General features: G+C 42.5%; 7 protein-coding genes and 1 long non-coding RNA gene across 8 annotated transcripts; 2 read left to right on the forward strand and 6 right to left on the reverse strand.

Annotated features, from left to right (window-relative positions):
• Positions 1-2,820: 2,820 nt before the first annotated feature.
• On the reverse strand, positions 2,821-49,396 carry LOC308422041 (zinc finger protein with KRAB and SCAN domains 3). Its single transcript, XM_080918513.1, has 12 exons — positions 49,275-49,396; positions 44,477-44,550; positions 44,313-44,372; positions 43,215-43,532; positions 42,915-43,020; positions 40,044-40,933; positions 36,427-36,677; positions 10,952-11,384; positions 9,633-9,780; positions 9,266-9,330; positions 8,771-8,894; positions 2,821-4,522 (listed from the first exon to the last, which is right to left on the reverse strand). The coding sequence occupies exons 2-12, from the start codon at positions 44,489-44,491 to the stop codon at positions 3,615-3,617; spliced, it is 3,318 nt and encodes a 1,105-aa protein (XP_080774639.1). The 5' UTR covers positions 44,492-44,550; positions 49,275-49,396; the 3' UTR covers positions 2,821-3,614.
• LOC308421567 (M-phase-specific PLK1-interacting protein-like) lies at positions 46,553-47,162 on the forward strand (the record flags this gene model as incomplete). The annotated part of the gene is made up of 1 exon (XM_080917972.1): positions 46,553-47,162. One exon carries the CDS (start codon positions 46,553-46,555, stop codon positions 47,087-47,089), a length of 537 nt encoding a protein of 178 aa, XP_080774098.1. The 3' UTR covers positions 47,090-47,162.
• A 5,291-nt stretch (positions 49,397-54,687) lies between the features above and the next one.
• Positions 54,688-55,875, reverse strand: NKAPL (NFKB activating protein like; the record flags this gene model as incomplete). Its single annotated transcript, XM_080917958.1, has 1 exon — positions 54,688-55,875. One exon carries the CDS (start codon positions 55,873-55,875, stop codon positions 54,688-54,690), a length of 1,188 nt encoding a protein of 395 aa, XP_080774084.1.
• Positions 55,876-65,725: 9,850 nt separating this feature from the next.
• On the forward strand, positions 65,726-70,759 carry ZKSCAN4 (zinc finger with KRAB and SCAN domains 4; the record flags this gene model as incomplete). The annotated part of the gene is made up of 3 exons (XM_080918514.1): positions 65,726-66,142; positions 67,848-68,004; positions 69,897-70,759. 3 exons carry the CDS (start codon positions 65,726-65,728, stop codon positions 70,757-70,759), a joined length of 1,437 nt encoding a protein of 478 aa, XP_080774640.1.
• A 14,851-nt stretch (positions 70,760-85,610) lies between these two features.
• On the reverse strand, positions 85,611-85,910 carry LOC308421590 (cytochrome c-like; the record flags this gene model as incomplete). Its single annotated transcript, XM_080917995.1, has 1 exon — positions 85,611-85,910. One exon carries the CDS (start codon positions 85,908-85,910, stop codon positions 85,611-85,613), a length of 300 nt encoding a protein of 99 aa, XP_080774121.1.
• Positions 85,911-88,390: 2,480 nt separating this feature from the next.
• Positions 88,391-90,539, reverse strand: LOC308421591. The gene is made up of 3 exons (XR_013975054.1): positions 90,487-90,539; positions 90,221-90,351; positions 88,391-89,204 (listed from the first exon to the last, which is right to left on the reverse strand). It is a non-coding gene; the product is annotated as an uncharacterized lncRNA (long non-coding RNA).
• Positions 90,540-100,773: 10,234 nt separating this feature from the next.
• ZKSCAN8 (zinc finger with KRAB and SCAN domains 8) lies at positions 100,774-112,528 on the reverse strand. The gene is made up of 6 exons (XM_080918515.1): positions 112,414-112,528; positions 108,135-108,622; positions 106,772-106,940; positions 104,037-104,125; positions 103,603-103,726; positions 100,774-102,741 (listed from the first exon to the last, which is right to left on the reverse strand). Exons 2-6 carry the CDS (start codon positions 108,552-108,554, stop codon positions 101,801-101,803), a joined length of 1,743 nt encoding a protein of 580 aa, XP_080774641.1. The 5' UTR covers positions 108,555-108,622; positions 112,414-112,528; the 3' UTR covers positions 100,774-101,800.
• A 5,134-nt stretch (positions 112,529-117,662) lies between these two features.
• On the reverse strand, positions 117,663-118,634 carry LOC308421583 (putative olfactory receptor 1F12P; the record flags this gene model as incomplete). Its single annotated transcript, XM_080917987.1, has 1 exon — positions 117,663-118,634. The coding sequence occupies exon 1, from the start codon at positions 118,602-118,604 to the stop codon at positions 117,663-117,665; it is 942 nt and encodes a 313-aa protein (XP_080774113.1). The 5' UTR covers positions 118,605-118,634.
• Between the last annotated feature and the right edge of the window lie 25,545 nt (positions 118,635-144,179).

Raw genomic sequence — 144,179 nt, forward strand, 5'->3', positions numbered from 1 at the left:
ATTTAGAATAGGTTAGACTCCAGTAAGTTTTATCTCAGCCTCACAGAGCTCCTTTTCTATCCTGAACCAGAAGCAGAGCAGGGAGACAGCTCCGTCAGGAAAGGTGCGAGCAAGCCAGGTGTGGTAATGCGCACTGTGGGTCCACCTGGAAGATGGAGGCATAAGGATCTGGAGTTTAAGATCATCCTTGGCTACAAAGAGAGGTTGAGGTCAGTCTGGGATACAAAGCACACACTGCAAAGGTGAGGCACATGCAAACTGCTCAACTGCACCAGCACCATGACGGTTAATTCATCCCATGCGTCCTCCTGACCATGTATTTTGGTCAGAAATCACTCTGAGATGGGATGGTCTTGGAGATTATCATTTGAATCTGTAATTCAGTAAGTACACTGCCCCAGATCTGGGCCTTCATCCAATCAGTTAAAAGGCCTGAAAGAACAAAGAAGCTGACTCTCCGTAGAAAAGCAACACCATTCCTGCCGGTGTCTTGAGCAGGACATTGGCTTTCCTAGTCCTTGGATGCAAATTGAACATTGTTCTTCTTGGGTCTGGAGCCTTTTAGCTTTTGAACTAGGACTCATCCCCTTGGTCTCCATATTACAGGAAGCAGCCTTCATAGTCACACCACCCGATTCCTTGAAGATATGCCCCTTCCAACACACCCGTACACTGTACTGATTTTCTGCAGGATCCTAATACATGCTCAGAAATTTAGAAATCATGCCATGCATTTTTACATTTAAGAACTCACAAAATAACACTGTGACTTATTACTGAAATACAAACCATTTACAAGAGGATCTGTTAAGCATGTGTCTGTGGTGTGGAGAGCTCTCACTGCCGCTTCAAGGATATTAGCAAGAATATCCTTTACGCTGGGCTAGGGCAAGGGAGTGGCTCAGACAAGATTTTGACATTGGGCCAGGACAAGACTCAAGACGAATGCAGCTGAGGAATGTGTTGTGTCTTGTCTCATTAAGTCCCTGAATACAATAACCATGGGACCTTGGTTTATACTTTGTTTGTTCCGTGACTACTTAGTTTATGCTTTAGGACTGAGTCTATTCTTTACCTAGAATGATATAAAAGCAGACTGGGAGACATTAAACCTGGTTCAGCACTGGCTGGGGTCATGTTATAATGTTGTCTAATTGTTTTTCTTTTTTAAATCTACATTCCCTTCCTCGAGATCCTGTTGACTGGATGAGCTGATATGGTCACTGCAGGTCTCTGAAAACCTTGATGTACCAAACCCAGGGAACTCATAAACATGGAGGCCTAGATAAGTCTGTGTGGGAGTTAGATAATAACTTGATTCCTAGTTTTTTTAAAAAAAATGTATTTGGTGAGAGAAATATATAAGCAAAATCATAGTGAAATCAAGCTACAAAATTTGTTCTATCCAAATCCCACAGTCTCAACACTGCTGTTATAACAATGGAAGATTGCTGATGCAAGAAATCAACTGAGAAATCTGAATGGATATAGTAATGGGAGTATTTCTGTCCTACCAAGTGATATGTTACTGAAAGTTTGCAAGAAAGCAGGCAGGTATCCTGAGATCTTGGTAGAAGCAACTCCATTCGAAATATATGTAATAAATACTTTCATTGTGCTGACTACAGTTGACAAAACTAAAATGTCCACAGTTAAGAAAAAGAAAAAAGATTGGCTAGAGTGGTGGCTCAGTGATTAAGAGGTCCTAAGTTCAATTCTCAGCAGCCACATACATGGTGGCTCATAACCATCTGTAATAGGATCTGATGCCCTCTTCTGGTGTGTCTGAGGACAACAGTGTACTTACTCACTTACATAAAATAAATACAATCTTAAAAAAAAAAAGTGCTACGTTAAAAAAAGGGGGGGGGGGGATCTGCAGAGTGTCCAAGGGGAGTTATCGGGAGTGAACATAAAGTAATTACCATGTATAATGGCATTGGTTACAGGTAATTTAGTCAACACATCTTGGATTCAAAAGCAAGAAATTTTTATTTTAAATATTGTGTGTGAATACATTGGCTAGCCAAAGTGCAGTTAGTGGGGATGGGCTTTGTTCAGCTTATATGTGTTATAGGTGAACCTTTGAGAAAAGTAGAACATTAAATGCCATGTTCCTGAAACTCTAAAAGATGTTTAGATTTATTTATAAGTGTTTTGCTCCTAAGTATGTCTGTGCACCAAGTGTGTGTGGCACCCTCTGGGGTTGAAAGAGGGTGTTGGATCCCCTGGAACTGGGTTATGGATGGTTTCAAGGCACTGGGTGGTGTGAGCATGGTTCGCCTTCAAGAACAAGCCCTTTTAACTTTTGAGCCGTCTCTCCAGCACTCCACTGAAATCATTTTTGTTTTTAAACAGGGTTTCTTTGCATATCCCTGAATCTCCTGGAACTTGCTGTGTAGTTCAGGTGAGCCTCACACCCAGAAATCTCCCTGCCTGTAAGATGGAGAGCCAAGCCAGAGTGTTCACATACGTAATTCCCCAGCAGTATAGTAGGAGGGACACAAACATGTGCTGGTAGTTCTTCCTTAGGAAGCTGGTCATACGAGGACACAGCAAGGGTGTGTGGCAGGGTCACTGCTTATGGAGTGTGACTTGTGAAACCCCTCTCCCTGTACACAGCACATCAAGAGACAGCAGTGAGGCTCCTGCCAACTCTTGCCCCCCCCGCCCCCCACACCAGATCCTTGAGTAACTGTGCTGCGTCATATGAACTACAGTGGCTGCGGCAGAAGAGGTTTCAGTAGCTTTCAGTTAGGCCCAAGATAACCACTCAAGTGAGACCAAAGAGGCTGAGCCTTAGACATTGATCACTTTATTCTGAAACTGGTTTTCACACTACATGAGTAGGAAAGTTTTTTGTTTTTTTTTTTTTTTTTTTAAAACTTTTTCTTTTTTTTTTGTTCTCTCAAGAGTAATAAAATTAATAGGAAAAAGGTATTAGTGGAATTCCATGGGTGGCACATTCACAATGACTTAATGCTAAGAAAGCTGTTTAAGGCACTCTCACAGAATTCCTAAATTAGGTAAAGAATTAAAGGATTCTACCACAGTAACCTCACCTTCACCTCTGCCCTGCCAAGCTGGGGTACTTGGCAAACAACAAAAACAAAGCAGTACTACATTGATTCAATCTAAAACATCATCATCTTTTTTTTTTTTTTTTAAAGATATACAAATGGCCTTGGTGAGAATTTCCAGATAATGAGTTTTCAGAGCTATGTAGAAAATCTCACCAGTATATTTAATAAATGTTTATTAGCACCTGTATACAAGGCACAAAGCAGGACATACGAGTTCCAAGTCTGACCACATGTGAAGGGTTCATTAGCATAATGAAGGGTCAGAGTAACTCCCTAAAGCATAACCATTCCCTCGAGAGACATGGAGTGCAGGCCAAGGGAAGGCAATTTGACAGTCAGGAAGCCCGTTTAATTCCAATGGGTGAGAACTCTTGCAGATAACTCTCCTATGAAATAAGTTTTTTTTCTAGTCACCTTCTAGGATGTAGAAGATAATAAGTCTTACCCAGAGTCCTAATATCTGCGGATGTACACTGTTAAATAGAGCCCGAGCCTATGACTTCTGCAGTCACTGTGAGCTCAAGAGTGGCTTCAGTTCAATGACAGTTGAACACCTACTTCGGAATGTACAGCAGGGGTCACTGTGACAGAAGTCTTCTTCCCCGTGTGTCTTCTCTGATGTTGAATAAGGTATGAAGGTCGGGTGAAACCTTTTCCACAGGTTTGGCACTCAAAGGGCTTCTCACCAGTGTGTACTTTTTGGTGTTCAATAAGGCTTGTAATCCTACTGAAACTTCTCTCACAATCATTGCATTGATAAGACACAGGAGTTTCAATATTTTCCCAATGGCTTTCAACCCTACTCTGACTTTCCCAGTAAGGTTCAGGAACAAAAAAATCTTTATCCCCAGTATGTGTCCTCTGATGTCTCAGGAGATGTGAGCTACGCCGAAAGGCTTTGGGACACATGTTGCACTGGTACGGCTTCTCGCCAGTGTGAATTCTGTGATGTTCCAGGAGGCTGCAGCTCTGAGTGAAGGTTTTCCCACAGTCATCACACTCGTAGGGCTTTTCCCCAGTGTGGGTTCTCTGGTGCTTGATGAGATCTGAGCTGTGACTGAAGGCCTTACCACATTCTTCACACTCATATGGCTTCTCACCAGTGTGAACTCTCTGATGAATAATGAGAGCTGAGCTTCCAATGAAGGCTTTGCCACACTCCTCACATTCATAGGGTTTCAATCCAGTGTGGATTCTTTTGTGTTTACTTAGGCCTGAACTCTGAGCAAAGCTCTTCCCACATTCACGGCAATAGAACCGCCTGTTTCCCGTGGCATTCTTCTGTGTCGTCTGTAACTTGCCTTCCTGCTCACTGGCTTCTGCACCTGTAGGAATCTGGACAGTGTCTTCACCCAGGAAGCACACTGTCTGCTCGGGCTTTTGTTCTGTGTATTCCTCGGCTGGAGGCAAGACCCTAACCTTAGTTTGCATGTCCTGATCTGAAACACAAATGCCAATAGTTGTTAATTATGCTTTGTGTAGGTGCACTGTGAGGAACAGCATAGAGATAATAATACAAAGGTCTGTGTTCAGCAAGGTTGAGCATTAAACTGCAGAAGTCAGGATGGAACAAAAGGAGGTGACGGCAAAGCTCCCCAGGCATGAATGCAGGAGAGGGGTTGTAGGAAGAAGGGCATCACCAGGGACAGTGGGAGTGGAGAGAAAGTGGGGAGAGCTAAGGATTCCCGAGAAGACATGGTGGTGGTCGTCGGGGGACCCCGAAGGCAGCAAAGACATGTACCCAAGATTAAATACTTCACCTTTTCTGCTGGAGAGAAACAGAGCTAAGCTCGTTGCGGGCCAGAATGTCATTAGTGAAGCCATTAGATCTTGAATGCTGAACTACAAGATTTGAATATGCTGCTGGGTCGTGCTTAAATGTGGTTGTTTTTATGCCCCAGTGTTTCCTTTTGGAGTAAATTATTTGACTTGTTCTGTTTTTAAAGATTTTTTTAAAAAAAGATTTATCTATATTTATTTATGAGTACACTGTAGCTGTCTTCAGACACACCAGAAGAGGGCATCGGATCCCATTACAGATGGTTGTGAGCCACCATGTGGTTGCTGGGAATTGAACTCAGGACCTCTGTAGAGCAGCCAGTGTGCTTGACCTCTGAGGCGTCTCTCTAGCCCTTGACTTGTTCTTAATTTCACAGGAACCAAAAGTTAAAGAGATTCTGAAATTTAAAGTGTGGATTTTTTTTTAAAGACTGAGATTTATAAAATTATGCTGTTTTATACTAGAATATTAGCATAAGTTTTTGGGTATAAACAAGAAAGGAAACGATGTATTTGGCAAGGGTCAACTAACTTGTGCTGGTGATTTTTTTGTCAATTTGACACAAACTATTAGGGTATCTCAATTGAGGAACCACCTCCATCTGATTGGTCTGTGGTGAGTCTATGGGGCATTTTCTTGTTTAATAACTGATGTGGGAGAGCCCGGTATATTATCAGTGGTGCCACTCCTGGGCAGGTAGTTCTGACTGTAGAAGTAAGTAGGGGAGTAAGCCATTAGCAGCATTTCTCAATGGTCTCTGCTTCAGTCCCTGCCCTCAGGTTCCCGTTAGGAGTTCCTCCTGCTTAGACTTCTCTCCATGAAAGACTGTGGGATAAAAACAAACCCTTGACACCCTCAAGGAGTCAGTATTTGGGTCATACAGTATTTATTACAGCAACATAAAACAAACTAGAACAAACGTGAGAAGGACTGAACACAGGAAACAGCAGAAAGCAGGGCAAGTGAAAGGATTTCTGTGGTGTTCACATCTGTTTGTGTAAAGACTGTACTGGTTGGTTTTGTAGCAACTTGACACAAGCTGGAGTAATCAGAGGGAACAGCTTCAATTAAGGATATGCCTCCAGGAGATCCAGCTATATGACATTTCCTCAATTAGTGATCAATTGGGGAGGGCCTAACGCACTGTGGGCGTTTCTATCCCTGGACTGATGGTGGTCCTGGGTTCTGTGAGAAAGCAGGCTGAGCAGGCTGAGCAGGCTGAGCAGGCTGGGGAAGTGAGCCTGAGTAAGCAGCATCTGCCCACAGCTTCTGCATCAGCTCCTGCCTCCAGGATCTTACACTGCTTGAGTTCCTGTCCTGACTCCCTTTGCTGATGAACAGTAAAGTGGAGGTGTAAGTGAGTAAACCCTTTCCTCCACAGCTTGCTTTTGGTCATGGTGTTTTGTTGCGGCAAACAGAAACCCTAAGACAAGTTGGTAGTAGGATTGTGGGCTACTGCTGTGACAAACCTGACCATGTTTTTGGGAGGATTGTGGAAGAATTTTGAGTTAGAAAAGCCACTGAATGTTAAAGAGCTCAATATGATGGGCCATTTTGCTATTTTGAATTAAGATTCTGTCATTCTGTTCAGCTGTGTTTAAGAGTCAGCCACAATTAACAAGAGACCAGCACCACTGAAGTGAAACTTTTGTTTTACTGTGACAAGTGATACTGGTCAGCTGGAGCTAAGAAATTAGTGGTGATTAAGAAGACACCAGCATCACGGAGGTGAAATCTTCTGGGAGGTGTTTTCTGAGAACCAGCACTTAGAAGGTATGTTCCAGAGGTGATCAAGGTTGTACTTATTGCTAGCACCTAGACTTGGTAATATGTAAGAGTCACCCAGGTGATAACTGGTTTTGAAGGCATGAAGGGGTCGTGGAGAACAGCTGACACTGTGAGAGGCCATTGCTGAAGGTGCAGCCTTGGTAGCAATGAAGGCCCAGGACTGAAGGGGTCATGCAAAAGATTTGATCCTTGGCACCATGAAGAGAGCCTATGAGAAGCCATTTGTGAAAGTGCAGTCTAGTTGCAACAGAAGCGCCTAGAAATGTCATTTTGGAAATGTCAATACCATGGGATGATCACCAAGAAAACAGCAACAGTAGAATGGAGCCAGCCAGAGCCTGGAAGATAAGCTGTGTGTGATACAGAGGACAGAACCAGAGAAATGACTCTGAGATCCCTTCAGAGGATCCCAGAAGACTAAGGGAATCCCAAATAGTTGGACATTGAGTTATTTATACTGTTGGTTTGCTTTTGCCTGGTGCAAATCATTTCTGTGCCCTGGTTCTTCCCTCTTGGAGGCATTTCATTGAATTTTAATTTTTATCGGTGCCAGCCCCAATTAAATATCCTTATATGAGTTGCCTTGGTTATGGTGTCTGTTCACAACAGCAAAACCCCAACTAAGACAATGATTTTAATGTTATATCTTGGGAAAAAATAAAAAAGGAAGGGTTGTAGCTTAATAGTGATATGTCTGTGTGTCATCAGAGAGAGAGAGGAGTCTCAGTTTAGGATATGAGATCCAGCTGTAAGGCATTTTCCTAATTTGTGATTGCTGGGAGAGGGCCCAGCCCACTGTGGGAGGAGCCATCCCTGGGCTGGGGAGCCTGAGTTCTATAAGAAAGCAGGTTGAGTAAGTCACAGAAAGCAAGTCAGTAAGCAGGACCCTCTCACCCCCACTCCTCCACGGCTTCTGCACCAGCTCCTGCCTCCAGGATCTTACTCTATTTGAGTTCCAGTCCTGACTTCCTTCAGTGATAAACAGCAATGTAGATGTGTAAGCTGAATAGACCCTTTCCTCCTAACTTCCTTTTGGGTCATGATGCTTTGTTGCAGCAACAGAATCTCAAACTCTGACAAAGACAAAGGTAGTTATGGTGAACTGTGCCCTGGCAGTGGCAGGCACACCAGGAGAGATCATCAGTTCTCTGAAAAAGCTGGAGGCCCTACCATGCTAAGCATGTGACATTTGACAAATTGGATAACCTTCTGTGTCCTTGTCTTTAGGTCAGGGTCTATAGCTGGTGTCTAATGTTGTTTCTAACTCTCACACTGTGACTCCACAACCCACTTCTTGTTGAGAGGCTCCTCAGTCTTTTTACTAGTCATGGATGGGAACAGGAAGAGAAAAGGAGGAATTTTTTTTTTTTTTTTTTTTTTTTTGCAGTTAACTGAAGCCATGGTTTCCTGCATGCTCAGCAAGGGTGCTGTCCCTGTGAGACGTGTACCCTCAGTGCCCAATATTCCCCGAGCATCTCCTCTGAGCCAGAAAAATACAGGGTACTTTTTGCTTTATCCTGTCCGCTGTCACTGCAACACTTGGAGGGTGTGCTGCTGGCTCTTGTCAACTTGACACAAACCTAGACTTATCTGGGAAGAAGGAATCTTAATTGAGAATATTCCTCTATTAGACTGGCCTGAAGGCAAGTCTGTGGGGCGATTTCCTTGATTAGCTGTCAGTGTGGGAAGACCTAGCTCACTGTGGCAGTACCAGTCCTGAGCAGGTGTCCCTGGAGTACACAAGAAAACAGACTGATTAGGCCACAAGGAGCAAGACAGTAAGCAGTTCTCTTCTATAGCTTTCTTTCTACCTCCAGGCTCCTGCTTTGAGCTCCTGTCTTGACTTTCTTTGATGGTAGACTATGACCTGGAATGTAAATTGGAATTAACCCTTTCTTCTCCAATTTGCTTTTGGTCATAGTGTTTTGTCATAGCGATAGAGACCCCGACTAAGACAGGACAGAGAACCACAGTTACAAGCAGTAAGGAGCTAGTCAGTATCAGTGTTTCAAACACAATGAAGTCTACAGCTCCTAACGGCCTAACAGGGGAGGAGTAGGTTCTACTGTATAAAAGACAGCAACAAGCCTGAGAAGAAATTCGTGCCCGTCAGTCTTACCCAGGGAAACCAAGCTGCCAGAGTTTTCTTGCATTTCATCTTTGTAGAGGTTCATCTGAGATGAGTCCTGTTCTGTCCATCTTGGGGAAAGGACTGGGGCTACATCTTCCATTTTCAGCAACCCCTAAAAGAATAAAATTCCACCAAAGAGATGGAATAGGGAATATCTGGGTTGCAAGCTCACAGCTTTTCTATCCCACTCCCACCTCAAGAATGTTGTCGAGGGGCTAGAGAGATGGCTCAGTGGTTAAGAGCACCTGGGTTCAATTTCCAGCACCCACATGGCAGTCTGTAACTTCAGTTCCAAGGGATCTGACACTCATACCAATGCACATAAAATAACAAATAATTCTTTAATGCTATTTGCAGTTGAACAGTAAACACACCTTGAGATGGATAAGGAAACTGGGCAGAGAGCTGAGGACAGCAGAGATGTGTGGGTAGAAGCGCACCACTGGGAAAGAATGTTCAGGAGGGAGAACAGCTCTAACTCACCTGCAACTCTGATGTGAGCCTGGTGGCTGTCACTCCATCTTCTCCACAGTGCCCAAGCTGGGTGACTGTGACAAAAAGAAGCTCTGGGTGAGACTCACACTAGCATCTGCCTTCCTGCATTCTAAAACACAGGTTTAAAAACCTGACTAATAAGTTTATGCAAATGAAAGTTTATAAAATGTTTTCCTTTCCAAATACCTGATTGCTACCAGATCCAAAGATATGCAAAAGCATGTTATTAGCATGTGTGAAGTCCTGGATTCACCACAAGTGTCACCACAAAACAAACAAACAAACAAACAAAACAAAACAAAACAAAAAAACAGAGAACAAAACCAAAACAGCCATAAAGCCTAGTAATACTGACCTCTGACTTCCGAGGGCAGGGATCCCAAAGACTCCTGCTTAAGCAGAGGCTCCATGGGCTCCATCTGGCTACTTTCTGAGCCCTGAGCTGATGTCAACAGTACTGCCTTGGAACAAAGGAGTTCCTGCCCATCGTCATCATCTGGGACCTAGAAGTCATCATTTATTTTTATTTTCCATTTATTTATTAGACATTTCCAAAGTACTTTCTATCAGCTTGGTACTGTATCCAATTCTGCAAATATGTACTCATTTAATACAAACAGTTTCTTCATAAGGGTACAACTTATCCAAAATCATGCTACTAAACAGCAAAGCTAAGATGGGAGGTTAGGCAAGTATTTTTACAATTCATTCAGTGTTTATTATACACATATTGATTTAAGAACAACTTTAGGAAAATGGTGATATAAATCCATCACTTGCAAATTTCTTATCAGAAAATTGAGAATAGTATTTCTAGTTTAGTCTACAGTGGGTGAAACCAGTAGATATATAAAACCACCCATTAAGGCATGGCCTGTCTTTAAAAGCAGGTTTGCTTCTAGATCACCAAGTCAGAGTTTCCAAGCTCCTTCCTCTTCTGTTTTTTGCCCTTTCCACATCTCTTATACAGAATAAAGTCCAGAGAATTGTGGCGAATTTTCACCGTTACAGAAGTCAGGAAATAACTCCCAAGTATAGAACGGTGGCTTCGGCCACTGGTTAGAAGGCCATGAGTGATACAAAACCACTAGGGAATGAAAAAAGGAAACGGTCTGATGAAACAGGCCAGAAGATGGGAGTTAAACCTGGCCTGTTTTCTACCAGAGGTTTAAACAAAGGACCCATAAATTTGGAAAAAACAAAACCCCAAGCCTCAAAATAACCCCCTTTATATTCTAGATCCCAAGAAAACCATAGAGTTCCTGTCCACTATCAATCGAACTCCAAAGGGTCACGGCATAAGCACTGCAGTACAGCCAGCAAGCCACTGCAGATCTGTTCCATGTGACACGCCAAGAAAACACCTACAGAGTCGTTTGTGCCTATTGCTGCTGTGCTCAAACCTGTCCTCGTGTCTTACTCAACACCAGTAGGAAGTACATATACAACCTTCACCGCTCTGCTCCACACGTTCTACACCCGCTTCTCTAGGACTGCGCTCTTCACCATCCTTTTATTTCCCTTTATGCGAGTAACTATTCTGAGGGGCCGGGGCAGTTCGCTGGTGGCCTCAGGTTCCCAGCACAGCCTGCCGGCTCTAAGCAATGCCTCCCTGGGATCCTGCTTGAGGTTTCTGAAAGGCACAGGACATGCGTCTGAACCTGTTCCTTCTACCTGCGGAGGTGTCTCATCCAGCTGCCTGTCCAGGTACTCCAGCAGTGCCACCACCTCCTCCCCGCTGTCGGGGTGCTGCTCGCGCACCCAGGCCTGCAGCTCCCCTGGCAGGATGGTCAGGAACTGCTCCAGCACCAGCAGCTCCAGGATCTGCTCCTTGCTGTGCATGTCTGGCCGCAGCCACTGTCTGCAGAGCTCGCGGAGCCGGCTCAGCGCCTGCCGGGGCCCGGCTGCCTCTGGGTAGCGGAAAGCACGGAAGCGCTGTCGGGAGCGGTCAGGCCCAGGACTGCCCAGCCAACTGGCCTCCTCTGCCAAGGGGGAGGCCTCTTCCTGTTCCACCTTTATGACCAGTAGCTCCATCTGGTCCTCTGCAGAGTGTGAGTCCAGGGTCGTGCTTTCCCTCGATTCTCTAGCCATCCCGAACCAAGCAGTCCTCCCGTTTCACTGTAGCTGTGAGTTGTATTTCTGCAAAAGACTACTGAGAGGTGGAGAGAACTATAAGCCACTATAGTTGCAAATGCTCCCCTCCTGCTAGGCCCAGGAACCCAAGGAAACTGCCGGAGATCCCCATGTTCAAATGTCTCTGTACCATCTTGGGGGATTTATCATGTCTGTGAGGGTGTTCTGAACGTAAGTCAGAAGATCCACCATGACTGTGGGTGGCATCATCCCATGGGCTCTGGTCCTAAGGAAGGAGATAGCAAGTGGGGCACTAGCATTCCGCTCTGCTTCCTCACTGGACAGAAAGGGAGTAGCTGCCTCCATGCTGGGCTGTAGGTCAACCAAAATAAACTGTTTGCTACTGTTGGTGTTTTGTCATCACAACAAGAAAGAATGTAACTAGTCCAGAGCAGGGGCCACTGCGTGATCAATTTGCCATGTGTTTCTTACAACTATGGACTGGTTTGTGGAGAACAACACAGTTTGCAGCTGTAGGGTAAGACCCTATGGATACAAGTAAAGCTTAACAGGCCATTCTGGAAGGAGTTTGGAATTCCAGAATGCCAGAAATATGTGAACAGTGAAAGCTTAGCTGGTGGGGTTTCAGAGACTACGGAGGACTGGGGTAAAATCTGTTCATGTTCACATCCACGCAAAGAATCTGGCTGTATTTGGTCTGCCAAAACTTGAGAGTGAATTAAAAAGACAATGGGGTAATTTAGCAGAAGACGTTCCAAAGAGGACAGCATTCATGCTGTGGCATGACTTGTGTTCACTGCTCTTACTCAAATCCATAGGGAGACCAAAGGTCTACGGAAACTGGTTTGCTTAGGAAAAGGGTGTGTGCTAATATAAGGGGACAGTGAGGTACACGCAGACTAAGCTGTGTCACTGTCACCCTAACATCACAAAATCTTGTGCTCTACATCTTGGAAAAGCTCCATGAGGGCACAATCCCACCCGTCCAGTCTGCTACCCTTTCAAGAACAAAGCCCTCAGACTCCAAGTTTTTTTCTGCCAAGGTTTCAACACAGAACGCCTTAATAGCCAAAAAAGCTTCTTTTAGTTCCCATGTTCCACAGCTGCTCAGGTAACCAGGCTGAAGTTACTGTTTGTGTCTAGAAACTCTCCTGTCCCTGGGTTATGGGACTGTTTTCTTCTGTTGACTCCTTATTTTCTCTTCAATGCCTTCCTTCAGTCTGATTACGTATGTAGACCCCGAGCTAAGATTCCTGGTCTCAATTCTGGTTTGGCTCAAGCCAAATGGGTAACCTTGGTAAATCACACATCGCTGCCTTGATTTCCTCATATGTAAACAGGCTAAGGACAACAGATAAAAATGTTGAGAGAACCGTGAACAGTGGTTAGCATGTGGTGAGCAGTATATTAAGGTCAACTGGTAAAGTAGGACATTAACATCAAATCGGTTTACTGGCCTTTCTCCTTTTAAGTACGAGTAGGCTGTGGCATTCTGTTCTTGACCCTCTACCCCATACTCTTGAGTCCCTTGCAAGATTTTTAGCTCCTATTTCTTAGATAAAGCCTCTTGATCCCTATCTTAGGCTGCTGCCCAGATAGTTCTAAAAGGAAATTTTACGAATCTGTTGATATGCTTCAAACAAAGCTAGTTTTCTTCCACTTTCCTATCGCAGCATTCTTTCTCCACATGCAGCAGCTCTACCCATAAGCATTCTCCTGATCAGGTACCTGCCTCTTCCCACCCAGCTTCAACATGGATCAGCTACTCCAATCTGTTCTACCCTGGAATGTCTCTCAGATCTGCTGGCTCCATCCTCACAGCTATCAGCATGTTTCCAGCCTAGTAAACATGCACACATGAACACACACAGACAGGGACCCAAAGTTCCTAACTAGGGCATGTATGTTTTTATTCAAGCTAGCATTAGTTTCTACACATGGCCCCTGCTGGAACTGTGGAAATGTCAGATAAAACTTGTCAGTCAAGTTTGATGGAGTCAAAACACTCATCAGACAGAGACAGGATGACAGCTGCGTGTTCAGTGCCAGCCTGGTCTACACAGTGAGACCTTGGGCAATTCAGGCTATGTACTAAAACTATGTTTCTAAATAATAGATGTCTATCCCACTGGACTGTGAGTTTCTTGAAAACAACTGCCCTCACCTTGATTTTCTCTCTCTCGGTTACTAATATATAGTAGAAACAGAATAAATTTGCTACTGTGTAAGAGAAAAGATAATAAACACAAATGCTTCTTTTCTAAAATTCATTCCAAGGCCATTTTTCTCAAGTTCAGGCATTTTAAGTGAGGTTACCTGTGTGGTATAAAAAGAGGAGACCTGATAGCTATCAGAATGTTTAGTAACACTCCTGATCTGTCCATTAGGTGACAATAACATCAAACAACTCCAGAGTTGCTAAATGTCACCTTGGGAACTATAAACCACTACTGTGAAGGGCCCAAATGCAGAGGCTACGAATCCAGCTTAGTCAGTAAAGTACCTGCCACGCAAGCTTGAGGGCCTGAGCTCAGCTCCTCAGCAACCACGGAAACACCACATGTGCATGCATCTGTGATTCCAGCACTGGGGATATAGAGAAGAGAGGATCCCTAGAGTTTGTTGGAACACTCTTACCCAACTGGTGAGCTCTAGGTTTAGTGAGAGACCCTGTCTCAAAAACATAAATAATTAAATAAAAATAAAGGTGGAAAGCAAATTAAGACATTCAATACTGATCTCCAGCTTCCATGTTCACACGTGTGTATGTGTGTGTACCAGTATACACATGTGCACAAACATGCAACACAAACACACATGTAAATTTCAAAACTGAAAAATGGCTGATACAACTTGGTGTCATGAGCTTACAGAACACTTAGAGCAGGGAAAGGCGTCACGGGTAAGAAGGTAAGGACTACGGCTGCCTGCAGAGTACACAGGCAGGCACGCTCATTTCCACGGTTGGACAACGGACAGCAGATGGATGGGCAGATGTGCTGGTCATCTCTGACTCAGAGAATGAATAAAGGAGCACCCCCCTTTTCCTTCACTGTGTAACCTCCAAAGCGGTGATAAATGGCATTCAGTGGCTGCCCAATGTGCTTCACAAGGGAGCTAACGTTGGCACACTCCATGCCAGAGAAGGCTGGCCGAGAGTCCCACCCGAGTTGAACATGGCCACTGGAATAAGACATTTACAAATGCTCTTTCCCTGTCACTATCAGACGAGTGACCTTGGAAATGTCACATATTAACTAGTCAGAGTTTCAGGTTTTCACGGCTTTTAGGAAGCTGTGAAACCTACGCTCCCTAAAAGGAACGGAAGATCTGATTCCTTTAAATCAGGATTCAGACTCGATCTTAAACCAGGACTGTGTACATGGAGACAGAGGTTCACCCTCTACTCCATGAGATGAGATCAGAACAGGCAAAGCTAGAATTACTACGGAAAAGACAGTTCCAAGTCTGTGCCCTTTGAACTTCTACTTCTCAGTCCAATTTTCTACAACTTATGGGATAACACAGGTGATGGAAGTTCAGTAACCTTGACTCACTACCTGGTTTTTCTTTTTCCTTTTGGTCATCCTCCTGCCTCACCTCCCAAGAGCTGAGAGTACTGTTGTGAACAATCCCACCTGAGTGAACATAATATCAACTGTTTCAAAGAGTCAGAAAATACTTCCTAATTAGCTGTCACAAGAGATCTGAAATAATATAATTTTATTCAAATTAGTAAACCTAAATTTAATCAAGCCTCTGGATCTATGAACTCATGTAGAGGTAAAAACACAAGAACAAATTAAAAGTATTAAAGTACGAAACAGAACCACTGAGAAGCTTTTAAGGAAGCTTTGAAAGCCTCTTAATAGTTGGGCAGCCAAGGTGAATTAACCAGCCTCTAGGGGTGGGTCACAGGCCTCAGTATCTGAGAACGTACTGTGTGATCCAAAGTGCAGCCAAATTTGAGAACTAAGAAGCTGAAGATAAGATTTTATTTTCATAGTATCAGTAGAATAAAGCAACTGATGTGAGAATACTGAAAACCCAGCTCTCCCACAAATAAATGTTACCTTTAAAGAGGAAGCAAAAGGAAGGTGGACTATCACAGATTACAAGGGACAGCAATTCTATAGGTACTATGTAGATTAAACATAGTGTGTGGTTACTGTAAAAAGACACTTGTGGGTCAATCAGGACAGCATGAATGCAATATTAAGGAACTGCTGTCAGTTCTGCTTATGACAGTATGTCTAAATTAAAGTTCCTATTTCATAGCACTGTTGTGCCTACAGATGAACGTTGACATCTTGGCCTCTAGTTTGCTGTAAAAAGAATGAAAGGAAGAGAGGGGAAGGGAAGTAGGAGAAGGGAGGTGGGTGAGGACAAGGGAAGAAGAGGGGAGGGCAGGAAAAGCGTGACTGAACACGGTTACGGCTGAATGGCGGGCCTACTACTGCAGGGGAGCGGAAGTTTCCGACCTACACTTATGTCCTCACTAGTGTTGTTTTAGATAGTCAAAATCCTCTCTTCCTCTCCTGAGTACAGTCCAAGCTGGGGTCAAGGGAGGTAAGAGATCTGAGGCTGAGAGGGAGTAGTGATGTTGGGAGAGGTTGTAGGGAGAAAAATGAACTCCGACACACTCTTAATCATTGCACACACTCACGACTCATCAGCTCTCCTATCTGGAGTCTCACCTATTGGGTGGACCAGGAGACTGTTTACCAACACAAGTGTTTGTCAAATAAGTAAACCAAAGACAAGGTTTTTGTTTTTGTTTTTTTGTTAAGTTACAAATGGAGGAAAGAATGCTACAGGGGTCCCTGTATACCCTGAGGAGGTTCAAGGCCCAAATTCCTTAAGAAAGACAAGGAAGATGAAAGGACTTTCAGAGACCACAAGGACATCAGCTCAATGACAATGGTAAACTGTATACAGTCAGTATTAGCTTAAAAAACCTGCAAAAAGAACACAGGGTGTTAGTGTAAACTCAGCTTCAGATCTATTTTTCTCTAATCTACCACCAATCTAGCTATCATCAACCATATCTAAGGCCATCCATGAGATTCTCAAGCTGGTGAGGATTCTTGCTGAGGGTCAGAAAGCTGGCAGGTTCGCAGCACCGAGCAAAACAGCAATGTCTGCTTACACCAGGGTCCTTATCTTTCTTCACTGTTAGATGTTCCTCCTGCTTCTCAAGCTCTTCCTCCCACTAAAAGAATAAAAATAATAAAAAAAGGTGTCCCCGAGATTTAAAACTCTGAGTCTGAACAACACAAGACACTTCACAAACCACTTTTAGTCTTTGCTGTGGGATAGGCTCTTTTCCAGAAATTTTATTTTCCCTCCTAAAATACAGAAGTCATTCATTACAAAGAGAACTGATAAACAGCACTAGAATTCGAAAGACTACAGCCAGCACCAAGGCTAATCAATGAAGAGAAAGCGCTGTCCTAGTTAGAAATGGCAACCGTAATAATAACAGCTATCTTTACACTGTTCAGATTACCCCGTGCCTGGTACTATTTTAAGCACCTTTGCACAAATGAAGCCATTTACTCCTCACAACAATCCAGTAAGTTAGGCGACAGCATTATCCCCGAAAATAGCAAAACACAGAAAGGTTAAGGGACTGGGAGAAGTCAGGTAGCGGAGGCCAGATTCGACCAGGCAACCCAATTCCAAAGTTCTGGCTCTCTTCCAGTACCCCAGAATAAAGACCTTGGAACTGACCTTGTCTCCGGGAAAAGCAAAACTGTGACGTCTCCCATTTTCAAAGGTTAAGTACAAGACCCGAGAATCCCATCGCCAAACGCCCTGAGACTGACCAGACACCCGGAACCGGCCTGAGGCGAGGCGCCCGAGGCCCTGTCCGGCGCTCGGCCCAAGTGGTCACCGAGTTTATTTTTCCGGCGCCACTAGGCCGCGGAGGAAGGTGTTCTGTTCTGTCCCACTCCCACCACCCACAAGCAACCGGTCCCCGCGGAAGGACCGTAACAGGGGGGGACCCGAACCCACCCGCGATCGCAGCACCTCGTAGCACCCCGCAGTCACAAAAGTGTCGAAAGTCCGACCCCGGGGGGCGGGGCACAGAGCACTTCCGGCTTCTCTAGGCACCAGCGACACTCTATGGTCTTCCCCCCTTTCTCCCTCCTTTTCGTGGTTGGGGGGGTGTTTTGGGGGGAGGGAGAAAGAAAGTTTTAACTGAAGTAGAATCACATCACTTTCCCTCCTCCCTTTCCTCCTCTCTCCAGTCTTTTCCCCTTCCCTCACTCTCAAACTGATAGCCTCTTTTCTTTATTATTGCTACATTCATGTTTGTGTGTTTGTGTATATGTGTATGTATATATGTATGGCCACGAACAAGTGTGTGTGTGTGTGTGTGTGTGTGTGTGTGTGTACATATATATTAGTTTATATTCCACTGGCTACATTGTTTTTGTTGTTATTTATGTGTATATAATTTCAAGGTGTCGAGGCTTCATTAGACAACTAATAAGAGGACTCATCCCCGGGAGAGACTAATTCTCTATTTTTGAGCAGTCAACAGTTGCCAGTGGTTCTTTGGTTTGGGGCGGTACCCTGTGAAATTTTATCCCCTTCCAAGTTATTGATATTGATGTCGTCTATTGATAATGCAATTGTTTGAGTTTTGTGTATGCAGCCATTTCTTGGAGGCACTGTTTCACAGCTGATTTTTCTCAGATTCTAGTTTTTACAATCTTTTTTTTTTTTTTTTTTTTTTTTTGCCTCTTCCTTCTCCATGTCCTCTGAGAGACGTGATGTAGCTGTATCTGCTGGGGCTGGGATGTACTGTACTGTATGAAGTTGGGATTTTAGTGATGGTCTCTGTTTGTTGTAAAGAGAACCGTCTTGGGTCGGGGGTGGTAGCTGCATTATCCAGGAAAGATGACTCTAGCACCGAGAGACTTTCAAAACCTTACTTTTCCCCCAAGGACAACTAAGGGAAGATAGCGAGAAAATGAGTTCGTGTATAGCCTGACATCTCTGTGGTGTCAAGAAAAAACAAAATTATATTATCACAAAGCAGTCCTAGGGAAATGCATAAGAAAATGTTTGTTTAGAAACTGGATGAAAAGAGGAATTGACGTGAGGAGAATATGTTTTTTAAATTTACTAATTGCACTTTCTAATTAAAATATTTTATAAATATATAACAGTTTTAAGGACCATTCTGAATGACTTTTCTAGAAAATCCAAGAGAATTTAATCTTCAACTTATAACTAGTGAATTTAGCAAAGCTACTGAGTTTTCAAAATTAATATTGATAATTACATTTTCATAACAAACACAAATAAGAAAACACCACCTTAAAAGATACTCATTACAATAGCAAGAAAACACAAAAGAGACCTCAACAGAAACATAAGGCTTTATTTAGTAAGGACAGATAGTCGAGAGCCGGAGAAGTTGGCTCATTCCTAGGATCCCAGCATATGGGAAGCTGAGGAAAAAGAATCACTTCAAGTTCCAGCTCCAAGGTCCAGGACAGCTTGGAGTCCTGGGTTACATGGTGAGATCCATCCTCTCAAAGCAAAACAGTCCCAGGCATGGTCATGCAGGTGAACACAATTAAACACAGTGGTTCACACGCACAAAGAGACATCATGTTGTGGTGACCCCAGCCACAAAGTGATTCTCATTGCTACCCCGTTACTGTAACTTTGATGTTGTGGATCATACTATAAATATCTGACATGCAGTATATCTGATATGTGAACCCAGTGAAAAGGTCATTTGAGTCCCAAAGAGGTTAAGACCCACAGGTTGAGAGCCATTACTCTAGACAGCATTGCCTTTATTTTTGTGTTAAAAGCACAGGTAATTTTATGTATCTCTATGAAATCTAGGAACACAAATGGAAGCATGCAATATTTGTCTTTCTGGATGTGAAATATACCAGTTGCATTCATTTTCCTATAACTTTGCTTTTTACAGCTGAAAAAATTCTATTTATCACATTTTAAACCTATTTCTCTGTTGAATGGATGGATGCCTAATTTAGTTCCAGAGTTTAGCTATTGTGAACAGTGATGTAATATACATTGATATGCAATTATTGCTGCGTTATGTTTTCCTGGAGTCATTTGGGTAATCGAGTTTGAGGCCAGCCTAGGATATAAAAAAGAAATCCACATAAATAAGAGTTCAAGGGCATAAGGTCCAAGAAATAATGTGAAAATGTTGTAGATGTGTATCGGGTATTTAAAGTAACATAATTAAACTGTTCCTTTTTTGATTTTTGCTTATGATGTCTGAAAGGCTTTGAAATCTGTAAGAGTGGCATGATTCTTCCAGACTAAATCTACATTTGGTACCTCCGTTTATAATTTTGATTTATTTTTCTTAGACACGGTTTCCCAAATAGTATTTTATTTTGTATTATAAAATTCATGAGAGTGAGAGAGACTTGTGTTCATGATCTTTATATACAGCCTAAGAGCAAACCTTTAGTATTAAACAGATTTGGGATGATTAATAAAATTTAAAAATCAACTAACATACACTTGTAATTCCCACATTTGGGAAGCAGTCTGTTTTTCAAAAAGCTGCTATAATAACATTTTTGGGTGGAAATTTAATCTGATTATCTAGATACCTCTTTTGGGACTCCAGGAAAAGTAAGAGATGGCGTTCCTTGCTGCACATTCGACTTTCTAGCCCATCAGAATTGCTCAATTCTATCGATCCATCAAGTACCTCAACACAATCTGGCAGACAGCTTTCCCAAACAAAGTTTGCTTAAGCATGTGAAGTGTTGTTAAAGCATTTTTAATACCATAAAAGCACCATTAAAGTCGATGATAGAGCTTTATTTCACCACTTCTTTTAATATTTCCAATTGAGAGCTGGCGCTATTTAACTCACTTACTAATAGCTGTTTTATTTGGTCCTACCTACTCTGAGCAAAGACTATTAGCCACAGCCCATTGGACAGATCTAACGTCAAATCCGTCTGCGTTAGGCACGCCAAGAACACCTTAAGGCAACTGCATGTCAACTGCAGCTGCTTGCTCTGCTTGCCTCACTACCGGAGTCGTGACGTTTCAGCTTATGCAAGAACGTTTTAAGTACCATATGCTTCAGTGAACCCTGGCACCCATTTTTATGCAGGCCAGAGGAAACGCGCTTTATCTGGTGACCCAACAAAAGAGCTCAACTGTGATTGGCGCAAACAGTTCTTGAGTCGAAACCGGCCAGGATTGGCACAAACTCCGTTGCGTGGTTCTAGCTATGAAGCAGGCTGTTGAGTTTACTGTTTTCCAGCCAGCTTGGCAGCATTCTCTCATGCATCCTTGTGGGATTTTCCGTTTGTACGGCCCTCTTTCTCTGTTGTCCATGTCTTAGGACCTTGCCATTTCAGGATCTGGGACAGGAAGTAGCAAAAGCTGGCCACAGAACTTCTGTTACGCTCACCTTTGTGGCTTTGACCTTGATGGGGATGAGTATCAAGTTTTAGGCAGAAACGACTTAAATGATTGTCATACCTATATGAAGAGTTGAACAGGAACCTGATTTAGAGACATACAAAAGGAAGGCAGAAATGACAGGCTTTTACACGGATTTACTTTCCCTGTGGGTCCAGGTGGAGGCTAATTTTCAGCAAAGCAGTTTCTAAGTTACCTGCCAGGCACGCCTAGGATTTACTACTATAACTGAATGTCAAGTTTTTGTTTTAGTTCATTTCACACTCAAGTCATTCCTCTACAATTACTTGCTTACATACTTGTCTCCTTCCAGAGTAGCGGTTCTCAACTTTCCTAATGCTGGGACCCTTTAGTACAGTTCCCCATGTTGTGGTGACCCTCGCCCCCAACCATAACATTATTTTGTTGCTACTTCATACTTTTAATTTTGCTACTGTTATGAATCATGGTGTAAATATCTGATACGCAGACCATCTGATATGGGACCCCTGTGAAAAGGTCATTGGATCTCCAAAAGTGTTGAGCCCACAGGTTGAGAATCAACGCTCTAGAGTGAGATTCCAGAAGAGAAATACAGGAGGACTTAGGAGGGAAGGAAAACAGAACAAAACAAAAAGCCAAAAGTCGAACAAATTTATGTTTTCACCGCCTCTCTTCTCTCTTTACCCTGCCCATTACAGTCAAGGGTGGGGACAGATATGACATTAAGGAATACAGGCTGGGAACTAGAATTTACTCTCAGTTCCACTGTTTGGGTTTTCCTTGCCCCTATCAGCGCCCCCTACGAACTCAGCCTCCAACGGTGGGGCAGCGATTTAGGGCCCAAGCTTGACAGCCTTGCATCCTCTAAACTCAGTAAGCTTGTCATTCCCGGAGAAAAGCTGCTTTTAGAAAGAGGGAAGGAAGGCTTAATTGGGCGCCTGGCCTCAGGGCGGGATGACGCACTTCCCGTCTTTGTAGTGGTCTGCTGGAAAGTTGAGTCCGGCCGGTCGATTCCAGCAGACTCTCGGTTTCCAGGAGATTTAAAGCCCTTATTTGGAAAGGGATGAGGGAACAACTGCGCCGGCGCGACCCAACCCTGATTTGGGGCTCAGAGACTGGGTGAAATCCGGAGGAAGCTGGATCTTCCTGGCTCAAACCCAGGAAGACGTTGCAGTCGCTGATGGTTAATTGACTGTGCTGGGAATGGAACCCAGGGCATCTTCTTATAGTAGGCAAGCATCCTACCGCCGAACCGGATCTGCAGCCCTTATTTCTATTTTATGACGTTGAGTATTGAAACCAAGGACATGCTAAGCAGCATTCTAATGGTGAGACCAGTGAGCTAGCCCTTTACCCATACTGAGCTCTCTTACCTCATACACGTAAACGCGAGGTAGCATTTGTTTCATATACTTTTCTTTGTTGTAAGATAAATTACAAGGATCATAACGTATCATTACGTATAACAAGTGTCAATATTTTAAAAGAATTATTAATTTTTATTTCCATGTTTTGAGTATTTCATCTGAATGTGTGTATGTGCACTGTGTGGTGCCTGGTGCCCACGGAGGTCAGAAAGTGTACGGCTCCCTGAAACTAGTGTTACAGAGGTTTTGTAAGCGGCCACATGGGTGCTGAGAACGGAGTCCTCTGCAAGAACCACTGAGCCCACTCTCCAGACTTCAGTGCATGTCTACGGACATTTTCCTACATCGTCTTATCAGGAGCTGTAGTGTTCCCTAATACTATCCGACCCCCAGTTTACACTCTCCTCCCCCACCCCCAGCCAGATTTCTTTTACAACTGATCTATTCCAACTAGAATGCAATTGTAGGCCACTTGTATGCAGTTTAAAAATCTCCTTTAGTTAGAATCCCACCCTTCCCCTCCCCCATTCTTCCCATTCCATCAGCCCGAGGAAGAGACCACTGGCTCGTCTGTTAATTATCTTAACATGTGCTTGGAGTCTCTAGGGTATCTAAGTTATTCCTCTATTTCCTTGTAATTGTGCCCCGGTATACTTTGAGGATTGTGTTGCAGCATGGGTGACTGACATTATTGGTTTTCCGTTATTGCTAACTATGCCAGGGCTAATGAGAAAGTGTTCTTACACGTTTATAGTTCACTCTTGGAAGAATATGGGAATGCATCAGACTGCCATTGTTTTACTGCCTGACACACAGTCGGCACTTAAGAAATGCTTATGAGCTGATTTCTCTGTGGATTACAGGTAACCCATACAGACTGGATATTAAATTTAGAAAGGGCATTTCTAGTTTTTACAGGAACACACCTTTGAAACACCTTCCCAATGACAACTTTTCTTTCAGTGCATTATAGTTGGACCTAGGAACTCATAGCTGGTCCCAGTTCCTTAGACATCTACTGAATGAGAACTTTACATTTTCAAAAACCCACAGTTTCTTCTTTAGTTGCATCTGCTTTTCAAAACGGTACAGTGGGTTCTTTCCAGGAGAATCGCAGTAGGTTCCGCTCTTACTTTCTCCCCACTGTCTTTTGGGATTCCACTCCCGGGCTTTCCACTCAGTAGCAGAACCTCTCATCACACAAATCCAATCTTGTCCCTATTTAGAAAAAGCCTTTAGAATTTCTCTGATCATTTATAATCCAAGCTCCTGTGCTTTTAGTGTCTCATCAGCCCATGCTTTGTCACCTTCCTCCTCTCGAGTGGCCGTGGACAGCCTGGATTCCTTTCACTCCCTTGGCCCGGGGCAAGACCTTTGAGCAGGCTCCAGGCTCTTCCCATCCTCAGCCCAGCGTGCAGTTCACTCCTTTTGAACTTCAGGATTGAACTTATATGACCCCCAGCCTCCCACTGCACTTTTCCATGAAAGAGGGTCTGAAAGTTTTAGCTTTTTATTTCAGTCTAATGAAACTTGTACGTGTGCATCTGTGTGCTCACGCTCTGGTGCTCCTGTGGAAACCAGAGAATGACTTTCGGGATTTGGCTATTGCTCAGTATCTAACTCAGTTGTGAGGCGTGGTGGCAGGCACCTCTACTGGTGGCGTTTGGTGGCTTGCTTATGAATCTTTACAACCTCCTGTACCACACATTTTGTTTTTAACTCATACTTCCGTTTCATGGCTAAGCCACCAGAGCCCCCTGCCTATCGTTAGGGACATGATGTGTGCCCTTAAGTGACTTCATGCCATTCGTCTGGTCTGTGATATTGGATCTTCATTTGTCTTTTCTCACCAGGCAATCCCAATATTTTAAACTAGTCCCACGGCGCTGCGCTTCGTACTTGCTTCAAATCCTTTTTTTTTTTTTCAGTGTTGTGAGAGTTTTTTTTAAAGCTCATCCTCTGTTCTTTTTATGGCCTTCATTACCTTCAGCTACCAGATATTCCCATATACTTGAACCGTTACACGTTGTGTTCTTCCTCTCTCCTTGGAAGATATTTTATCCCAAATTTTAACAGTGCACGAAGTCTCCTCATTTTCTGCATGTATTCCATAGTTACATCGAATTCTCATTCCTGGACTTCAGTTACCTGTCGTCCTGACAAAATGGCATAATACCACTGTGCCTTGGGCCACAGATGGCCAACATTGCATGTCTGCTGGCAGTTGTAGAATGCCAGGCAAAAGGGGACTTAATCCCAGCTGGGATTTCCTCAGCAACATTGGACGGCTTCCTCCTTAGAAATAGTAATGGTATTTTGTAGATTCTGACAGCTTTTCCAATTATATTCATCATGACCAATGATCCAGCATGGCTATGCTTTTGGCTTCAAAACGAGCGAGATAATTAAACATTAGCAAGCAGAAGAGAACAAAACTACTCGTAGATGACGTAGAATAGCAGAGTGGAGCAGAAAAGACCGAGACGTGCAGTCACATGGTCGGTTGGAGCGTCTGGGCAAAAAAAGTCACAGGCAGACTTTCTTCCTCGGGTGAGACTTCCCACCGTTGGCATTAAAAAAAAAAGTTTGTTCCTTAAATCTTTATTTTCGATTTATCGTATGAGTACAAGTGTTTTGCCTGCAGTTCTGCGCACCATGTGTGTGCCAATTGTCCACAGAGCTCAGAAGGGATGTTTCAACCCCTAGAACTGTAGTTTTGGGTGGTTATGGGCTACCGCGCGTGTGCTAGAACTAAACCAGACTCCGAGAGTCACCATATGATGTGTTTATAAAGAGTTTTACTCTTCAGCAAACTGTTGTCTTTTCCTCTTGCCTCGGGGCAGGGATGTGGCAGCCCATCCTTCCCCAGACAAGGGGTCTTGAAAGATACTTGCAGACAAACACGCTTGGTCCTGAAGTGGATGAGCCAAGCCCTCCTCCAGAACCAGCTTTTTTTTTACTAAGGTAGATTATATGTAATAAGGTATATCACGATGGGATTGCTTGTTATCATGGCATGACAGCCAGTTTTCTCCAGTGGAGAGAAAATAAGAGGGAAAAACTACAAAGCTTTTAAAAAATTACTGTTATACAGAAGTTACGTACCAACACTTCTGTCATATTTCCATAGAAAATGAACCTCGAGCACTCAAGGACAGGGACACTGGACTCCCTCTCAACCCCTTCTTGTTCTTTCTGGTGCTGAGGGTCAAATCTCAGCCTGTACAAGCTAAGCTGTACTGTGTGTCCTTGTCCTCTTTTAAATGATGTATCTCGAGACAAAGTCTCACTACATTCTTCAGGCTGCTTTGAATTTGAGTTCTTACTCAGCCTCCTCTGTGATAGATTTCAGGCTTGTGCCCTGGTCTCCACTAGGTTTCACTGCTTGAAGGGAGATGAGGCTAATAAGTTGGCCTATTTAAAATTACCACACCTTATTGGCTCACTTTTGTTCTCTCTTTTCTCTTGTTTATAGAAAGATAAAGAGGGGGTGATATGTTTTGGTGGGGGTGTGGTGAGGTATGGGGTAATGGGGTGCCTCAGTGGGCCCATGCTGAGGCACCCCTTCCTCCTGAGGGACCAGTCACATGACGATCTAGTACAGAATAGAGTTTATTCAGAGTATGGGGAGGGGAGTTGAGGGTAGTAGAGGTGGAGAGGGGTGGGGGTCAGAGAGGGGTGGGGGGCAGCCATGAGCACGTGGAAAGGGGGGGAGGGATGAGAGGACAGAGCAGGAAGAGGAAGGCAAGAGCAAGAGAGAGAGGAGGGGCAAGCAGCCCCTTTTATAGTGAGTCAGACCTACCTGGCTGTTGCCAGGTAACTGTGGGGTGGAGCGTAGACAGAATGCTAACACATTTTGTAAACTTCAAGTTTTCTATTCCTAGCATGCATCTTTCTAATGTGGACCCATTTATTGTTTTTCTGGCCATTGTTCCAGGTGGTGAAACTATACCTGTAAAGCAGGGGTTACCATCAGAGCAAGAAGTCGTAAAGGAACCAAAGCATTTGGGGATATTAGACTCCAAAGAGATGCGCCTCTGGATGCTGGTACAGAGAAACTTGTAAACATAAGAGGCTGCAAAGGCAGCATCAATGCCCTGCTGGAGAGATGGCACAGGTGCAGTGAGTGTGGGAAGAGCTCCACACAGAACTCAGTCCTCATTCAACACTGGAGAATCCACACTGGGGAGAAGCCATACACTGTGGGGAGTGTGGGAAAGCCTTTAACCAGAAATCAGGCTTCAATCAACATCAGCAGAGTCACATTGGAGAAAAACCTTATCAGTGTAAGGAGCGTGGGAAAGCCTTCAGTGCCTGCAGTGACCTCATTAGACATGGAAGAATGCACACAGGGAAAACCCTACGAATGTAAAGCATGTGGTAAGCCTTCCTGCCTTCACTCACACCTCGTCCAGCATCATCAAATACACACCAAAGGGAAGCACTATTAGTGTAATGGGTGTCTTAGTTAGGATTTTACTGCTGTGAACAGACACCATGACCAAGGCAAGTCTTAGAAAGAACATTTAATTGGGGCTGGCTTACAGGTTCCGAGGTTCAGTCCATTATTGTCAAGGTGGGAGTATGGCAGCATCCAGGCAGGAATTGTACAGGAGGAGCTGAGAGTTCTACATCTTCATCTGAGCACTACTAGCAGAATACTGACTTCCAGGCAGCTGGGGTGAGGATGCTCACTTAAGCCCCACGCCCACTGTGACACACAAACTCCAACAAGGCCACATCTCCTAATAGTGCCACTCCCTGGATCAAGTATATCCAAACCATCACAATGAGGGTGGCAAAGCCTTTATTCAGGATTTGGGGCTTTCTCAGCATCTTGGTATCCACATTGGTGAGACATCTTACCAGTGTAGTTAGTGCAATAAAAGCTTTAGTAGCCAGACACTCCTTATGAATTACCAGAGAAGCCACACAAGAGAGAGACCTTATAAATATGATGAACGTGGGAAATCCTTCAGTTGGCACTGAGTTTTTAGAACACATACAGTTGCTGAATTGGATTAATTCTGAGGACTTGTAGTCTTTGGATATGAGGGGGTTCAGTAAAGAGACTGCCTGTTGTAGTAAATATAAAAAGGTGGAAATCTTTTATCCCTGGCTAATGCTGGTTCCCGTGGGGCCACATGGCACTATGGGGTATCTCTAACTTAGCAGCTCCATGCCGCCTCTTAGAACTCGGGCGTGGTTTACTCCACCGTCCCTGCATGTTATTTTCACTCACTTTCCTCCACCGCCTGGTAGAAACATCACTTCACAATCATTAACTTAACAAACAAATTTATATGTTAAATTCTCAACCCACAAACTCTTTACACCATAAGCTTACAATCAGTGGACAAAGATATAAACTGACCATCTAGATGAGATAAACAAATCCATAGAAATTCTTAGAAATAACCATAACAACCTTATCAATCTAGGGATGTGCTGAGAGAAACATTCACGTCTGCTTCCATCTTGCTTCCTTCCAAATCCCCGCCTACTTTCTCTACTTTGGTTTTCCTAGACTTTCCCGCCTACCTGTCCACTGTCCAATCATATATTACCTTGACATCAACCTCAATTGCCAACATGACTGCTCCATGATATGGTTAAGATTTTTACTGTAGGTGTGTGTGTGTGTGTGTGTGTGAAAGAGAGAGAGAGAGAGAGAGAGAGAGAGAGAGAGAGAGAGAGAGAGAGAGAGAGAGAGAGGATAGCTAGAGGCACCTGGAAGAGTCCAGAGCAGAGAACTAGACTGAACACAGCCAGCAGATTGGACATTCCAGGACTATCTGTGAGAAAGAGAAGAATAAGCAGAGATGAAACAGAGAACATAATGCTGTATGATGAGAAGTATGAGCTTGGAAGAGGATGGGCTGTGAGCTCTGTGAAACAGCCCAAGGCTAGCATGGGTTTCGATCTGCTGAGAGGCACCACAGGTAGCCCATTTCCCCTTCTGCCAGAGAGAAGGGAAATGACTCCTTTTGGTGAGTGGGACCCAGTTTCACAAGCTCCTGAGGAATATTGGTATTTATCTAATCATCTGAACTCCTATAGAACAGTTTAAACTCATTTCTGAATATTTCCACTGCCTGTATGACCTGACCATCTTCTGGATGAGGCCAATAAGATTTTCAAGTGGTCTAATCAGTCTTAACCTTTTCTATGTATGTATGTATGTATGTATGTATGTATGTATTCACTTTACATCTTGACCACAGCCCAACCACCACTCCCATTTCACCCCTCCTGCATCCCCCTTCTCATCTGAGAAGAAAGAGCCTCACACCCACACCTAGGTACCAGCCCTCTCTGGCATATCAAGTCACTGATGGAGTAGGCACAAACTCTTCCACTGATGCTAGACAATGAAGCTCAGTTAGGGAAACAGGATCCACAGGCAGGCAACAAAGTCAGGGACAGCCCCCCCCCCCCTGTTCCTTTGGAAGACCCTCTTGAAGATCAAGCTACACATCTGCGATAAAAGTGTGTATTGGGGCCTAGGTTTCAGCCCATGTATGCTCTTTGGTTGGTGGCTCAGTCTCTGGGAGCCCCCAAGGGTCTAGGTTAGTTGACTCTGTTGGTCTTCTTGTGAAGTCCCTAGTCTTTCCAGGTCCCTCAATTCTTTCTCCAACTCTTTCATAAGACTCCATACAGTCCATCTAATGTTTGCCTGAGGGTCTCTGCATCTGTTTCGATCAGCTTCTGGGCAGAGCCTCTCAGAGGACAGTTGTGTTAGGCTCCTGTCTGCAAGTATTACAGAGTATCATTAATAGTGTCAGGGCTTATTTCTTACCATGCTTATTTCTTACCTTTTTTTTTCTGTTGTTGCTTGTTTGCTTTGGAAAGAATTGTTTCTGAAGAATGAGATATTTGTGTCTTTTGGACCTTCTTTCTCTAGATCTTCCAGTCAGCTTTCTTATTCTCAATTTTTTTTTTTTTTTGGTTCATTTCTAATGATTTCTCTTAAAATAACCAAAATTAGAAATAAATCCGAATAGAAAAGCTATTCTTAATTAATACTGAATAATGAACAACTATAAGTATTTGTATGCACTTTGTAAAGATTGGGTGAGTTTAAAAAAAACATAAAATTGGGTATTTTTCTGTAAGACACAAATGGCTGTAAGCGATCCTTTTAGAATAAGAATTACCCACCTCTACACAGGAAGTCACTGCTGGTCTCCCTTAACAATGTGATGGGTGCAGCTTGACAACTGGGGATGGATGTCGAGGGAGCTCAGGGATTCTGGAGGCAGCTGAAGCTGAAAGGGACTGAAGAGTTGGGAAAATGCAGATGTAGAGAATGGGAGACAATGCAGGCGTGGCTTTCCCAGGGAACTTTCATTTCATAACCCCGAACACAGAGACGTATATTTTAAGCATCTACATTGTTTTTCAGAAGTCCAAAGTGATTGTTTTAAACTCTAGAGAGATTTAGACAAAGTCAGGATTAGAGTGGGCTCCCATGCCATGCCTGGTGCAAAATGAAGGTATGAGCAAATGAATTCAAATCACGGGATGCCTTACGAATCCACTCCAGAGCAGGACACCAAACACACACTGCATTTCATGCACTGTGACTTCCAGGTTGACATTTTCCTGAGAAGCATAATCACTGGTTTCATTGACAATCAAGTTGAATGTTTCACCATCAAAAAAATAATTCAAAGAGCTCTGCTTGGTTTAACTTCTGACTTTTGAGACTCAGAAGTCCAGAATCCAGTGCTGCCCAGCTTGGAAAGTTGGGCTTAATGTCTCTTTTAGTCCATCTCTTCCTAGGGATGCTGGACACCTTCAACTTCTTTCTCTGCACCTCAGGCTCGTCATCTTTCTTCGCCTTGGAGTCATCAGAAAATGCAAGGCTCACTCACTCGAGATCTGTCTATTTCCCTCCCTTTCTGAGAAATGTCGCCGGCCGCGTACTGCAGGGTGCAGTGTGCATCTTGGCCCGGGAGTCACAGAGTGGGTGACAGCTTCTGGTGGTGTTCAAATTTGAAACTGTCTTTTCAGTGGGGGAAGTACTACCAGGAATGTGGGATGGGCAATCTCTGGGGGAAGAAAAAAGAACATATGCTACCTACAAAACAAAAGACAACACCCCAAATCTCTTTCTGCTACACGTGATAGATACAAAGTAGGACTGTTTTCAGGGGAGCTCTACTCCTAACTCTGTTTCCCTGGGAAATGCTTGCGGCTTGCTGCACTCAGCTTTCTCAAGTCCTAACTAATTGTGGGAGCGTGAGAAGCTGGCTCTTGGAACATAGTCCCTCCCTCCGTCTGTCTGTCCCGCAGATGTAGACCTCTGCTGCTTGTGGCATGTGCAGTGCTGGGCAGGCCTCTGGGGGAGGCCCTCTTTCATTCTGAGCCTACTTGGCTCTGCATCTAAGCTCCACATCAAGGCTAGCTTCTGTCAGCCAGCCTTGAGATTTCCAGAACTCTCCGTCCCACTGCGTCCCCGTTCTCTCTCCACTTGGATGTGCTCTCCTGTCAGCTGACCAGGTCTTCTTACAACTCTCAGGATTTCCGAACAAGGAAGGACTGAGCCCCCCTCAGCTTTACGTTCATTTGCAAATACATTTCTCTGGGGGAGAAACAAAGAAGAAACTCAAATTCATTGCAGTTGGACTAGTTTGCGTGGGATCCACAAGGAAGCAAGCTAACAGTCAGATAAAAGGATTATTTCATTGTACAGTTATGACACAATTAAAGTTACTTGCTATTATTGTGTGAGTGTGCCACACTGCCCGTGTGGAAGTCAAAGACAACTTATCAAAGTCATTTTTATTTCCACTTCCTTGTGAGTTCTAGAGAATGAACTCAGACCCTCAGGCTTCAGTGCGATTCTCTTTACCTGCAGCTGCGTCAGCTCGACATTTGATATTCTATGCTTTGGGGGAGGAAGCACATGAATACTAGGTTGACATGTGACAGTCAAAAGACAGCTTTTAGGAGTTGGTTCTCTCCTTCCATCGTGTGACCTTGGGATGAAACTCAGACCTGACTGGCAAGTACTTTTACCTGCTGAGCCATCTTGCTGGCTTTCTGTTGTTAAGATTTTTATTGTATTTTTAAAATTAAGTGTGTGTGTGTGTGTGTGTGTGTGTGAATGTATATGTGAGTTCAGGCACCAAAGGAGGTCAGATGTATCAGAACCCCTGAAGCTGGAATTATAAGGAATTATAAGCCACCCAAAGTGGGTTCTGGGAACTGGACTTTTGTCCTTTGAAAGAGCAGCAACAAGAACTCTTAACTACTGAATCTCCAGCCCCTGTTGCTTTTTAAATTAAAAAAAAAACTTTTTATTTTGGACACATAGCCTCACTCTGTAGCCCAGGTTGGCCTGATACTTACTATGTAGCCTAGGCTGAGCTTGAAATAAAGGCAATCCTATTTACCCCAGCCTTGAGTCCTGGGATTATTTATGAGCCACCACACCTGACTCAATACTTACCTTATGATACTATGACTCCATCAGGACACTGAAGCCTTTCAATGCTGAGAAACAAACTCCAGTAAGGGAGGGAGGGAAGGGGAGAGGAAGAGGGACTGGGAAGGGGGAGGAGAGAGATGTGTTGAAGTCAACAGAGTTGAAAGGAGATGGAGATCTGAAGAACACTTTGACAAAATACATGGACATGCAGTTTGGAGTTTGTACTGCTGGTCCAGTCTTTCCTCACTGTGCTCGATTTCCTCTCTCCCCTGCCTCGATGTCTGCCTGTGTGCTGCCTCGATGTCTGTCTGTGTGCTGCCTCGATGTCTGTCTGTGTGCTGCCTCGATGTCTGTCTGTGTGCTGCCTCGATGTCTGTCTGTGTGCTGCCTCGATGTCTGTCTGTGTGCTGCCTCGATGTCTGCCTGTGTGCTGCCTCGATGTCTGTCTGCGTGCTGCCTCGATGTCTGTCTGCGTGCTGCCTCGATGTCTGCCTGTGTGCTGCCTCGATGTCTGTCTGCGTGCTGCCTCGATGTCTGTCTGCGTACTGCCTCGATGTCTGCCTGCGTGCTGCCTCGATGTCTGTCTGTGTGCTGCCTCGATGTCTGTCTGCGTGCTGCCTCGATGTCTGTCTGCGTGCTGCCTCGATGTCTGCCTGTGTGCTGCTGTGCTCCCTGCCATGACATGGACCTCCGAGACTCTAAGCAAGTCCCAGCTCAGTGTTTTCCTTTATGAGAACTGCCACGGCCACGGTGTTTCTTTACAGCAACAGAACGCGGACGGAGGCAGATCATATTGAAGATGTCAAACGCTGTAAACCTGTGGTGCCAGCCACTCTGGGATGCACTGCCAATGCGCAGACCAGCACATCCCACTGCCATTCAGGGATGAGCGGTGACACCTGGACACCTGACAATGACAGCCCACACGACAGCAATACTGTCCCACCTGGTACAGGGCCTTGGAGTGTCCTGCTAGACTATCCCTGCACCAATACACAGGTCTGCTGTGTCTGTAATGAGATGTCTGAGACTCTTATGAAATAATACCAGAAAGAAAAACAAACTTAGGAATGTTACCTAGAAGAAAGTTGCACAGAATAAAGACATTGTGACAAACATGGACTTGACTCACTGTTTTGTGCAGTATCATTTCCTGCTGTGGTTGAAGACATCACAGGTGTAACAAGGAGTTTTGAGGCTCTTTTTAGTAGATTTGGATCTCTGGTAAATGTAGAGATCTTGAAAATTTTTCATTAATACAATTATTTAGAATATTGCATTATTTACATTATTTAAAATTATATGCTATAATAATTGTTTTGGTGGTTGCTTATAGTTGCTCTTTATTTGTTAGACCTGGATTCTATAAGAAAGCAAGCTGAGCAAGTCAGGGGAAGCAAGCCAGTAAGTGACATCCCTCCATGGCCTCTGCATCAGCTCCTGCTTCCTGACCTGCTTGGGTTCCAGTCCTGACTTCCTTTGATGATGAACAGCAGTGTGGAAGTGTAAGCTGAACAAACCCTTTCCTCCCCAACTTGCTTCTTGGTCATGATGTTTGTGCAGAAATAGAAACCCTAACTAGGGCACTAACTATTAATTGAAGTTGTTGACTAAGAGCATGTTATAAATATGGGCTGACAAGATGGCTAAGTGGTTGCCAGCAAATCTCAGGACCTGATTCTGATCCCTGGCATCTACATGGTGGGAGGTGAGAATGATCCCCATGATTTCCCCTTTCACCTATTCACACTTGCCAAGGCCTGAACACAAACACCCTTCCCGACCCCAAGACGTACACAAATAAATTCAGTTTTGGAATTTTGTATAATTTTTAAAAAATTGCTTAGATATGGGAATGTACAAAGCCATAGAATTTGCTGTTGGTAAAAACCATAAACTTATAAAAAGAGTAAGTAGTGGATATTTAATGAACAGCGTGGTAGCTAACGTGAAGAATAAACTGTGTCTCACTATGTTGAAGTCCCGGGTCAGCGTTTGTGGGAAATGGACACAGCCCCAGCATGCAGGAGGCAGCAGAAGAAGAAAGAATTCAAGGTCATTCTTGACTCCACAGTGAGCTTGAGGCTGGCCTGGGCTACAGGAGACCCTGCTCATTGCCGCCTGCCCCCCAACAAGTGGGGCTACAGCTCAGTTGGTCGAGTGCTGTCTAGCATATATGAAGCCCTGGGTTTGTTTCCCAGCACAGTATTTAAAAAAAAACACATAACAGAGGGGACAGGAAGATGGCTCCGGGGGTAAAGGTACTTGCTGCCAAGCCGGTGGACCTGAATTTGATCCCCAGGACCCACATAGTGGAAGGAGAAAACTGAATCCTGAAAGTTGTCTTCTGATCTTCATACTCATGCCGTGGCTCCTGTGAACACACGCACACACGTACACACAAGAGAAATAAACGTAGACAAAAATTCTAATGCACAGGTGATTTGCTTTAAAACAAATTAACAATAACAATAACAAACCAAATCAAAGCAAAACAAAAAACAAGAAAGAAAGAAACCCTGGGCTCAAGCAATCTTTCTCAGCTCCTGAGTAGCTGAGATTATGGGCATTGTTATTATTTTATGTGTCACTAATTTCATATTCAAAATTCGTTAAGTATATCTCAAAATAGTTTTAAGTTTTTAAACAGTTTTAATTTTATTTGTGTGTCTGGGTGTGTGCAAGTACACAAGCACACAGGCATGAACAACCTCTAAGGGTCGGTCTTAGGCTGAGAGGCATGTTTAATCTCTGACCCATCTCTTCAGCACTTACATATTTACACACACACACACACACACACACACATGAATGCACATGCTGGGATAAATACCTTAATTATTTTGATGCAAACCAGAAGACTGTGTGGCTGGAGACAATCTCCCGTTTATCAGCAGCCTCCTTCCAGGGTCCTCACTAAACTCCTCCTCTGGTACTCACCCCTTACTTCCTGGGGGAGCTGTGGAGGTTCAACCAGGGAGTGATGCCAGGCTGCAGGAACAGGAGGCTCCATAGAGGCGCCTTGATTCTCTGTTTCCACTCGGTGCATATCCTGTTCCTGAACACAGAAAGTCGCCTAGAGACAAAAGATTCACTTGGAAAAAGTATCTTGGGGGGAGGCAGGGACTCCTGCAAGGGAGCACAGAACAAGTTCGTCCATCCTCCAAAGGAGGAGCAGCAACAAGTGACACACATTCACATTAGCGCAGCAAACTCATGCAGACAGGTCCTCCTCAGTATCTGGGGACTCAGACGTCAAGGCAGAAAAGACGGAGAAAGGACCTGTCCCCGAAAACACACAGTGACAGCATGCCTGTGCTATCGGCAAAAATGTAATGAGGTCTAGGGTCTGTACGCTGTCTCAAAATGTCTTCCACAGATAACGAAACAACTACCGAGTAAAACAATTCTTTAGAGAAAAAGTTCTGACAGGCATGGACTGTGAGTGAAGGACAAAATCACCGCCGTGTACCTCTCGAGAGGACGACAAGAGGACACATCGCCTTCTGTGGGACAGACAACCAGCTAGAGTGTATAACTTGTTTATCATACTAAGACTGTAAAATCATGTCCTTGCTCTCCATAAATATATACTGAAGTACTGGGAGGTAAAGAAACATATTTACAGTTGTCATATGGTTCAGGGGGAAGGACTGCATAACTGTGCATGCCGATGCACAGAAAATAAAATTTAGTTTGCACAGGGTTATGGATAGGGTAGGCGGGGCACATCACGGAACCAGTGTTATCAAGAGCTAAATCCAGGTGACGAGGATACCGTTCTGGTGGCCCTTCTCTACGTTCTGGATTATTCCAGAAGAAGGTAAGCATTAGCAGTTACGCATTCCCACCCCACTACCCTTCCAACACTAGCGCGCTCATTATTTTCCCACCCGCTGCCCCGCGTTTCCACGTTCCGAGGCTGGATTCTCCAGTAATGTCGCTGCCTCATCACCTCTCTGTAGAGGTGATGTCTGTATCCAGACGTGGAGTTCTTTGGGTAGGATGGTCAGGAACTGCTCCAGTACCAGCAACTCCAGGATCAGTTTTGTGTGGGCCTCTGGCCTCAGCCATTGATGCTAAGTTCCCGAAGCTGCTGAGCTTCCCAGGGCCCAGGAGCCTCCTGGTAACAGAACTGCCGAAATCGCAGGCAGTGAAGTTCCTGAGCATGCGCCCTGTCCTCCTGTGAGTTGTGGGGGCTCTTCCCAGGTGGGATCTTCCAGCTTCACCGTCACAAGGCTGCCTTCAGGAGCAGAACCCGGCAAAACTTCATACATGTTCAACTTACCTGCATCTTTCGTTTAGTTTATCAAGTTTATTAAGCGCCCAATTATTTTCCACGTGTAAAGTAACTCCTAGAATAAAAGAAGTTAGTTCCTACCTACTAGAAAAACATGGGCTTCCCAATTCCTCGAATTCATCACAGGGTGACAGTTTTCCTGCCCACTTTGTAATGGTCCATCCTTGCAATGTAAATTCCCACTGACCTGCTCTGTACGTGCATAATCTTCCATGGCCACCCTCAATCCTAATACGAATGGGAAAACTGAGCCACACGGGTGGCAACCGGGTGTGCACCCCTGGGTGCATGCACTGCGTTTTCCAGCTTTTACTGCAGATCGCGGCACAGCCACTCCTGCTCCCGGCAGACCTCTACGTAGATTCTAGAATCGCAACACTGCTTGCCGAATGTAATGGATGTACCTGTGGTGCATTAGCCAGGGCTCTAACGTGCCAGGATCTATGCTACAAAAACACGCCGGCGCCCAGCAGCTAAGTGAGACTATTCGCTGCTTAAAAGTTTAGGGAATGTGTGCTACGAGGATGCGCTGAAGCTCATGAAAAAGGCTGCTACCGGAGGCGAGAGGCCAGAGCGCTGGAAGGGGTCCAGCGGGATGAAGGACAGGGGGCACTTTCTGCAGATGAAGCTGGGCACCGAGGGGTCACTTCCTGGAGACGGAGCTGGAGATCTAATGGCGATTTCTGGTGTGGGCTGTGCTCCTTTGGAGCCTGGTGCTAGTCTCTGGTGCACCGGTGGAGCTAGGTCATGATTTTCTGCCCCGCACCTCTCCTATTCGTTTTGAAGAAACGAAACACGCGCACATTTACGCAAATCATTTCAACAACAACAAAATGTGGGATGTACTCGAGGGAGAGGTCTTTGGGTTCAGTCCCCAGCACCACGAAAGATTCTTACACTGTCATCCATAAAGACATAGCTGAGTCGGACTTTACAGGGTCCTGTGCGGACAGTCAGATGGGTAAATACCCAACAAAGTGAGTATACAGATTTTATAAGCGTGCGAAAACCCAGGTAACATGAATGCAGAGTTGGACCATATTTACACTTTCTTCCTATGTATTCGAATGCGAGATCATGATAGCTTGGAGTCGGTTCTCTCTTGCTATGCTGGTCCCAAGGATTGAGCTCAGGTTGTCAGGCGTGGTAGCAAGCGCCCTTATGATTGCGGATCGACCTGCACAACCTTCCTTTGAATGTTTTATAAATTCTCAGCACATCCCGGCAACGTTTCGTTCAGTTAGCCTTTGAAGCACTTCTGGAAATCAAAATGTATGTTTGCACTTCATTGTTCTCTTATGTGTGCTTATGAGTGTCCACGTGCATGTGGGTGCAGAGGTCAGAGGTCGATGCCAGAGGTGTCACCTTATTGTTTAGGCAAGGTCTCTTACTGATGCAGCTACACAGGCTGCCAGCAAGCTGCAGGGCTCTCCCATCCCCAGGGGATCATAGCAGTGCATTACCATCTCTACCGTTTTACATGGGTAATGGGAATCTGAACTCAGGTTCACGTTTGTCATATTACCAACTGAGCCTCTCCCAGCCCCATAAGCATTGTTTGCAAACACCCCAACAGTGATATTCCACTGCATAGGAATAATTTACTTAGCTAGTCCCAATAATGCAGGCTTAGGATATATTCTTTATAAGTCATGCTGTAGAAAACACCATTCAAAAATCTTTACTTTCTGTTTAAAGCTTTAGTTTTATTCAAAAATTACTTTGAAACTTTATTCTCTTTACAGACTATTTAAAATATCGTCAATATCATTATTTCCATAGAAAAGTATTCTCTTTACACTATCAATAATTGCTTTTACATTGCTTTAAATATATTGGCTGGGTAAATACTACACACACAAACTGGCAAAAAGTAATATGCATTTAAAATTTGGATAGTTCTCTAATTTTAAAGGACCATGCTATGTAGGAGTAAAAGGAGAAGAGCAAGGCCAGAAAAAGAACACCACTTTCACACAAACAGTGATACATCATTAATCAATGCACAAAAGTATGTTTTATAGTAGAAATATAAAGCATGTTCTAAAACAGGTGCTTTCTTCTGAGGTTTAGGAATTACAAATGTTACAAATATCTGTTACATGCACATTTTGGTAGGGACATGAGTTAATTATCAAGGAGACTAATCACATGCTAAAACTGTTATTTTGGTGGTATTGAGGACCTAACCATAGCCCATGCCATCAGGTTTTAAGGCCATATGACTGCTTAAGTTGCAACCATCACATGCAAAGTACGGGCAAAAGATCAAAGAGGTTCTTCTTGGCTCAAGCCCCTTTGAGCAGCTCTTCCCAAATTTGCTTAGAGTGTATTTTAGGCCAAAATCTTGACAAAAGAAGCAGAGGGTCTTATTTTGTGCAGAACTAAGTTTGGCTAAAAGGGGTTGAAAGAGAAAAATTAAGATTTTCGCCTAATGTCCTTGGCCTGTCCCCTCCTTAGCTGTGACTGGCAGCAGCTGACTAGATTCAGATTTAGTGACATCATGGACCTGTCTTGGACTGACTCTATCCTTTTCTATCGGACAAGAAAAATAAGCTTTTCCAAGTTGCTATTTGTAAGCAAGTCTAGTGAAACCAAGCTGTAATCACTACAAGGGTTCCCTTATCTTCCCAAAGGGGCGTACCCTATCATGGAGAAGCACCCCCTGTGCCATCCCCAACCACAAGCTGTTTAGCAGTCCGGTGATGTGCTTGGGAAGGCTCCACGCTTACTTCTTTTCATCACTAGTAAGACAGTCAATACGACATGACGATCACCTCTGATTTGATTTTAATGGTCAAAATGATTTCAAAAGTAAGTATTATTTAAATTTTCATCATTGGTATCAAAGGGGGAAAGACATTTTTCCCCATGGGATATTCATTAAAGTGTCCTTCAAGGAGCCACCGTACTAGCACTGCCCAGTAAGACGTTGCTGCTTAGAATATTTAAACACAGTTCATTCAAATGACTCAAAATCTCTTGCATAGTTTAAGTACAACTTTGATTTATAACTTGAAACACCATGATACCATGGTTAAAATGGGTAGAAAATGAAAAACGATGTGAGCTAATCCTAAGGACAGATTCTACAGTTAAACAGTAAGAGCTATCTCTGCTTTTAGAAATACATTCATTGATGGTACAAGGGTAAAGTGGATATGGAGCTACTGTGTGTGAACCCAATAGGAAAAATGTTCAGTTAATCCATGCTAGACCCTTGAGAATGTATATTTCCAAGCATTATTAGATTTATCTTGGGCTTAAAAATACGTTACCACTTTTTGTGTATGTCCACCAGTTTCAGTGGACCACTGTGTACAGGAGCCTGAGAAGGCCAAAGAGGGCATCAGATCCCTGGAAATGGGGTTACAGGTGGTTGTGGTGTGGGGGTGCTGGATCCTCTGCAAGAGCAGCTGTGTTAGCTGCTGACTCATCACTCTAGCCCCTTAGGATTTTTCTTTTCACATGTATGATATTTGCGTGTATGGGTGCGCATGGCATGTGCACTCAGATTATCAGGAACCTTTCTCAATAACTCCACCAACTGCTCTCCAAACTCTCACCTGAGTCCAGAGTTTGCTCATATAGCTAGTCTGGCTAGCCAGCTTGCTTTAGAGATCCCATTTCTGCTACCTGAGGAGTGGGAGCACAGGCCACAGGCTGGCCACTATACTCACCTGACTTACACATGGGTGCTGGGACCCAACAGTCCTTACACTTGCATAGCAACTTGGTTTAACTACTGAGCCATCTCCCCACCCTCATTAGTTTTATATTTTAGCAGCTTGTTGCTACAGTACTTGCAAAAATATCAGCTTGATCTTGCTCTGTATAAATCTATAGGCACTCAACTTGCTGATTTAAAAATCTTCATTCATACATAAAGCTAATACTTAAGAGATAAATAATCACGTACTTATCACACCAAAAACTCTGACAAATTCCATAGTGAATACTTGCTTAACTCTGATTCCACTATTAGGGCAAAATTATAGTCTAATTATGGCTTTAAGTAAAGCCAAGAGAGAGAAACAATGGAGGTAAATGGCTTCCAAAAATACTGATGCTGTGGTGATTTTTTAAAAAGCGCTGTCTGCTTATCAATGTAACATTCTGATATTTCAGAGAACCTCAAGCCTGTTTGCTTTTATGGTGATGTCTCTGATGCTGAAAGAGACCAGACTTCTGCCTGAAGGCTTCATTGCATTCATTACACTTGTAGGGTTTTTCTTCATTGTGGATTCTGACATGCTGATCTAGGTGTGAATTCAGACGGAAAGCTTTCTGACATACGTTACACTTGAAAGGTTTTTCTCCAGTGTGAATCCTGTGATGTCGAATAAGGTCGGAGGTCAAACTGAAGGCTTTCCCACACTCGTTGCAATGATGTCTTTTGGAGCGACCATGGACTCTCTGATGGTGGGTGAGAAGGAGGGCCCGACTAAAAGTTTTCCCACACTCCTTGCATTCTCGGGGCTCATCCTGACTGTGAATTTTCTGGTGTCGATTGAGATGAGAGCTTCGCCTGAAGTTCTTTCCACAGTGGATACACAGATAGGGTTTCTCTCCAGTGTGGATCCTCAGATGCTCCAATAGACCCGCATTCTGGCTGAAGACTTTCCCACACTCTTTGCACTGGTAAGGCTTCTCACCAAGATGGATTTTCTGATGTCGGACGAGGTGTGAACTTCTCTGAAAGACTTTCCCACACTGTTGGCAGGGGTGACCTTTCTCTTTAGAGATTTCCTGATGTTCAGTAGCAACAGAACTCTGATACACTACAGATTCACTGGGCCTTTCTCCTGTATGTGCCCTGTCACGTTCAATCAGGCCTAGGTTCTGAATGAGTCTCTCCTTAGTTTCTAAGCATTGGGTGTTTTCCTTGGGCTCGGCTGGATACTTTTTCAAGCTCAGGTCTTCACACTGAGCCTCGATAGGTTCAGACATTGTACAAGATGATTCCATTCTTCCACAAGAGTCTGCCTCTGCAATGAGCTTCCCATTCTCACTCCTTGTCTCTTTACCTAAAAAATTAAATATATACATCACTAATTATTTTATTTTTGGTGTTCAGGGAAAGAAATCTGCAAATAGGAGGAGATACTTAAAGAAAGCCATGTGTATAAATTAAAAATTGTTATGTGTTTAATTTGCATGATGCATGTACACAACATGCATGTAGTACCAAGGAGACCATAAGTGAGTGTCCAGTTCCCTGAAACAGGAGTTACAAAGTGTTGTAAGCTGCAATGTGGGTGCTGGGAATGGAAACTAGGGTCTCTGTAAAAGTTTTCGTAAGAGATAAATATCTCTTCAAGCCCTACAAAATTAAAACAAACATTCTGCTTATGATTATTTAAAATATATGTATGGAGTGATTTACGAGAAATTGTGGTTTTGTTTGTTTTGAGGTAAGGTTTCACAATGCAGAATTACCTGGCCTAACCTAAGCCATTCAGCAATCCTTTTCTCTTAGCATCTCAAGTCCCACAACTACAGTCATGTGCTAGCACATTCAGCTTGACATCCAGGAGACTGTTAACCATACTGGCTTTGAGGAAGGGTAGGGGTTGTGGTGGAAGGTAATTTATTTTAAATATTCTAAATTTTATTATGTGATATACATTATACACATAGAAGCTACTAAGCATGACTGTATATTCTTGATCATGATTTGTTACCTGGGAAACAAAAAGCACCAGAAACTAGGCCACCTGAGGACCATCAAGTTAAAAAGGGAGGTATTTTGAGAAATGAAGGTGTGTTGGCACAATGCCAATTTTATCTCTGAGTAATATGTAATCTTGGAAAAATTGTTTAAATCCTTATAAATAAATCAATAGGCCCAGGCCCATAAGACCTTGAGAATAATGCATTCCCAAAACCACCATGTTGAAATATAAAGTCTTCCCCTCTGAGGGCAACCTGTTGCAAGTGTTGCAAGTTTTTCTAATAATGAACAGAGAAGACAGCAGAGGTCAGCTTTAGCAGTGAGAATACCCAATTAGTAGTAGGTACTGTTTACTCAGTGTCAGGACCTGTAACAGATTCAGGGCACAAAACCAAACCTGGCTCTTTAACTATGGATAAAGAGGAAGAAGGTAACATCCTAGGAGCACAGGTGGTGACACTGACCCACACCGTAAGGAGGAATACCGAGAAGAGAGAAACTGGAAGGGGAAATGGGAGCGGACGGGCTGACAGTGCCTGTGAGTGGGAGACGCAGCACAATTCAGTATTGCCTGGAGGGAGGGGCTGCAGTATCTCTCCCTCCTCTTCCCAGCACGACCAGTCTGTCATGTGAAAAAGCAGAATAGCACTGCCCAGTTCACTAAGGGATCTAAGCAAGGGGAGACATCAATACATTTGGATTTAAGTGACAAAGAATACAAGGTAACTTAGTGAAAGCATCAAAGAAACTGGAGAATTCAAGGCCAGCTGTTCTACACAGTTGTAGTTAAGATCAGCCAGAGCTAGACAGGAAGAGCCTGTGTGAAAAAGGAGGGAGAGAGAGAGAGAGAAAGAGAGAGAGAGAGAGAGAGAGAGAGAGAGAGAGAGAGAGAGAGAGAGAGAGAGAGAGAGAGAGGAAGAAAGGGGGGGACCCCCACCTCCAGCACTGCCATTCACAGTGACTTGAAGGAGATGGAAAAGAAGTAAGGAAACTCTGCCTGAGATTCTTTGCCTCAGGGAAGAGCAACAGGCAGGTCCAGCTGCACCTCTCCTGGAGGTGCTGTTCATTCAAATTGTTTAGAGTTGTACATCTTTGAAATCTTGACTGTGCTACTAAGTTTATTGTATATACAAAAGCAAAAAAACCCAACAGCAACAACAAAACAAAAACAAAAACCACTACCGACTAGTGAGGTTACAGTGTAGGTTGTGTTTACAAATTAAAGCCACAACAGACCTGATAAAAACAAACACCAAAATGCTAAGGGTGCCAAGGCAGAGGCACTGCATGATCTACCGTAACTCAAATGCAAAACAATGCCCTTTTGTTCTTACCTCTGTCCTCAGGCTTCAGAACCGCACACCCAGGCTGCTCCTCTGCTTCTCTGTGAGGGGCTGGCTCTCCGACCAGCACAGTTGGTCTGGTTCTTTGGAATGAGTCCTAGAGATAAGTACAGATAATTAATTAAGAAAACTGATTTACAAAAACCACTTCAATGTCAGAGAAGAGAACAAAGCAAACCCCTAGAGGCTAAGAAGAGGCAGAAAGGAGAGCCTCCACACATCAGCCTCACAGGGGACGGACTGCTGTGCTCATGTCTTACTTTCCTGCAAATGGGCACCTGTACCTCTTACCTTCTGCTCTCCTGCTTTTCCACGGTCCAGCTGCAATTCTTCCAGTATTCCCACCAGGTCATCCCCAGTCTCTGGGTGGTGCTCGAGCACCTGGACCTGCAGATCTCTTGGTAGGATGGTCAGGAACTGCTCCAGCACCAGCAGCTCCAGGATCTGCTCCTTGCTGTGGGTCTCAGGCCGCAGCCACTGTCTGCAGAGCTCGCGGAGCCGGCGTAGAACCTCTCGAGGTCCAGTGCTTTCTTCATAGCGTAGCTGCCTGAACTGTTTGCACAATGGCTCCTGCCCAACACCTTTTCTGTCCCCTTGAACTTTGAATCCCTGTTCCCAAGCACAGTAGTTTTAACAGTGGCTTAAAGCACAGACTTGGATCTACAACTATATCTCCTTTGCTACCTTAAGCTTTGAGTCAGATTTCTACTTATCTCTGCACATATACCCTAATCATTTAAGAAATGTCTCTCTGACTACTGGTAAACAAAGCTTGATAGTCCCTAATTTCTCTAGCCTTTCTGGTAGCTCCACTCCTTTTTTTTTTTTTTTTTTTTTTTTTTCTTTTGAGACAAGCTCTTACTATGTGGCTGACTGGCCTGGAATTTGGGATTAAAGTCCTATACCACCACACATAGCTTCTAGTCCCCTTTTAAGGCTAAGGTCACCAAGATAAGAATAAGTTATTTTCAAGTCACTAAGAACTCTGCAGACAGATCACCCACGATGGGATCCGCTGACCAGCATTGGCTGCCTTAGCAGTAATGACTTTGCTGGAGGCATCAGGACTTTACAGAAGCAGCATGAAATAATGACTCATCAGTTTGTCCAAGACAGACTGACAAGGACTGCTATCTGTTCCCCTTCCTCTAAGCTTCTGTCCTTTCTCCATCTAACTCTGAGTCAGGGCACTGAAGACAGGTAAGGACACTGCTTTCCTGCTTCTTCCCACTACGGACTTGCTAAGTAACTGATTCTTATCTTGTTTCACAACCACACATCCCTCTCATTGGACTGAGTGACAGATCACTAACTTTAGTCTGTCAGGAACCCCCCCCCCCGCCCACGGCCAGACCTCTGATACCATGAAAATAGTGATTCCCTCATTACCTGAAGTTCCTCCTTCAGATTCAGGGGAGCCAAAGAGTATGCACGCTTGTTAGGGTGGATCTGGGAAGAGGGATGTGTGGGAACAAACATGATCAGAACACGTTGAAAACTCTCAAATAAGTTTAAAAAAAAAGGAAAGAGGAAGAACACATGAACACACTTACCAAGGCCAGTGCCATCCCTTGCTTCAGACACTTTGTTTTGGAGACTTTTCTCTTGACTGTATCCTGAGACACTCCTAAAAACACAAGTCACAGAAACAGTTGTGCTAGTAACAGCAGCAAGTGATTTTTCCTGACGGTTGTTCCCTTCTAGTCATTTGTGTTCTCCAAAGCAGCTATTCCTAAGTAGATAGAGAAAAATGTACAGGTTGCTGCCCAAACTAGAAATTGGAAAAGATTTGAAAAACTGCCACCTGAAAACTCTCAAATAATTCAGTCAAGAGCCACAAATGAATGCTAAAATGACTGGGTGAAGAGAGGAAAGATCAGAAAGTTCTTGGTGTTAACCACCCCGCTGTGAATCAGTAGAGAAAAAATAAAGGTTATCTGGTAGTTGCAAATGTAACCAAATGACCAAGTGTAGCAGCACCAATACCAAGTACCCTATTACCTATGGAACACTTTTAATAAATATTATTTATCATAAATTTACTGAGGAATACTTTCTGAGAAATCCAGAACTCTGTCCATTTATAGAACAGGCATGAATCCAACTTCCCCAAAGCAAAGAAGCAAATGTATGTTAGGAGGCTATTGTTCTAGATTAAGGAGACACAGCCAAGTGAAACCCTTGAAATCTGACACCTGCATTAAAAATAAAACACCAAACATTTAAAGCAATGTGCTATTTGAGGTCTGTATCCCAACACTCCAGAGGCTTATAACCTAATAATTAAATTTAAAAGCCATTACTATTTGTTTGTTTGTGATGTGGTTTTGCTGTGTTGCTCAATGAAGCCTCATATGTCTGAACTGAAGCAACCCTCCCACCCCTACCTTTCAAGTAGCTAGAGGATGAGAGATGCTCGGGGCAGCATGACCTATCAATAGAGGCTTTAGAAAGTCCGGGGAAGTGATGTTTATTGGCCAGAAAATACCAGTTGGTACTGTGATGGTTAGTTTATAAGTCACTTCTGAGACATGGGTGAAAATATTTGGTCCACATTATTTTGGATTGAATATTTAAGTTAACAGACTACAGACAGAGTAAAACAGATTATTCTTCACAATGTAGTGGGCCTTGTTAGATCAACAGAAGGTCTGAGAACAAAAGGACTCACAAATAAAGAGTAAGTCTCTCTAGCAGCTCTCAAGTCAGATACTAAGGTTTTACTTTTTCCTTCAGCTCTGAACGGAGAATTCAGTTCTTCTGAATCCTAAATCTCTAGCCTTGAGTCTTAAATTAAATGATCAGCTTTTGTGGTTCACAGGCCTTTGGCTTGCATTACAATGAAGTTATTTGCTGTTTTGTTTTTAGCTTGCTAATTCTCCCTGAAGATCTTAGGACTTGATAATCATGAGGCAATCCTTGTAATCAATCTTTGGCTTTTTTCCTATTTTTAAATTAGCATTTATTAACTACAACAACAGACTTCTCATGACACAGCGGGCACAGAAATTTTGATCAGTTGCCCCCAGTGACCCTCTTCACAATCCTTTCTCACCTGTCATGTTTTTATTTTAATAAATCTCTTTTTGAACATGTTGGCCAAAAATCAATATAAAAATTGATTCTATTTCTTTAAAAAGGTCTACTAAAAGGGCTGAGGAGATGGCTCTGTGGTTAAGAAACTGGCCAGCCGTTTCAGAGAATCCAAATGAGGCTTCCTGAACTCCTACTGGGTGGCTCACAACAACAGTAACTGCAGCAGCAGATCTGAGAACCTGGACATATGTAAATAATTAAAAAACAAACCTCCTTTGAAAGGCAGTAAGAACTCTGATACAGGCGTAACACGTAAATTAGTGGTGACTCAGTCCTACAATGGGATCTCTCTCTCACACACACACACACACACACACACACACACACACACACACACACACACACCTTAGTTTAACCTGTCTTTGGGAGGAGCTCCATCTACCTTGACATTTAAGTCAGAAAACTGACAGTTCTCTTTCCATTCTTTCATACTGTATGTATATAATTAATCAAGTTAATTAACTAATTATGAGTTGTGCGCTGGGGTTCCGGTGAGGGCAGCTGTGGCGATCTCTTCAGCTTCGTTTCCTGTTATGCATCGACCGAATTTTCGACCGCCAACTCCTCCGTACCCCAGCCCGGGGATAGGAGGTTGGGGTGGCGGAAACAACTTCCGGGGTGCCCTGGGCGGGGGGCCGCGGCCGCCCTCCCCGCGGGACGGGTACGGGAGTCCGCACCACACTCCGCCCTGCGGGCCCCGGGCTAGGCCGTACGGGAGCAGCCACTCTCCGCGGCACGGCGGCAGCTTCTCGGGGGCCCGGTTCGGGTCTCCGTCCCCGGGCGGCTACCCAGGCTCCTACTCCAGGTCCCCCGCGGGGTCCCAGCATCAGTTCGGCTACTCCCCAGGGCAGCAGCAGACCTACCCCCAGGGTTCTCCAAGGGCATCTACGCCATTTGGATCAGGGCGTGGTAGAGAAAAAAGAATGTCTAAAGAGTTGGAAAGTTATTTTAAGCCTTCAATGCTTGAACACCCTTGGGCTGGCCTAGAACCAGTATCTGTAGTGGATATAAGCCAACAGTACAGCAATACGCAAACATTCACAGGCAAAAAAGGAAGATACTTTTCTTAACATTTCTGAAATTCAACTGGAAGCCTCATGTGTCAGGAACAGCTTGGACAGAACTTTCACTTGTGTAAATGAGTTGAACCCAAAGATGATGACTTTGAATAATGATTAGCAGACCCTTCGTAATCTCTAACTTGATATCAAGTGTTGATATTACAGAAAATGATAGGACAATTTACAGTATTTAGCTATCCGGGAGTATGCACCATGGAACACAATTTTCATATTTAACATTTCCAAGATAACAGACATTTGTTTTTGAAATGTTTTAAAATAAAACGTTTTTGTCTTCCTAAAAAAAAATAACTAACTATATTAAGTTATTAATTTAATTAATCCAAATTTAAAAATATGGATGTTTTGCCTGCATGTATGCCTGCAACTGTGCATCACGTTTGCCTGAAGGGAGCCAGACGATGGTGTAGAGCTCTTGAATCTGGAATTAACTGGTGGCTGAGCTGCCAGGTGAGTGCTGGGGTTTGAATGAGACTTCTAGAAGACCTGATAGTGCTCTAAACTTCTATTTCTCCAGCAGCCCCGAGTTCTTATGTTTCGACAGCTTCATATCCCTCACACACACCCTTCTTGCATTTTCTTGATGACACACTCTGCTATTCAGACTACTCAAACTCACTGGTTCTCAATCTGTGGGTTGTGACACCCCCCCCCCCCCTCGGCAGAGCTCTGTTTCCACAAACATTTACATTACAGTTCATAACAGCAGCAAAATTACAGGTCTAAAGTAGCAATGAAGGTAATCGTGGTTGGGGGTTACCACAACACAAGGAACTGTATTAAAGGGGTGCAGCATTCAGAAGGTTGAGAACCACTGCTCTAAAGCTGGTCTTCCTGACACCAAACTATTTCCCACCCTGCACCTGAGCCTTTCCTAAGGGGAATGAAGCCTGTTGAACACAGCAGACGGCCATTACCATCTGGATCAAGTTTAACACATTTAACACGTTCCAAGTGTTTCTTATGCTTTAATGACCAAACCTGTGATGCATTTGTTGTTTGTTCTTGGTTCCTTATATATCCCACTCTTACATGGAAAACCTTTAAAGTTTTCTTCTTATTCATTACCCACAGCTCATGTCACAATAAACAGCCACAGAGCTACTCCGCCTGAGCTTCCCTTGCTAATTCAACCCCCGCAGACGAAGCTTGGAGAGTTGAGAATTTATGATTTAACACAGGTCTCAAAGCTGATCTTCAGGTTTTTGTTTTCTTGTTTTTCCCTTCCTGCCCCACCAGCACAGGGTCTCTCTGTGTGGCTCTGCTTGTCCTGCAACTTGCTCTGTAGATCACACTGGCCTTGAACACAGAGCTCTGCCTAGCTCTGCCTGCCTCAGCCTCCCTAATGATGGGATTAAAGGCATGATTCACCAACGCTGGGCTGAATTTATCTTTGATCCTTAAAAAAAAAAAATACAGATCCAAAGTTTTGAATTTGTTTTTCCTTCTCTCTTTCGTGTGTGCAACGGATCTAGAAGCAAACGCTGTGGGATCTACTTAGCCACACCAACACAACAGTCAGTCTTCACTTCCTGCCAGACTTCCTCACTTCCTGCCAGTATTTCCTTTTCCCCAAGGATCTCACTCCCTAGCCAACAATGGACAATCCTCCACCCAAGTGCTAAGGTGATAGAAAGTAGTCACTATGCTCAGATGTAGGTCTTTTAATTGCACCTAACTTTGATTATTTGATTATTCTTGATTTCATTTCTGCCCATCCTCCAACCTCTCCACATTACAGAGGTCCAAATCTGTCAGATTACGCCCTTCGAAAGATCCAAGACCGAGCTCCTCACACAACCAAATGTCCAAAATCTTATCCTTTCTGGCAATCTTATTCACTGCGTTTGAAGTACCTGGGGTTATTCCCTAAATAAGACAGACAAGCTCCAGGTATCCTCCGCCAAATGTTGAAGGCCAACATGGGCTTCACGAAACGCTCTCAAAAACAAAAAATAAAAATAAGAAAAAGGGAGAAAACCTCTCACAGCAAAATAAAAGCAACTGAACCCAGGAATGTTGGCAATCACAGCCTTAGAGTGCTGAAGCGGGAGTTTGCAGTCAGCTTGAGCTACAGTGTGTTCCAAAATGAGCCTGCGCAACAGCCTGAAACCGCCTCAACTGCGCCCTGAGCTTCCTCCCTCTTCCATGCCCCGTAGCTTCCGTCACGCACCAGCTTCTGGTCCTCCCAGCTCCGAGGTGTGGAAGTTTCTGTGTATAAACCAGACACGCCGCTCAAGAGTCCCACGTTTGCCGTTCTCTCTCGGCTGGAACCCGATCACAGTCGTCCTCTCGCCCCTGGCCGCAGGGTCAGTCACACGTCTCTCAAAAGTTCCAGCCCAGTAGCTTCCGGCTCCGCTCTAGGACGGTGGGAGGACCAGGAGTCAACTCGGTGGTGTCCTGACTGGGTCAAGGTTGAAACATTCCATTTACACAAAACAGACCATTTTACTTGGCTGTTTTCACACACAGACGTCATCTCTATCACTAGAATAACAAAGCTCGGGCTGTAATCACAACCACACCAACAAGCAAGACACAGGGGTTGAATCTTTAGGTTGGGCTTTAGCCAAAAGCTGACATGATCACATAAGTTGGATTTAAAAGGACCACTCCAAAGAAGTCACCTTAATACCTCATCTCAAACCAGCAGTTTTCTAGAGAACCAAAGTTAATGATTAGTGCTCAAGTTTATTCTTCATTCCTCATCCTTTTGACACCAAGTTCCAAAGACTCCTCTGTGTGCCTTCTTTATCTTGTTTGGCCTGAGTGTGGGGTTTAGAATGGAGAATCCAATGATCTTTGAAGAGAAGATGGGTCAAGATGTGCCAATTTTCTTTCTAAACTGTGTGTATGTGTGCATATGTGTGTGTGTGTGTGTGTGTATGTGTGCATATGTGTGTATGTGTGTGCATATGTGTGTATGTGTGGATGTGTGCATGTGTGTGTATGTGTGTGTATGTGTGCATGTGTGTGTATGTGTGTGTTGTTGCTGTTGCTGTTTCAGAAGCTCACTTTGTTATTTTATGCTTATCTTGTTTGACTTTGAACCTAGGTACCATCAGAGCTTAGTCTGGTTCCTGTCTGGTGGTATTAGTTCTGTGCTCTTCAGTCCTCTAAGCCAATGGTGTGTAAAGTTAACTCAGAACAAACAGCATTACTATGGTTTGTGTGCAGGTTAACTCAGAACAAACAAATCATTTGTTTAAGTCCTTCCTACAGCGTCTAAAGCAAAGTCCCCTTGCCTCCTCCCCTCTTCTATAATCCCCCCTTGTTAGTTATTTACTTTGATTAATAGACCACAGTTTGAGGTTCATCTCCAGTCATTAGAGTGGGAACTCACAATAGGTCTCTACCCTTTTCATGTAACTAAAAAGACTTTTGCAAGCCTAAAATTTCCTTGATAGGAACAGATGTCAATTCCCCATTTAAAGGTTCAGAACCCGTATGTGTTTCTGGGTCCATTCAAAACTTCATAAAGGGGCTTAGCCATAAGATCAAAACTTGGGATCAAACTGTACAGTAGCCTACCATACCCAGGAATATGTTCATTTGCTTAAGAATTGCAACTTTTTGTTCCCCAATAATTTCTCAGCCTGCTGACAGATTTGGGCCTTGCAGCTTACAGTCCTGGTAAATGGTTTAAAGCCTCCTATTTTCCCGTTACCTGAAAGTCATTGACATCCTGCTATGCATGCTCCCATTCAATATTATGGCTTTTAAATCTTAACTCAGAGAGATGGTCCAGATATTAAGGGCCCTGGCTGCTTTTCTAGAGGACCCAGTTCACTGAGAACAGTGAGGTTCTCAGCTTAGAACAGTCTATAACTCCAGCTTCAGGGCATCCAGTGGTTCTTCTGACCTTCTGCAGCACACACACACATACACATATGTACACACACATGCACACACACATTCACACACATGCACACACACACACACACACACACACACACACACACACTTTAGAAAGAAAACTGACACATCCTGATCCTTCTTCTCTCCAAAGATCATTGAATTCTTTCTAAACCCACTCACAGGCCATCCAATCTCCCAAAGTACTAGGATCTGTCCAGTTTAGAGTTTGTAAACTGCTAAGTCTGATTCAGGGCATTCAAAGATGAAATGGATCCTTTAATTCTAGTGATAGAAACCTCAGGAATTCCAGGGAATGTGGTTCATCAGACTGTACTGGCTGAAAAGAGTAGCAGTTAGGGCTAGCAAAATATCAAGAATTGCCTGCAGATATTATATAAATGCACCCACGAGACAGGGGCTTATATTTTAGTAATATTATTGGCAATACATGAGTTTATTACCAGTAAGTCCTATTTCAGAAAATAATCTAAAAAAATCCTATTTCAAGAAAATTTGAATTACCACACAGATTCCTTTTCTGTTCCCTTTGGGCTGTAGTTAGCTCCTCAGATCCCTGGACCCCAAGATTTATTTCAGCTGAGATCTCACCAGGCTGTCCCTAGCAAAGCCTTCTTTCAAAATGAGTCACCAGGAGTGGTCTGGAGGAGTGGTTCTCAACCTGTGGGTCGAGACCCCCTTGACAAACTTTTATGTTCAAAACTAGTTACATCATGGTTCACAACATTAACAAAATTACAGTCATGAAGTAGCAGTGAGAACACTTTTATGGTCAGGGTCACCGCAACATGAGGAACTGTGGGAAGGGTGAGAGCCACTGTTCTTGAGGAACATGCAGACGTTATTGGCCTTCTGGGGAAAAATCGGTTAGCAAATACTTGGTGGTATCTGAGAATCTGGGATATAGAGGAGTTTGTAAGTCAACCAGCTTTCTGGGCAAGTAGGGGTTTCAGTTTTCTTCCTTTCTGGCCTCGTTTCACACCCAGCCACCCCTTCCTGATTGACTTTACTATAGGATCGCTGAGAACCTTTAAAATTATTTTAAATTATTTATTGTATGTGTGTAGGTGTTTTATCTGCATGTCTGTCTGTGTATCCTTGATGCCAGGTGCTCATGGAGGCCGAGAGAAAGCATCAGATTCCCTGAGATACAGCTTTCCTGAGCTTGTCGGGAAATGGAGCCAGAAATGAGACTCCCTCTTGGGGAGGGGGCTTCCTCTTCTCTGTGTGATTTGGGGAGCCCAACCCCAATCTTCTACCCGAGGAATGCTACATAGTACTTGGCAAAAGTACAGGTTCACTTCCTCCCTCCAGATAAGGACCTGCTCAGCAAGGGTCTGGGATTTCTGGAATGCCTCTCCAAGTAAACTTGGTATTCCCAGAACTTTAAGCCTTACTTTAAGAATGTATCATTGCTCTCCAAGTTTCATGAATATAGCCCTTGGTTCACACTGAATAAGGTGTGTGTGCACAAGCTGTTTCATTGAATCACTGAATATCACGTAAGAGAGCTGTTTCATTGAATATCATCTAATAGAACTGTAACCCTAAAATCCTGGAGAAGGCCTTCAACCCTCTGCCCCTGTCTATTCCTGCACAAAACATCATGACCAAGAAGCAAGTTGGGGAGGAAAGGGTTTATTCAGCTTACACTTCCACATTGCTGTTCATCACCAAAGGAAGCCAGGACTGGAACTCAAGCAGGTCAGGAAGCAGGAGTCGATGAAGAGGCCATGGAGGGATGATACTTACTGGCTTGCTTCCCCTTGTTTCCCTTGGAAGACTTAAGCACCCTGGATCTTCTGCCTTTCTCTCTTGGTTTATGGATAAACCCTGTGTCCATTTCAAACAGGACTCCTCCAATAAAGTCAAGTTTTTCTTTACAAATGTGCCATGAACACACATATTTTAAAATTCAAAACCACAACAGGCATTTGTTGATTGTCTAGCTTCCCTGCCCAACATATTTTCAGATAGCCACACCTGTTTATATAACCTTCACACTGCCTGTACCTGCAGCGCCCGAGCAAGCCATTCTGTTAACCATGAAACAGCACTTATTTTAAAGTGAAAATTTGTTGAGAATACCAAGTTAGAAATATTTTCTGGCAGTAACCTTGTTAGACCTACAAATAAGGCACTGTGGTGAGGAACTTGGAGTATCCAGCCCGTTGTGTGCCCGCTGGGTGCTGGCTGTGAAGGGCGGGTGCTCTCGAGCAACTGTACACAGGAACCACTTTTCCTTACCGTGGAAACCAATGGACAACAGAAAGTAGCATCGAAGTGGGCATAGGTGATTCTGCAGAGCAGTCTTTGGGAGATATTTATTCTCGTTAGCTTGAAGTCAGGACATGATTGGAAAAGATGGGTTTGGTGCTTTGGAAAATAAGAAGGCTGCCAAGCGAGCTCGTCTCTCCTCTATCAGGGGAAGTAACTGTGGTTAATGAAGAACTTTCAGAAAATCCAGTGCTTCTCAGAGAATCTTGTTTTAAAAATTCATCACTGATAAAGTGACATTAAATAGTTCACCAGGACTCAGTGAAGAAACATGAGAAATACATAAAAATCTGGAGGTGAATGACGCCCTAAGTAAACTACTGTAAACCAACTGACTTCAACATGATTGTCTTAAGTTAGTGGTGGATAAAACTTTCCGTAATATAGTCGGAGAAGAAACTATTCTCAAGTACTGCTTCTGGGAGGAAATACCTTGACTTACTGATTGCAGATAAACACAATATATATGTTTTTACATCTATTTTCAGACTAAACTAGGCTCTAATGTTCAAAATAAGCTTACCTCTTCCAAAAAGTGGTTTTAAATGTTCTATCAGTAATTTTAAGAATAGTACATATTAATAGGTCACCAGAATACTGTTATCATTAGACTTGTATACCATTGGCATTTGCACATATGCATCCCATTTGGGTCAAAGCTGTAATCTCCCCATTGGCAATGAGTAGGAACAGAGGAAAGTGTGGCACGGGGTCAGACGTAGAGCACTTGGTGCTACTTTCATTTTATGAAGAAACGGCATTGTTTCAAAGTGAAAAATGCCCACCCCTTCAAAAGAAATGTTCTTTCAAGAGTTTTGGCAGCTCTTTTGTTCTATAAGGGAAACCACTTTAAAGAAAATAAGGTATGGAAAAGGATGATGGGAAAACGTCCAAGTTGTGTTAACATTATGTTAGAAACAGTTTCCTAGACTCCTCAGTTATAAAATTCAATCTCTTTAACCGAAGCTAACTACAGTCAGAACACTGCCCATCGACTCCAAACAGTTCCAAATGGTTTCAACGTCTTGGGTATTGCTCTTACGTTCTTTTGGTCCTCCTGGGACAAATGACTCTAAAGCAAACTCCTTCTGGAGGGTTAGGGGAGGATCACCATAGCAGATGGGAACTCAGCACTCTTCAGTTTAGTAGCACTAACTTTTATTTTGCAAACTTGTATATGCACAAAACCCACAGAAGGATACAGAAGACACTTGTTTTTTTGTTTTTTTGTTTTTTTTTTAAAGGGAGGTAAACCAGGGACTAGAGTGACATTCTCCTGCAACGTTTGTAAAACTTTCTAATGATATATTAAGAAGTGCTTTCTGCTAACGCAGTAGGTACAATAGCCATGGTAAGTGGTAAAAGCATTTACTATTACTTTGGCCATACAAAGCCTTTGCTGTTAAACGTCCCACAGTGGGACAAACAGGTTGTCACTTGTCATCTTTCCCCTTTGTCTTTCTGTATACCATTTCCCGAAAGCTGGCTAGGATCTTATTCTCTCTCTTCTGCCTCTCTTCTTGGTTAAAGGATGCGAGGGCTCGTTTCTCATCAGCGCTGTAAATCTGGTTCTCCTTGCGCAGTCTTACAGCCTCCATTCGGCGGTGCCGGCTACCACTCATGACGTAACCTGAACATTCAAACGAGGCAATCTCTTCACTTGTCAACCCAATTTCACCTCTTCGTGGGATACGCTTTCCAGCTTTTACATATTCAGCCATTGCTGCACCTTCACCGGGAAGCAGAGCGTGGCCGTAATTCAGAGGTTTCTCGTCTTGAGAGGTATGTGTTACAGGTGCTTCTGGGCCTATTAAGCCCATGCTCTCTGCACTCACGGACTGTTCCATCCACGCATCTTCTGGTAGTTTCCTTTCTGAAGATCTGCAGCTTATGTCGCTGTATTCTCTCTTAGTCCTCTTCTTCTTCTTGAGCTGTTTAGCCCGGTGTTTCTCTTTCTTCTCTTTCTTCTTGGTTTTAGCTTTCTTTTTATCGCTATCAGTGCTAGAATGAATGTCAGAGTCTGAATTGCTGTCGTCATATTTTTTATGCTTCCTTTTAGAAGGCTTTTTCTTTCTCCTTTTCTTTGTTGAGTGGCTGGCCTTTGTCCTTTTCTCTTCATTGGTGAAATCCGAACTGCTGCTCTTCTGATTCTTCACCTCATCCTCAGCTGGTGTATGTTCATCAGAATCTGGCTCAGGAATCTTGGGTGACAGTCCCCATACCTCAGGTGCTCCCAGTTCTCCAATCCTCTCTCTTTCCTTGAGCCTCCTTTGCCTATAGCTCTCCTCCTTTTCCTTCTCCTGGTCCTCGGACCACGAACGGTCTCCCACATAGTTGTGGTGGTAACGGTACCCACCACCGATGGGAGAGGACGGTGAGAGAGGACGGATTCCCAGCGGTCGCTCTCCAGACCTGGGGCGGCTGACGGGGTGCAGTGGCCAGACGCTGTCGGCACCCCGCGGAGGCTGGACCCTCTCGGGCCCGCCCGGGTGAGAGCCGAAGCCGCCTCCCCGAGGGCATCCGCTAGTCTGCCACGCCGGCGGTGGGCTCTCCGAGCCACGCCGTCGTTTCTGAGAGCCCAGAGTGTCCTCATTAGGGCGAGGTCGGGGTACAGGCGACATGGGCCGCCTTCAAGCCACCAACGCGGCGGTTATTCCAGAAGTTACAACACAGAGAGCACGCAGCTCCCCCTCGCCCGCACACGGCGCAGGCGCAGTAGGAACAGGCGTGGTGTGTCCAACCCGGCGCGTGGCCCCTGCAGTCCGAGTCGTACCTGGGCGCGGAGCCTCTGACGGAAGCGGAAGTGGCCTGGAGGCTGCGCAAGAACCTTCTTCAGTCTCTGGGATATAGACGTTCACTTCTCTTTTCACCATTTACATTCCCCACGTTGAGCCCCAGGGGAAACAAAAGGAATTATCATGAATGAGTCCTTCCGCTGTGTGTGTGTGTGTGTGTGTGTGTGTGTGTGTGTGTGTGTGTGTGTGTGTGTGTTTTCACTAGGCTGGCCTGGAACTCAGAGATCCACGGGCCTCTGCGTCAGGAGTCCTGGGATTAAGGGCGTTGGCCACCACCTCAGGGATATTTGCTTCTTTTTAAGTGAGGCATATACAGACCCAAGCTGGCTTGGAACTTACTAGACAATCAAAAGATGATTCTGAACTCCTAATCCTTTTATCTTCACCTCTCAGGCACCAAGATTAAAGGTTTCCATAAGCTGAGCTGCGATGGATAAGAAAACTTAACTCTGGACCAGGCACCCCTTTAAATAACTGTTGACCTTTGCCCTAAAATTTTCATGAGTTTCCTAGCAGTTTGCTCGCTTCACAAAATAATGCCACTGCTCTGAGATAAGAATGAAAGAATGGGGCGCTTGATATGAGAAGATTGGGTTTTGCAGCCCTCTTATCCTTGTGGGAAAGGGAATGAGCCGTTTTCTCTATCCTTGTGTAAGGGAATAAGAAATCGTTAAGGGAGCGAAGCAATTTCCCCACACAGCTGGAATTTCATAGAAGGGAGAAAATCGTAATGTCCGCCTTTATGCTTCCTAATGCCCTGCATGTCTCCCAATTTGGTCACCAGACTGCGTCCATCTTGCTATTGGTAAGAAGAAATTCATTGATTTGAATCTAAATTTGGGTTGAGTCTTTCGGTCTTCCTCAATGAAGTTGAACTCCGGAACACATCCGTCTCCTCGTTTAGATTTTCGTCAGCTCCTTTCTTAGATTCTTAGGTTTACCACCATGTGGCTAACCCTTCTTCACCATTCCTGCCTCCACCTTTTCTGCTTAGCTAGTGAAGAATTCCTATTACCTGAACCCCTCCGATTACCTGCCTCGATGGGACCTGTCAGCTGCCTGGTACTACAGATCTACAACCCCAGCAGGAAAACTCAAGCACCCTTATGAGATTGCTGCGTCAAAAAGTAGAAGAGTGTTGGGGGCATTGCTTAGTATTGGTAGAGTATGACCAGCCAAAGCCTCTGTTGCTGGAGACTTAGCAAACAGTACTGCTTCTCCCTGTTGGAGGCAAAGCCCTTATTACTTCTGGAACCAGAGTTTGAGGTTAAGTTTCTGAACTAAGTGACCCCAGAGCCTTATTTTATTTAGGTTCACCGACCTAAGTAGAATTACTTAGGCTCCAGAAGTTTACAAGGTTTCTCTTTATGGCATTTCTTCAGAAACCAGTCACTTGCAATTAGCTTCTGAAGGCACTTGACATCCCATAATTTAAAACAGCAGACTTTTCATGTAAGATAGTAGTTCCCCAATCTGAAAAATGGAAACAGGCAGGGTTCCTCTGAAAAAACTCCCTAACTTAGGTAGGTTGAAATTTAGAAATGGTGCTTTGCTGAAGTTGTGCCTGTTTTTTGTTTGTCTTTTAAAGGGGGTTTTATTTATTTATTTGTATCTGTGTGGGAATATACCATTTGTATATACAGAAGAGGATGTTAGAGCCCTAACAGTCATTTCTTCAACCCTCTCTGGTTTTGCTTTGTGGTTGTTGAGACTCCCAAAGTCTCAGGTAACCCAGCCTGACTTCAGATTCCCTAGGTAGCCCTGGTTAACCTTGAACTCCTGATCCTCCAACCTCTACCTCTCAAGTGTTTGGATTATAAACATGTTATCTCACTCAGCTCTGATACTAGGACCACTAAGCAATAAAATGAAATCAAACGGGAATGGAACAGGGCATACTGTTCTCATAACATCTTTCATTTGAAATAAATATTTTAAAAATCTAGATTCAGGGGCTGGAGAGTGGTTCAAAATTTAAGAGCACTGGCTGTTCTTCCTGATGGCCCGAGTTCAGTTTCCAGCAACCCCAAGGTGCCTCACAGTGGTCTGTAATTCCATTCCAAAGAACTCAATGCCCCTTTCTGACCTCTGTGGGCATCAGTTATAGACCTGGTACATGAGTATTCATGTAGCCAAAAAAAATCCATGCACATAAAATAATGACTGTAAAAGTTGAAAAACAATTGAGAACCCATTTAATGAGCATGAACTGCATACAATCTTAATCTGTAACAGTTTCTCTGCCTGTACCTCTGTACATGGCCTGCATGGCTGTTCTTTCAAATTCATACGTTGAAATCTTATTGTAGATTGTCTGATCACCAACGTATTGGCATTGGGAAGTGGGGCCTTCGGAAGTCATTAGCATGATGGCTTGGCCTCTGTGGCTGGAATCAGTGCTGTTTTAAAGGAGTCCTTGCTCCTTCCACAGCTAGATGATGCCCCCACTTGAGAATGAAACATACCTCAGATTCCAGAACCAAAAGGAATAAATCGCTCTTGTTTATAAGCCATTCAGTGTATAGTATTTAGTTATAGTCCCCCCCACCCCCCAAGACTAAGCTTTATTTCCTGTCATAATGTTTAAGAGTTCTGTGTGGTCGTTTGTGTCCTACAAATTGATCTGACTGGATTGTGATGTAATTCAGGGTAATCTTGACAGATTGTGCTGGTGATATTACAGTGTTGAATCAGCAGGCACTTAATATCAGTTTATCCCAACATGTATTCATTAAGAAATTCCTAACAAGCACGTTAAAGAACAAAGCAATGGTAAGCTGGAATTAAGTTCCTTTCCAAAGCGCTTTAAACTGCTTTTGTAGATTATACTTAATGATCCTTGCACACAAAACATCTATAAAGGCAATATTTTACTTTTCTTCAACTGAGACCTTTACTAATGAGAAGCGTTTGCAAAAATGAGAAGGAGTTGGTGTGGAGTAGGTGTTAAGAACATGAGGTTGCTAAACATCAAATGAGAATTATGTCTGTACAGTGGTTAAAACCGTGCAGAAAATACGTTCACATTCTGGCTCATCCGAATGACTTCGAGGGACCATCAAGCTCTCTGTGCAGCGTCTACTGCTTCGCAAGTGGTAACTTACCTAACTTATTGGATGAGAATGTGACAATTGTCCTTGGGAAATTTGTTTTGTGTTCTGTTTGAGACAGAGATTCATGTAGCCCCGGCTGTATGAAACATGAGCTTGAACTCCCGATTTTCCTACTTCTCCCTCCCAAGCGCTACAACTGTAACTATTCTTGTTTTCCTTTCTGAAATGGACTCATTGTTCTCAGAGTTTTGATAACCAGCCTTTGTTATGCTCCTCCTAACCCCCCTACCCCCCTTTAAGATCTTTTGTAAATTGTAGGGGGAGGTGCTGATAGTAAGGTCTAGTTTCTTAATTGGTTTTTGATTTGGTCAATAAAGAAGGTGGAAGCCCATTGCTGGGTGAGGGGTATAGGTGGAACTTCCGGGTCCTAGGAGAGACTTGAGGATAGAGAAGGAGCTTTTCAGCCAGGCTTTGAAAGGAGAAGTACCACATAACCTTGTAAAATCTTGAGGAAGCTAGAACCAGCGGCCTCCACCACCAGCAGAGATTGGTTGATAAAGGCTAGCTGATAAGGTTAGGACTAGAGATTCTGTGCCCAACAATTGTATTATCTGGCACATTCTAAAATAATGAAGCTGTCTAAGTGTTTTCATCTGTGGAGCAAAGGTCAGAAGAGAAAGAGAGAGCTAACTGCGAGGAACAAAAGAGAACCCCCATACCCGGGCTTTCGGGGGTTGGGGATTGGTTGTGATCGATCCTGGGCTAAGCTGGATGGAGCAAAGGGAGGTCAGATCCAGAGAGGTCAGAGCGTGGGCTGAGCTCCCGGGAAAGGCTGTGGTGTGATTTTAAAATTACACGCAACAGATGGGGACCAGTACATTTTCATTGTAATAGACAGTTTCCTTTAAGGGGCGGGTGAAAACAAGTGATCTTCATTAGAAAAACAATATTTTTAAATTAGTTACCAGTCTTTGTGTGACTTTGTGTAGGTACGCATGCAGAGGCCTGTGGAAGTCAGGGGCACTGGATTCCTTAGAGCTCGAGTTACAGGGGGTTATGGCCGCCTGGTGTGGGTACTGACAATCTGACGCAGGCCTTCAGGAGGAACAGTACACGCTCACAGCAATCGCTCACCAGCTCCAGAGACAGCACATTTGGAAGAGGATCTTGTGTACAGACTCACAGACTCAAGCCTCGAGGATGCCTTTTTTCTTGGTTCCTTGGTTTAGGAAGAGCAAGAGAGTTAAGAGTAGGGAAGGACTGAAATATATGGAACCTAACCATTCCTGGATGTGCTAGCTTGTGTGTGTGTGTGTGTGTGTGTGTGTGTGTGTGTGTGTGTCCCTGTCTATGTGTCATATGTATCTGGTATCTTAATTTACTTCCTATGGCTGTGATAAACATACCAGGAACCCCGGGTCAGGAACTAAAGCAGAGACCGTGGAGGGACACTGCTTACCTGCTTGTTGCTCATGGTTCACTTGGCTTGCATTCTTATACAACTCAGGGCTGCCACCTTAGGCTGCTACTGGCTGTAGTCAATCACTCATTAATTAAGAGTGTGCTTTCACAAACTAGCACACAAGGTATCTGATGGAGGCACCCGCGCCACTTGTTTTCCCTTTTCTATTACCCTGAACAGCACATCTGAATACCTATTTCTGTAGGGACCCTGGGTTACAATGATATCTTAACTCTCAGTCTAATAGTACAGGAAGCATTTTGAATTTTTCAAAGTTTGCGACTCCCAATAGAGTAAGATTTAATATCTTTAGTGTATTTAATATAATTTATACTATGTTAAATTATTTATTAAATTTAGTGTATTTAATATAATTTAATATCTTTAGTATATTTACTTATTTGATTAATTAATTATACTTAGAATTATTTTCCATACATCTTCACACTACCCAAGGGCTCTTTTCTTAAACTATATGACTGGTGTGATGAATGACCCCCGCAGAGGGGAGACCCTCTCTCAAGCCTAGGGCTAACACAACCCCCAAGAACTCACAAGAGACCATTACACGAGGTTTTTAATGAACCAGTGCACTGGGGTCGAGACTTATATCCCACGGTAGAGGAGTCTGACCCCGAGTGGCTGGGAGATGGGGGTTTTAAAGGAAAAAACCACAACCCAGTGGGGAGGGAGTACTTCATTGGAGAATACCAAAAATACCTGTGAAGAATCATAAGGGAAACACCTGGTTTCTCAAGATTGCCTATAAGGTGAAAATTACCAATGAAGAATCTCGAGGGGAACATCAGGTGTCTCAAGATTGTTTATAAGGTGAAAATTACCAGTGAAGAATTGTGAGGGGAACACCCGGTTTCTCAAGATTGTTTATGATGTGTTATTTAACTTTTATGGTTTTATGGTCAGCCAGTTCCTGAAACAGAGTCACTGAACCTGCTGTCCTACATTTTTTGGCTCTACTCTACCTGCTAGGGGCCTTCTACTTTACCTGTTAGGGGGTCAGGATTTATCCTGGTCTTTCAGTGGTAATTAACTTGTTGGATTAAAGTGTGTGTGTGTTCGTGTATGGGTGTAGTGTGTGTATATGAGTGTGCTTGTGGTGTGTGGTGTGGTGTGTGTGCAAGCGCACGTGTGTGGTGTCAGTATAACTAAGGCAGCAACATGCTTGCTATGAAAGCTGAGGACATGAATTTGATCTTGGCGTCTGAGTTTTGATAACCAGCTTCTGTTATGCGCCTCTGTGCCCCTGACTCTCCATTAACTTCTTTGTAAATTGTAGGGGAGGTGCTGATAGGTTTTTTTTTGTGGCCTCCACAGTCAGGAACATGTGCTCAAAGTTGTTCGTACCTCCCAAGTGAATGAATAACTTGTGATACTAACCAGGACACCTTTGGATGTGTCTGCTGGCATCTCCAGAGAGAACTGGGTGAGGGGAGAAGGACCACAGTGACTGTGGGTAGTGGCACTGTCACATAGGCTGGAACCACAGACTAAAGAAAAGGAGAGGCGGACAGACATCAGGCTTCCTCTTTCCCTTCTTGCTGATATGCTGGGATGGAGGCAGGACCAAGCAAGTTCATGTTGCCTCTGCTGCCATGCTCCTGCCATGAGGGATGGACCCTCAAACTGAGAGTCTAGATGTGTCTTTTTAAAGTTGCTTCTTGTTAGGTATATCTCACAGCCATGAGAAAGTAACTGATACTTCTTGTGTATTAGTTAATTCTGTGATACTGTGACAATATTCCTGACTGAAACAGTTTGGGAGGGAAGACTTATTTTGACTCATGGTTTTGGGTGGAGTTCAGTTCATTGTAGCAGGGAAGGAATGGTAGCGTCAGAAGAGGCAGGGGATCACACTAGGAAGAAAAGAGAGGGAGTACGAGAAGGGGACAGGGAAAGCCATAGCCCCTAAGGGCAAAGCATCAAAGACCCACTTCCTCCAGTTAGACTCTGCCTCTTCTTTACCCCCACTCTGGCTATTATGAATCTATCAAGACAATATTCTGTTTGTGGGGTTATAGCCTTTGTGACCACAGTAGAGAAGGTATATGTTTTATTAATCTCATAGGTTTTTCCCAAATCCACTCAAATTGACAATATCAATCAATATCAACAGCTTAAGCCAGAATGGGGCTTCACTCTGGGCTGAGCTGCCGTCTCCTTTCCCATCTCTTTTTAGCCCTACTTAGCAGTTTTTGGACTAAGTACTCACTAATGAGGAAAAGTAGGATCTTGCTTAATTAAAAAGAAAATTGATATGGAAAATTTTTTGTAACTGTACGAAGAACATTACAATGGATCCCATATAACTCTCACCTCTCACCCAGTTTGGAAAATTACCACATTTATGTTATTTTGTTTTCTTCTGTTTCCCCTTAAGTTTGTCATAGCAAATCTCAGACGTTGTATTGGCTCATCTGTAGCAGGAATCTGTATTAAAGGCTAGGGGCCCCGGCAGTTACAAAAGCAGCTCCTGCAGGAGGACCTAACTGAGGACTCCCTGTGACCCCAGCATTCCTACAGAAGGACCTAATTGAGGACTGCCTGAGAGAGCAAGGATTGCTGGTACATATACATGCCAGCCAATCAGGAACTGCAGTTTAGAATAGATGCTTTCTTGGAACCAATGGGGGCGTGGGTGGAGGGTATTAAAGGAGCTTGCAGCAGCGTCAGATGAGCTTGCTGTAGTGTTTCTCACCTGCTCCCTGAGTGTATCTCTGACTCTGTGCCAACTTGTTTCCAACTCCCAGGAACAGGTAGGGTCAGTCAGAGCTGTCCAGGGCACAGGCAGTACTAGTCCATCTGCAAAAGTATCCCAATATAAAGTTCTAATGAATAACTTCAAAAACTGACAGAAGAAATATCTCAGTGGTTAAGAGCATTTGCCGGTCTTATGGAGGACCTGTGTTGATTAGTTTTTTTTTCCTTGACAACTTGACAAAACTAGAGTCATCTAAGAAGAGTGAAGCTCGGCTGAAAATATGTCCCCATCAGATAGGCCTGTAGAGAAGTCTGTGTTTTTTTCTTGACTGGTAATTGATGTGAAAGAACCCCCACTGTGGATGGTGCCATCTCTCGACAGGCAGTTAGTCCTGGGATATATCTATCTCTATCTATCTATCTATCTATCTATCTATCTATCTATCTATCTATCTATCTATCTAGACCAGAAGAGCAAGCCAGTAAGCAACATTTCGCTAAGCATCTTGCTTCAGTTCCTGCCCTGACTTCATAATAGTCTGCGATTGGAACTTGTAAGCTAAATAACCTTCCCTTCCCAAGTTGCTTTTGGTCATGGCGTTTATCACAGTAATAGAAACTCTTAACTATGACGAGACCTGAGTTCATGTCACAACTGCCTGCAGCTGTGGGTCCAGAGAACCTGACGTCCTTGTCTGGTTTCTGCAAGCTCTGGCACAGATATGACATTCACACAAATACATAAATAAAAATAAATTTTATACAAACAATCGTACCATTCTAACGGTTGTTGCCAATAATTGCTTAGTATTGCTGAGTCCCAGTTTTCCCCAGTGTCTCAGCTGTATTATATATATATATATATATATATATATATATATATATATATATATATATATATATATATATATATAGTGTTATGGGATGATTACCAGAGATGATCACCAAGATGCAGTGTATATACAATCAAAGTATCCCAGGCCAGCTGGGACCACACCCAGCTGTTGGAAGTGTATCTAGGTGCCCTTCCCCCATCCAGAACATGGGGTTTTTGAGTGCGGAGACTTCATCAAGGCATCATCTCCCTTGCTAGCTGTTGTGGGAACTGTACTGAGCAAGCAGTTCAAAGCAAGCAGAGTTAAGAGAAGTTAAGACAAACAGTTAGCCAGCTACAGTGACATTTCACACAAACATGCAGCTAAGATAAGGGCTTGACAGGAGGGATTTCCTACACAAATAAGCAATTTCGATAAAACTTAGGTAACTTAGCTAGGACGTCCTGATCTTCAATTCCTAGAATTGCATTGGGTAGTTTTTCCAGGGTTTACTACAAGAAGATCAGAATCCAGTTAAACCTGGAAACAGCCTTGGCAAGAAAATAAGATGGAGGTAGCTTTCACCACCTCACCAGTCACAACAGCTGTTTGGTTCTAGTCATGGTTGAAGTAAAGTTTGTCACGGCACCTGGAGGATCGGGTCTATTGGGTTTCTTTTAGTTGACGACAGTTCACCTTTGTCAGGTTTGGCAGTGTCTGCATCTCGCCTTTGTGTTACTGTGTCAGCCAATGCTGAAGAGACACAGGAAGAAATGAAGTTGGAAGGGGATGTCCATGAGGCTGGGGACTAGACCTTTTCTGGAAGAGCACAGAGGCAGTTTGGATGCTTGCAACCTGTAAACATGTTTGCTGAAGAGTTGGGAGTCCCTAGCTTTTTCGGTAGGTGCCGTGGTAGCACCTGTACTGGCTCTTTACGGCTTACAGGGTCTAAGAAGTGTTGGGAAGTAGGGTCTAGAGTCCGGATCTAGAGGATTTTTCTCTCAAGTAGTTTGGCCTGGAGAGGGAAGAAAGGGGGCAACAGGAACAGGGCAGGGCCAGGGACAGAGAGAGGCCCCTCCAGTCACGTGAGTTCATGGTTTCTAAGACCAAATTTCTTAGCTTTTCCCATCTGCATTTCCCATTTCGCAAAGCCTACTTGCCAGCCGAATTTTCACGTCGGCATGACAACTGTGAAGACAAGGTTAACATCGGAAAGAACCAAACACCTCCAGGTAGCTTACTTCCAGTGCTTAAACACATACTCCTGTGTGACCCAGGGTCTACAATCCTTTCCTCAACAATAATGGGTTAATTTGGAAAGAACCACAGAGAAGAGCATCCTAGAGGGGGCAGGAAGCGGCTTGAATTCCCACAGTGCTTCCTGTGCTCCACCGCCATCTGGATTGTAGTTTATTTGCTCCTTGAGAGTATTTGTGTGTATGTGTGTGTGTGTGTGTTTAGGGTGGAGTGCAAAAGAGGCCAGGATTGTAGGTGTCACTTCTGCAGCTGTGCTTTTGGGTGTCCCGTAGCACGAGGGGTAGGAGAAGACATCCATTCTGAATTCCCACGTTGTGACAATCTTCTGCAGATCAAGCTTGCAGCTAGCGTGAGCCTGCAGTTGGCACAGAATGGCTAGTGAACCCAAAGCGTGCGCAGCGCTAAACGCTCGATCTGCAGAGGAGGAGACTGGGCTTGTAGTGGTAAAAGTGGAACAGGAAGAGGCCTCCCCCTTGGCAGAGGAGGCCAGTTGGCTGGGCAGTCCTGGGCCTGACCGCTCCCGACAGCGCTTCCGTGCTTTCCGCTACCCAGAGGCAGCCGGACCCCGGCAGGCGCTGAGCCGGCTCCGCGAGCTCTGCAGACAGTGGCTGCGGCCAGACATGCACAGCAAGGAGCAGATCCTGGAGCTGCTGGTGCTGGAGCAGTTCCTGACCATCCTGCCAGGGGAGCTGCAGGCCTGGGTGCGCGAGCAGCACCCCGACAGCGGGGAGGAGGTGGTGGCACTGCTGGAGTACCTGGACAGGCAGCTGGATGAGACACCTCCGCAGGTAGAAGGAACAGGTTCAGACGCATGTCCTGTGCCTTTCAGAAACCTCAAGCAGGATCCCAGGGAGGCACTGCTTAGAGCCGGCAGGCTGTCTGTGCTGGGAACCTGAGGCCACCAGCGAACTGCCCCAGGCCCCTCAGAATAGTTACTCGCATAAAGGGAAATAAAAGGATGGTGAAGAGCGCAGTCCTAGAGAAGCGGGTGTAGAACGTGTGGAGCAGAGCGGTGAAGGTTGTATATGTACTTCCTACTGGTGTTGAGTAAGACACGAGGACAGGTTTGAGCACAGCAGCAATAGGCACAAACGACTCTGTAGGTGTTTTCTTGGCGTGTCACATGGAACAGATCTGCAGTGGCTTGCTAGCAGTACTACGGTGCTTATACCATACACACACACACACACACACACACACCCTTGTAGTTCTCCCATTGACAGTGGAGGAGAATTCTACAGTTTTCTTAGAACCTAGAATCTAAGAGTTTTTGGGCTTTTTTTTTTTTTTTTTTTTTTTTTTTTAATCCAAATTCTTGTATACCTTATTTGAGAGTTTGGCAGAAAACAGGGTGGTTTTCTCCATCTTCTGACCTAACGAAACCAAACCCTCTTTGAAATTTCATACACATCAACCATGTGTCTCCATCACGCTCACCAACAACCCCACTCCAGGTTACCCCAGCCACCACATGTCCCCCTCATACACCCCGTGCCCCTTGCTGAAACGTTGACTGATTGTGTTGTCTTGATCTGTACAGGAACCAGTGAGTTCATGAGTTTCCCAGAAGGCAGCTTTTTACAGGTCTCCACCCTCCAGTTCTTATGGGTTTGTTTGGTTGTTTGTTCGGGTTTTTTCTGCCCTGTCTTCCATGAGGCTCATTGAGCCCTGGGAGCCGGGGTTGATGTGGAGGAGAAGCACTCGATAGTTACTTAGTCTCAGCTCTTTGACCAGTAATGAATCTCCGAATTTAACTCCGCTTACTGCATGGAAAAGCGTCTCTGGCTATGGTTGAGGGCAACACGAACTGGTGTGTGTAAACACACTTTGGCCTGTGTTAGGGGATTTCTTTTCGGCAGCCCCCAATGTTCTTGTCTCAGAGGATACGTGGTTAGAGCCTTCTAGCCAGTGACCCGGAGACCAAGGTTCCAGACTTGGAGTTGTCCTGAGCAATGTCGCAGTGGGAAGTCCATCCTTCTCTGAAAAGGATGTAGGAAACTCTGAGCAGCAATTTACTATTAATGTCTGTGAGGAAAGTGGACTTTAAGGAGTCTGTCATGTTCTTGGTTACGTGGTTTCACATACTGAAATTGAATTTGTTAGTTTTTTTTTTTAAACTGTTGGGTGGAAATTATGAGAAATTATTTTAGAGAATGTTGACATTTTTATAGAGTTTCCCATCCACTAATGATAGAGGAACAGAACAGGGAAGCAAAGTCATGGTCAATCACAGGCCCTGCAGCTCCTCTGCCCGGGCTCCCATCGCAGCATCGCTCCTTATGAGCCGCCGGACAATGACAAGCTGCTTAAACTGGGCCTCGGTTTCCAGTTACAAGATTCCAAACGTTTCCAAGGTTCACGGGACTCTCTGTATTCCCATGAGTTCATAGTTTCATGAAGCTCTTAGAGTCAGGGCGTGGTAATATAGAGTCCTCGGACAAATATGATGGGAAAGTTTGATTGAATAAATGAAAGGGAATGAATGGCTTTCAGGTCCCAATCGGGGAATGGAGTCGAGAACTTCTCTGTCGCAAGGTGGCGTCGATGACGTCACCCAAGGACCCACAAAGTAGCCACTCCCAGGCAATGACGTCTCTCTTCAAGCGTGAATCTCAGGAATCTTTGGAGTGTTCACCTTTACAAGCCAGAGGTGAGCATATGTTTGTGAGTGTGTTGTTATGTGTGTGGGGGCGTGGCAAGGGAGGGATGGATAGAGGGGAGGATACAGTTCAGGGCCTTGCACGTGCTAAGAGAGCAATGGAACGGCGACTAATGCTGTTTTCCTTTACAGTTCTCCACTGCCATCCTAATTCCACACCAGACTCAGTTTCTCATCCTTTCTTAGCAGCAGTAATCCTCATCCGTGGTTCCCTTAAGAGGCCTTTTCTGTTCTCTGGCTGCCTTGGAGGACCCCCTGTGTTCTCAGACCCCTTCTAACTCATTGCTTTGCTCGGGGCCTGATTGATGGTTTGTTTGATTGTTTGTTTTGGTTTTTATTTTTTAAAAAATCTAATTCAAATGAGCCCTCACTTTGAGTTTGACAGTGCAAACCATATATCTTTGGAAGTTTGGAAACTTGTTTTCTAAGACATCCCATGTCCTGGAGCATTTACATATCATGTGAAAGGACTTACCCTCATGTTGTAGTTGTTTTTACTATTCGGTATATCCTTATGAAAGACCTCACCTTAATGGGTGCCATATTTCTTACCTTTGACAGTTTGTTTTTGAGACAAGGCCTCTCAGTATAACCCAGGCTGGACATGAACTGAGGTCTTCATTGGTTAGACTCTTGGGTGCTTGGATTACAGGCATGTACCACAGTGCCTGGGTAAAGTATTGTGTAAGTGTACCTTAAGACACTTAACCCCCTCTAAACAGTTCTCATGCGCCTTTGCATGTACCTCGGAAGTCCTAAGGGGATTGGCTGTTTTGGGGGTTGCTGACCCTTTGGCCTGGGTGGAAAGAGCAGATTCACCTCAGGAATCGCCACAGGCACAAAGGCAGGGAGCTCTGCTGTCTTAGTTTCCTTAGAAAACCCTGGCAGACACCGTCTGTTTCCGAAGCTTTTCCTTTGTATGTTAGAAGCAGTTTGCTGTGTGCCTGACTTCAGAATTACCTCGTTGGAGTCCTGTTAGTGACCGGCCATTTAACCAACTCTTAAAACCCTCAGACCATCACTTTGTTTTCTCCCCTGCCAGTGTTCTGGTCAGTTTCAGTAAGATGCAGAAGATCAGATCCTTAGGAGGAGTCTCCGTTTTCATTCTGTGCCCTGGCGGGGGAGGGAGGCTGGGGGACACTTCCGGGAGTGGGCCACAAACAGAATCTAGGAGTCTAGAGGCGAGTGACAAGTCACAGAGGATAAGGTGGCTCATCAGAAGCCGCCACGTTCTTTGATGGCACCTCCAACAGAGAAGAAAACCCTTGTCAGCGATTGTAGGGAACACTGTCTGCCTGGAATAGGAGCGGGGGAGGGGAGGGCAGTGCATGACACTGACCTGTGGAAGTCCTTACGTCCTGGTTTTCACTTGTGGCCCGTGTTGCTTTTGTCCAGCCTTTCCTGTCTAATTGTAGGCTCACCTCTCCGCCCTTGTATTCCTAGGAACCATCCACTCGTCACAGCACCGCCTTTCCTTTAGGCTTTGGCCTGAAGCCGGTCTAGAGAAGAGAAGCGTCCAGAAAATATTCTTAGAGTCTACTATTCTAGACAGTTAACAGGACTTGTAAAGTACAAAACAAAATTTAAACTTTTTACGTTTTATTAAATGTTTTTAGGAGTTTTTATGTTGATTGGTTGGCCATTGTGGATCATGGTTTTGGTCCTCACCTTTCCCCCACTTCCTGGTTTTCCATTTAATCCTGATTCCCACCATGTTTCTTTTTCCACCAGCATCCCTGTTGCGCCCCCCCCCCCCCACTTATCCCTGTGTTTAAATATTTGTCCTTGGGATGCAGAGAGCTCTTGCTTCCTTGCTGTGTTCCTCAGAGCTTTCTCCCTTGCAGAGCATAATTAGTTAACATTTGCTGACAATTGTGTTTCAGGTCTGGAAGTGAAGCCTGAGACCAGGGACTTGCCTCCAGCCGAGGAATACACAGAACAAAAGCCCGAGCAGACAGTGTGCTTCCTGGGTGAAGACACTGTCCAGATTCCTACAGGTGCAGAAGCCAGTGAGCAGGAAGGCAAGTTACAGACGACACAGAAGAATGCCACGGGAAACAGGCGGTTCTATTGCCGTGAATGTGGGAAGAGCTTTGCTCAGAGTTCAGGCCTGACCAAACACAAGAGAATCCACACTGGAGAGAAACCCTACGAATGTGAAGACTGTGGGAAGACCTTTATCGGGAGCTCTGCCCTTGTCATTCATCAGAGAGTTCACACAGGTGAGAAGCCGTATGAGTGTGAAGAATGTGGTAAGGTCTTCAGTCACAGCTCAAATCTCATCAAGCACCAGAGAACCCACACTGGGGAAAAGCCCTACGAGTGTGATGACTGTGGGAAAACCTTCACTCAGAGCTGCAGCCTCCTGGAACATCACAAAATCCACACTGGCGAGAAGCCGTACCAGTGCACCTTATGTGGCAAAGCCTTTCGGCGTAGCTCACATCTCCTGAGACATCAACGGATCCACGCTGATAAAACTGCTCCGAAGCCTCTGCATGGAGAGGCCTGGGAAGGTCAGAGTAGGGTGGCAAGCCTGGCGGATGATGTTGAAGCTCCTGAGACTTATCAGTGCAATGAGTGTGAGAGGAGTTTCACTCGGAGTAGAAGCCTTATTGAGCATAAAAAAATCCACACCGGTGAGAAACCCTACCAGTGTGATGCATGTGGAAAAGGCTTTACCCGAACTTCATACCTTGTTCAACATCAAAGAAGCCATGTGGGGAAAAAAATTGTCTCACAGTGATCTGTAGCACACCTGCCAGAGCTGGTACACACTTGTCAGTGAGCTTGAAGACACCTGGAGCCCTGACTCACTCCAGGAGAGAGGGTGTTGCCAATACACACTGGTGTTAGAGGTTATAACTGGCTGAGGTGGTCACTGGAACAAAACTTACTAATGGGAGGATATGGGGTGTTCTCTGGATGAGATAGTCCTAAAGTGTTCCTACTCTCTGGATTTACAAGGACTTCCAGAACAGTCTCCCTTAGCCAGCACGTTTCTCCCCTGAGTGGATGATTACAGGTTTGAAGTGTACCTTCTTTACTATGTGTTTGTCAACCTGAATCTTTTATGTTTAGTCAGATTCCTGAGGTCTTGGCTCCCCTATTGTGCCTTGTGTATAGGTGCCAGTAAACATTACTACAGGGACTGACGAACTGTCCTTCAAAACTGAAATCTGTGTCTAGGTTTCTGAAGAAGTTCTAACTTGGAGTGTCTGTGTTTGCGTCTAATTGGCTAAGTTTCTAGAGTCTGAGTCAGCCCTACAGTTCTCGTACTAAGAGTTCGACTCCATTTATCTTTATGAGGATAAAGAGTACGGTAAGGATGCTTCAAGCAACTTCTGAAGATGGAGGGAGACTTTAGAGCACACTTAGTTTTTGTTTGTTTGTTTTTGTTTTACTTTTTGCTGTGAAAGTTTTCAGTTAGGTAAATAAAAAACAATCTTATTTTCATGGGACAAAATACTTAGAGTTCTATTGCTGTGAAAACAACTGTGGCAAAAAGCCACCTGGGGTGGGTGGGTATGAGTTTATTTAAACTTACAATTTATTTGTTACACTCTATTGCTGAGGGAAGCCTGGGCTTTATTATAGCACTCAAAACCACCAGCCTGGGGGATGGTACCACCCACAGTGATTTGAGCCCTTCCACATTAGTGTCGACTTCAGGTCAATCCAGTGGTGGCATTTTATAAGCTGAGGTTCCCTCTTCTCAAATGACCCTGTTTTGTGTTGAGCTGACATGAAACTAGCCAGTACAACAAATGATACAGATGATGTCAATTCTATAATGCTCAAAGTATTGATTACCTTCCTCAGGGCTGTGAGTACAAACCCAAGAAAAGCAACTTAAGGAGGGAATGGGTTTTCTGGGTTCATGAAACATTTCAGAACATTATGGTGGAGTGCCAAGGATCAGCCCTGGCTTGGTCAGGGGTCTTGAGGCAGGAGTGTTTGGGAGAGGTGAAAGAAACTACTCAGAGTCAGCTGGGGAGGGACTACAAGCTGACAGCCTTGCATTCTGCTAGAGATGGCTCTCCAGACAACTCTGTAGTTTTAGCATTTGGTTCTGTAGTTTGCTCCAGACAGCTCTCTGTTAAGAGATAGCTCTCTTGTGCTAGAAAAAAATTAATTGAATTTTTCTGACCAGAATCAGAAAAGCTACTAAAAAAAAAAATTGTGGTTTTTCTGACTAAAATCAGAAATTCTGTTAGAAAAAAATTCTTAAAGAGCTGTGTTCTCTTTCTAAGCAGTTCTCTCTGGGTAGCTCTCTCTTATAGACCAAAGCCCAGTCTTTTATTTACATATCAATTCCATCAGTTACTCCAGGATTCCTTTTGACTATCCCCATGAATCACCATTGTATGACCTTGACACTTGATTCTTTAAAAAGGATAACAAATACATTTTGTGTTTAAAAACATGGCAAATGAATTCAGAGGTCTGCCTGCTTTTTGTAAGCACAGACAATAAGCTAGCCGGGTGGGATCCAGCTCTGAGATCACCATTTCCACCTCCCCTAGACCTGAATTCTCTCTGTCCCAGGTTAACCTTGAACTCAGGAATCTGCTTGCCTTTGTAAGCACAAACAATAAACTTAGCTGAGTAGGATCTTGCCTTGCCATCATCTCTCCCCAAGTCTCTTTATCTTCTCCTTTAATATCTTTCTGACAGGCTGGCTCACAGTGCAGCTGGTCTGTGAAGGCCCTCATGAAATTCATATTGCGTCCTTATATTTTGCATAGTTGAGGAATTATATTATATTCTTTCCCATGTTCTTAAGGGCTGTCCTGAAGGTTACAGGTTACAGTATTTACCATTTTTTTTTTTTTTTTTGCTAAGGACCTAGACACACCCTTGCCTCCTAGAGTCATGCTGTCTCTGGTTAACACATAGTCATTAACTTGGCAGAGAGGACATTCCCCAATAACCTTGGCAGGGAGAATATTTTCTGAAGGAGGGGCATAAACTTCATTGTATATATTATACAAACAATCATCATGCCCAGTAAGAGACTAGATCTTTTGGGTTCAGATTTCATCTTAGAGATCAGTGACCTAAGGTTGAACTCAAATTAACTAACAGGCCGTTACCTAGCATCAGTTTCCAGGTTACTGCCAACAAATCTGCACCCCCAGGATACAAGCCTGCTCCTGAAACTTCATTTCTTAACAACCAGCAATTAGGAGGAAAGTAGAAGTTAAGTTTATGATTTGCCCCCCCCCATTTCTGATGTGTGCCAGGCTAAAAACCACTTTGTCTCTATAAATGCTTGCCTGAAACTAAGCGTAGGGCTGACCTCTCCCATTCTCCTGCATTAGAGATAGCCCAAGCTCAAGCTTGTAATAAAGAGACCCTAATGCAGTCCTAGTGCAATTGCACCAGAATTGGCTGCTTGGTGGTCTTTTGGGGTTCACGAATGCTTTCTGACACAACACCAGCAACTATCAACTCTCATGGAGGTCCATGCCCTGCTGGTCCTGCTCCAGGGGCAGGAAACTGTGTCAGAATGTCCCTTGCACATGGCCATGCAGGATTTGATAGTGGGGAAGGCATGCAGGCAGTCATGTGAGACGGTTGTGCTGTGTCTGTGGTCCAGAAGCAAAGATCAGTGCTGATGTTCTAGCTGCTTCCACTTTCCCCCCTTTTTAATTCATTTCTGAACCTCTGACTGTGGGATGCTGCCACTTAAGTTCAGGGTGAGCCTTCTCTCCTGGATTAAAACTCTCTGGACTCACCCTCCCAGATACACAAGGAACTGTGTCTCCCAGGTGAGTTAAAACCAGTCAAGTGAAGAAAGAAGATTTGCACCAAATATTTACCATTATTATTTATGCCTTCAAAACTGCCTTGCAGGTTGAAAATGGAAGAACAGTAGGTGATGGTTAGGGGTGCACTAAACTCCCAGTGGAGACTGCCGGAGGAAACATGTCTTCAAGGAAGCAAGTTGAGAATCTTGAATGGACAGTGCCCCACAGTGTGAAACTGGGGGGTTGCTATGCTGTGAGTTCAATGTAAGAAGTAAGGTTTTTATGAAGCCCACATGCTTCATCCAGATCATCTGAAGATGAACACCTCCTCAGGTTCCTTTTGTGAAATGATATCATGCTATATCAAATCATCAGCATGGCATTCTGTCTGCCCACAGTACCTTTGTTGAGTGCCTGCTTGGAAGTCTCACAGGCTGACTTCTGGCTTTCAGAACTGAAGGGCTCCTCCTTTAATGATGTCTTATAATCTTTCCTGGCCTTCATTAGCCCCCCATTTCTGCCTAGTTAAAACCAATTAGCCTTCCGAAATTCTTTAGACTTAGCCATAGACTCTTCTAGAGTTTAATTCCTTTTTCTTGCTTGTGCTGTTGTCATGAAACTATGAACCAGGTCCTTTCCTCCTTTGATATTTTTCTAGGCTCAAAGACAAGTTGAGACATGGTAGAAAAGTTAAGCAGATATAATGTAAATTATGTGACAATAAAATCATGTTTAAAATATTGCTTATTATAGCCCTAAAACTTCAAAACTCAATTTCTCATTGACTGCTTGGTGTATTTCCCTTTGTCTTTAATTCGCTTGTCTTTTGTAGGGATGTTTGTGAAGGCCTTTTATAAATCAGAAAACATGGCAGAAGTATAACTTACATTGACAAAGGAGCCTGTGCCTCCTTTAGGCTTTTGAGCTTACTGCTTCTTTGCAGAGGAAGGAAATACAGAAAAGTGTTCTTAGAGCCTACTATTCTAGATACTGAAATGTAGAAGTACAAAGAAGGGGGGACTTTCCATGTTTTCTTAAATAATTTTTAGGAATTTGTGTTGAGTGGTTGGTTGATTATTCTGTTTATTTTCTCCAACTAATTGGAGATATAACGTACCATTTTATTTTATTCCTTGTTTGTTTGTTTGAGTCAGACCCTTTCTATGTGACCCTGGCTACCCTAGATCAGACCGAACTCACATAGATCTGAGTACTTGGATCAAAGGCATGTGCCCCAATGCCTGAATTATCTTGTCCATTTTCTGTCTCCTATTTGAGTTATAAATTGGTATGGTACCTCATTTTTACTTGGGAAGAATCCTAAGACCTTTCAGTAACCCATCTACATTTCTTCATTTTTTTTTTCATTTTAGTTTATTTCTGGTACTGGACATTTAACCCAGGACCTTGACTGAGCTATGTTCTCCCAATTCTTTTTTGCTTTCTGTTTTTGAGAAAGGGTCTCACTAAGTTGCCTAGCCAGGCCTTGAACTCACTGTATGGCCTACGCTGGTCTTGAACTCACTTTATAGCTCAGACTGGCCTTGAACTATTGATCTTCCTTCCTCAACCTCCTACAAAGCTGGAATTGTAGATTGATACCACCAGACCCAGCTAGATTTATTTTTTTATTTTGGCAAGCAATCTTTCTCTATCTCTTCCTTTACTAGAAAAAAAGAAATAAGAGTCATAATTTATCTCATAAGGTTGTGAGCACGTGCTTATACAAACAAGAAGTAATGCGTGAATAGTCTGAAAATGAACATTGGTAGAGAAATATCTTTGTTAGTGGTAAAGATTGTGTTAATAGGTTTCTTATAGCTCTGTAATGGTGTTGCAACACCAGTCAATCTAAGATGCTGGAGATTGAATTCAGCAAGTTTCTGTCTTCTTTCTCGATTAAGAATTAAACACCAAAAAGCTGGGTGTGGTAGTACAGGGCTGTAATTCCAGTGTTTTATGGAGTGGAGGCAGGAGCTCAGCTCCATAGTAAGTTTGAAGTCAGCCTGGAATATGTGAGAGCTTGTCTCAACAAACAAACAAACACCCAGAAAAAGATGTCATATACTCTTCCCTAGTTAGCATTTTCTTGTTAAGAATTTGGGTAATTATCTAAACAACCTTATATTTTTCCCAAATCCTTGAGTATTTGCTTACTTGTTGCTCTTGGTGAAGCCAGTTTACGAAATACTTAGTCCATTGTTAGACCCACATGAAGCGATGCTCTGCCTCCCTCGGCAAGATGACAAAGCTCCTTCTCTCTCTTGATGCTCCTCTGCATCCCATCCACAAAGGTTTTGTTTGAACTCACTACGGAGAAAGCATCAGGGGACAATGATACAGGTCCCGGCATGGTAGGAATGAAGGCTTGGTGTGGAAGGTTCTAGTTGGCTAGTCATCATGAGTGGACCCCACGGAGACACCTACAGTCAGGGATCCAGTCTCAATGTTCTACCTCTTCCTGGACTTGGAGGTGCCAACTTGGGCTTTTCTGAGGTCCAGTTCTTGAAAGCACTGGATCTCATAATTTGAATTTCATGTACAAGGAACACATACAATGTTTAAGCAGAAAATACTAATACCATTAACTATTGAAATACCACTAACTATTAAAAAAATACCATTAAGACAAAACCCATGAACTATTGAAAATGCCTATCCTAAAACCATTAAAAAAAAAAAAAAAAAAAAAAACACATTCTTTTTGGTTTAAAAAAGCCCAGACAATGTGAAAATCAACAGAGTCAAAGATGAGAACACAGCCACCCCTCTTCAGTCCCATCCCCCAAAGTGGCTGCTGCCACTGTTAGTTTGGCTTTAACTCGTCATCGTAAAAGTTACATTGAGTGGCTGCATTAGGGGTCCACGTGGCCCGTGCCCAGTGTTCCTGTCACCCTCCCTGCTCTTTTTGTCCACCCACCTCTGCTCTCCATTCTGCTATGAAAGTCAGCAGGGACCTTAGTAGTTATGCTAAAGCAAGACAAAAACCAATGAAAGAAGACTCATCACCACAAAAACATAATTACTATTGCTCATAATTTTATATTGTCAACCAGAGTAGTGGCACCGGATAGGCTTAAACTATGCTTTGTTTACGCAGTCCCGTCGTTTCTTACTGCGGCACATCTGGTATGCATGGCTGCACTAGGCTCACCTAGGGATAATTCTGCTTTTGCATCAAAGCAGGCTGGACTCAGAGCAAGGCCCCTGCTGCCTCTGAGTTGGACCAGAAAGAAGAGTTCATCTTAACAGTCCCTGGCTACAATTTGTCTTATGCTATCCTGACATCACTGTGAAGAATTCCACTGTTGAAGGAGCGAGCCCATATCTTCAGAAGTCTGATCTCTACTGACCCCAGGGCCTTCCACACGCCACCTCTTGCCAAGAAGTGACAAACCATATTGTAACATTTATTCCTCAGTAAAATAATGAGCTGTCTGCCTAAGTGCCCACATATGAGCCCCATCCACACGAGAGTCTCAGCCAATATGATGGAGTGACTTTTCCTTAACTCCTGTGGAAAGAGCGTTCCCTCCCAGCGGGGCTGATCATTTCTCCAAGAACTTGCCCACCAAGGCTTTTGTGGTTTCTTATCAAAGACTCCTTTCCTGTGTTTGGTGACTTCATTTGCTGCCGGATCATCACCAGCTTGCCACTGCTGTTCCCAACATGGTAACTAAAGCAGTGAGAAGCATTTATGTACTGGTGGAGGTTCCCTGATGTATTTCAGCTGTAGTTAAAAACCTGTAGTTCTATACATTTCTTTAGCTGTTTTCTCAAACCTAGTCTTGTAAGGGCATCACATAAACCCACCGGTCACTTCCTTTGCTCCCACATATGTAGGCAGTTGTTAAGAGCACCAACCAGAGAGACCTCAAGGTCCTTACAGCTTTCTGCCACATGCCACATTCCCTTGTAAAGCCCTCATTGCAAACTTCTTGACAGCTGTGAACAGGAGCAAACGCTCAGTTGCTATTAATCCTGGACACTGTTTACAGAGCATCCTCTTCCATTCTCAGCATCTATTTGTAACAAGGAAGCATGAATTTCATATTTGTGGGTAACTTCTCGAATGTCTCATGGGCAGTTGGTTAGGTTGTGCAACTGGTGCGTGTGTGTTCAAGAAGGTTAACTGCAGTGCCACCCAAGAGTTAAGTTGGCATCACACTGGCCTTTCAGTAAAGACGTGCACACAGTGCCTCCCATTTCCTTTTCAGAGATGTGCAGTATTTATTGTTCAGATTTACTTAGAGTATGTCTACATATGGGAACCGGTGGTTTTAGTCCTTTCTGTTTATAACCAATGCTGAAACTAAGTTTCAAGCACACACCATCTTACACAGATATGCATTCATCACCAGGATACAGTTCAAGAGATAAAGATTATTTGCGTTTATAAAGCTTCTATGTAATGTTAACTTGATTTTCAGTGAGGGGCTATAAGTGTGCTCTGTAGAAACATACTCCAAGTATTTTCCCAACTAGGAGTCTTCCTTCCAATGAACTGTAGCTTGTGTCAGGTTGACAGAAAACTAATCAGGATGCCTGAAGTACAGGAGAAAGGGAAAATCCGGAGTCCAAGGTGGCAGGATTGCACCAGCTTGCTTGCCCAGTTCCACCAGACAAAAAGACAGCAAACTTTTACAGTTGGGGATTCTGTCTTGTAGTTATTCTGTAGCATGTGAGTGTGCGCACGTGTGTGTGTGTGTGTGTGTGTGTGTGTGTGTGTGCGAGAGCACTCGCAAGCTCGAGTGTGTGTGTGCATGTCACAGGTTACATCAGGTGTATTCCTCAGTTACTCTTCACCTTGTTTTTTGGGACAGGAATCTTACGGAACCATGATTCTGAGGATTCAACACAGGAACTACAAGTAGACCATGGAGCCATCTTCCCAGCATTTGGTTTTGTTTTGTTTCATTCTCAGTCTGAGCTCTGTGCTGGCCAGGCTGGTCCCAGCCCTCTGGGTTGCTCTTACGCTCACCCTGATTCCTGCTTCTCTAATGCTCACCCTGATTCCTGCTTCTCTAATGCTCACCCTGATTCCTGTTCTCTGTGCCCCAGGGATTTACATTTTTATTCATTGATTTATTTTTTTATGTGCCAATTTCCCCCCACAAAAGGCCGAGAGAGAAAAATAATGTCTTCCACCTCAGCCATCCCCAGCAGATTCTTTTTTGCTCCTATTATCTGGATTGAAAGGGGGAAAATCTGTCAAAGATTCCCAACACCACTGTCAGAGGCTTGTCCATACAATCCCTGGAGATGCTCGGTGGCAGAAAATGTGGTTTTCTGATCTAGATTTTCCTGCAGAAAAATAAATCTGCTCCCCTGGCCAGAATAAAGCCTCAGAATCACAGAGCCAATGTGGCTTGTCCAGCCTGTGGAAACCCGATGGTATACCAGCTGCAAGGCTTACAGGAGGCAGCATCTCTTGTCATATTGCAGGTGGAAATCCACATGGGCTCTTCTGCTGGTGACCGTGACATCCTGAACTCATTCAGCCATAGCCTAGGTACCTGGTGTCCCCAGAGCCCAACTCTAGGAAGACAATGATGAAGCTAATCCCTGCTTTTAAGTTGGCTCTATTGTAGCAGACAAGAGTCCCTCAGAATGAACCCAACATTTACAAATAGACATCTCTTCCCTTCCCTCCTCCCCCTCCCCTCCCTTCCTTCTCTCCTCATGATTATCCTGACTTACTCACCACCTGAATGACCCAGTAACTCAAATATTGCCGGAGTACTATTTTGTTTTTTTCTAGTGTCTGCCTTGCTTCCTGCTGGTGCCTGGGAGAAAAGGTTAGAGCCAATTCTTTCTGCAGAGTTGGATGTTGAAAGGTGAGAAAATCAGTTCTGAGGAAGAGAAGACTTTAGCACAGTGGGTCTCAACATGTGGGTTTACAACCTCTTCACAGTGTGATATCCTGGATATCAGATATTTACCTGATGGTTCATTACAAGTAACAAACTTACTGTTATGAAGTAGCAACGAAAATAATCTTATGTTTGCGGGTCGCCACAACAGGAGGAACTGTACTAAAGGGTTACAGCATTAGAAAGAGTGAGAACCACTGCTCTAGCAGCTGGATAGAAGCCATGGGTCAGGTTTTCAGAAGCAAGGAAAACAAAACGTAAGCAATAGCCTCAAACCTTAGCAAAGTCTGTTGAAGTTAAAAGCTATCCTAAAGTCCCTGTTGCTAACCTTTCCAGGAGAGGACGGAGTGTCTGGGACAGGGCTCTGAGAACCACTGAGCCAAGTAAAGGCTCTGAATCTCCCATCTTATTGGCAGCATGTGCATTTGCTTGACTCTGAGTTTGTTTGACTTCGTTTGTTTGATTGATATTATGCACACACAACAGCTGTGTGCATGCACAGTGAAGTCTGGGCTGGTACCTACTCAAGCAAAACCTCGGGCCTCAGTATGGGGTTAACAGAATGAGCATGAGACTGGCTCTGATTCAGACATTTTTATTCCCCCCCCCATAAGACAATGAAATGTGTCCCCTCCACCAACAGTATAGTCAACCTCACTGTGATGCTTAGTTTTTGTCAATTTGAAATAACCTAGAGCTGTCTGGGAAGAGATAATCTCAACCGAGAAAATGCCTCTACCAGATTGCTGTAGGCAACTCTGTAGGGCATTTTTTTTTATTAATGACTGATGGTACCCAGCTCACTGTGGGTGGTATGACCCCACCCTGGGCAAGCTTAACAAGCCATGGGGAGTAAGCGAGAAAGCAGCACTCCTCCAAGGCTTCTGCATCAGCTCCTGCCTTCAGGTTCCTGCCTTGATTTCCTGCTATAACTTTCCCAGGTGACGGACTACAGCTGTAAGATTAAGTAAATAATAATTAACTAAATAAATAATAAATAAGTCAATCCTTTCTTCCCCAAGTTACTTTTGGTCTTGGTGTTTTATCCCAGTAATCACAGCAAACAAGAACACACTTACTATTAAATCTTGACTATCTAACCAGACCAGTTTATACAGGGATTACCCAGTATGTCTAGATATGAATTGGACTACCACTTTAATAAGAACTCAGAAATCCTCATCACTTCCGTTGTGGTTGTTTGTTTCTGTCTAGGTGACCTGTAGCAATATTAGATATAGATCCCCCTATAAAGGTCACATAATCAAGTATAGTCTGCTCTCTGTTTGACTTTGTTGATTGAGAGTATGCGCGTACAAAACTCCTACGGAGAAAAATGTGATGTTTTATAAAGAAAAAGACCAAAGGTGCAGTACATGCCCTTGTAGATATGTACACACACACACACACACACACACACACACACACACACACACACCACGGTATATCCAAAATTGTAAGTAGAAATAATAAAATAAAAATCTGAGGAAACATATTCACTTTCCCTTTTGAAGATCAGCCAGAACTAACTCACAAGTGGAAACTGCAGTGCTGATATTCTTTGATTTTTCGGGAAGAAATCTTCAGTATCTGCAAGGACTGTTATGTAGAATGAGCTTTTCTGTTTGCAGTATTTCTAAGGGAAGACAAGGTCTGTGTACAATGGTGGCTTTAAACGTGAGCAAAGATCCAGGTAAGAGGACTTGTATCTCTTCCTAGATACCCAGGGTTAAGAAAGATCCTGTAAGCCAGGAGTTCAAAGCTAGTCTGTACAACATTGTGAGACCCTATGCAAAATATAACTGAGCATAAAATTACTGTAAAACATAACTATCAAAAACTGTACCTAGAATAAGGTTAATCTTGTTTTTGTATACGCATACACACAATTTCTGTTCTTGTTTGTGTTTGAAACTGAGTCTGTCACTGTTTCTTAGGCCAATCTGGGAGTCACTATATAGCCACACACTGGCCTTGAACTTGTGGCGATCTTCCTGGTCCTGGGTCCTTTGCATTAAAAAAATACTTTGTCATCACACACATCTGTATAACTTTCATGGCTCCCCTAGGTTGTTATGCAATGCTTTTCTATGATCTTCAATTAATTTGAGTCTCTTCCTGGGAAATAAAAATTTGGTGGAGCAGTCAGGCACAAAGTAAGTTGAGTCGCCTGACAGAATTGAGTTTACAGTAGAGATAAAGAGCAAGTGTGGAGATGAGAAAAATTGGAAGGAATGACTCAACTGAGTAATGGAAAAGGAATTAATTGATCAAAAGAGAATGCCCATTGTCTAAGATTTCCTCTATAATTGTCTCCAAACAAGAGCAAAACCCTCAGACACTTGACAGAATTGGTCAAAGGAAAAGATCTGTTAGTCAGTCGACGAGGATGGGATTCGAACCCACGCGTGCAGAGCACAATGGATTAGCAGTCCATCGCCTTAACCACTCGGCCACCTCGTCCTGTGAGGGATCTGGTCTTCATAATTTCTCCTCCTATGAAGGATTCCCATAAACCATTAGTATTAATGTTTTAATAGCTTTCCTCTAGCTGATTCTCCAAAAACTGTCTGAGTCAGATATCATAAAAGATTTCACAACCACAACAAAAAGAAGCGAGCCTATTTGGCACACATTTGATGGGATGAACCCGTACTTGACACACAGGACTGGGCGGGCAAGGCAGCAGTCTTGCCAACTTGGCTTGACTCAGTCCTGAACGTGTCTCAGGACCAGGGACAACATGGCACCTTCATGAACCGTGTTCACCCACAGCTGCAGTTTGCATTCAAGGGAAGAAATATTCAAGGGAAGAAATGTCTTTTTTTTTTTTTTTTTTTTTTTTTTTGTAGAGAACAACTAACTGATGGTTTCTGGGGTTCTGTCAACTTGGTTCTTTGATTCTTTTGCTTTTGTTTCTCTCAGACCCTTAACATCCTCTCCCCTTGCATTCCTAGACGCAGCATTGATCTGTGATGGATCAGTGTTGGTTTGAAAAGACGTGGCGAAGTACCAAGCTGGTCTGGCTTTGGTGAAGGCAGAAAAAGGTAATGTTACATCCGAGGCAAGGCTGGTCTGACTGGGAATTTCTGTTAACTAACAAATCCCACTCAAGTTTGACCTGGACTGTTCTCTTTCCAGCTGCAGGGTAGAAAATAAATTTGTCTTCATTGTCTTGGGTTACTTCAGTGTTCAACCAAGCAAGAAAACAAAACAAGGTATCAAAACAAAAAGCCCACCCCCCCAAATTGTTGAATTACTTAAGCAAGCTAATGTTTATCCAAAATCTAAGCATGAGAATTAAGGTGAAAATACATTCTCAACTAGTTAAACCTTCTCAGTTACTAAGGAAAGCTTTCTAAAGTTTAAAAAAAATTTAAGCTGGGTGTGCTGGCTCATATTATATACAATCCCAATACTTGGGTAGCTGATGCAGGAGGATTGCCATGAAAGTGAGGCCAGCCTGAACTATGTGTGAAATCTTTTCTAAAAAAGGTTGTAATCATGATGTTAAATGTGTTATTATCAGCAAAATTGCTTAGCAAATTATATAACATATAGTTAGCATTGTGTAGGTCATTTGGTATTAGGGCTGTTGCTTTTATCACCTAAACAAACAGAACAAATACAAAATACTTATCAGTTACTTGCAGTTACATCTACTAAGAAAAGAAAACCTAGTAGAGAGGAAGACCTCTCCAAACACCCCACATTTAGTCATGAGAAAGAACAAGTGGTGAGTTAATGTATTGGAAACAACTTGCCTTACTTACATTAAAGGCTATTTAAACAGTTACTCTGTCTTGTCTGGGTGCAGGGAGGAAGAGCTGGGCATCCTGGGCAAGAGCTATTCCACCTAGTTAAATCCCCAGACCCACAAGGCAACTGTATCATCTGCCTTTCTCTAATCTCACTTTAGTTTCTGAACCACTGCCCATGAAAACTTAGATAGACCTTTCAAGGCTAATAGAGAATTCCATGACACCTATTAAAACTAAAAGCATTAGGAGCCAAGGATGTGGCTTAGTGGTAGAGCACTGGACTCACATGAGTGAAGGTCTGGGTTCAAATCCCATTGCTGGAAAAAAGAAGATTACAAAATTTGTGTCCTTCTTACAACCAATAACTCATCCCTGGGCACAGAATTCTGACTTTTAATGACAGATCATTTAAAAACTACCCCAAGCAGGATGTGGTAATATCTGTACTCTCAGCCTTCTGGAGGTGGATCAGGGGTACATGTTGAGACCCTGTCTTAAAAACAACAGCAAACAAAGAGAAAATTTATTTCCCTGCATAAATATGCCAGGGGAGAATAAATAATAAAGAAGTCAAATGGATGAACAGATACATGCATATACATTTCCTGAAAGTGGAATTTGAAGTAGAAGATCACTATCATATCTTTGAAAATTCTTCAGCTTTGACATCAAGTAACCAGAAGAAAGGACAAAACTGAAACTTGATCCATGGGGTTGTAGAAGCAGGGAAAGCTCTACGGGGAGAGCAGGAGAGAGAGCAGGTTCAGCGGCCACCCTGTACTTTGGCTAAACGCATCTGAAGTTTAAGGCCCTGTTTTCTACTTTCCCAGGGTTACAGATGCTGCTCAGTCGTTGGCCGCTCAGTTTTTGTAAGGGAATTACATAAACCCATACGACGAGGGCGTCAGGTACCAAACTCAGACCCTGAATAGAGTAGTAGGCACTCTTACCCAACCAACCACCTTTCTGATTCACATGAAGTGCATTTCGTACTGCACACAGCTGAAAAAACACTGGCCTAGAGAATATGTTTCATGTTTTGTATGGCAAGACGAGGCGTCTCATGATCTGGCCATGGTTAGATTAGTTCTTTATATGCAGTTATTGAGAACTTCCTTTCCCTAGGAGGCACCATACTCATGCTGTTGTTGTTGTGACGTCCTTTGATTTCTCTATTTCATGTGGCTTCAGAGCTGATTTTCCCTAGCATGGATCCTTTTAATTTTCCAACTGTCTAAGAAGAGTTATGATGCGACAGTGCAAAGTATTCTAGATTATATCATGATAGAGATTTGTGCACACTAACACCTGTGATTTTTAGTTGAGCATGGTGGCACATACCTTTAATCGCAGCCCATGGGAGGCAGAGGCAGGCAGATCTCTGTGAGTTCAGGGACAGCCTGCTCTAGGCAGTGAGTTTCAGGTCAGACGGTGGTACATACTGAGACCCTGTGTTAAACAAAACCACTCTGCGAAAACAGCTTTGATACTTCTGTTTTTAAATGCTGCTTTTCCTGTTTCCAGATAGACTGTAAGCTCTCCAAAGTAAGTCTTTTCCCCAACTTGATTTTATATCACTCATACCTGATACAAGGCCCAGTGCAACCAAATTAGCACTAATATCTTTGAGCTTACAATATGTACCTAAAGTAAAATTTTCAGTAATAAAAATTCCTCTTTCCAGGATGTCTGTTCCTTCCAAGACTTCAGAGCATTTACCACCCAGCGCTTAGATTTTACAGTTGAGCAGGTTTGGATATAGCATAATGTCGCTTCACTGTTGACACCAGAAGGGTATTCTGTGCCAAAATGATTATCTGAAAACTCCTAAGAACATACTAAGTAAGGTCAAAAAAGACAAATGCTAGATATTGATAATACTATAGAAACAGGGGGATGACCCATCCAGAAAAATCCATTCTTCTTCAGTGCCAAAGGCATGAAGATCAAATAATTTATGCTTCCACCTTGCACAGAGATATTTCTGGTGAAGAAAGATAGTTCTGGTGTCTTGTTGAGGCTCTTCATTTCTTTTTTTTTCCCACATTACCACAAGTCAGTTTTACTTAAATCAGGACTGTACAATAAAAACATTGTTAGCCATTCATGATCTGAATTCGGCGTATGAATTAAATTATGGTACACATTAAAAGTCACGAGACATTTGTTTTGTAATAAATAAGGCAGTGAAATTACTCATTAGTAGCCTTTTAAAGATAAGTGATTAGGTCTGCCCTTTCTCCCTTCTTCTTAATTCCTGTGAAGATCATTTTTGTTCCAGGGACGTACCTTTTGGGATTCTCCAAATACTCCATCAGGGTACCCTCTCCCCAAGTGATGCCTTTGTTCTTGTTGGCATCTGTGTAAGAGAATCCAACAGCCTGACCTGTCTTCCGCCCAAACAGACCATGGAGATTTGGTCCAGTCTTACGCTTGCCTCCCTTTCCCACAGTGTGGCACTGGGCACACTTCTGAACAAAATTCTTCTTGCCCTTTTCAACACCACCCATTTTAAATTTGATCTGGGGTAGTCAACAGCACAACCACTCAGACTCTTAGCCAGACGTCCAGCTCTCTAACCCAAGGACACTCCGGCCCGCTCTTATGTACCGGTGTCAGTGCTGAGGCTCTTCTCTTCGATCCTTAAGTATGTGTTTTATTTTCTGACATTTCCCCCATGAACTTCTTTTTTAAAATTTCAGCTCCAGCTGGGTTGGTAGTGGCAGAACACTTGCTTACTAGCCATGAGACTCGATCCCTAGCTCTCCAAAGAAAACCAAACCAAACCCTCCCCCTCTCCACCCAAACGCCAGTCTCAGCCATGATCCTCTTGCGTCCAACTCCCTTGTCTATCTTAAAGTTACTTGGGAAGAGTTTGCAAGTGCTATCACACACCAAACACTTTACAATGTGCTTCCTCCCTAGCCAGCTCAGAAACTTCAGAGTTCTGCATGACTTCCTAAGGTGCTAAGAGAATTCAGGTTAGCTGTCAATACTTTTCTGCAGAGTCCTCTTCTGCAAATGAACATCATTTTACTAGGCCAGAGAATTCCCTCTTACCTGTTTAGAATGTGCACCAAAGAAACCTGCCATTAAAAACGATCACTTTTATTGAAGCGTATTATGCAATGAGGGCATAGATGCCTGTGGAGACCAGAGAAAAGTGTCCCTGGGGTTATAGGCAGTTTTGAGATGTCGAATGTGGTTGCTGAGAACCAAACTTGGATCTTCTGCAACAGCAGGACATGATCTTAATCGCCGGGCTGTCTCTATAACCTACAGCCCACAATTTATAGTAACTGGGATTTATTTTCAGTCTCATACATATTATTTCTCGGGTGAGAAGAATTTCATTGTTAAGCAGGCACATAAAGTGAAGTACAGAACTAAACAAAACAATTTTAAGGTGCAACCTCCTCGTGTACACAACCAGGGCTTATGGATTAAGGTGAGGAAACTTGGCTACAGCCTGACAGAGCTCTTCATATTGTCTACATTTGGCTCATTAACTTCCACTTTTCATATCTGACCTCTCCTAGTTGATGCTGGGTATAGTATAAGTTACATAAATCTGTGAAAGTTATCCTAAAACCAGTGTTAATCCTAATTGTTTTAGTTACGGTTTCCATTGCTATGAAGAGACACCACAACCAAGGCAAACCTTATAAAGGCAAACATTTTATTGGGGCTGTCTTACAGTTTCAGAGGTTCCAGAGGTTCAGTCTATTATCATCATAGAGAGAAGCATGGCAGCATCCAGGCAGGTATGGTGCTGGAGAAGGAGCCGAGAGTTCTACATCTTGATTTGAAGGTAACCAGAAGAGACTAGCAACCTCAGGCAGCCAGGAGAAAGCTCTCCTGGTTACCCTCAAATCAAGATGTAGAACTGTCAGCCCCTCCAGCACCCTACCTGCCTGGATGCTGCCATGATGATAATGGACTGAACCTCTGAACCTGTGAGCCAGCACCAATTAAATGTTGTCTTTATAAGACTTGCCTTGGTCACGGTGTCTGTTCACAGCAGTAAAACCCTAACTAAGACACTAATCTAGCAAGCGTTCCCCAAGTCTGCTCCTGATATCTACCTTTGCATACACTCCTTGAGAAACACAAATTTCAAGGGCCAGGAAACATAAGCTCCTCCTAAGAAACTGTTTAGGACATGGTTTTCATTTTGTATTGGCTCAGGAATCTCAGGCAACTCAGCTTATTTGGTCAGAAGGCCACATGGAAGTGTAGCTAATTTCTCTGGAAAGCAGTGGTCATCAAAAGAAACAGAATCAACAGATAGGACTTCTTAGGTCTAGTGGGGACAGTCTCTCTTGAATCGCTGCAATTCAAAATGCGTCATCGGTTAGAATGGTAACAGCAAAACAAGAATGTTGCACGTGGTGACATTTAAACTTTTTTTATATCGTATATGAATGTGCACATGTGCCATTGTGTGCATGGAGGTCAAGACAACTTGCAGGCATCAGTTCTTTCCTACCACGAGTGTTCCAGATTTGGTAACAAGCTCCTTTACTTGCTACTTATCCCCCTGCCCCAAGTAATGCTTGACCTGTTTCCTCTTAGTAAACTGGCAATGATGGAGTACGGCTCGAGTAAGATGGATGAGTGTGTGCTTGGCAAGCCAGTGTGCATGTCTGATGGTAAGGTTTGGGAGGCCTCTAGTCTTTCCCCTTGAGGAGGGGCTTCTTCCTGCGGCTGCGCTCACACTGCGGGTGCTGGACTAGAAGCTTCTGCATAGGGCAGTTTTCCTGCCTTGGCCTCCATTTTCAGGAAAACCGATCACAGATGCTTACTACATCTGACATTTGGGTTTCTTATGTGGGCTCTGAAGACCTGAACTTAGGTGCTTTTACCAAGTTATCTCCCTGGCCCCTGGAAAATGATTTATATTTAAGAAACAAAACACCTTGAGTTGTAAAGCTGAATTTTATATATATTTTATTTTATTTATATATATAGAGAGAGAACAGGTGACTTTGGAGACTGTGTGCAAAGATGGAGCTGTTTCCAGTCACCTTTCTTCAGTATTTCAAGGGAAGGCATGGTTTTTGTTTTATTTTGTTTTCCATATTCAAAGATATCTAGGATATCTTCCCTAGGCACATCACTGTTGACACTTTCTCTTGCCATGCCCTTTCTGGTGTTTGGTAAGATCAGAGCCTCTTCAGAAAGCTTTCACACATTCATCACCCTCGTGGGACTTTTCTCCAGTAGGGATTCTCTGGTGATGACTCAGTTTGACTCTGACTGAATGCTTTGCCACACTCCTTACACTTACATGGCTTTACTCCCACATGGATTCTCTGATGTTTGATAAGGGCTGAGCTCACCTAGAAAGCTTTCCCACATTCACTGCAGATATATGGCTTCCCTCCGGTGCGGACTCTTTGGTGTATAATCAGGTGTCCTCTCCCTGAAGGCTTTCTCACACATGTTCCAGGGTTTCTCCCCGGTGTGGACTCTTCCATGCACAGTGAAGGCTGAGCACGTACGGAAGGCTTTTCCAGTGGTAACACTCATAGCGTTTCTCTCCAGTGTGAATTCTCTGATGTCAAATGAGCCCTGAGTTCTGGGTGAACATTTTTCCATATTCATTGCATTTATACTGTCTGCCCTCTCTGAGCCTGCCATTATAGTTTTCCAATTGGTCCTCATACTGAGAGACTTTTCCCCCCCTCAGGAATTGGTAAAGAATCCTTAGTATGCATGTTAGAGATCTTTTGGTCTGGGTTCATCTTACAAAATCTTCGAAAGTTACCGCTTTGCTTTGCTCACAGTTCTGGCCTTGATTCCTGTAATGACAAACATACTTTTTTGTTTGTTTGTTTTTTTGTTTTATATATATTATATGTAATATATACTGCAAATATACTTTATGCACTGTAAGTATGGCAATAATGCATGATCCAGACTTCACTAGACTCTCAAGCATTTGTCCCACAGTCTGAAGGCACCAAACAGGAGAAAAATCAAAGATTAAATGTTTTCATTCACCTGCATCAAGAGAGTAACACCCCAGAATTACCAAAATGAACACCTGACACAAATAGCTATTTATGTCCGTCTTCTTAACAGTATCTAAAACAATGACACAGAAATATAAAACTAGAGAGTATGGGCTGGGGATGTAGGTCAGTAGCATAGCACTTGCTTAACATGTACAAGACCTTGGGTTTGAACTCCGGCTTTAGAAAAGAATAACATATAGTCTGTACTTTACAAAGCACTTCAGAATCACACTAAAATAAATTTAAAACAAAATAGCTGTTGAAGAGATTAGCAAATAGGGTAGATGAAGGAATGTATGAGTCAAGGAAAGAAAGCCAATTTGTTTGGAAGAAATGACATCATTGACAGGAATGGTTACCTCCCTAGAAGTCCCATCATTTCGACTATAAGGGGGTTCAGGGAGATGCTTGTTTCATTCTAACAATGGTCCACTGTAACACTCTAGTTGTGGCTCCTGCTATGACAAAACAGTATCTCAGCAAAAGCACTGCATTGTTCCACCCGTGAAAACCAGAGAAAATGCTTTATTAGTTCACTACTGTATTTTTACAGTTCAGACCATGCAGAGAACCTAGAGTGCTACCAGCCGCATCCCAGGAAAGCAAACCTAACTTAGCCTTCAAAGTCTTGTTATAATAATTGCTTTCCTGTCTTTTCCCAGTTACGGATAGACTACAGTGGTAATGTGCAACCCTCCCAGTATGCACCCCTAGTAAGAAGCCGTGAAAAGGGCAGATCAGTAAAACAGTAACAGTAATCCCCTTGGAATAACATTTTACAAAAATGAACACAAACCAACCTAAGGGAGGACCCCAGAGCCCACCCCTGCAGAAATGTCATCTTCGGTAGACGCAGCAGGTCGCTCCACAGACTGCAGTTCTGAGGTCCAGGCAGGACAGGACTGCGGCCAGCCTTAGCGAGGAGTCGGCTCTGCAAAGGAGAGGAGAGGATGAGGGGTGGAGAGAACAAACGGAATCCATGCGAAAAAAGGAGGGCGGGAAGTGCAAGACAAGAACGGGCTCGCCCTCCGCAAACCCTGGCGCAACTAGGAGCTAAGGAACTCACCCAGACTGAGAGGGCCAACTGCCGGGCTAGAGGAGCCCAGCTCGCCCTCCCGCACTGGAACGCTTGGTACTCTCTAGGATGCTGGAGGTTTTCTTCTCTGTGGTTAGTGAACTCGGGCCAGCTGAGAGTGAAGAAGGCTATAATTACTCAGAACGTCTTTAATAACATTTTATTTCCTTAGTCGCGCAGAGAAGACAATGAAATACTCTTCTAATGTATAAGAAAACTTAGTTTCTGAGGTCAGACATCATTTTGAACCTGAGTTTTGCCTCCCAGGTGTAATAACCTCTTGGGCTTAGCTCTCAATGATCAGTCTCAGAATTAATCTGTAGTGGCTGGGGATGTAGACCAGTAGTTTTTGCCTAGCAAATCGAAGCCTTGGATTTTTATCCTTAGCATAAAACAACAACAACAATTTGTAAATTTAAACAGTATTCCCCTAAAACTACCAACTCTTCAGAAGTAGACTTTTCACGTTCACATAGAAAATAAATCTAGGAAAACAAAACCAAACAAACAAACAAACAAACAAACAAACAAACAAAAAGGGACCTACCTTAAGGGCATAAAGCATATTATTAAGCCATGCTGCATTAATAACGCAATATTGGGCAAGGTAAACAAATGGTACAGATGTCCAGAGATGGCTGTCATGAAAATAGCAAGAAAAAGAAGCATCTTCAATAAATGTGTAAGAATAAATGGGTAAACTTCTGAAAAGACATTAAACTGGATCCCTACTCTCTGCAACAGGAAGCATCCCCAGTAAGCCAAGGTCATAAATGTTAAAAAAATAAAACCATAAAATTGTCAGGATGATGTGAGAGGCATCTTTGACAAGGTCAGAGTAGAAAGGCTGTGAACATTGTGAACACAGGGCAGAGGTTCTAAGTGAACAGATTAAAAAGATGACGTTCCTGGAACAACCAAGATAATCAATGGCCCTCTGAGCAGACTCTACCGAGCCGTCAGGCCGAATGTTCTCAGCAGAGGACGTGGTTGGGGTTTGTTTCTTTAAACCTCAGGCTGGGGATGACCTTTAGTTTCACAATAATTGCTACTGTTTAAGGGTTTAATCTTCATCACGGAGAGAAACACCTTCAAAATCTAAACTCCTCTGAAAATTATTCCAGGACTTCCGTAAGACCACAAATTGTCAAAGACTAGCACCTACAAGTCCCATGTAAGGGACTGTTGTAACTGACATTTCAGGGATATATTGCTCAAATGACCTGGAAAGATAGGGTATTTGTAACTTTTCATTGCTGTAATACAATACCATGACCAAGTGTCTGGGTTGGTGAGATTTGTTGTTGTTTTAGTTTTTTATTTTTCAACGTGGCACAAGCTAGAGTTATTTGAGAGGAAGGAACCACAACCGGAAGAATATGTCCCCATAAGACCGGCATGTAGGCAAGCCTGTGGGGGCATTTTCTTAATTAGTGACAGATGTGAGAGGGCCCCTGGGTGGTGCTCCTGGGAAGTGGTTTGGGGTTATATAAAAAAAAGCAGGCTGGCCATATACAGCCATCAATCCCAGACAATATTGCTGATGCCAAGAAGTACATGCTGACAGGAGCCTGATAGAGCTGTCTCCTGAGAGGCTCTCAGGAGTCTGACAAATATGGAGGCGGATGCATGAAGCCAACCACTGAACTGAGAATGGAGTCCTTAATGGAGGAGTTAGAGAAGGGAGCCGAGGGGTTTACAACCCCATAAGAACAATACCAACTGACCAGAGCTCCCAGGCACTAAACCACTATCCAAAGAATACAAAGGGACAGACTACATGGCTACAGCTGCATATGTAGCAGAGGATGGCCTTGTTGAGCATCAATGGGAAGAGAAGCCCTTGGTCCTGCCAAGGCTCAATGCCCAGTGTAGGGGAATGTCAGGGTGAGGAGGCGGGAGTGGATGGGTGTGTGGGCAAACACCCTCATAGAAGCAGGGGGAGGGGCAATGGGATTGGGGGTTTATGGAGGGAAAACCAGGAAAGGATAACATTTGAAAAGTAAATAAAATATATCCAAAAAAAAAAAAAAAAAAAAAAAAAAAAAAAAAAAAAAAAAAGCAGTCTGAGCAAGCCATGGGAGAAAGGCAATAAACAGCACTGCTTTGTGGTTCCTGCATCAGACCCTGCCTCCAAGTTCCTGACATGTTTTCCTTCAGTGATGGAGTATGACCTAGAACTTGTAAGCCAAAATGAACCCTTCCATCCCCAGGTTGCTTTTGGTCATGGTGTTTTACTGCAGCAATATCAATTTAACACACCAGGGCAACTTAGAAAGTTTTATTTGGGTTTACGGCCCCTGAGGGATAATAGCAGGGATTCATGGCAGCAAGCAGCAGGCTGAAGCAGAGCCACAGCAGCGAATGGGGCAACTAGCAGTGGTTGAGTCTTTACACTCTCAAAGCTTGCTTCTAGTGATATACCTCCTTCTGTAAGGGCATACCTCTTACACCGACCTAAACTGTGCTGCCTACGCAAACACCACAGATAGTTATTCTCTCTCAACCTGGCAAGAAATGCCAGCTTTTGAAACTATCTTCTAAGAGTGTTCAGGATCAGGAACTTAGAAAAGGTAAGCATGGTTCATGAAGGGATACGTGTAAAAATAAACCAGAAAGCAGATCAGGGCATTCCAGGAAAATCAGGGGAGCAAGAAAAAATAAATCACAAAGAATGTCAGAAATGTTCGAACTATGTAAACTAAGCATTTACACGGGCTATTTTTTAAAGTGCTGGCCACCAAATTCATCTAACTCCTCTAAATCAAGTAAGTTCACATATCCCCTAAAAACCCTGGGAAAGTGCTTTGTCACCCTCATTTATAGTTGAGGAAATAGAGGCACAGAGAGATTAACTTAGTTAAAATCATAGGTGATTTGGAATTACATTTCTAAATTTTGGGTGTGTGTGATGAGTTGGGGGGCAGTGAATGGGATTTAAATTTTTCTTTGACACTATTAGTTGTTTCTTTTATTTAAAAAAAAATTATTTATGTATGCTAGTACACTGTCACCATCTTAGACACGCCAGAAGAGGGCATGGGATCCCTTTACAGATGGCTGTGAGCCACCATGTGGTTGTTGGGAATTGAGTTCAGGACCTCTGGAAGAACAGTCAGTGCTCTTAATCGCTGAGCCATCTTTCTAGCCTCCGTTAGTTGTTTCATTTTATTTTAAAATAGGATTTCACTATGTGTCTCTGGCTGGAACTCAGACTTCTTCTTGCCTCTCCCTCCATAGTGCTGGTATTAACACACGTGTGCACCACAATGCCCAGCAGTGACACAAGTTTAAGATAGTAAGTACTTGTCCCTTCCTATCTACTGTCTGGGTTTACCCAGCTCCTCAAAGTTCATACAATTAACCATTCCCCCAAGGCGACCAGGCATACCTCCAATGTCACCCAGCAGTTCTAATTACTTTCCTGACACTTGTATCCTGTCACTGGTGTCCTGTCACTGGTGTCCTGTCACTGGTATCCTGTCATTGGTGTCCTGTCACTGGTACTCTCTAGGCTGTTGAAGCCAGCCCAGAGTCTTGGCCTCAAGTTATCTTATTAATAAGAATCACTGGGGCCATTGAACCTAGTATTTCTGTGAAGGTGCTGTCGTCAAGACTTCTGAAAAAAAAAAAAAGCCAGCATTATTTTACATTAAATTATTTTAATGAAAGGCACAATGTCAAATACAGGACAAATTTGCCAAGGGCCATTGGTAACATTCTGGGGGAGTAGATGGAAACGGGTACTTCCTGACTGTGGCTTTGCCTCCAATGCTGCTACAGAGGGTAGAGAACCACTAAGAGATGTTCATCAGTTGCTGATAAGTGAACCTAGTGTGGACGGAGGTAACTGCTACAGTAAATGGTGACCTATTACCGACAAGCCAAAATAAACCAGTCTGTTCTGTGTTCACAAGGAAAAGAGCACAGGTAGGTAGCAGAAGAGGGAAGCATCTCCTCAGTTTAGAGCACTTGATATGGCTTCCCAGTTATTTGCACTCCCCTCACCTGTGCATGTGTGCTCAGAAAAGCAAACTGGTAACTGACGGTTAGTGATACCAGCTGTGGCAGGAACAGATCTGCAGACCCCACTAATGATGGCAAGAAAAATTACGACTGTGGTCCCAAGAGGGAAGCAATTCCAACTCAGTGAAGCAATGGATCTTAACACCTTTTCTGAGGAGGAAGCATCTCTGGTCCTGGGCTCCTCATCACAGGCCTGTGGATCCACAATCTTACTTCCCAACTCCATGCGGTTTCCACGGCGACTGGACACCCAGGGATTTGAACCTGAACCCCAGCTTTGGCCTCCCACATCCTACACTGAGTTTTCCCACCAGCCCAACACCCAACAGTGGTAGCACATAGTAAATGCAGTCTTAGGTACCACGATTCATCCCAGAAGTGGCGTGAAATGCAGACCTTCCCACCTTCACATGCCAAGTGGAATTCCAGTCACTCAATAAGTTTGGCCAAGAAAATAGTTTATAACCTCAAAATTTTACATAGACCTTCCTAGATTTTTGTTTTTTTGGGCTTTACTCCTTGATACAGGCAAATCTTGATGTCCTATAGTATTTTATGGAGCTGGTTATGTAGTTTTTGTGTGCATCAAACAGGTCACATTACTGAAAACCCTTAAAAAAATCTCAATATTACAAAAAACCCACACAATAATTTAACAAGCATTTATTAAACCTACTGTGTGCTCAGCACTGTACTAGGCACTAAAAAGAGTGCAGTGATACAAATGTTACAGTTATCATCCCTGCCCTCAAGGAGCTTACAGTTTAATCTTGGGAATAACACAAATGTGAAACCACTATACAACCTCAGAGCAAGGTATTAATGAGTACTTGGATCACAGTACAAACTTGAAAATTATTTGCTCAGGCAGAACAGAATAAGGGAAGATGCTGGTGTGAGCGAACTCAATCAGGACCCGTCTCAAAAGACATGAAGGAAGCAAATTTTGAAGAGTAATGAACAGAAGGTACAGCTGAAGAGTAATCTTAGCCAAAAAAAAAAAAACCAAAAACCAAAAAAACAAAAAAAAAAAAAAAACAAAAACAAACAAACAAACAAACAAAAAAACAATTGAGAGAGGCACAGAGGCAAAAGCTTGATAACACCAGAACGCCGTAGGAGGCCTGAATGTGATATAACAAGGTAAACATGCTCGTGAGTAATGAGAGCCGAGGCTCAAATGGAGAACAAACTACGGAACACTGCCGCGTATTAATGATGGGGGCTGAGTAAAAATGAGATACCATGAAAATGGGGATTGAAGATCATTTCCTAAGTGCTATATAAGTCGGATATCTGAAAGGAAACTGAAGCAAATCATAGTAACCTGAGCTCACATGATGTGGATCTATGTGGAAGGCTATAGGGGTATGGTAGAAATACAAAACAAAAACTATGCAACAACAAAAACAAACCTCAGGAAGAATATGAGAAAGATCAAGAGGTCCTAGACAGGAGAGCGGAAGGCAGGAAAGATGACATGACAACCTCAAGGTCAGGATGAGAAACACAAAAGGCAACGTTTCTACTTTAGGATACAATTAGGCAGTGATGTTTATTTCAAAAGAAAATACAAATTAAGGAGAATGGTGAGTTTGGTTTCAAATATCAGGGTGTGTAGGTACCTGAGGAAAATTCCCCAAGCAGTGAGATGACATACAAAGTGGAAAACAAGAAGTTATTCAAATACATGAAGTAACAAAACAGAGACACAGAAAAGTGAAAACAGGATAGATTATTTTTAGTATACAAGACAGAAAGACTAGTAAACAAGGTATAGAAATGACCTAAAAATACCTATGACAAAGAAAGAAGAATTTTTGAAGTATGGTGCATTAATCAAGGTGCTCTAGAAAACAGACCTTACAGAATAAATCTACACATAGGTAGAGAAAGGGAATTTATCAGTGTAGCTTCCAGGCTCTGGTTCAGAGAGAACAATGGCCGTTTGTCAATGGAAAGCCCTAGAATCAGGCAGTTGTTTTACTTCATCCTCATCCCAGAATCCCAAAGTCGGCTCTAACTCTAGTAAAGGCATGGATTTACCAGCAAAAACAAGTAAACAAAAGCAAAAGCTTCCTTCTTCCATGACCTTATATTGGCTGCCATTAGAAGGTGTGGCCCTGATTGAAGGATGGTCTTCCCACCTCAAAAGATCCAGATTAAAAGAAAATAGGTTTTTATACTTGAAATGATTTAATTAAAAAAAAATCCTCATAGGTGTACCCGGAAGTTTGGCCTCAGGCGATTCCAAGTGTAGTTAACTGATAACCAAGAGCCAAGTCTACCCCTTGTCAGCTTGACATACAATCATGTCTTCTTATGCCATTCTTAATTTCCAAATTAAAATACTAACCAGGTCCTAATTACACCTAACACGATATAACTATCCCATGTACAATTATAAATGCATTATATATTTAATCAGATCATAATTATATCTAACATGATAAAACTATATCTTGTACTATCTCAAATGTATAATTTTAGAATAAATGGTATCTCAAAACTTAAATATCGTAACTACAGATACTCTTAATTGATGTTACATTACATAATAAAGAATTTGAGGAAAGAAAACACAAATATCTGTACAAACATATTCTTAAAGTGTGATAGAAATAGTAATCCTCATTTCTGTAACTTGTCACATGGCCATAGTTGGTATATTTGTAACTACTTTCCTTAACTACCCATTCTGTATTTCCTCAAAGGCAAAAAAAAAAAAAAAAAAAAAAAAAAAAAGAGGTAAAATTTGAGGGGAAGGGTTAGAGTACATGTTCTGTGGGTAGAGAGACCATTCTCTCATGCGAAGTAAACCCATGAGAATCTGAGCCTCAACAGAGTCCTACCACACATCTCCACACCAAGTGATAGATCCCATTCTTTACCAACTAAGGCTCTCTTACTTTAGCCACTGACACTCTCTGAGGTTGGAACTTCAATTTTCTTTGTAATTTGGCCAACCTTAAATGAAGGCTTTGGTTTGACTGTCCACAGTTTGAGCTGTGATTGCTGGAAGGAAGATTCTCTTCCAGAGTACACTAGAAACCTTCAGACTTTATGCATATCTGGAGCTAGCCAACTTTATCACTCAGTACAATGTTGCTTTCCCCTGTATTCTGAGATGCTAGAAGTTGGTTAATTTTAATCAAGCAGTGTATTCTTCTCCTTTGTCAATTATTCAGAGATGCTAGCCGGAACCAACCAGCATCATCATTTTCCTACAAAATTTCAAAAACTTTATATACACACTCACCAAATAATTTGCCTCTCACAACTGGTGAATCAGAATAATCAAATGCATTTGTCCCTGTACATTTGTAAAACAGTTCACAGCATGGGCTCTCAATATTCCCTGAGTTTCTGAGAGAGTTCCGTAACTATAGGTGTATGCAAATTGAAAAACCTATTTCAAATACTAAAAAAAAAAACAAAAACAAAAACAAACAAACAAACAAACAAAAAAAAAACCAAACCCTAATAGTTCTATTGTTCTAGAACCACTTCTGTATGAAATCTGTATTACTTGGGATTCTCTAGAACAGAATTTACAGAATGAAAAAAAATACATATAAAGAAGATGTATTAGAATGGTTTACAAATTGTGGTCCAGGTAGTTCAAAAATGGCTGTCTACCAGTAGGCCTAATAACCTAGTAGTACTCAAGATGCCAACCAAGAATTGTCATCACATATTGGGAAACTCAGCATTAGAAAGTATAAATGAGATTAAGAAGGACAACAATAATAAGCTTTAATTTATACACTGGTAATAGCACATACATTTTAGTGGAATGTTGACTATGAAAAACCAGTAGGAGCTAAGGCAGCAATGGGTTAAAATGAATAACATACTTGAAAAATATCAGGAAAAACAAAAGACACAGAATGGTGGTTGGAAATGGGCAAGAAGTTTAAATAGTTTCTCCCTGTAGGCTGCAAATGAGCTCACTATTGCCACATGACCATCTGCCCAACCAGGAATCTACTCACTGCTCTTTCCTTAAGGTACTCTGCAGAGAAGTGTATTTGTATCGCTAAGCTGTAACTGCTTTACTGTCTTAGTTACTCCTTTACACGTTATATTGACAAAATAACTTTTTTGTACTAAGAATCAAGAATAGCCAAGTCTAAAGATGGTTTTACCCCAAATAGTATTTTAAACCAAGTTTCCAGTAATTGCAGTGGATCCACACTATACTACTGCACTTTATTTTACCTAGTACCTCTTACGACCAAGGGTACATAGTTTCATTTGGCTGGTGGCGAGTTCAGTCAATTGGCAGCAAAGCACAGTGTCCATCGCAGGCTCTAACCTCAGGCTGTACAGGTTAAAATCTTGTCTTTTGCCGGATATGTTACGTTGGTTAGATCCCTAAGCTTTTGTTTATCTTCTATCGATGGGACATCTAGTGGTGATATTAGCTCTTAAGTAGGACAAATATTTAATTTAGCATTTGGTTCATGGCAACTGCTGAAAAACAAAACGTCAGCTATCATTCTGGAGGTACAGAAACAAGAGCGAAGCTATACCGGTCCATGTTAGAATCAATCACCACATTACTTATCTGGCTTCATGGAGGAATTCTTTGAAACCTTAGAGGTTTCTTCTAGTGATATATTGACAGCAAGTAAGTTAGGGAACAAACACTTTACTCTGCCACATCTTAACATGAGCAGCTGAGGCTGGGAGGAGATGGTACTGTTGAGCAATTCATTTCAGAAAGAGAAAAATAAAGCTTAATGAATGCCACTGAATAAATGTAAATTGATTAATGCTTGGTAAATTCAAGACTAACAATGACGTCTATGTATTTCTTCAAAGACTCCACAGCCTTCTCTATCACCATAACATTTGGCCTGATTTATACATATGCTAAATCACCTTTGATAATTCATTGAAATTTTTTATTGATACTCATGTTTATGTGTATATATTTGTGTATCTGTGTGCAGGCCTGAAGCTGGAGTAATACAGTTTCGAATCACCCAATATGGAAACTAAACTCCATGGTCCTATGCAAGAACAGTCCACACTCTTAACCTCTAAGCAATTTCTCCAGCCTTACTTACCTTTTACTTTGAGACTGGTCTCACTATATTCAAGGCTGGCTTGCTATGCAGTCCAGGGTGGCTTGTCTGCCTCTGCTTCCTGAATGCTATGATTAAAGGTGTGCCTCGCCATAATGGCTCCAATAGCTGGTTTTTAAATGACACCCCCTTTCACACTTAACCCAATATAACATTAATCTTCCCAATTTTCTTTTCTCTGGACTTCAGCCAGATGCTTAGTAATTCTGAGACTGAAGAATCTGGTACAGGTTACTCTGGTTATAAATGCAAAAAGGGCAATTTTATTAGAAACCAAGGCAGCTGCTTCACAAGTTTATGAAAGGAGTGGGCATGCATATATGCACACATGCAGACATCTAGCTGCTCTGAAAATGTACTCATCCTACGTAACTCCCACACAGCACAGAACTGACTTATGTGGAAACCCTGTCTTATGGGGGTAAGGCACAACTCAAGCAGGAAGCAAGCAAGGGTCTTGACATAGATTTACCTGCTTCTGGTTTCTAAACATTTGCAACCCTGTCTTAAGAAGTTATTAGGGCTGGAGAGACAGCTCAGTGGTGAGGAGCGCTAGAGGAGTTAGGAATGGTGAGCTGTATTAAACAGGGATGAGGCAAACAGAACAGAGGATAAGAAAATAATGATAATGGAGAGCTCTGGTCTGAGAAAGTTAACCAGAGAAACTAAGATGATCCTTTTCAGGGGAGTGTGAAACTATTTTGTTTTTTCAGTGATTTCATGAAAACCTCCTTATGTGTCTTCTGAGTAAGATTAATTGAATAATTTTAAATGTGAGGATTAGTGTTGTAAAGCAAAAGTTGTTCAACTCCAAGCCCACTGTCTAGTCAAATGGTCAAACATGAAATATAATTACTAGTAACAAATGGTTTCCTTGTTCCTTATCACATGAGCACTCTAAGATTGTTCCCAATATTTGGAGGACAAGTAGCACTACTAGAATCATAGTACTTTAGAATATGCATTTTAACAAGAATTTATTAAGTACTTAGTATAATTACTCAGTCTAAACGACACTACATTTTAGATGCACACAATCTGGTGTGTTCCTTTAAAGCCAGTCTCATTACTTCACACACCCAGTATTGTATGTCATGCTGAAAGCCTCCGAGGTGAGACACAATGCCTGGTGACAATGAGTGTAACAGTGCATCTCTGTTGTCAGATGAGGGTTAGAGTGAGGTGTTTGACAGATCACCACAGTGGATGCTGGAGATACGCAAATGGAAAGAGACATATGGCAGATAATGATGGCTCTGTAGCGGCCATCTGAGAAGGTCAGTCCAGGCTGTAGTCAGTGAGTTTATATAGACTGATAGGAACCTGAGAGCAGTACTGTAATGGGCCAAGAGGGATGTACATTCTTTATAAGGATTTTCAAGCACCTCTGTCTTTTATGTGGTGCCAAAGCTTTGATAGTGCAAATAATTTTCAAAGCACAGTGTACAGTGGGAAGGTGGAAGGAGTCAGAAGTCACCTTGAGAAACAACTGTTCATGCCCAGGAACAGTCAGGCTGAGTCTCCACTCACCTGTCTTTCCATCATGCTCACCATCACCACTAATGCGTCCACTTCCTTTGTTGACACAGGTACTGACTGGGGGTGGTGAAGGTGTACAGGTGCTCAGGGACTCAATGGAGTCATAAAGGTTCTAAATGAAGAAAAATGCTAGTGCTGTTAAAATATGGCATTGAGTTTATGGAGTAATATGGATATCTATCATCTAGGAGTATTAGAATAATTCAAATGTCTTACAATTTCCAACTAGGATATTAAAAACACAAATCCTAGTCTCACCGAGGTTGCTTTAGATTCAAGCAGTTTCATAGATTAAGATTTACAAGGGCACCTTCAGAGAAATGACAAAAAAGGGACCACAGGAAATGGGAAGAAAGTAGAATGGCCTCTCACAAACTTATAGGAAAGACAAAATGTAGTGTTTCAAGTCACAACAAGCAATCTGCTGTTATTCTGAAGAATACACTGAGTTGCTAAGGTTCTCCTCTGTCAGATGGCCCCAAAGACAGTCAAACTAATCAACTCCTATCAGGGATGGGCTCAAACTAGCCAATTGCTATTCTTAGCTTTGTTATAGCTACAGATTCTGCCCTTTCTCACTAGATTTTTCCACTATTGCATGGTTTCTCTAGTGCCGAATAATGCTCAAACTACAAATAAAGCTTCTCCTAAACTCCTGTGGCTTCAGGCTTCTCTGCACTGTGGATTCTCTGATGTCGAATGAGACTTGATCTCTGAATGAAGGCCTTCCCACACTCATTGCACTGATAGGGTTTCTCCCCTGTATGGATTCTCAGATGCTGAATGAGACCAGTGTTCCCATTGAAAGCTTTCCCACATTCTTTACACTTATAGGGTCTTTCTCCAGTATGGATTCTCTGATGTTCAATAAGGCCCGACTTCTGACTGAAGGCCCTCCCACACTCATTGCATTTGTAGGGTTTCTCCCCAGTGTGGCTTCTTTGATGGCCAATAAGATGTGAGCTCCGTCTGAAGGTTTTCCCACACTCATCACACTCATAGGGTTTCTCCCCAGTGTGAATTCTCTGATGTCCAATGAGGTGTGAACTATGACTGAACGCTTTTCCACATTCATTACATTCATATGGTCTCTCCCCACTGTGGATTCTCTGATGCAAAATAAGGCCTGCACTCTGACTAAAGGCCTTCCCGCACTGATTGCACTGATAGGGTTTCTCCCCAGTGTGGATTCTCTGGTGTAGGATCAAGCCTGTGTTCTGACTGAAGGCCTTCCCACACTCCTTGCAGTGGTAGCGCTTCACTTTGTTGTGGATGTCCTGATGGGAAAGAAGGGCGGACCTGTAACGGAAGGCTTTACTGCACACATGACACTGGTAGGGCTTCTCTCCAGTGTGGATTCTCCAGTGGCGAACAAGGCCTGAGTTCTGAGCAAAGCTTTTCCCACACTCATCACATTTATGCCGTTTCTCCTGTGTGGGATTCCCCTGCTGCCTCTCTAGTTTGCCCAGAACGTCTTGGGTTTCTCCATGCACGATAACATCCCCATTGCACTTGGCAGTTGCCTCTCCATGTGGCTGGATTCCAGGAGATATTACCTGTTTTGAAAATAATTCCTTGTTCTCACCATCTGAAATAAACATGTAGTAAACAATTATTCTCAAAGTCACTTTCTATTTTTTATATTAGAAGAAAGGGGGAAATGAAGTTCTCATTGAAGTTACAAGGTAATACAAACTTCTCTATTGAAAACAGGGAGAGATATATGTGGGTTGATCAGACATAAGCACTAAACAAACACCAACTAGGAAAGAGGTGCCAGGATAAAGGGGTTTTCCCAATAGGTGAGTAAACTGGAAAGGGAAGTGTAAGTTGGGGAGCAGAGAGACAAAGACCTCCTGAGTGGGTGGGAATGGACCACCCCTGAAAGGGTTGGAAGTACAACTGGCTCATGTGACAGAAACGTTCTGGTTTGATGGTCCAGCAGGAACTGGAAGAAAGGTGAGAACTCAGGGAGTACTACAGAGGCGTCAATTTCTTAACTAGCAAAATGAACGATATTCACTATACAGATACAAACTGTAAGGAATTCTGAGTTGGGAGACAAAATGTTTCATTTTAGACCCCAAGAAGTCTCAATTTAATATCCGTCTCTTGAATTCTAAGTTTTTTTTTCTTTAAGATTTATTAGAAACATTTTAAAACAAATTTATGACTGTGTGTCACATGTGTTGGTGTCTGCAGAGGCCAGAAGGCACCGTATTCCCTAGAGTTGGTGTTACTGGCAGTTATGAGGTACTTGATGTGGATGCTGGGAACAGAACTCCAGTCCTCTGGAAGAGCAGAAAGCACTCTGAACCATTGAGCCATCTCTACATACCTGATCCTGAGTTTAAGTTCAACCAAGTCTTCCAGAAATCTTATAAAGCTACTAGAAACACAGCAAACAGAGAGAAGATCCTTAAATAATAATAGCCACAGCTCTCCTTACCCAGGGGGAACATGTTTCTGTATTTCTCAGGCCTGTTATCTCTATTCAGATCCTTCTGTGATGGATCAAGAAGCCACTCCTCTCGAATAAGAGACACAGCCATGTCTTCAATCTTTTCCAAAGTCTGAAATAAAACAAGACCCTCATTTGGGGCCTAGAAAGGTTCCATAGCTCACAACCAGTGTTGGAGAGGACTACAGTGTTAGAAGAGCTGAAGGAGCAGGAATGTGCTATGCAAAGGGTGTGGATAGCTGGGAGGAAGAGGAAAGCGCACTAGATTTATTAGGATGGAGGGGGAGATCAAAGATTGGTTTATTACTAAGCAAAAAGGATTCAGGGAAAGTTCTTAAACAGGCACCACTACAGAGATGGGCAACTGCCATGAAACTGTCAAACAGAGATATGGGCTTTTAGTGAGGAGGAGGACAACTCACCTGGAACCCTGCAGTGAGAAGTCTAGCTGTCACCTCCTGATCTCCAGAACTTCCTTTCTGGGCAGGAGTAGGTTTCTGAGAAGCCATGGCTGAGAGGAGAAAGGAGCTATGAGATGACCAGTTTTATTGCATGGTTGTGGGAACCGGCATTCACATATCCAAAATTATTTTATTTCAGTGTATATATGCCAAGGATTTTGCACATAAAGTGCTGACATTTTGGAGTTTGGCCCATATCCATGAATGCTCATAGAAAGAACATCTGTATTTTAATTTTAATGTACCTGAACTTATATGTCAAATAAATTAAGTATACTGATTTCCTAATGGGAGCTGCTTTCTAATTTCTTCTCTACCAAAAGTAGTACCTTTGTGTTTATGAATAATGCTCCTTTAGATCCCAGTGTCCTAGAAACTGAACATGAGAACCAACCACTCTCTGGTAAGTCTGTTACCTTGCGGATCTCTGCCATGGCTACCAATGTCTGCTTCTCATAGATACTGAGCATTTTATTAGCAAAATCAACCTTACAGTTAAGCAATGTATGTCTTGGGCAACATGACTTATCACTTTAGACAAGAATTATCTAATGAACTAAAGTGATTCTATGCTGGTTCCTTAGAAATATCAGTGTAGAAGTTTACTTATATGCTGGTGGGGTGGCAAATGCATATAGCTCCAGCCCTCCAGCAGGAGGCCAGGCTGACCTACAGAGTTCTAAGTCAAAGAAGATGACACATAGACCTGTTTCAAAATACCAAAACCAATTTCACTTATACAAAACAACATATTTTAAGTCTCATAAATGGAACAAGAACCTCAAACCAAACAAAGACAAAGAGCCTAGAATATTCTATTCTGCCAAAAATAAGGTATTTCTAAAAAAAATAACAGGAAAATGCCACAAAAGACACAGACTTAGGGCTTCATCTGTCCAAAAATGATATAAGCACAGTGAACACAATGTTTCTGAAACAAAGAAAAATATGCCCATAAGTGAACAACAGCAGTATAATGGAAGGGCTGAGGACACAGCTCAGTTTGAAAAGTGCTTGCCTTGGGTGAGTAACACCCTGAGTTAAGATACTTAGCACTACCCAAAATAACACAGACACAGCCACCCACACCTCTACACACACTTGGGGCTGGCATGATGGCTCAGTGGTTAAGTGCTTGCTGTGCATGCATGAGGACGTAAGTTCAAAACCCATCACCCACACAAAAGCCCTGTTTGGAGGCCCAACATTGGGAGTTGAAAGAGAACAGAAACAGATAGATCCTGGGGGCCTGGAGGTCAGATAATCTAGCAGAAATGGACATACATATTCAGGGAAAGACCCTATCTCAAAAAATAAGGTAGAGGGCTAGAGAGAATGTGGGGGGCAAGGGTGCTTTCCATATGAGCCCAACAGCTCAAGTTCAATTTCTGGAACCCACAGTGGATGGAAAGAGCTGACTCTTGTGTTCTCTGCCCTCCACCCACTGACAGTGATGAAAGGTGGGGTTGGTTTCTAGTTGCCACATATGTACCCACGGGTAAACTAGAAGGAAAAGAAGTAAATGTTCTCCTTAAGATGAACAATGCAACACGTAGAAGGAAGGACTGAGAAAGTACCAGTTGTAACTGGTTTAGTAATCCCTGACTCAATTGAGAAGCTTTAATAAAAAAAACAGGAATCATCAATAAATATTAAAATTACTGTTTTAGCAACAGGTTTGATAAAGGTTAAGATATTTACAAAGCTTCATGAGAACTTCCTCCTAAATTACCTAATTATAAAGAGAAGAACAATAACTTTATAGTGATTAACCTAGCAAGATTAATCTTAAGTCATCAAAAATAACATTACAATAGGCCAATTTCTGTATTGTTCTTGCTAAATATATCCACTTTGAACCTAAATATGAGAAAAGTTCAAACAAACCTAATTTGTCACCATTCTACTAATTCTAATCTTTGTTTTTTAAAACTGTTATGGTCATAAGGACTAAGAAATAATGCAAAAAATGCCAAATTAAAGGATAGTGAAGAATTTATGACTAGCTGCACTAGGGTTATAGGTGGACCAGAGAAAACACAGGGACAACTGGCAAAAGATGAGCATGAACTGTGGATTAGGTCACCACCACCATTTCTCACTGTCTTCTTATCGTGGTTAAAAACAATGCTCTTGTTAGAAAAGTACGGAAATATTTGTAAATATAATGTTACAATACTAGCAAAATCTTAAAAAAAAGGTCTGCTATAAATGGGTTAACAAATGTGCAAATTCATTAAAAACTACCTGTGTTCATAAATTTGCCACTAGAATTGATGGTCTAGTGCTGTCCTCTGGGCATGCCATGGCCACTGCCCTTCTGAACTCTCAGCTGCTGTGGTTATATACACAAAACCTGCTACAGAGTAAGATGGGTCACAAGCCCCTTCCCCATTTCCATGTAGGCACTTAATGGGTGCTAAGAGATTTCTTTAGTGGTGTAGCTGATGCTAAGTTACCCATGTTCCTTAAAAAAAAAAAATCCTTTACCCTACCCCTAATTAAACTCATTGGTTCATAAGTTAGTTTTCAATAGACTGTCTCTTTGGTGTATCCTATCTGCCCCAGTCGGGGTCAACAGCTCTTTACCTGCATAGGAAGAGTTCACGGATTTCTTCTAGAAGACTGGGACTACTTAAGCCTGATGCTGATTCCTGAATGAGACAGGTACCCCAGACACAAGTCCCCTTCCTTACCTTTGTAAGTAAAACCTGGCCTCTCTCCTCTGACCTGTGGCTTCTGGGACACTGCAGATTTAGGCATAGTTGCCATGGGTTGGGCATGAATAGTTGGAGGTTCTGATGCAGATTTTGAAGGTATGATTTCATCCCAGAGTATTCTCTGCCCATGTGTACGAGTTGAGACCTAGAAATAATGGGACAGCAGAATTACACAGAGTCCTTTGAGACATGAAGTGAAGGTGGTAGTGGAGTCAGGACCTTTTATGGCTGTTCATATTTGGGAAAGGATGCAGTGTAATGTCATTTACTTCCTTGGGAAAGCATGCAGTATAATGCCATTTACTTCCTAGGGCAGCAAAGTAAGAAGACAATTATTTCTGTTCAGTACTAAAGAAAAAATTTCTGTTGATGTTTCTGTACTATATCAAACACCAATACTAGAATACAGAATTCTAACTTAGGATGAATAACCCAGAAAACTAAAATAGGGTCACACAATAGCAAAATAGTCTTCTGCTAAGACTAGGATGCTTATATTCTAGAAAGTAGTCACCTTTCATTATCCTGACAAGGCAAGCAAGCACACAAATAGTTGAGAAGCTGGCCTTTACTTGTTTTGTATTAAGAACCGCCCCCCATCCCTTGTTCTCCGAACAATGCACCCAGCACCTGTTAGTGATCTAGGACCCCACCTGCATTGAGTTGCACCTACACCTTACTCTAAACAATAGAATACCCTTCTCGTCCCACTAACAACCATGACACTTGGACAGCTTGTACCCAATCATATTCCAGTTATTTCTGGGTAAGGAAGCTAGGGGGCCAAACAGGCCCAGATTGATTTTGGATGCATGAGCCAATAAGGTGAATTATGTCCTCCGAGAAAACAAAGAAGCATCCTCACCATGCCTGCTAGCAAACAAACTCCCTTTTCTCTCGAACCCCAGAAGAGGCCCCAATTATTTGATTTCTTGAGTAGTCTCACTTGAGTGGCCTAAGACTATTTCTTGCTTTGTACTATTGTTCTGCCATTGAATAAAGTTTCCTTGCTATCTGTACAATTTGTGTGGGTTCTTATTTCAATTCCTTGAATAAGAGGCCAGTAAGATGTAGAAATATCTGGCCCAAAGCCTGACCACTGGTATTATGGGTACCTTGGAAAAAAAGTAATATAAACCCCCTGTGTACTATCATCCCATTTAGCAAGCAGTGACAATAACACAAATGTGGAGATCTTATGAGGTTGAAAATGGATTCTATCCTTTAAAAAAACATTAAAATAATTTTCATCTGCATTTATGAGAATCCATTAAATAGAATTTTGAAGCCAATGTCTTTCTCCGGAGCTTCCAGGACTTCAGTCACAGCGTGCACTTACCGGTTGCCCTAGGACATTAATCTGCCTTTCCAGGTCCTCCAACAGGGTCACCACCTCCTCTCCGTTCTCTAACCGGTGCTCCTTAACTAGAGTCTGCAGCTCCCCTGGCAGGATGGTCAGGAACTGCTCCAGCACCAGCAGCTCCAGGATCTGCTCTTTGCTGTTCAGGTCTGGCCGCAGCCACTGATGGCAAAGTGCGCGGAGCTGGATCAGGGCTTCCCGAGGTCCTAATGTCTCTTGGTAGCAGAGCTGTCTGAAGCGTAGGCGAAACAGCTCTTGGCCAGGTGTGTTACTTTCATGCACACTAGATTGCTCATCCCAACCATGATCCTCCTCTATCTTGACAATGACAAGGTCCTCTTCAGGAGCCTGGTCTGGTGGAGATGGGGCTGAAGAAGGCTTTCTTGATTCTGTAGCCATTTAGGGCCAGAAATGCTCAGAAGGCCCCTTTCCTCTACCTTCTGTATCTTAAGTCTTCCAGTGTACTTCTTCCAGAAGAGAAAATTATAAATATGTTAAGGTAAGGCAAAAATCACAGTTACTTACCAAGATACCTTAATGAGTACCCTAAATAATCTGCAAGCCCAAACCCACCCAGGGTACAAATCCTTCCTTTCGTTTTCTGTTTAGGGTTGTGGATGATGGGGACCACAGAGGCTGAGCCTAACTGAAATTGTTTAATTATCAGGTAATCCTCAGCAGCACGCGCTGATTTCCTTGTGGCACCTTGTACATCGGCTATTCTCAACTGTTTTCTGTACTTTAGCTCCTAACCTTTAGTTTACAAACCCTTTAACCCTTTCCTCTTCACTAAGATTCACAACCCTACTTATACTTCCTATTCTCCCTCCTGTCCCAGCGTCATGTCTTGGACTTCATCTCTTACTCCTAAAAATCTATTTGGAGCAGTGGATCTGCAAAGAACAGAATGTCTTATCAACATCTACAAATCTAAACCCATAACCAATGACCTTCCATTTCACTTAGAGGACGCCTGATATTAATCAGTATTGTATCTGTTTATTCTCATACAAATGCCTTCATCTGACACTTGCATTTGTAATTATGAATAAAACCAGAGATCATGTACACGTATTATCTTGTGTGAGCAGTTTCTAATTCAGTGGGGTAAGACCTGGAAGTAAGAAGTAAATTACTGAGTCTTAAGTGCAGTATCTAGAAATTGCTGAATTGTTCCCAAAGTGGCAATAATGTTTTGCATTCCACTAGCACTTGACATTGTATTAAAAAAATAAGCATTATAATAGTTATAGTAATGTGTCATGATTTTGACTTGTTTCTTTACTAACAATATTGAATATATACATTGGTGAAGTATCTACTTTAAGATTTTGGCCCACTTTGCTTTTGTTTGTTCGGCAGAATCTGATTTTATAACCAAACATGGTACCAAACTTGTGATTCTCACACCTCAGCTTCCTAAATACTGGGACTAAAGGCATGTAGCAGGGCTATTTATATACTTATTTACTTGTTTAGGCTGATCTTTAACTGGTGATCCTGTTGCCTCTGTCTCTCAAGTACTGGAATTGAGCTTTGCCCAGGATTATTTTGTATTTGAGGTTTTACATTGTTTGTATGTTTAAGATTTGAGAACTCCTTATATATTTTGGATACAGGTCCTGTATGAGGTCCATGATTTACAAGTATTGACTCTCTTCTATTCTTTTAAAAGCAGCCACTGAAGATGATTATTTGTAACTTTTGGTAGCACAGTTTATCAAAATGTATAAGGACTGTACTTTTAATATCAAACCTAAGAAATGTCTGCTTAACTCCAAATCAAAAAGGTTTTCTTCTAAAAGTTTATAGTTTTAGGTTTTACTTTTAAGTCTATGATCTATTTTTAATTAATCTTTGCAGAGGTGAGGGTTTGGTTGGAGGTCCCCCTCCTTACATGCACATGATAATCTTCTCTAGCACCATTCGCAGAAAGGATTATACGTTGGACCACTTGCCTTTTCATCTGTCAGAGAAAGTCTGACTGACCCCAAACTGGAGTCTATTCTGTTACTGTCACCTCTACATCTACCTTCTCTTGGTACAAATTTTCAAATGTTAAAATCAAGTAGTTCTAATCCTGTAACTTTTCTGTTTTTGAAGCTGTTTTGTCTTTGCTGGTTGTTGCTTTTTGGTACACATTAGAATAAGCTTACTGCTTCCCAATAATGCTGGAACTGAACTGGTGTTGGATCTGTAGCTCAGTTTAGAAACACTACCTCAACAGTACTGATACCCCATTAGGGATGACACTTTACCAAGGGTTCTCCAGTCTGTGAATATCGATCTCTCTTCATCCGAGTCTTCTTGGACCACTTTCACCACGGACCAAACTATTTGTTTCCCTTACTCTTCATATGTACACATACTACTTGTCTTACAACGACGCATTATTGGTCGCAAAACAATGCTGCTCTCTTAATTTCATATTCCTCATCAAAATTCTATCTTATTGATAGAATTAAAGAACACAAGAGGGCTATACTTACAACACAACATAGAATGTGTCTAGATTTAAGAGTGGAGGCTACAGCTGGGAATCCAGGTTTAGAGAGCTCAACCTGATGGCCCCTCTTTGTGGGGAGCATGTACACTCATGGTTTCTGTTCTTGTGTGTAGGTCCCGTGCTAAGGCTGCAGTGGTGACTTCTTGGCTTTGGTTATACTGTTCTTCATTCGTGTGTCAAAATGCTACTGTCTTTAGAAAAGGTGCCTTAGGTAGTGCCTATAAATGTAACCTTATCTGCAGACAGTAGATATAGTTAAATTAACATGGATAACTGGAATAAGACGGGTCCTCAGGCCAGTACTGGTAAGAGGGGGTCTTCGAGACAGTTCTGGAGGTGAAAGCGCCTGCTGCCAAGCCTGACAAACTACTTTCTAGGACCCACACGGTGGAAGGAGAAGAAGGATCCCTGCAATTGTCTTCTGACCTTCCCTAGGGTACTGTGGCTTACGTGGACCTTACCTATCTTCCCCAAACAAAATTCTCTCTCTAAGGCTGTTTTCAAACTGGTGATTTCCCAACCCTAGTCCCCTGAGTATGGGATGCAATTAATTACAGGTGTGCAGCAACATATATGGCAGTTTTATTCTCCCCTCTAACGATTCTGTGTGTACACACTGCAATGTTGGAAAATACCTATCAACACCGATCCTTACATATCATCCTTATCATTCGGTCAGGATGATTGACGTATGAACCTCAAGGGCAACAATCTTAGGCCTCTTCAGGATTGAGAATGTTAAAACTTTGACAATTAAGAGAGGCACACCCCAACGTGAACAATACTGGCTTTTCAACAGATGTAGGAAATTTCCTTTCAGATCAATTAAACTTGAGAAATACCTGAGAACGGACTACAAAGCAGGAATCATCTCCAGGTTTTAGAGATTAAGGAAAAGTAGATGAAACAAACATGCTTCGTAGTTACCTGAAATGGCATTCATTTTTTTTTTTTTTTTCATTTTGGAGATTTTAAAAGTAATTTTAATAAGGCTTAAACATGAGGGTTAGGAGAAAAGGCACTCAAGAGAGGGCCAGACACAAGCATGGGAATGTGCTTCTCAAGTTAGTTGCTTGGATGAATGCTTTTAAGACTTTTTATATTTAACTACAAGGAACTCAAAACGCGCACATTCATTAAAATAATGATTGCTGTATAGCAATACTTCAGTGAATTTGTCAAACAGGAAGAAGTTATGTTGTTAGGTGGTGCTCAACGTCTTAGAAATCTAACAGAGATTACTCATGAATGACCTGAGTTTGGGAAATGGGAACCCACCGAGTTTTCAAGCATCTATTTCAATAAATTAGGTAAGCAAAGTATTCTGAATAAGGTTTAATTTTGTTACCCCGGGATTACTGAGAGTACTTCTTTTGCACACAGCTGTTCAGGCGCTACATCAACCATTTTCTGGATTAATTTCTTTTATGGGTAGAAAAAAAAAAAAAGAGTAACAAAAACCAAATGTTCCCAAGAAGGGCAGAGGCTTCAAAAGAAAAAAAAAATTTAAAAAATGAATTTTGAGACCGATCGGCAAAACTGCCGAGTAAAAACAGTTGTTACACCGGCCGGCTTTACAAGCAAGTAAGAGCGAGTGCAAAAATTATACAGGACGACTGGCGATGAAGAGCCATCCCGTGGGAAGTTGGGCCGGGTGTAGGCCTGCTCCGCTGTCGCAGGCCCTGGGCCGACCCGTTCCCCGAGCTCCGGCTTCCGCTGCCCGCGCGCCCCTGCTCGGCCCAGCGCACTCACCGAGAACTCCCCACGCTGCCCGAGGGCGGGAGGCGGCCCAGCGCGGACCGGGAAGCGCGCGAGGAGACGCGACGGACACCGAACCCGAGCGGGACCCCTCCAGCCGCTAAGTTCCAAACCCTCGGAGCCACAGAGCGGTCCAGCACGCATCTTGTCCCACAGCCACTTCCGGAAGCTCTCTAGGAAGCTCGGAGGTCTGACAGCTCTATGGTAGGCCAGCAAAGGGACCGAGTGCCGTCAGCAACACCAGGTGGAGGGCTATGCTGGACATCCTGAGGAGTGACATAGCTTTAAGTCACTAAAGCTTTTGCCTGGCTAGCCTCAGGCTTCAGGTTACAAGGATAAGAACTGCGTGGCTGATCACAGACCCAGAGGCCCGGGCTATACCTAATGGATTTCTCTTTATTCTTCTTAGATATTCTGTGCTTTCCCGTTAATGCTTTATGAGTTACTCCAAATTCCCAACATGCACTGCATATTGGGGGAATTTAAATCTTTATAGTTCCTAGGAACAGTATTACATTTATAAAGTTCATACTGACCACTGCTTTCTCTTTGACTGTCAGAGTACCTATGGTTGGGAACAACAAAACTTCAAAATAACCAGACCCCTAATTTAAAATGTGAAAAGTATAATGATGGAAAACAATGAACATTGGTTTACTTTTTAGTGCCCAAGACAACTTTTTATCTGTTTTAACTTGTCAAGGAGAATCTCATTCTCCTCCAGAGGAAATGAGGCAGAGGACATTTGAAAGTCTTACTTAGTGTCATATAAACAAATGACCAAGCAAAGACCTAGAACAGAAGGTAGAAATCATATTAGACCAGGAACTGTCAAGTTTGGGTCACAAGTGAACAACAGATAGGGTTACTTTTTTTTGTTGATAGTTTAGATTAAGTCTCTCTGTAGCCCTAGCTGGCTTCAGGGCAAATGTCCTGTCTTACCTTCCCAAGTGCTGGGATTATAAACATATACCGAGTGATTATAAATTGGGATTATAAATGCAAGTCAATACAACAGGTTAAAGCTTTCTGAAGCCGATTCTTCTTTCAAAATAACTGAATTAGAAATAAGAGAATATTTGACTCATATTCTTTACTGAAGTTTTGCCCACATTGAGGACACTCCTGGTTGCTAAGGTAGATTCTGGCTACCAATCCTGGACATTAAAGAATTTTTGGTACTTTCCTCTTTTCAGTAGAGCTTATTTATTATATAAATTCTCCGTTATCTAGTTAAAGCCTAACTACACACAGGTCTTCCACACTTCTGTTTTAGCCCTACAGACTCTCTGATATTGAATAACACCTCTGTGCTCACCGAGATCTTTCCCATACTCTCTACATTTCTAGGACTCCACTCCAGTGTGTGTCCTCCTCTGTGCCCACCGAGATCTTTCCCATACTCTCTACATTTCTAGGACTCCACTCCAGTGTGTGTCCTCCTCTGTGCCCACCGAGATCTTTCCCATACTCTCTACATTTCTAGGACTCCACTCCAGTGTGTGTCCTCCTCTGTGCCCACCGAGATCTTTCCCATACTCTCTACATTTCTAGGACTCCACTCCAGTGTGTGTCCTATAATGTCCAGCAAGATACGATTGTTGAATGAAGATTTTCCCACATTTATTACATGTACTGGCTGGTTTTGTGTGTCAACTCGATACAAATTAGAGTCGTCACGGAGGAAGGAACCTCGGTTGAGAAGTGGCTCCCTGAGGTTCAGCTGTAGGACATTTTCTCAATTGGTGATCCATGGGGGTGGGAGGCCTAGCCCATGGTGGGTGATGCCATCCATGGATGATAGTCCAGGGTTCTAGAAGATGAAAGGCTGAGCAAGGCAGGAGAAGCACGCATCAGCTCCTGCTTCCAGGTTCCAAGGCCTGCTTGAGCTCCTGTCCTGACTTTCTCCAGTGATGGACTACGATCTGGAAGTGTAAGCCATATAAGCCCTTTCTTCTCCAACTTGCTTTTTGGTCATGGTGTTTCACCACAGCAATGAAACCCTAAGACAAATTGGTACCAGGAATGAGGTATTGCTGTGACAGACTTGACCATGTTTGGGGGAGAGAGGGGGGAAGGACTGGAAATTTGAGTTAGAAGAACCATTGAGCGTTGAAACCTTCTGTAGGAGCTTGGAAGATAAGAATTCTGGGAGCAGTGCGAAGGCCCGGTTTGTGAAATTGCAGAGGGAAGGTGAGAGGTTCCATCATGGCCATTTGCTATTTTGATTTAAGATTCTGTTGTTCTTGTTAGATAGGGATGAAGTGCAGATGTGATTAACAAGAACCTAGGGCTACTAAAATGGAGCCTTTGTGTTACTGGGATGATTGATGCTGGTTAGCTGGAGCTAGGAAATTAGCAGTGATTAAGATGAGACCAGCATCACTGAGGTGAAATCTTCCGGGAAGTGTTTGCAGAGAGCACAGAGAAGCTGCATTCCAGAGGCAGTCACAGTTGTACCTGGTGTTGGCAGCCAGACTTGCTAATGTGTAAGAGTCACCCAGGCAAGTTTTGTCACATTCATCACACGCTCATGGTCTTTTTTACCTCTATCACCATTTTCATCACCAGTCATTTTCAACAGCATGTTGGGATTTAGAATGCGGAATCTTTGCTGGGTCTGTTTATAACAACAGGAAACTATCTGTAGGCACATCTTCTTCTGGGGTTGACTTCACTCTCATTCCTACTTTGATGAGAAACAGAACATAAACAGATCCACTTTTAGGTTGGAGAAAGAAAAAAAAAAAGCCTATGGCAGAAAGAATGCACAAATAGAAAATAATAAAAAGTAATATGTATTGTCACATATTTTATGTTATTTTGGTTTTGGTAATAGTCTAGCATACTGTCTCAACATAAGAAAGAAATATAAGAAGCCAGAAAGAGAGCAGCAAGATAATTTATTTGGGAATTTGTTAAGAAGAATAAGCAAAAGTGTGGATCAGTGGCTTATCTAGTAATACTATGGGAAACGGAGAGACTGGATGCGCCACAGAGAGAGAGGGACATCAAGGCCAGAGGATAATGAGACAGACTGTAGAAGAGGGGATAAAGACAGAGCATCTTCAATGCTTCTCAAAAATAGACCAATATTTTGATTTTATTATCGATAATCCTAAGAATTCCACTTTTCAGAAGCATGTAATACAAAACAGCACAAGTATGGTTGGGGTCATTTCAGAGACTGTGGGAATTCCATCTTAATCACAAGCCAAGATTTATTTGATGGTTTAGTTTTCCTTTGTGACAATGTTTCATAAAGTCCAAATTGACTTCAAACTTTTCATTTGAGGATGATCTTGAACTCTTTGTATCCTCCTACCCTGACCTCCCACGTGTTGGGATTACAGGTGCAGCTCACCATGTCTGACCCACTTACCAAATTTAAAAAAAAAGAAACTCAAGCTAGCAACTCAAACAGAAATGAAAACACCAACCGTACTAACATGATACAATCAGAGATGTGCTACTATCTGTGATCTGATGCATGCTGAGGAACAAATGGTAGGAACATCTCAAACATACTTTGTTTTCCATAATTAAATTGCCCTTCTATAAAAGAAGGAAAGTCCGTACGTGTAGTAGAAATTCTGAGCTCCGTAAGATTCGATAGTCTTACTTTTGAACTGGGGTATTTTAGGTCGGTTACTCGGCTTAATGGCATGTACAACATGAAGTGCTTATGCTACGTGCTGGGTCGTAACATCGGAACTTTTTGAATACAGACTTTTGTACTTTTGTGGGGGAGGAGTCTTGCTGTTTGAGACAGTGTCACACTCTGTGTTGCCCACACTGGTCCACAGCTCTTGATCTCCCTGCCTTGTCTTCTGCTGGGCTATAACCGCAGGTTTGGTCTGCCATGCTCACTGGCTTGTACTTTACTAGTGCCAAGTCCGTCACCGTGAAATCTGCTGGCAACCTTCCTGCTCGCCTGCCCTTGTCAACTCAATGCTATTATATATTTTTTTCTTTAACAATCCAATACTGGAAAAAAAAAAAAAAAAACCTGTCCTGATTTTCTCTTCCCCTTTCTACTTTTTGCTACACATATTATTCAATGCCTTCTATGCCCAACGCTATTCTGAAAAGTTGAACTATTTTTGAGAGCAGTATCTGCTTATTTTCATATAATTTATAATTGTGGGATGTGTGTGTGTGTGTGTGTGTGTGTGTGTGTATGTGTGTGTGTGTGTGTGTACTGGATTTTATTTGTTACTCTGCTCCTTGTATAAGGAAATACTATTGGGCCCAATCTTGTGATATTCTCAGTGTGGATAACCATAACTTCTCTAATTTCAAGGTGGCTACAGACACATCTAAAGGATAGTGCTTCATAACCTTTTGATCTGAAATGCTTTCCTTTCTTACTGATTTCAGGACTAAATTCCTATTCCAATTTTAGGGCGGAGCAGGCATGTTACTTCCTCTGAAAGGATTTCTCTTGATTACCTTCTCCCCATTATATAAATTAACTAGTATATTTATTTACTGCCTCTGGCACAACTATCCCCATGGAATAAAAAAACTACTTTCTTTTTGCCTTCCTGCTGAGTTATTTTGATGGACAGAAGACACAGATTAAGTGCTATTTGTCTCGTGCAACTTCACTTGAAGTAGCCTCACTGCCCTTTGACCTCATATTGTCTTTCTTACATGAACTTTTCACAATAATGACTTTATTCTTCCGATTTTTTCATTCGTGGAAATATTATCACATATTTCTGTCAATTATTAGAGGCATGGAGTCCTGGGAAAGCGAGCCATTCTATACTACCCGTGGGATATAGCCCTATTAATTTGTACTGCTTTTTTGTTTTGTTTTTTTTTGGGGGGGGGACAGGATCTCATTATATGACCCTGGCTGGCTTGGAACTTTCTTTATAGACCAGGCTTGCTTCAAACTCTTAACAATCCTTCTACTCTGTCTCCTGAGTTCTGGGATTACAGGTATGCACCCCCACATCCTGCAATTTGGGCTGCCTTAACAATACATTCAAATGTTGATTTCATATTTTATTGTTGATTTTTCATGGATTTACATTCTGAATATTTGTCTACATCAATAAAATATTATGGGGCTCAAATGAATATGATCTGTGGTTATGCCAGATTTAGGATTTGTAGTAAATTGAGGTCAAACAAATTTCATTAAATATTTATGATACCTTTTAAAATGACAATAAAAGTAATGACATCATCAGGCTTTCCTGCCCGTTGACCTCATTTCCGAGATGTGTAAATCACTTGGAACATATTTTGCTCTGGCCAAGATTCTTTTTTAAGGTCCCTTTCAGCTCATTGTTCCTTAAGCTGTAAATGAAGGGATTCAGTACAGGGGCTACAACCATAAAAATTACCGATGCAGCTGAATCCTTTTCAGTGGAATGGTTGGATGAAGGGCTCATGTAGATTCCTGCAATGGCCCCATAGAAAAGAATAACCAAGGCAAGGTGGGATCCACAGGTTGAGAACACTTTGAGCTTTCCTTCCACAGAAGTAATTTTCACCACAGCAGAGACAATGCGACCATAGGATGCTAAGATACACACTGATGGCACCACAAAGATGAGTCCCACCACAGACAGAACCATCAACTGATTGAGGCTGGTGTCAGAACAGGAGAGAGGGAGGAGAGAGTTGATGTCACAGAAGAAATGGTGGATAGTATTTTCAGAGCAGAAATGAAGTCGGGCCATCATGAGGGTATGCAAGAGAGGATTAAAAGTGGCAATGACCCAAGACAAAGCCACCAGAGATGTGCAGAGGCATGGGGTCATGATGGTGCTATAGTGCAAAGGATGGTAGATGGCCACATAACGGTCGTACGCCATCACAGTGAGAAGGAAGTTGTCCATGTTAGCAAACATCATACAGAAATACATCTGAGCCAGGCATCCAGGATAGGAGATGGATTGAGACTTGGTTTGGATGTTCATTAGCATCTTGGGGACTGTAGCTGAAGGAAGGCAGAGGTCGACCAAGGACAAATTGGCAAGGAAGAAATACATAGGTGTGTGAAGCTGATTGTTTGAGCCAATGGCTAACAGTATGAGGAGGTTTCCAAATAGCCCTGTTAAATAGAGACATAGGAAGAGTGCAAAGAGAAGCCCTTGATGCCCTGGCCAGCTTGAGAAGCCCAGGAGGAGAAACTTAGAGATGCTGGTTTGGTTTTCCTTCTCCATCGGATGTACCTGTATGAAGAGCTATAGAGAGAAATAAATTCCATTTGGTAAAACACAACTTCTCTTGATATTTTCTTTAAATATCTACCAGGTCTTAACCCTATTTACCAAATGGCTTTCTTCCATGGCATCCTGTCTCTTCTCTGATGCTCTCTGCCAAAGTTCACCTAGCCCCAAGTGTGCCTCTCTGCCTCATCTGTTGCTTTTATGACCATCATCTTTTGCTTTAAGCTCAGCATCTTCAGAGAGCTCATGGAGACTCCATCTCTGCTCAGTTACAGCTCATTTCCAATTAGTGTGTATTAGTTGTGCCAAAGTAAGATGATTCATTATCATATTTCTCTTCCTACATAGTTTGTTCATACTCTAATACCCTATCTTCTCTTCCCCTCATCCCCTGCTCTTGTAAATACCAATTTGTGCTCTCTTTCCTTTTCCAACTATTTCTTCCTCTAGATTCCTTTATATGCAGCACTGTGTGTGGCTGCCTGACTATCTGCTGTGTTGAAGCATTGCGCATAGGCCTGACATAATTAATGACTCCTTGCCCAACACTGGGATTTGAGTGAGGTTTTCTTTCCCAGGTACTTGTCCATCACTATGAAAACCATCCTATGTGAAAACCAGCCAGATACCTATTATTTAGGCTAAATAAGATGAGGTTTAAAGTAGCTCATCTCTTTACATTTCAAGAAAAAATTCAGTTCTCAACAAATGTACAAAGTTAGGCTTCCAAAGATAGTTTACTTGAGCTACAAATACAAAAGAATTCAAATAAGTTTAAAAGTTCTATAGCACATGTGGTTATACAATGAGTATAGATAAAGCTGACGAGAACATGGTTGTAAAGATTTACTTGAATCGTTTTTGTGATATTTTAACTATAACTTCATACAAGGGCTTATGGACACCCAGTATCTGATATTACAGTATTACTTCAGTTAACTGGATTTCTAGGAGTTGTAGAAAACACAGCATAGTAATACAAGTGTTCTTCACCAGAGACAATTGTATTTGAGAGGTTATTTCTCCACCGGCGAAATGAGCCAGTTCAAGCCAGAGTAGAAGATATTAAAGGCAGGTGTATTGAGAAGCTGCTCTTTGGTGAGTTTACTGGCTCCAAGGATCGAGGCCAGGGAAGTCATCATGGGGTGGGGAGAGAGAAAAGAGAAAGAGAGAAAGGGCTCTGACAGGGAGAGAGAAGGGAAGAAGAAGGGGGAGGAGGGAGAGAGGGAAGAAAGAAGGGAGAGAGAGAAAGGGAGAGGGGGAGGGAGGGAAAGAGAGGAGTAAAATGTCGATTATATATGGAAGAGCCATAAGGGAAGTCCAGCCCCTAGGCTGGAAAGTTCAGGGTTGGGGGCAGGGTATGCCAGGTAGCATCTGAGGAGTGCTGGGAGAACCTGGAGGCTAGGTCTGCTTTGATATGTAAAATATGCATCTTGTTCCTGGGTCCAGAAACTGAACAGTATTAAGGAGACATTTAGACAGAGAGCTGAGATATCAGATGTCTTGGCAATCGTAGGAACAGATGTTAGAATATGGGCTTGTTTAGTTAACTAGACACTGCTTTATAAATACTTTCTACTTGCTCATTAGGTCAGACTAAGATTTTTGTTTTTATTTTAAAGTGGAATAAACTGCATGCCAGAGAAAGTAAGATAAAACACATATAAAAACCCTTTGCTGGATCATGGATTGCCGTCAGTTCTCTGCCTTGTGTCTGAGGCAGAGGGTTGAAGTCTATTGGTGAAGACTAAGGAAAATGAAGGAAAATGGCTCTTCCTGATCACTTGTCTTTGACTGAATATAAAGTGGGAATCTGAATTCAAGAGAGCAATGATGCTTTGGACTCCAGAGAGCACACCGATCAAGTGAGAATTTCCTAGCAACTTTCAGAAATAATTGGAAAGTCTGTCCATAGTCTGCAGACTTACCACAGTAGATAAAATACCAACATACTGCTTATAACTGCTCTTGTGCTAAAAGACAGATGTGATTCAGGAGACACAGTCTGATAGTTTTACATCACTTGGTAGTTCCTTTCATGCAGCACTTAAAATTTTGGTTGAATGGCTGCTCTCTAGCATATGTCAAGAGCACAAGGGATAGATTTTCATAGATAGCATCAGGGGCTACAGATGATGGGAAAAGCAAGTTATGAGCTTTGCAGGAAGCAGAATTAACAAACTGTTACTTTCTGGACCCCTTCTTCTTGTGCCTTTCTCCATTTCCCCCTCACATTGTCCCAAAAGAAATGGCCACTTTTACCTCTTACCATATTTTCACTTATGGTCCTAGGAAGTTGAGCTCCCTCTTCTCAGGGACAGAATCTGTAATCTTTCCTGTTCTAATCCAGGTTGCTCTTTGCTACTGTTCCACCAGGACCTGCTTTTCTTTTATACAAGTCTCTACTCTGTTGCCCGGGTGGTGGGAGGCGGGGACTGGTCAGGGGAAGTGGGGTTAGTTCTTGGATAGAAGAAGTATGAACATTTAGGATTTTTACTATGATCACTGTATGCTGTGTGGACTGTTACAAGAGAGGACACCTGCTTGCTGAGAGGGAGGGAAAATATATTTACAGAAGATAAGAAAGTTACAGGATATTCATCATCTATACCTCATGCCTCAATCTCTCCGTGTGCCTTTGACCGTCATGCCATATTAAATTAGATTTTAATTCCAATTCTGAAGACACAGGCTCCTTCATTTTAATTATGTTTTAGACCAAATATATACTTATTATTGTTTACTTAGGAATTTCTAATCCAGGTAATCTTTCTCTAGTACTTTCTCCCCCTATTTTCAGTCATACCTATCATTAGAGGTTCTCTTAAGCTCTTAGTATGATTCTGTTAAACATATCTAAGTAACAAAGCAGTTGTTTACAGAGAATGCATAAAGGAATTTTCCTACAAGATGCAAAAACGGCTTCTCAATGATTTACGGTAGAACTATGCCGTAGATACTTCTGCTAGAGTCATCTGTGGCCACGTCAGGACACAAAGGGTGTTACAGAGACCACAGTCCACGAAAGGCACCACAGCCTTCAGTTTCCACAGCAATGCATAGAGAGCACAGTGGTCACTTAGCTCTGGGCCACACCACACATTGTCATTTGCTAATAATCACAGCAACTTTGTATGTCCTCACTTTGCCTACCATATGCATATTGTGTTCTTATTATGTTCACAATGCATTTTAATAGAAATGCATTTTAATAGAAACAAGGTTTTCTTCCTTCCTTCCTTCCTCCCTCCCTCCCTCCCTCCCTCCCTTCCTTCCTTCCCTTCCCTCCACTTTCCTTTTGTCCCCCCCCCCCCAACTCCCCTCCTTCTCCCTTACTTGTGGTTCTGGGGATTGAACTCAGGGCCCAGCAGATACTGAACAAGCTCATCAATATTTATCTGTACTTCTAGGACTCTGACAGAATTTCTTGATTTGAAATCTAGTCCATGTTTCACCATGTCTCTACTGAACATTGGATTCCATATTTTCAGAAGTAGGCATTCACTATTTGATGGTTATTAGGTACCCACTTTAGCTTAGGCAAGGCTTTCCCTACAGTCCGAACTTGGCTTCCTTATCTAAGAAGTGACGTGATTTCCCGAATCTGCTCTCTTCCCCTGTGTTCCATGCTCACTTACCAGGTGATCATAGGATTTCTTTGAGTGAATTAACTTCTTAGTTTCACTTGGAGGTAATGAAAAATGCAAAACGGGAGACTGTCTCCCTTTCCTCAGAATGCACACAATTGAGGGAAGAGACAGTTTTTAAGCAGGTCACAAAAGTTACAGGGTGAATGTGAGTTGACCAAAAGACCTCTCCGTGTTAAGGCTCACAGCTTCTTTGAGCCCTGTGGGGACCCAATCTTGACAAAGTCCCCGGACTCCAGTAATTGTGACTTCATTTTCTTTGTGGTTTTCCAAATTGTAACTGCAGGGACAATACAATGGAAGATTATTCCCCAGGGAGATGCAGAGAAAACATCTAGAGATTGTTTGTATGCTTCCAAGAACTTTGTAGCTTGTCTCTCCCCCCCCCCCTCATAGGACACACTCAAACAACAAACATCCCAACAACTTGAGGAATTTCTTCTTAGGTAGGGGTGATCAGCTCCCTACATGTAGATTCTGTGTTCCATGGTTGAAACATTTCATTAGCATTATCATCCTCCAGCTTAAATGCTTGATATTCAAGGATCCATTTGTGACAAAGGAGATGAGATAATGAATTTTTGTAGCCAAAATCTCACCTTATATTCTATTCCCCAGTACTAGCGGTAATGCAGTAGTGGAAGTGAGCAAAGCCTTATAGGCTCACTGCTATGTTTTCCTGGGGCTGATAGCAAAGGATTTGGAAATGTTCTGTGTTAGCATTCTGTATATACCTGGGAAAGATGGCCAGTTTGTGTGGTGCATCCTTGCCACTGCTGTTCTTATAATGCATAGCTCTAAGCATCAAAAGGTCTGTACCAGCAAGTGGTTTTCTGTATAAGAAATTCCTGCAAAACAAAATAGCTTAATACCAGCCATTTATTAGGTGCATCTGAAATTTGAGCTGTATGATGTTGAGTAATTCTGTTTTTTTTTTTTTTGATTTACATATTTGTCTGACTTAGGTACAGGGTCAGCTTGGGCTCACTGGCCTTGGAGGGCTCATGTTTGCTTGATAATGTTCTACATCTTCAGCCTGGGTTTATTTTATGATAAGAGAGGAGAGATTAAGGGGGAGAGAGAGAGAGAGAGAGAGAGAGAGCCAATATCTTCTGCAAAAACATTCTCTTGTTACCTAAAGTTCTCCCTCTAGGCCTTAGCTTTTGACAGTTCTAATGCCTCCCATTACCATCATAGCTGATGACTAAGCTTTTAATACACAGATCACCGGAGAATACTTACCTAAACCTTGTGATCAACAATATATTTTTTAAGACAAGATTTCATGTAGCCCAGGCTATCTCTGAACTCCCGATCCTCTTGCTTCTACCTTCTGTGGTTCCGTGTTCCCTCCCTAGTTTATGCAGTGATTCATGCATGCTAGGAACATACGTTATCATCTGAGCGGCATGCCCGGCAACAATGCATTATTTTATACATGCATAGCATATATGTATGCATACACAGAGCATACATATGATGGATAGGGGAATGAATAATAGGAATGAAACAAGAAGCAGAAAGGAGGGATTAGAAATATTTTGTTACTGTAAGATACTTTTATATCTGTGAAGCAGTTTTAAAATTATTATTATTATTTAATTTTTACAGTTCAGAAGGCATCTCTCTCCCCGTCTGCCCCCCAACTGCTCCCTATCCCACTTCTCCTCCCCCATCTCCAAGAGGATGTCCCTACCCTCCATCCCCACCCAACCAGACCTCCCGATTCCCTGAGGCTTCTAGTCTCTTGAGGGTGAGGTATGTCTTCTTTCACTGAGGCCACACCAGGCAGTCCTCTGCTGTATATGTCAGGGGCCTCATATCACAGCTGGTGTATGCTGCCTGGTTGGTGGCTCTGTGTGAGAGCTCTCAGGGATCTAGGTTAGTTGAGATTGCTGGTCTTCCCATGGGGTCTCCCCTCCCCACCTCCTCAGCTTCTTCCAGGTCGTTCCCAATTCAACCACGGGGACCCCTGGCTTCTGTCCATTGGATAGGTGTAAGTACCTACATCTGACTCTTTCAGCTGCCTGTATGGGCCTCTCAGAGGGTGGCCATGCCAGGTGCCTGTCTGTAAGCAAACCACAGCATCAGTAATAGTGTCAGGTCTTGAAGCCTCTCTGCCCTGAGCTGGATTCCAATTTAGGCCAATCACTGAACCTCACTTCCTTCAGCTTCCTCTCCATATTTGTCTCTGCAGGTTTTTTAGACAGGGGCAACTCTGGGAGGGTTGGTCACCAAATCCTTCCAAACTACTATACAGGAGACTTGATCAGGGTGCCCTGGGCCTTTAGAAATATCTTCTCCCACTAACATCCCTTTTTTCTCATGACCTGCTCACATGGGCTTATCCCCTCCCCACCTCCTGCCAAATGCAGGCACAGTGCATACTGGCATTCAGGATCCCTAGAAGGTCTAAGACTGGGGCCTCCTATGGTCCTAACCAGACTCTCCCTGAGTGTGGAGGTAAGTTCCCAGAGGACAGGGCTCCATAGCTGGACAGACTGGGCAGGAGAGGCTCTGAGTGGACAGATGTATCCCTCACCAGAGCTTGGAACAGACTCCTGGTCACTCATTTTGTTCAGTAAATTGCTTCCCTTCATGCCAGAAGTGCTTGCTCCCTGTCTGAACAGATGTGGTGGTATCTGAGTTGTGACGAGAGGGTCTCCACTAATACCATCTTGCCACACTCAGCCCACTGAGAAGCAACAATCACTTCCTTCCATGTGCCTTAGGGCACTCAGTACAGTCACCTACCCAAAGCTCTTGCAGGGTCTCTTTACCGCAGACAGAGGCCAAGAAACTGGCTCCTGTCCCCCACAGGGAACCTACCCAGACTGGGACTTCAATGTAGTGAAAGGAAGAAAGCATGTCCAGATTTACCACCAGGCTCTTTCAGCAGGTTTCAACAATAATTTGACCAAGGTTTAGATATAATATTAGATAGGAAATTGATAAAAGTCCAGTGGCATTCCTTGAACAGGTGTATGGCTATACATGCATAGACCCTGAGAAAACAGAGAATTCTAGCATGATTAGTCCTGGCTTTCATCAGTTAGTTAGTGCAAGACATTAGGAAGAAGTTACAGATTCAAGAAAGATTAAGAGAAAAGTCATTGAGGGATCTAGTGAAAGTTGCAGAGAGAGTGTAGATCAAGACAGGAAAGATATCAAGTGGAGTTTTGGTTAAAGCCCTTCTAGCCTACAGAGCCTCAGATACAGGAGAAAAGGAATCCCAAGTTTTCACAGATTGCTGGAAGAGGAGCAACTGAAGGGGTCTTGACCCAAACTCTAGGACCGTGGAAATGGCCAGAAACTTATTTATCAAAGAAATTGGACCCAGTGGAAGCAGGATGGCCATCTTGCCTGTATATTTTTGCAGCCACAGCACTGATGGTTAAAGATGCAGATAAATTAACGCTGGGACAGTATTTGATCATGGCTACCTCCCCCCATGCAATTGAAGGGGTACTCACACAGCCTTTTGTGTAATAGCTCAGTAATGCCTACATGATTTATTTTCAGACTTTACTAATCAGCCCTGGCTGAGTTATTTTCCATCCCCCTGTTTCCCTGCGACTCTCCTACCCAGTCCTGACCTGGATTGTCCACTCTGTCATTGTGGTGAGGTTCTGGCTCAGGTTCACAGTATCCGATTTGACTTGAGAGACTCTCTGTCAGAGAGAGTAGACCTGGTTTATGGACAAGAACAGCTTCATCAATGAGGGTCAGAGGAGAGCAGGGGTGGTGGTGACTACAGAAAAGAAGGTAATCTGGACTCAGTCTCTTCCTCCAGGCACTCCAGCTCAAAGGGCCAAGCTAATAGCATTAACACAGGCCCTCATCATAGGAAAAGGACTGGATGTTAACATCTACACAGACAGCCAGATATACATTTACAATTAGTTATGTGCATGGAGCCATTTACCAGGAACAGGGGCTCCTAATAGCAGAGGGAAGAACTGTTAAAAATAAAGATAAAATTGTACAGGGCACCAAGAAGGAACCAATGGCTAGAGGTAACAACTTGGTTGACAAGGCTGCTAAGGATGTAGCCTTAAAGGAAACAGCCATCTCTAGATTGACCACTGTCTTAACAGGGCCACAAGAGCAACTGATATATACAGAAGAAGAAATTAAATGAGCTGGTGGTGATTGACTGAAGGTAAGCTAAAATTAGCCAGCTCTTTAACAAGAACTGTTCTCAGGAAGATCCACAGAATCACTCACATGGGAGTGAAATAAATGACAGATACTCTGAGACAATCTAAGATGACTTTCAAGAATGTACAGAGCATTCCTGAGGATATAGTAATTAATTTTAAAGTTTACCAGCGAGGGTTCGGCCCATCTGCCACCTGGACCAGCAGTTCGCAAAGGTACAGGCCTGGTGAGAAGTTGATCCGAGTAGCCAGGGGGCAGAGAGATTTCTGCCGAGTGCACACGGAAAGCGCACCCCTGCCCTGCCTGATCCAGAGACCAGGAACACAGCATTGGGACCTCTGTTCCCACCCGGCAGCTTTGGGGCATAGAACAGGGTTCAGAATATCCGCAACCTGGACAAGCAGAGATTCAGGGACACAGACCAGGTACAAGGGAAAGGCAAGAACATATCACTGACAACAAGATGGCAAGAGGAAAGCGAAAGAGCATATGCCAAGAAAAGCAAGAAAACCTGGCAACACCAGTACCCAGATCTCCCATCACAGCAAACAGAGGAATGCCAAACACTCCAGAAAAAGAAGACACAGACCAAAAATCATACCTCAAGACGATGATAGAGATCCTTAAACAAGAACGGGGGGGGGGGGGGAGCAAAAAGAATCAGAAGCTTTTAAAGAAGAAACAAAAAAAAAAAAAAAAACACTCAAAGAACTCAAAGAACTAGAGGAAAATAGAACCAAGGAGATGAAGGAATTTAAAATGGAAATTGACACAATAAAAAAAACACTAAAAGAGATAACCCTAGAGGTAGAACACCTAAAAAAGAAATCAGGAGTCACAGATGCAAACATTTCCAATAGAATACAAGAGATGTAAGAGAGAATCTCGAGGGCCAAAGACAACATTGTAAACATAGAAAAAACAGTCAGAGAAGATGCAAAAAACAAAAAGCTCCTAACCCAAAATGTCCAAGAGATCCAGGAAACAATGAGAAGACCAAACCTAAGGATAATAGGAATAGAAGAGGGAGAAGAATATCAACTAAGAGGCACAGTAAATATTTTCAACAAAATTGTAAAAGAAAACTTCCCTACCCTTAAGAATGAGATGACCACAAGCATAAAAGAAGCCTTCAGAACTCCAAATAGATTAGACCAGAAAAGAAATTCCTCCCGACACATAATAGTCAAAACACCAAGTGCCCAAAGCAAAGAAAGAATACTAAAAGCAGTAATGGAAAAAGGTCAGGTAACATATAAAGGCAGACCAATCAAAATCACACCTAATTTCTCAACAGAGACTATGAAAGCTAGAAGAGCCTGGACAGACATCATGCACTCCTTAAGAGAGCACAAGTGCCAGCCCAAGCTGCTATACCCAGCAAAACTATCAATCATCATAGATGGAGAGATGAAGATATTTCAAGACAAATCTAAATTTACACAGTATCTGACCACAAACCCAGCACTACAATGAATTATAGGTGGAAAACCCAATACAATAAGGGGAACTACATCCTAGTAAAAGCAAGAAAACTCCTAAGCAAGAAAACCAAAAGAAGAAAGAGACATAGACACAACTCAACCTACAAAAGCAATAATAGCAGGAAACAGAAACCACTATTCCTTGATATGTATTAACATAAATGGTCTCAACTCCCCAATAAAGAGACATAGGCTATCAGACTGGATACATAAACAAAATCCAGCATTTTGCTGCATACAGGAAACTCATCTCAGGGACAAAGACAGACATTATCTCAGAGTAAAAGGTTGGGAAAAAAACTTCCAAGCAAACAGCCCCAAGAAGAAAGCTGGAGTGACTATTCTAATATCGAATAAAGTAGATTTCCAACCAAAAATTATCAAAAAAGATAAAGAAGGACACTTTTTACTCATTACAGGAGAAATCTGTCAGGAGGAACTCTCAATCATTAACATATATGCGCCAAATACAAAAGCACCCACATTCATAAAAGAAACCCTAATAAAGCTCAAAAAATACATTTCACCCCACACAATAATAGTGGGAGACTTTAATACCCCACTCTCACCAATGGACAGATCATGGAAACAGAAACTGAACAAGGAGACTGTAAAACTAGCAGAGACTATGAACCAACTGGAATTAATAGATATCTACAGAACATATCATCCTAAAGTAAAAGAATACACCTTCTTCTCAGCACCTCATGGCACCTTCTCGAAAATTGACCACATAATTGGACACAGAACGAGCCTCTATCGATATAAGAAGATTGAAATACACCCATGCATCCTCTCAGATCACCATGGTCTAAGGCTGGTTTTTAACAACAACAAAGACAACAAAAAACCCACATATACATGGAAACTAAACAACACTCTGTTAAAGGATAGCAGGGTCAAAGAAGAAATAAAGAAAGAAATTAAGGATTTTCTAGAATTCAATGAAAATGAAAACACAACATATCCAAACCTATGGATTGCAATGAAAGCAGTACTGAGAGGAAAACTCATAGCCCTGAGTGCTTCCAAAAAGAAACTGGAGAGAGCATACATCAGCATCTTGACAGCACAGCTAAAAGCTCTAGAACAAAAGGAAGCAGATACACCTAAGAGAAGTAGACTGCAAGAAATAATCAAAATTAGGGCAGAAATAGACCAAATAGAAACAAAAAGAACCATAGAAAGAATCAACAAAACCAAGAGCTGGTTCTTTGAGAAAATCAACAAGATTGATAAACCACTAGGCAGACTAACTAGAGGGCAAAGAAAGAGTATCCAAATTAACAAAATCAAAAAGGAAAGTGGAGACATAACAACTGAAACTGAGGAAATTCAAGAAATCATCAGATCCTACTACAAAAGCCTATATTCCACAAAGTTTTAAAAATCTGGAGGAAATGGATTAATTCCTAGACAGATACAAGATCCTAATGTGAAACCAGGACCAGGTAAACCATCTAAATAATCCCATAACACCTAAAGAAATAGAAGAAGTCATCAAAAGCCTCCCAACCAAAAAAAGCCCAGGTCCAGACGGGTTCAGGGAAGAATTTTATCAGACATTTATTGCAGACATAACACCAATACTCTCCAAACTATTCCACAAGATAGAATCAGATGGAATACTATCTAACTCATTTTTTTGAGGCTACAATAAGCCTCGTCCCTAAACCACACAAAGACCCTACAAGGAAAGAGAACTTCAGACCAATCTCACTTATGAACATTGATGCAAAAATTCTCAACAAAATCCTTGCAAACCGAATCCAAGAACACATCAAAACGATCATTCACCATGACCAAGTAGGCTACATCCCTGGGATGCAGGGATGGTTTAATATAAGGAAATCCATCAATGTAATCCACCATATAAACAAACTCAAAGACCAAAATCACATGGTCATCTCACTAGATGCTGAGAAAGCATTTGACAAAATCCAACACCCCTTCATGTTAAAAGTCCTGGAAAGAACTGGAATCCAAGGTCCATACCTAAACATAATAAAAGCAATATACAGCAAACCAAAAGCCAACATCAAACTTAACGGTCGGAAACTTGATGCAATCCCACTAAAATCAGGGACTCGACAAGGATGCCCACTCTCCCCCTATCTATTCAACATAGTACTGGAAGTACTGGTTGGAGCATTTAGACAGCAAAAGGAAATCAAGGGGATACAAATTGGAAAGGAAGAAGTAAAAAAAAAAATCACTCTTTGCAGATGACATGATAGTGTACTTAAGTGAACCCACAAATTCCACCAGAGAACTCCTACAGGTGATAAACAAGTTCAGCAAAGTGGCTGGATATAAAATTAACTCAAACAAATCAGTAGCCTTCCTATATTCAAAGGACAAACATGTGGAGAAAGAAATTAGGGAAAAGATACCCTTCACAATAGTCACAAAAACTATGAAATACCTTGGTGTGACTCTAACTAAGCAAGTGAAGGAACTGTATGACAAGAACTTCTAACCTCTAAAGAAGAAAATCAAAAAAGATCTCAGAAAATGGAAAGATCTACCATGCTCATGGATTGGAAGGATCAACATCTTAAAAATGGCCATCCTACCAAAAGAAATCTACAGGTTCAATGCAATCCCCATCAAAATTCCAACCCAGTTCTTCATTGAGTTGGAAAGATCAATGCACAATTTCATCTGGATTAACAAAAGACCTAGAATAGCGAAATCCATCCTCAACAACAAAAAAACATCTGAGGGAATCACTATCCCTGACCTCAAGCTATACTACAAGGAAATTGTGCTTAAAACTGCATGGTACTGGTACAGAAATAGGCATGTGGATCAATGGAATAGAATAGAAGATAGAGAAATGAGCCTTTATGTATATGATCACCTGATTTTTGACAAAGGATCTGTAAACATTCAATGGAAAAAGGACAGCCTATTCAACAAATGTTGTTGGTTCAACTGGCACTCAGCATGCAGAAGAATGAAAATAGACCCCTTTCTTATCTCCTTGTACAAAGCTCAAGTGTAAGTGGACCAAAGATCTCCACATTAAACCAGAAACACTGAAACTATTAGATGAGAAAGTAGGGAAAACCTTAGAACACATAGGCACAGGAGAAAATTTTCTGAGCAAAACACCAATGGCTCAAGCTCTAAGGTCAAAGATTAACAAATGGGACTTAATGAGATTGCAAAGTTACTGTAAGGCTAAGGACATGGTCAAGAAAACAAAAAGGCAGCCAACAGAATGGGAAAAGATCTTTACCAACTCCACATCAGATAGAGGACTAATATCCAAGGTATACAAGGAACTTAAAAAGCTAGGCACCAGAGAATCAAATAACCCTATTAAAAAATGGGGTACAGAGCTAAACAAACTTTCTCAGTTAAGGAATATGGAATGGCTGAGAAACATATAAGGAAGTGCTAGACATCCTTAGCCATCAGGGAAATGCAAATCAAAACAACCCTGAGATTCCACCTCATACCAGTCAGATTGGCCAAGATCCAAAACTCAGATGACACAGATGCTGGGGAGGTTGTGGAGAAAGAGGAACACTTCTCCACTGTTGGTGGGGTTGTAAACTGATACAACCACCTTGGAAATCAGTCTGGCGATTCCTCAGAAAATTGGATATAGTACTACCTGAAGATCCAGCTATCCCATTTCTGGGCATATACCCCAGAGACACTCCAAGATACAACAAAGGTACATGCACCACAATGTTCATAGCAGCTCTATTTATAATAGCCAGAAGCTGTAAAGAACCCAGATGTCCTTCAGTAGATGAATGGATACAAAAATTTTGGTATATTTACACAATGGAGTACTACTCAGCTATCAGAAACAATGACTTAACCAAATTCTTTTTTTTTTAATTAAACAACTTTATTTTAAAACACAAAGGTGAATGTTCAGATTTTAAAAGCATTTTTGCATAAAAGTATATGAATACATTTTTGTCAGTACTTGATTTTTCTTAACCTTTTTTTATAAAACAACTTTATTTTACAAAACGAAGATAAATGTTCAGATTTTAAACTTTTTTTGCTTAAAATTATACATTTTTGTCAGTACTTTTTTCAGGTTTTAACATAATTTTTACATAAAACTATATGAATATATTTTTTAGTCAGTACTTGATTTTTTTCAAGGTTTGATAGTATGCCTTGAAAACTTAATAGTTACAATGAGCTAAAGTACATGTAAAACAAAATGTAACATGGAAATAGTTAAAATTTTCTTGTTTTGTAAATATTTTTTTTGTTTTGTTTTCTTTATTTCTTGGACTTCATACTCTGTGAGTTGTTTCTGGGGGAGTGCAAGCCTCTGGGGTTAGCATCCCACTATCAGTGACTGCATATTATGTCTGTTCTTTTGTGACTGGGTTATCTCACTCAGGATGATATTCTCTAGATGTAGCCATTTTCTTAAGAATTTGGTTAAGTCATTGTTTCTGGTGGCTGAGTAGTATTCCATTGTGTATATGTACCACAATTTTTGTGTCCATTCATCTTCTGAAGGACATCTGGGTTCCTTCCAGCTTCTGGCTATTATAACTAGAGCCGCTATGAACCTTGTGGTGCATATATCTTTGTTGTGTATTAAAGTGTCTCTGGGGTATATGCCCAGAAGTGGAATAGCTGGGTTTTCAGGTAGTGCTATATCCAATTTTCTGAAATATCGCCAGACAGATTTCCAGAGTGGTTGTATTAGTTTGCAACCCCACCAACAGTGGAGAAGTGTTCCTCTTTCTCCGCAGCCTTGCTAGCATCTGCTGTCATCTGAGTTTTGGATCTTGGCCAATCTGACTGGTGTGAGGTGGAATCTCAGGGTTGTTTTGATTTGCATTTCCCTGATGGCTAAGGATGTCGAGCACTTCCTCAGATGTTTCTCGGCCATTCGGTGTTCCTCAACTGAAAACGTTTTGTTTAGCTCTGTACCCCATTTTTTAATAGGGTTATTTGATTCTCTGTTGTCTAGCCTTTTGAGTTCCTTGTACAACTTGGATATTAGGCCTCTATCTGATGTGGAGTTGGTAAAGATCTTTTCCCATTCTGTTGGTTGCCGTTTTGTTTTCTTGACCATGTCCTTAGCCTTACAGTAACTTTGCAATCTTATTAAGTCCCATTTTTAATCTTTGACCTTAGAGCTTGAGCCATTGGTGTTTTGTTCAGGAAATTTTCTCCTGTGCCTATGTGTTCTAAGGTTTTCCCTACTTTCTCATCTAATAGTTTCAGTGTATCTGGTTTAATGTGGAGATCTTTGATCCACTTACACTTGAGCTTTGTAGAAGGAGATAAGAAAGGGTCTATTTTCATTCTTCTGCATGCTGAGTGCCAGTTGGACCAGCACCATTTGTTGAATAGGCTGTCCTTTTTCCATTGAATGTTTACTGCTCCTTTGTCAAAAATCAGGTGACCATATACATGAGGGCTCGGATCTTCTATTCTATTCCATTGATCCACATGCCTATTTCTGTACCAGTACCATGCAGTTTTCAGCACAATTGCCTTGTAATATAGCTTGTGGTCAGGGATAGTGATTCCCGCAGATGTTTTTTTGTTGTTGAGGATGGATTTCGCTATTCTAGGTCTTTTGTTATTCCATATGAAATTGCACATTGATCTTTCCAATTCAATGAGGAACTGGGTTGGAATTTTGATGGGGATTGCATTGAATCTGTAGATTGCTTTTGGTAGGATGGCCATTTTTGAGATGTTGATTTTTCCAATCCATGATCATGGGAGATATTTCCATTTTCTGAGATCCTCTTCAATTTCTTTCTTTAGAGGTTTGAAGTTCTTGTCATACAGTTCCTTCACTTGCTTAGTTAGAGTCACACCAAGGTATTTCATAGTTTTTGTGACTATTGTGAAGGGTACCTTTTCCCTAATTTCTTTCTCCACATGTTTGTCCTTTGAGTATAGGAAGGCTACTGATTTGTTTGAGTTAATTTTGTATCCAGCCACTTTGCTGAACTTGTTTATCAGCTGTAGGAGTTCTCTGGTGAAATTTTTGGGGTCACTCAAGTACACTATCATGTCATCCGCAAAGAGTGATGTTGTTATCTCTTCCTTTCTGATTTTTATCCCCTTGATCTCCTTTTGCTGTCTAATTGCTCCAGCCAGGACTTCCAGTACTATGTTGAATAGATAGGGGGAGAGTGGGCAGCCTTGTCAAGTCCCTGATTTTAGTGGGATTGCTTCAAGTTTCTCACCATTAAGTTTGATGTTGGCTGTTGGTTTGTTGTATATTGCTTTTATTATGTTTAAGTATGGACCTTGGATTCCAGTTCTTTCCAGGACTTTTAACATGAAGGGGTGTTGGATTTTGTCAAATGCTTTCTCAGCATCTAGTGAGATGACCATGTGATTTTGGTCTTTGAGTTTGTTTATATGGTGGATTACATTGATGGATTTCCTTATGTTAAACCATCCCTGCATCTCAGGGATGAAGCCTACTTGGTCATGATGAATGATCGTTTTGTTGTGTTCTTGGATTCAATTTGCAAGGATTTTGTTGAGTATTCTTGCATTATTGTTCATTCGTGAGATTGGTCTGAAGTTCTCTTTCCTTGTAGGGTCTTTGTGTGGTTTAGGTACGAGGGATATTGTAGCCTCAAAAAATGAGTTTGGTAATATTCCATATGATTCTATTTTTTGGAATAGTTTGGCGAGTATTGGTGTTATATCCCCAATAAATGTCTGATAAAATTCTGCACTGAACCCGTCTGTACCTGGACTTTTTTTGGTTGGGAGGCTTTTGATGACTTCTTCTATTTCTTTAGGTGTTATAGGGTTATTTAGATGGTTTACTTGGTCCTGGTTTAACTTTTGGATCTTGTATCTGTTTAGGAATTTGTCCATTTCCTCCAGATTTTCCAATTTTGTGGAGTATAAGTTTTTGTAGTAGGATCTGATGATTTCTTGAATTTCCTCAGTTTCAGTTGTATGTCTCCACTTTCCTTTCTGATTTTGTTAATTTGTATACTCTCTCTTTGCCCTCTAGTTAGTCTGGCTAGGGGTTTATCAATCTTGTTGATTTTCTCAAAGAACCAACTCTTTGTTTTGTTGATTTTTTCAATGGTTCTTTTTGTTTCTATTTGGTCTATTTCTGCCCTAATTTTGATTATTTATTGCCGTCTACTCTTTTTGCGTGTATCTGCTTCCTTTTGTTGTAGAGCTTTTAGCTGTACTGTCAGGTTGCTGATGTGAGCTCTCTCCAGTTTCTTTTTAGAAGCACTCAGGGCTATGAGTTTTCCTCTCAGTACTGCTTCCATTGCAATCCATAGGTTTGGGTATGTTGTGTTTTCGTTTTCATTGAATTCTAGAAAATCCTTAATTTCTTTCTTTATTTCTTCTTTGACCCTGCTATCCTTTAACAGAACGTTGTTTAGTTTCCATGTGTATGTGGGCTTTTTGTTGTCTTTGTTGTTGTTAAAGACCATCCGTAGACCATGGTGATCTGAGAGGATGCATGGGAGTATTTCAATCTTTTTATATCGATGGAGGCTCGTTCTGTGTCCAATTATGTGGTCAATTTTCGAGAAGGTGCCATGGGGTGCTGAGAAAAAGGTGTATTCTTTTACTTTAGGATGATATGTTCTGTATATATCTATTAATTCTAGTTGGTTCAAAGTCTCTGCTAGTTTTGCAGTGTCCTTGTTCAGTTTCTGTTTCCATGATCTGTCCATTGGTAAGAGTGGGGTATTAAAGTATCCCACTATTATTGTGTGCGTGAAATGTATTTTTTGAGCTTTAGTAGGGTTTCTTTTATGAATGTGGGTGATTTTTTTTATTTGGAGCTTATATGTTAAGGATTGAGAGTTCCTCCTGACAGATTTCCCAGGTAATGAGTAAAAAGTGTCCTTCCTTATCTTTTTTGATAACTTTTTGTTGTAAATTTACTTTATTCGATATTAGAATAGTCACTCCAGCTTTCTTCTTGGGGCTGTTTGCTTGGAAGTTTTTTTCCCAACCTTTTACTCTGAGATAGTGTCTGTCTTTGTCCCTGAGATGAGTTTCCTGTATGCAGCAAAATGCTGGATTTTGTTTATGTATCCAGTCTGATAGTCTATGTCTCTTTATTGTGGAGTTGAGACCATTTATGTTAATACATATCAAAGAATAGTTGTTTCTGTTCCCTGCCATTATTGCTTTTTTGGGTTATGTTGTGTCTGTGTTTTTTTCTTCTTTTAGTTTTCTTGTTTAGGAGTTTTCTTGTTTTTACTAGGCTGTATTTTCCCTCATTGTATTGGGTTTTCCACCTATAATTTGTTGTAGTGCTGTGTTTGTTCAGATATTGTATGAATTTTGATTTGTCTTGAAATATCTTCGTCTCTCCATCGATGGTGATTGATAGTTTTGCTGGGTATAGCAGCTTGGGCTGGCACTTGTATTCTCTTAAGGAGTGCATGATGTCTGTCCAGGCTCTTCTAGCTTTCATAGTCTCTGTTGAGAAATTGCGTGTGAGTGTGATTGGTCTGCCTTTATATGTTACCTGACCTTTTTTTCTTACTGCTTTTAGTATTCTTTCTTTGCTTTGGGCACTTGATGTTTTTACTATTATTTGTCGGGAGGTATTTCTTTTCTGTTCCAACCTATTTGGAGTTCTGAAGGCTTCTTTTATGCTCATGGTCATCTCATTCTTGAGGGTAGGGAAGTTTTCTTCTATGATTTTGTTGAAGATATTTACTGTGCCTCTTAGTTGATATTCTTCTCCCTCTTCTATTCCTATTATCCTTAGGTTCGGTCTTCTCATTGTTTCCTGGATCTCCTGGACATTTTGGGTTAGGAGCTTTTTGTTTTTCGCATCTTCTCTGGCTGTTTTGTCTATGTTTGCAATGTTGTCTTCCGCCTCTGAGATTCTCTCTTCAATCTCTTGTAATCTATTGGAAATGCTTGCTTCTGTGACTCCTGATTTCTTTTTTTCGTGTTCTGACTCTAGGGTTATCTCTTTTAGCATTTTCTTTATTGTGTCAATTTCTGTTTTAATTTCCCTCTTCCATTCCTTTATTTCTTTGGTTCTGTTTTTCTCTAGTTCTTTGAGTTCTTTGAGTGTTTTTCTTGTTTCTTCTTTAAAAGCTTCTGAATCTTTTTGCTTTTCCTCCCATTCTTGTTTAAGTATCTCTATCAGCATCTTGAGGTATGATTTCTGGTCTGTGTCTTCCTTTTCTGGAGTGTTTGGGATTCTGATGTTTGCTGTTATGGGAGAGCTGGGTCTGGTGTTGCTAGATTGTCTTGGTTTTTTTGGGATATACTCTTTCTCTTTCCTCTTGCCATTTTGTTGTCAGTGATATGTTCTTGCCTTTCTTTTGTATTTGGTCTGTGTCCCTGGTTCTCCACTGGTCCAGGTGTCAGATGGGCCGAGCCCTGTTTTATGCCTCAGAGTTGTCAGGTGTGAACAGAAGTTCCAATGTTCTGTTTCTGGTTGCTGGATCAGGCATGGCAGGGCAGGGCAAGGTAGGGGGTGCACTTTTCGTGTGCACTTTGCAGAGACCTCTCTGCCCCTCTGCAGCCTAGGTCTCCCACTCACCAGTTGCTCAGCCTCTACGAGCCTCCGTTCCGGGTGGCAGATGGGCCAGGCTCTGCTCTGCGTCCTGAAGTCGCCTCCGGGTGGAAACAGAAGTTCTAATTTTCTGTTCCCAATCGCTGGATCTGGCAAGGCAAGGCAGGACAAGGCAGGGTGTGCACTTTCCGTGTGCACTCCGCAGAGATCTCTCTGCTCCCCGGCAGCCCAGGTCTCCCACCCACCAGTTGCTCAGCCTCTAAGAGCCGCCGTTCTGGGTGGCAGATGGGCCAGGCTCCGCTCTGCGTCTTAACCAAATTCTTAAGAAAATGGTTGCATCTAGAGAATATCATCCTTAGTGAGATAACCCAGTCACAAAAGAACAGACATAATATGCAGTCACTGATAGTGGGATGCTAACCCCAGATGCTCATACTGCCCCAGAAACAACTCACAGACTGTGTGAAGTTCAAGAAAAAAACAAAACAAACAAACAAACAAACAAACAATAAAAACATCATGCTCAATCCTTCCACACCAAGAAAACATTGACTAATTCCGGCTTACATCCTGTTTTACATGTACTTTTTGCTCATTGTAACTAGTAAGACCTTAATGCAGAGTATCAAACTTTAAAAAAAAAAAGCCAAACACTGACCAAAATGTATTTGTATACATTTATGCAAAAATGGCAAATTTTTTCTTTTATCTTTTTTTTAAAATAAAGTTAAAAAAAGTTTACCAGCTGACCCATAATCCCAGCAACTCTAAACATCCAAATTTCTGACTTCGAGGTAAAAGACTGGGGGCCTACTTGGAAAACTGATTTTTATAGAGATCAAGCAGGGAAGGTATTTGTGGGCATTTTCTTTGGATAGACAGAGGCATTCCCAACAAAGTAGCCAAGAAATTACTTGAGGATATCTTACCCAGATATTGATTTCCTCTATGATAGAACCAGAGAATGGACAAATATTTGTGTTCATGGTAAGTCAGGATGTATCAAAATTCACTGAGGCAGATTGGAAATTGCATTGTGCACACTGACCCCAGCATTCAGGGCTGATAGAAAGAATAAATAAGACATTAAAAGAGACCTTAACTAAATTAGCCTTAGAGACTGGTTGGGGACTGGCTAATGTTACTTCTCTTTGCCCTCTCTGCCAGATGAGACTACCCCCCTTTTGAAATTATATATGGTATCCCGGCTCCCATTGTACCCAGCCTACAGTTGGCAGCCATTAAATAACTGAAAGATGATGATTTAATATTTAGGCTCAGAGCTACCCAATGGGCTCATAAATATGTTTGGCCTTAATTATGTGCCCTCCATGAAGCAGGCCTGGTTCCAGAACCACACAAGTCAAGGAGACTGGGTCTGTGTGAGATTCCACCAAGATGTTCTTAAACCCAGATGAAAAGGACATTAAATCATCCTGGTCAACACACCAACTGCCATCAAAATGGAAGAAATCACCACCTGGTTTGCACTACACTAACGCCAGACCTGCTTCTCCACTAAAGGAGACTACCTGGCTCCAGCTGTACTGAAATAGAGGGTTCAAAGGACATCAAGCCCCTCAAGTTTATGTTGACTCAGTCTCAGTCCTGAGTCTGTTGTCCCTGCTAACTATAGGTGCCCTGTTTCTTACATATTTTATGAAAACATCAAGTTAATAGTTGAATATAATGAATCTACATAGAGATGGTCACAGGAAGGTCTAGCTTTAACCCTTCAGACTATATTGGAACAGGTTATCTTTCTGGGGGAAAGTCCCCTTGTCACATCAACACTTCTGCAATCGGATCATTCCCAGAATTTATTCCAAATAGATTATGCCCCCAGAACAGACATGGTGGGCCTGTTTGACAAGACTGACCCCTTGCACGAATGGGGCGGTTCTTAATTCTTCAACCCCAGATGGTTCAATTAGTGTCTCACATAACCTATTATTCAGAGAAAATGGTTTTAAGATCCTTAGTAAGACAAATTGAGGAAGACCTTATGAGACAAAGGAGAGAACCTATTTCTGACTTTAACATTAATTCTAGAGGTAGGGCTAGTCCTACTCAGCGCTGAGGTAACTGTGATAACATTACCAAAAAGGAACTATAACAGTGTAAAGACAGGCATAGATAAAGATATCTAATGCCCAGAAAGGTTCATTTCCCACCTGGAGCATAACATACATTATCTGGCTGAAGTAATGTTACAAAACAGGCAGGGGTTAGACTTAATCTTCCTATAAGTAAGATCCTATACCACCTTACATGAGAAATGCTGCTTCTATGTCAACCATTCTGGAGTTATTAGGGAATCATTAGCTAAAGTTAGAATAAGTATAGATAGATGCCAGAGAGAACAAGAATATTATCAAAGTTGGTACCATTCACTGTTTTATTCCTCACATTGGTTAGCAACTTTATTTCTACATTTGTGGGACTATTAGTGATTCTTTTACTTCTCCTTTAGACCATGTACAATATATAAAACAGAGATTGAGAGCTATTCAATGAATGGTAATTAGATCTCACTATCAACAAATTAGCACGAACAATCTGGACCTCAAAGAGCCCAAGATTGGCCTCCAAAGCAACTAGTAGAGGGGGGAATGAGGGACTGAGGCAGCAGAATAAACTCCATTTTGTTAAGACTTCATTCTAAGTTAACTTGCCCTTAGAGAGGCATGTTAACTTAGAGAGACCCCTCCCTTGAGGTCTGAGAAAAAAAATCATAAAATGTCCCTGAAAGTTGCAAAATAGACACAGCAGCTGCAGCTGGCTGATAACAGAGTGTGCCAAGAAAACATAAGTCTTTTCCAGGTCAAGGTGCTCCTTTCTGATCTGTACTCCCTCCTTGTGGTTTAACCAGGTGCTGTAAACCAATTAGCTTAAAGACCAGCATTCCTTTACCATCTCATGTAATGCCAAGACTTGGAACCCCCCACTTGTGTTTTTTTTTTTCCTTTATAAAACTCCTTCACTTAGACCTGGGAGTTCACTTTCCTTCCTGTTGCATCAGGAAGGTTGGTGGCCCAAGCTCAAGTTTGAATAAAGATCCTCATGTGTTTACATTGGCACTGTGATTCCTGGTGGTCTCTTTGGGGTTTTTACAATCTCGCTACAACACTATGATCTATAAATGGTCCTCACTGATTATGAACACAAACACAGAAGCATATAGTTCTAATGAGTATATTTGGTTCAGATAGAAAAGATTCCAAAGCATAAAAATTTACCAGCAGTAATAAGGAATGATACAAGGGTTAAATACCCAAGAATACCTAAGAATCCTTAACATTCACACACCTAACAACAAAGTTCTACAAGGGTAACATTGTTCAAACTGTAGGATAAAAATTGGTGAATCCACTATTACAGTTAGATAATTGAGTATCTTTTTATGGTTAGATATCTGTATTAAAGTCCTTCAGATGAATAGAACCAACAGAATATATGTAGTTATGAGAGGGGATTTATTAGATTAGAGGCTGGGAAGTTCCACAGTGACCACCTGGATGGGAGGGGCTGAGAACCAGTGGAGAGTGAGAGGAAGCAATGATGTAATTCCATCTTAAAGAGGAAGACCTGGAAACTCCATGGAAATTTTGTTCAGAGACTGAAGATGCTGAAATCAGACACCCACGTTACCTGTGGCAGAACTTTAAAAAAGCGTACCATCTGAAGGGCCCAGTGTGCTTGAGTGTGAAGTCTTCCCTCCTGTTTCATTGACTCATCCAGCCCCCTAGTCTATTGGCTAGTGCTGCCCACAGGAGAATGCACCTTACTGACCGATGTATCAGTCTTCTCTGAAAGACACACACTGAAGCTTTCTTTACCCACTTCCTATGTGTCTTTGCATTGGTCAACATTTAACTTATAAACATACTTTCGTAAATTAAAGAAATAGAAGTAGTACAATGTGAATTCTGAGTTCATACACAACATGAGTAAACTAGAACCTAATAGAAAGATAACAAAAAGACCTCACATGATCCTATATCAAACTGGAGCTATAGTTACAGTTGTGAAAGCTGCATGACATGGGTGCTGGGAACTGAATCCTAGTCCTCTGGAAGAGCAGCCAACTGTTGAGTGATCTCTCTAGCTCTAAACTATACTTCCTAATAATATCTATGTGATACAAGAAATGAAAAGAGAAAGTTGAAGTACAATCGAGCTAAATAAAGAGAAAACATTGAAATTTCTGGAGTGCTGTGAAAACATTTCTTACAGGGAAAATAATAAATACATCACCAAAATAAGGAAAAAGACATAAAATCAATAGTGTAAGGTTTTACATTAGGAGGCTAGAAGAATAGCAGCCAATATCCAAAGTCAGTAACACACACACACACACACACACACACACACACACACACACACACACACACACACACACACACATGAAACAAACGAACAAACAAACAAACAAACAAACCAATTTAAAGCAGAAATAAATGAAATTGAAAACAGAAAAACATTAATGGAGACCATTAAGAAAACCTTTCTCAGTACTTTTAAATGATGAAGATAAAATGCTTTTTGTTGTGAAACAGAGATGGAGAGGCCAAGAGCAAAGCTTCCTGTTATGGTTTGAATTATGTTATTCCCCCAAAATACTGTGCCAATAAGTATACTTTTATTTGGAGACTATATCTTTGCATATGTGATCAGTAGGGTGCATATTTGGTTTAAAGGGCCCATATCCAATGTGATTAGTCCTTCATGGCTACATAGGTGGACAGAATGTCACACAAGAAAAGAAGAATTAGACTATCGAGTCAGTCTATCTGCCAAGGAACGACAAAGACTATGGACAGCATTAGAAGCCAAACGACAGATGTGGATCAAGGCAGCTGGATCATGCTTTCTCCTTTTCCCTCTGCTGCAAATCTTCCTTCACTTCCCTCACTAGGATATGCTCTCCCAAGAGACCAGCAGCTAGACCTTAGAGTCATCTGAGTGCCTGTCTCCATAGCAGCTCCTGCCTGCAACCGCAGCACCTGAGAGGTAGAGATAAGAGGACCGGTTTACAGCTTTAGTAAAGGCAGCTATGATGAAGACAAGACCATGAACCTCAGGGCTCAACACGGTGCTTTTGTCTGGTGGCAATTAGAGTAATAAACAGATATGGAGTAATGATTTCCTGGACTTTTACCTATTATCCCCACATCACCTCCAACATAGAGTAAGTTGGAAGAGGGAAGGCGCAATGGCCCCTAAGAGAACTCTCAGGTTTGAAGGCTTTTTTTTTTTTTTTTTTTTTTAACCTCACTTGCTGATGTTTGACAGCTCATTTTTTTTAAACGACTTTATTTTGCAAAACAAAGATAAATGTAAAGATTTTAAACATTTTTTGCTTAAAATTATACATTTTTGTCAGTACTGTTTTTTCAGACATTAAAATAAATTTTACATAAAACCATGTGAATATGTTTTTTAGTCAGTACTTGATTTTTTTCAAGGGCTTGACAGTATGCATTGAAAACCTACTAGTTGCAATAAGCGTAAAGTACATGCAAAACAAAACGCAACATGGAAATAGTCAAAGTCTTCTTGTTTTGTGAATATATGTATATTTTTTGTTTTCTTTATTTCTTGGACTTCATACAGTCTGTGAGTTGTTTCTGGGGGAGTGCAAGCCTCTGGGGTTAGCATCCCACTATCAGTGACTGCATATTATGTCTGTTCTTTTGTGACTGGGTTATCTCACTCAGGATGATCTTCTCTAGATGCAGCCATTTTCTTAAGAATTTGGTTAAGTCATTGTTTCTGGTGGCTGAGTAGTATTCCATTGTGTATATGTACCACAATTTTTGTATCCATTCGTCTTCTGAAGGACATCTGGGTTCCTTCCAGCTTCTGGCTATTATAAATAGAGCCGCTATGAACATTGTGGTGCATATATCTTTGTTGTGTATTAAAGTGTCTCTGGGGTATATGCCCAGAAGTGGAATAGCTGGGTCTTCAGGTAGTACTATATCCAATTTTCTGAGGTATCGCCAGATAGATTTCCAGAGTGGTTGTATTAGCTTGCAACCCCACCAACAGTGGAGAAGTGTTCCTCTTTCTCCGCAGCCTCGCCAGCATCTGCTTTGACAGCTCATTTTTTGGTTGGTCCTATTTCATGCCTTCATTTGCATCATTTATCCAATCAGGGTTTACTTGCATCTCTGTAAGTTTCACCAGTTAGGTACTCAGATGGCTCCAAGGTCTAGCTGCTGGTCTCTTGGGAGAACATATCCTAGCAAGGGAAATGAAGGAAGACTTGAAGCAGAGGGAAAGAGGGAAGAATGTTCCGGTCCTCCAAATAACTCACAGACATTGCAAGGAGCTCCAGGATTTCAAACTTGACAGACTCCAGTGAGATCTTTGGCTACAAGAAGGACAACTTTCTCCAGCCTTTGAAGATTTGGTTCTGATGGAAGATCCGCTGTCCTGTCCTATATAACCATACAAAAAGAGACTGTGCAAATAGGATAATTTATTGGAACACTCATTTAGTAATGGTCAAGATTTTTAGAAGCTTTTTGTATTAAATAAAGGTGAATTTTTCAACTTGGGAAAGGAAGAATAATGTAACTTTTTAAAACAATGTATTTATTAGTTCTTGGAGAATTTTATACATGTATCTTAAACATATTCACCCCTCTCCTAACTACTCCTATAATTACCCTCTCTCCTCTCCTTTCCATTTAAACCCAACTTTGAGTCCCCCTCAACCCCCAGTTTGTGTTTCCATCTAGTCTTGGTAGTGGAGTCTTCCCTGATGTAGTCCACCTAC

Source organism: Micromys minutus (genome assembly GCF_963924665.1).
Source record: "Micromys minutus genome assembly, chromosome: 6".
Lineage (NCBI taxonomy): Eukaryota > Metazoa > Chordata > Mammalia > Rodentia > Muridae > Micromys > Micromys minutus.

Coding starts and splice junctions, on each gene's coding strand:
- LOC308422041 (XM_080918513.1), bottom strand. Junction 40,934..42,914: donor TCTGAAGCCTGAGGACAGAG/GTAAGAACAAAA, acceptor TTAATTTTTTAG/GTAAAGAGACAAGGAGTGAG. Junction 11,385..36,426: donor ATGAGCTTCAGCGCATCCTC/GTAGCACACATT, acceptor GTGAAACGGGAG/GACTGCTTGGTTCGGGATGG.
- ZKSCAN8 (XM_080918515.1), bottom strand. CDS start 108,554: ATGGCTACAGAATCAAGAAAGCCTTCTTCAGCCCCATCTCCACCAGAC. Junction 106,941..108,134: donor TTAATGTCCTAGGGCAACCG/GTAAGTGCACGC, acceptor CATTATTTCTAG/GTCTCAACTCGTACACATGG. Junction 102,742..103,602: donor CAGAAACATGTTCCCCCTGG/GTAAGGAGAGCT, acceptor TGTTTATTTCAG/ATGGTGAGAACAAGGAATTA.